The sequence below is a fragment of the Nyctereutes procyonoides genome, unplaced genomic scaffold, assembly GCF_905146905.1.
Source record: "Nyctereutes procyonoides isolate TBG_1078 unplaced genomic scaffold, NYPRO_anot_genome, whole genome shotgun sequence".
In the NCBI taxonomy this organism is placed as follows: Eukaryota; Metazoa; Chordata; class Mammalia; order Carnivora; family Canidae; genus Nyctereutes; species Nyctereutes procyonoides.
In genome coordinates, this window is record NW_026575131.1 from 44,945,558 (window position 1) to 45,069,269 (window position 123,712).

The 123,712-nt window shown below is 53.9% G+C and overlaps 4 protein-coding genes and 1 pseudogene across 11 annotated transcripts; 2 read left to right on the forward strand and 3 right to left on the reverse strand.

Annotated features, from left to right (window-relative positions):
• Window positions 1-11,950: 11,950 nt before the first annotated feature.
• Window positions 11,951-15,365, reverse strand: IFI30 (IFI30 lysosomal thiol reductase). The gene is made up of 7 exons (XM_055343757.1): window positions 15,173-15,365; window positions 14,013-14,195; window positions 13,853-13,927; window positions 13,519-13,611; window positions 12,558-12,710; window positions 12,332-12,385; window positions 11,951-12,240 (listed from the first exon to the last, which is right to left on the reverse strand). Exons 1-7 carry the CDS (start codon window positions 15,305-15,307, stop codon window positions 12,178-12,180), a joined length of 756 nt encoding a protein of 251 aa, XP_055199732.1. The 5' UTR covers window positions 15,308-15,365; the 3' UTR covers window positions 11,951-12,177.
• Window positions 15,366-18,362: 2,997 nt separating this feature from the next.
• PIK3R2 (phosphoinositide-3-kinase regulatory subunit 2) lies at window positions 18,363-30,809 on the reverse strand. The gene is made up of 16 exons (XM_055344169.1): window positions 30,656-30,809; window positions 28,129-28,872; window positions 25,121-25,213; window positions 24,723-24,773; window positions 24,509-24,640; window positions 24,204-24,414; window positions 23,708-23,793; window positions 23,455-23,563; window positions 23,267-23,365; window positions 22,973-23,153; window positions 22,755-22,880; window positions 21,572-21,714; window positions 21,165-21,341; window positions 20,248-20,319; window positions 19,925-20,095; window positions 18,363-19,547 (listed from the first exon to the last, which is right to left on the reverse strand). Exons 2-16 carry the CDS (start codon window positions 28,448-28,450, stop codon window positions 19,340-19,342), a joined length of 2,181 nt encoding a protein of 726 aa, XP_055200144.1. The 5' UTR covers window positions 28,451-28,872; window positions 30,656-30,809; the 3' UTR covers window positions 18,363-19,339.
• An 804-nt stretch (window positions 30,810-31,613) lies between these two features.
• MAST3 (microtubule associated serine/threonine kinase 3) lies at window positions 31,614-70,847 on the reverse strand. Of its 8 annotated transcripts, none has more exons than XM_055344020.1 (28): window positions 70,796-70,847; window positions 64,222-64,253; window positions 53,327-53,415; window positions 53,175-53,247; window positions 52,972-52,992; window positions 52,340-52,418; window positions 51,735-51,895; window positions 51,476-51,551; window positions 50,965-51,174; window positions 50,778-50,879; window positions 50,355-50,487; window positions 48,750-48,811; window positions 48,259-48,344; window positions 47,016-47,224; window positions 46,225-46,363; window positions 42,430-42,562; window positions 42,060-42,225; window positions 41,363-41,464; window positions 40,546-40,668; window positions 39,601-39,710; window positions 38,586-38,722; window positions 37,614-37,858; window positions 36,939-37,145; window positions 36,470-36,696; window positions 35,896-36,018; window positions 35,172-35,308; window positions 34,884-35,065; window positions 31,614-33,986 (listed from the first exon to the last, which is right to left on the reverse strand). In XM_055344020.1, the coding sequence occupies exons 1-28, from the start codon at window positions 70,832-70,834 to the stop codon at window positions 33,454-33,456; spliced, it is 3,936 nt and encodes a 1,311-aa protein (XP_055199995.1). In that variant the 5' UTR covers window positions 70,835-70,847; the 3' UTR covers window positions 31,614-33,453. The 8 variants fall into 8 exon arrangements, with proteins under 8 accessions (XP_055199995.1, XP_055199990.1, XP_055199989.1 ...); XM_055344015.1 differs by lacking the exons at window positions 64,222-64,253; window positions 70,796-70,847 and adding exons at window positions 61,545-61,634; window positions 61,914-62,251 and having other exon boundaries at window positions 53,175-53,244; XM_055344014.1 differs by lacking the exons at window positions 64,222-64,253; window positions 70,796-70,847 and adding exons at window positions 61,545-61,634; window positions 61,914-62,251.
• A 7,392-nt stretch (window positions 70,848-78,239) lies between these two features.
• On the forward strand, window positions 78,240-97,294 carry IL12RB1 (interleukin 12 receptor subunit beta 1). Its single transcript, XM_055344006.1, has 16 exons — window positions 78,240-78,352; window positions 79,272-79,334; window positions 80,369-80,483; window positions 80,974-81,143; window positions 82,862-83,004; window positions 85,776-85,809; window positions 86,227-86,352; window positions 86,779-86,861; window positions 87,819-88,056; window positions 90,289-90,456; window positions 91,123-91,260; window positions 91,624-91,779; window positions 93,734-93,868; window positions 94,735-94,840; window positions 95,160-95,241; window positions 96,053-97,294. Exons 1-16 carry the CDS (start codon window positions 78,274-78,276, stop codon window positions 96,407-96,409), a joined length of 2,193 nt encoding a protein of 730 aa, XP_055199981.1. The 5' UTR covers window positions 78,240-78,273; the 3' UTR covers window positions 96,410-97,294.
• Window positions 97,295-111,893: 14,599 nt separating this feature from the next.
• Window positions 111,894-114,352, forward strand: LOC129522145 (small nuclear ribonucleoprotein G-like; annotated as a pseudogene).
• Window positions 114,353-123,712: the final 9,360 nt, after the last annotated feature.

The following is a 123,712-nucleotide window of genomic DNA, read 5'->3' on the forward strand; positions in this document are numbered from 1 at the left end:
GGTCCTGGGATCCAATCCTGCATCTGACTCCCTGCTTTCCCCCAACACCTGCGGCCTGCTTCCACACACACACACACACACACACACACACACACCCCTTGTGCTGGCTCTCTCTTTGTGTCAAATAAATAAAATATTTTTTAAAAATCCGAAGAATAAGATTTTTTTTTTTAAGATTTTATTTATTTATTCATGAGAGACACAGAGCATGAGAGAGAGAGGCAGAGACACAGGCAGAGGGAGAAGCAGGCTCCATGCAGGGAGCCCAACATGGGACTCAATCCCAGGTCTCCAGGATCACAACCTGGGCTGAAGGTGGCGCTAAACCGCTGAGCCGGGGTTCCCCAGAATAAAGTCTTTTTAAAATTTTTTAAATAAAGTTTATTTATTTACTCATGAGAGACACAGAGAAGCAGACATAGGCAGAGGGAGAAGCAGGCTCCCTGTGGGGAACCCAATGCAGGACTCTGGACTCAATCCCAGGAGCCCAGGATCAGACCTGAGCTGAAGGCAGACCGTTAACCACTGAGCTACCCAGGCATCCCACAAATAAATTTTTTTTAAAAAAGGTTACAATTTATTTTACCCTGCCTTTGAGGACACCCTTCAGGGATTTCTGATTTTGATTTAACGGGAGATATTTTATAAACTCTGTAGTTATAAATGATTATGGTGAAGAATAATTTTTGCTTATAGACATGCAAATAAACCCTGCCTGGTGGAGAGACACTTCCTCCCCAATTTCCTTTCCCATTAATTTGCATGTTTATTTTACTATCCCTGATTTGAGTCCTGCCTGGCTGGATCTTCTTAGAAATGTTTTTCTTTTCTTTTTTTTTAGAAATGGTTTTAACGCCTGACTACTTCTGCTTATTAATAATGAGATAACAATAATTTTTAACATGTGCTCATTTTTATATCTATAGGAGAGTCACAATTTTTTTTTTTTTTTTTAGAAAATTATCCTTTGGCACTTCCATTTCTGTCAGATACCTCAGCCTGGTATTCCAGTCACTAGATTCCCCTGCATCTTGGTGGAAAACCACCTCCAAAGTGGCTGAAAGGTGGGGAAAACATCACATCATTCACAGAACAGAGTCAAGTAGACTTTCAATAAAGAAGTGCATTTCATGGAGGTTAACATTGTGGTGACCAAAAGGGGTAAGTAAGGTCATTTTGTTTGTTCTCTGTTTTTTTCATTTTGTTTTCCTCTTTATACATTGGTGCTTTGGCTTTGATGCCTTTGTGATGGATAATGTCACCTGCATCAGTGGTGTCAGAGATTGGGAATTTGGCTTTATGGTTTGACCATTCGGTGATTTTGATCTGTAGCTTTCTAGTTGTTGGCTGAGAGATCATGGAGGATCATTTGATAATTTCATTTTTTTTTTAATTAGGAGTTCATCAGGAAGAAGAGCTTTTGCCCTCTGGATCTGCAGTACTGCAATATGCAGTATTTCTGTGGAAGGAAGTCAGGATATGCCACTGAAAAATGTACCACTCTGGCAGACTGATTTTTTTAAAGATAGCAAGACGCATAAAGGGCATACTGAGCATCTTTTTTTCTTCCTGAAAGCAGGAGATAAAATTCCCAAGTTGAAGGTGCCCTCCCTGTACCAGGAGGAAGAAACACCATGATCACCAGAGAGAGGGAGTTGGGGTGGAGGGAATCCGTACGAACAGACCTTGTTAAAATAATTTATCTTTCTGTAGTCTCTACATATACTTTGGGTGCTTTTCCATCACTGTCCCCCTCTGTTGAGTCTAATAAATAAACACTGAGGTCTAATTACTTCTTGGGTCTTCCTTTTTCTTACAAGGGCTCCCATGCATGTGTAAAGAAAATCCATATCCTTTTCTCCTGTTAACCTAGCTGGTATTAGTTTCAGCTGGAAACCCTCCTGTTTGGTAATGAGGATGGGTTCACATTGGCTGGAGCTGTTGCCTCTGGGATCTGCAGCTGAGAGGTCCTGGGGCCCCATGAAGCCAGCAGATAAGGTAAGAATTCTCACCTTATTGCTTTTGGATCTCAGTCTGTTGGGAGACGATGATAAAAATTTCTTTGTCCTTTCCCTTCTGGGTTAAGACTGGCAGGAGAAAAAGCATTTGTAAGGATTAATATCTTTTTTGAACTTTTACAGGACAGTCCTTATTTTATTTTAAAGATTTAAAAAATTTTTTTATTTATTCATGATAGACATAGAGGGGGTGGCGGGCAGAGACACAGGCAGAGGGAGAAGCAGGTTCCACGCAGGGAGCCCGACGCAGGACTTGATCCAGGACTCCAGGATCGCACCCTGGGCCAAAGGCAGGCGCCAAACCTCTGAGCCACCCAGGGATCCCCAGGATTAATTCTTTAGATCATTTGTGATGTTGTATATTTGGTTTTGGGTACCCATTTGTAGATTCCTCCCTCCTAGAGACAGCTGTTGCTTTGCTGGATGTTTTCTTTTGTGTGCTGAGAGCTTGGTTTGGCTTGCTGCGCCTGTCTTATCAGGCCTGCACGCTGCAAGGGACCAGCCATCAGGTTAGGAGCCCTGAGAATATGTAGGTGATCAAGCAGAAATATGGGTTGCACCCCATTTGTGCTAGGGTCATTGTCAGATCTCAGGAGAATTGTCTGTCTCTCTTTCTTTTGGCTGTCTTTGGGAGTGGCTCTGGATCTTGGGAAGAGTGCATCTTTTTGTATCCTCTTTGGGGGCAACTCTTGTGTCCCTGGTTAGATCATAAAAGGCTTTGGTTTGGGTTTGGGTTCTGAATCACTTGGAATAGGTATACTTGGTTAAAAAAAAAAGAAAGTTCATTAGTGCCAGAAAACTCTACTGTTTGAGCTTAAACCTGATGGGATATTCGAAGGGACTTTTTTTTTTAAATTTTTATTTATTTATGATAGTCACACAGAGAGAGAGAGAGAGAGAGGCAGAGACATAGGCAGAGGGAGAAGCAGGCTCCATGCACCGGGAGCCCGATGTGGGAATCGATCCTGGGTCTCCAGGATCGCGCCCTGGGCCAAAGGCAGGCGCCAAACCGCTGCGCCACCCAGGGATCCCTCGAAGGGACTTTTTGAATTCCTTTTTTTAAAAAAAATATTTATTTGAGAGAGAGATAGAGAGAGAGCTGGGGGAGGGGCAGAGGAAGAGGAACCAGCAGACTCCCTGCTGAAAAGGGGGGCCCAACATGGGGCTCAATCCTAGGACCCTGGATCATGACCTGAGCCAAAGGCAGATGCTTAACTGACTGAGCCACCCAGGTGTCCCAGGGCTTTTTTTTTTTTTATTCTGTAAAGGAAGTCTATGGACAGGAATTGGCCTAATTGGAGGCTGATATTCCCAGGCTGATGGGAACTATTTCCAAAGCCTTCTCTCCAAAGCTAACACGGAACTGCCTACTCAGAGGGTTATTTGGGAACAAACCAGCACGTGAAATCTCTTAAAAGTTCTCTTTGCAAATATTAGTAACTTGTTCCATCTGCCAGAAAAGTAGTTTGGATTCAACTATTTTTTAAAATTTTTTAAATTTATTTTTTTAAAAATTTTAAGGCTTTTTTTTTTTAAAGTAATCTTTCACCCAATGTGAGACTCCAGTTTACAAACCCAGAGATCAAGAGTCCCATGTGCCACCAATGGAGCCACAGAGGTGCCCCCTCAACTATTTTTTTAAAGATTAAAAAAATAATAATTAAAAAAATTTTAAAGTAATCTCTACACCCAACATGGGGCCTGAACTCACAACCCCAAAATCAAGAATCACATGGTCTTCCCACTGAGCCAGCTGGGTGCCCCTCAACTATATTTTTTTAAACTTGTGAGTTTTGTATTCTTGTCCCTGTATCATGGCCTAAAATTTAAAAATAAGAGCTTAGTCAAACAAACTTATTATATCTGTGTTCAAGATTACAAAAGTATAAATTCAATCCTTAGAACAAAACCTATAATAAAAGTGAAGGGCAGCCTGGGTGGCTCAGAGGTTTAGTGCCGCCTTCAGTCCAGGGTGTGAGTCTGGGGACTCGGGATCGAGTCCCGGGGTGGGGCTCCCTGCGTGGAGCCTGCTTTTCCCTCTGCCTATGTCTCTCTCTCTCTCTCTCTCTCTGTGTGTGTGTGTGTGTCATGAATAAATAAAATCTTAAAAAAAAAAAGAAGTCTACTATTAAAAAAACAAAAAATAATAACTTAAGGGACGTCTGGTGGCTCAGTGGTTGAACGTCTGCCTTTGGCTCAGGTCATGATCCTAGGATCCAGGGATCAAGTTCCACATCGGGCTCCCAACAGGAAGTCTGTTTCTCCCTCTGCCTATGTCTCTGTCTTTCTCTCTGTGTCTCTCATGAATAAATAAAAATAAAATCTTAAAAAAAAGAAAGAAAATAACTTAAGATGATGGTTAGCTGTCTCCTGACTCAGGAAACATTCATGAGTCATCTAAGCATAATTGTTAAAAATGAATAAATTAAGTACATGTAAATGGGATAAAAATTTACACGTAAACTTTTTTGAACAGAATTGTGTTTTATAAAAAGCTCAAAAGTAGTTTCCCAAATCTTTTGGGAAACTTGGAATCTTGAAGTTTCCTTGCTAAGTTAGATGATGGATATTTGTTGAATACCTAGATCCTTTCCAAATAAAATACTGAAACGTTACTTACTAAACATGAATTAAAATTTGTCTCAATCTTTATTTATCTATTTTTAATATTTTATTTTTTTTCAAGATTTATTTATTTATTTATTTATTTATTTATTTATTTATTTATGATAGACATAGAGAGAGAGAGAGAGGCAGAGACAGAAGCAGGCTCCATGTAGGGAGCCCGACGCAGGACTCGATCCCGTGACTCCAGAATCGCGCCTGGGGCCAAAGGCAGGCGCCAAACCGCTGAGCCACCCAGGGATCCCCCTTATTTTTATTTTTATAGAGGGACTAAAGGCATTTGTGTTAGTTTGTGAGCATGTCTTTTGCCACACTGAAATATTGGTTGTTTTTGTTTTTTTATAAGATTTTATTTACTTATTTGAGAGAGAGCACAGGTGGGGTGGGGTGGGGTGGGGTGGGAGGCAGAGGGAGAGGGAGAAGCCGACTCCCCATTGAGCAGGGAGCCAAAACTCCCTGGGTAGAGGGGCTCTATCCCAGGACTCTGGGATCATGACCTGAGCCAAAGGCAGACGCTTAACTGACTGAACCACCCACTGAAATATTGTATTTTAAGAAAGCATATGCCTCCAGGAACGACAAAACGGTGGACTCACAGATTTGCTGATGAAGGGAGAATGTTGCCATGCCTGTGGTTTGCAATCGCTGGCTTCTGGTTTTACTGGAAATTAGTGTTATAAATAATAATCAATATAAGAAAATGAAACTATTATTAATAGGGTACAGGAAAAGCCCTTCTATAAAATATGCAAAGAAAACAGGATGTATTTTGGCAGGAAATGTATGAGGTTGAAAGGTAAAGGAGGGTAATTTTGTCCTAGCTTTTTTTTTTTAAATTATTTATTTATGATAGTCATACAGAGAGACAGAGAGGCAGAGACACAGGCAGAGGGAGAAGCAGGCTCCATGCACCGGGATCCTGACGTGGGATTCGATCCCGGGTCTCCAGGATCGCGCCCTGGGCCAAAGGCAGGCGCCAAACCGCTGCGCCACCCAGGGATCCCCAATTTTGTCCTAGCTTAAGGGTATTTAAAGATTGGCTCAAAATAAGAATGAGGAGGGCAGCCCGGGTGGCTCAGCGGTTTAGCGCTGCCTTCGGCCCAAGGTGTGACCCTGGAGACCCAGGATTGAGTCCCAGGTCGGGCTCCCTGCGTGGAGCCTGCTTCTCCCTCTGCCTGTGTCTCTGCCTCTCTCTCTCTGTGTCTCTCATGAATAAATAAATAAAATCTTAAAAAAAAAAAAAAAAGAACCCTGAGATCAAGAGTCTCACAGTCTATCAATTGAGCCAGCCAACCACCCCAATGGCTGAAATTTTAGAATTGAAGCCATAAACCCTCTCTGCACATATATTTGTCTGTAATTCAGAAAGGTCTTCTCACTGTGTGATTATGTCATTTTCTATGTCAGGAAGTATGAGAGGCAGGATTCTAAGATGGCCCCAAGATTTCCGCCTCCAGTGTGCACTTGTACTCCTTCCTCTAGCTTAGGTAGATCTTGTTGATATGATAGAATGTGAATATGAGAGACGCCTGGGTGGCTCAGTGGTTGAACATCGGCCTTGGCTCACATCGTGATCCAGGGATCCATAGGATCGAGTCCTATGTTGGCTCCTTGCAGGAAGCCTGCTTCTCCCTCTGCCTATGTCTCTGCCTCTCTCTCTCTGTGTGTGTGTCTCTCATGAATAAATAAATGAAATCTTAAAAAAAAAGAATGTGAATATGGTATTATGTTATATTCCAGAAGGGATTTTGCAGGCATTACTATCCTAATCAGTTCATCTAAAGGGAGACTGGTTAATGTCCTCACTGTCTGTGATACATTTCTATTTGCTAGATTCCTGGAGGTTCATTGGCTGATGTGAGGCAAGAATAGTAGCTTGTTAGTCATAATTCCAGTTATTCCTTACAGCGTTAATTTGACCAGGATCCCACTAAATTAGTTTCCTCTGGTCATCGACACTTTCTCCATTTTCCCTGGTTGTTCATGACCTTGGCACTTTTGAAGAGTTCTGATAAGGTGTCTTGCAGAACATCCCTCAATCTGGGTTTGGGTGGTGTTTCTTCATGGTTAGACTGGGGTTCTGTATCTTTGGGAGGAATCCAACAGAGATGGAGCTCCTTGATTGCATCATCTCAGGGCATGTGACATATACATGATTTAACACGAGTGACGCTAACCCGGGTCACACGGTTAAGGTGATACCTGCCAGGTTTCTTTACTGTCAAGTTACTCTTTTTTTCCCTTTCTCTACTCCTTGGAATCAAGTTACAAAATCCAGTCCACTCTCAGGGTGGAGGGGGGTGGTGTAGAATTAGGCTTCTCCAGAACCTGAGAGAGGATTATCTACTTACATGAATTGACCAGCCAATTTCAAGAAACTAACTTTGACTTTTGGGAGCCAATGCTTACAAAATCCTCACAGGAAAACTGGCTTGTACCCAGCCGGCAGGGTCAGCCTTACAGATTGGTCCTGGTCAGTTAAGATCCTTGTGCTGTTTAAGAAATGTCCAGAATAGAGGATTTTTCCAGAAGGAATAGATACAGCAGGTGAAACCTGGTGGGGTTTCTTGGCTGGAGTTAATGAATGATAGAAGTCTTTGGAAGTCAGCTTGAGATTGCTTACAGAAAGTTCCAGGAAAGCAAACTGAATGCCTGTTGCCCTTGCATAAAAAATCAGGACAAATCCAGTGAGACCTGCTAGAGAAGGTCTTCCTTTGAGATTTTTTTCTTTAAAAAAAGATTTTTATTTATTTGTTCATGAGAGACACAGAGAGAGGGAGAGGTAGAGACACAGGCAGAGAGAAGCAAGCTACATGCAGGGAGCCCGATGTGGGATACTATCCCGGGACCCCTGGGCCAAAGGCAGACAGACGCTCAACCGCTAAGCCACCCGGGTATCTCATCCTTTGAGATTACTTTTAACAAAAGGGTCAACTCAAATATTATTCAGCCATAAAATAAAAGAAGAGGGGCACCTGGGTGGCTCAGTGGTTTGAGCACCTGCCTTTGGCCCAGGGCGTGATCCTGGAGTCCCAGCCGGGATCAGGTCCCACATCGGGCTCCCTGCAGGAAGCCTGCTTCTCCCTCTGCCTATGTCTCTGCCTCTCTCTCTCTCTGTGTGTGTCTCTCATGAATAAATAAATAAAATCCTAAAAAAAAAAAAGAGAATGTGAATATGGTATTATGTTATATTCCAGAAGGGATTTTGCAGGCATTACTATCCTAATCAGTTCATCTAAAGGGAGACTGGTTAATGTCCTCACTGTCTGTGATACATTTCTATTTGCTAGATTCCTGGAGGTTCATTGGCTGATGTGAGGCAAGAATAGTAGCTTGTTAGTCATAATTCCAGTTATTCCTTACAGCGTTAATTTGACCAGGATCCCACTAAATTAGTTTCCTCTGGTCATCGACACTTTCTCCATTTTCCCTGGTTGTTCATGACCTTGGCACTTTTGAAGAGTTCTGATAAGGTGTCTTGCAGAACATCCCTCAATCTGGGTTTGGGTGGTGTTTCTTCATGGTTAGACTGGGGTTCTGTATCTTTGGGAGGAATCCAACAGAGATGGAGCTCCTTGATTGCATCATCTCAGGGCATGTGACATATACATGATTTAACACGAGTGACGCTAACCCGGGTCACACGGTTAAGGTGATACCTGCCAGGTTTCTTTACTGTCAAGTTACTCTTTTTTTCCCTTTCTCTACTCCTTGGAATCAAGTTACAAAATCCAGTCCACTCTCAGGGTGGAGGGGGGTGGTGTAGAATTAGGCTTCTCCAGAACCTGAGAGAGGATTATCTACTTACATGAATTGACCAGCCAATTTCAAGAAACTAACTTTGACTTTTGGGAGCCAATGCTTACAAAATCCTCACAGGAAAACTGGCTTGTACCCAGCCGGCAGGGTCAGCCTTACAGATTGGTCCTGGTCAGTTAAGATCCTTGTGCTGTTTAAGAAATGTCCAGAATAGAGGATTTTTCCAGAAGGAATAGATACAGCAGGTGAAACCTGGTGGGGTTTCTTTTTTTTATTTTATTTTATTTTATTTTATTTTTTTATTTTATTTATTATTTATTATTTTATTTATTTATTTATTTATTTATTTATTTATTTATTTATTTGCTGGTGGGGTTTCTTGGCTGGAGTTAATGAATGATAGAAGTCTTTGGAAGTCCCAGCTTGAGATTGCTTGCAGAAAGTTCCAGAAAAGCAAACTGAATGCCTGTTGCCCTTGCATATAAAATCAGGACAAACCCAGTGAGACCTGCTAGAGAAGGTCTTCCTTTGAGATTACTTTTAACAAAAGGGTCAACTTGGGCAGCCTGCGGGGTTCAGGGGTTTAGCGCCTCCTTCAGCCCAGGGCGTGATCCTGGAGACCAGGAATCAAGTCCCACGTGGGGCTCCCTGAATGGCACCTGCTTCTCCCTCTGCCTGTGTCTCTGCCTCTCTCATGAATAAATAAATAAAATCTTTAAAGAAACCCAAAAGGGTCAACTCAAATATTATTCAGCCATAAAAAAAAAAAAAGAAGGGGGGCACCTGGGTGGCTCAGTGGTTGATCATCTGTCAATGGCTCAGGTCATGATCTCGGGGTCCTTACATCAAGCTTCCTGCATGGAGCCTGCTTCTCTCTCTGCCTATGTCTCTTGCCTCCCTCTGAGTTTCTCATGAATAAATGAAATCTTTAAAAAAAAAAAAAAAAAGAAGGAAATCCAGGTATTTCTGACAACACGGATGAACCTGGAGGGATTATGCTAAATGGAATAAGCTACACAAAGACAAATGCTATGTGATCTCACTTATATGTGGAATCTAAAAAGTCAAATTCATAGAAACAGGGGATCCCTGGGTGGCGCAGCGGTTTGGTGCCTGCCTTTGGCCCAGGGCGTGATCCTGGAGACCCGGGATCGAATCCCACATCGGGCTCCCGGTGCATGGAGCCTGCTTCTCCCTCTGCCTGTGTCTCTGCCTCTCTCTCTCTCTCTCTCTCTCTGTGACTATCCTTTTTTTTTTTTTCTCTGTGACTATCCTAAGTAAATAAAAATTAAAAAAAAATAAAAAAAAGGATACAAGCTTTTATTACAAGATGAGTATTTTCTGAGGGTTTACCGTACAGTGTGGGGACTCTAGGTAACAGTACCATATTGTATACTTGAAAGTTGCTAAGCAAGTAGATCTGCTCTCATCACAAAGACAAAAATATAACTATGTGAGGTGATTAGAGGTATTGACTTGATTGTGGTAATTGTTTCAGGATATCTACACATACGAAATAATCACATTGTACACCTTGAATATATACAACTTTCTCAATTCTACCTGAATAAACCTGAGGATACCCCCCCTTCTTTTGTCTTTAAAATACGATGGTATTTAGAGTGGTGGTTGGTTTAGGGGTGTCTGGCTGGCTCAGTCATGGAGCATGTGACTCTTGATCTCTAGACGGTGAATTTGAGCCCCATGTTGAGTGTAGAGATTACTTGAAACTAAAAATAGAGGGGTGCCTGGGGGGCTATTTGTTAAGCATCTGCCTTGGGCTCAGGTCCTGGGATCTCAGGGTCCTGGGATTGAGCCCCAGGTTGAGCTCCCTGTTTAGCAGGGAGTCTGCTTCTTTCTCGCCCTCTGCCCCTTCCCCTTAGTTGTGTGTGTGTGTGCACGCGCGCACACACTCTCTCTCAAATATATAAATAAAATCTAAAGAAAGGCTTAAAAAAACTTAAAAAAGTGGTGGCTTAGGCCACTTTGGGGAGTTTTACTCCATTTTAGTGGGTACTTCCCATATATTCATGAGATATGCATGTTATTCAATTTGTCTTTTATTGCAGGGGGTCTCAACTGCAGAGACCAGGATAGGGGGACATGATTTCTCCTGTCCTACACCTGTCATCAGTAACCCACATGGTTAGTGAGCACTTGCAGTGTAGCTAATCTGAGTTGAGAGAGGCTGTAAAATACACATCAGTTAAGACTTAGTATGACTTGATGGTGTGAGCACTGGGTGTTATACTATATGCTGGCAAATCGAACTCCAATAAAAAAATATACAAAAAAAAGTATGAAAAGAAAAAAAGAATAGAGAGGATCTCATTAACATTTCTCATATCAAGCCTCCACGTTGAAACTATAATGTATCAAATATAAATAAGGTTAAATAAAATCTGTATTTTTTTGGGGGGGTAAAGATTTATTTATTTATTTGAGAGAGGGACAGTGGTGAGGAGGGACAGTGGGAGGAGGGAGAAAGAATCCCAAGCAGATTCTCCATTAAACGTGGAGCCCAATACAGGGCTCAATCTCACGATTCTAAGATCGCAACCTGAGCCAAAACCGAGATGGACACTTAGCTGACCGCACCACCCCGATAATAAAATCTATTATTAAAATTTGAAAAAAAAAAAAAGCTGGTGGTGAAAAAAGTGCCACCTACCCTTGCCCCCACTGTTTTGTGAAAAAGGTCAGTTTTGCTTCTATTTGCACCATCGCTTCAAGATTTCCCATTTATCAATGTGCCTGTTCTTCAATCTTTCTTTGAACATTTGATCAATTTCCCTCATTAACCATGAATTAAATAACATCTTTGGCAGGTGATCATTTTATATCAGTATAAGAATCATGACTTGTTTTTTTTGAAAAGTATCCTAGAACACGCCCTGGTGTTCTCAGTTGTCTCAGACTGGCATTTAGCTCGATTTTGTTGCTGGCTTGTCTTTTGCACACTGTTCACCTTTCCTGGAACACCGTGGTCCATTCCCCACCACCAGTGAACACGTTTTCTTGAAACTCCCTAGACAAGATCCCTGCTCCATCTTATGGCTCAATTTCTTTCACCCAGTGTGGGGACTGCAAAAGGGAGTAGTTAGGGTTGTTTGTAGAAATACTGAATACAGCTTCCGCCTAATGAACTCCTAGTCACCCTTCAAAACCCCAGCCCCATGGGATGCCTGGGTGGCTGGTGGGATGCTGGAGTACTGGGATCGAGTACCACATCGGGCTCCCAGCACGGACCCTGCTTCTCCCTCTGCCTGTGTCTCTGCCTCTCTCTCTCCCCCTGTGTCTCTCATGAATAAATAGATTATAAATAAGTAAGTAAGTAAGTAAGTAAATAAATAAATAAATAAATCCATCCCACACAAAAGGTTCTATTCCCTCTGCAGAGCCTTTATTCCCTCCCTGGGCTCCTCTAGCCCTGGTGCCTCCCTCTGGCCCATTTCTGCTCCCTGTGGGACTAGGAATATCTGCATCCCCTAGAGAGGGGGTCCTAGCATTGTGTAAGTCCAGGGCGATTTGCTAATTTATCAAATGAATCACAAAATCCGGAAGTGTTTATTAAACTAGTTTCAATGTAGCACCAATCTCAGTGGGGCAAGATGCTTAATCTTGGGGCAGGATTCTGAGTCTGGGCTTCATAGAATGTGTAGAAGTTATTGTGATGATGAGCAGCAGTGGCTGAGAGTCAGGGATCAGAAAAAAAACGGGCAGGTGTGCTCTTTCTTGCCCTTCCTCCATCAGCTCCCTTCCAGGGCAACAGCTGTCATTTGAAGCAGACTTTCCTTTGGGAGGTGGCTGAGATTTGGCAGACATCTGGCTTCTCACCCTGGAAGAGATGGCCGTGAGCTGGGGGTCCTGAAAAAAGGCACCACCCACCCCTGCACCCAGCGGATCCCTCTGTTCCCCTTGCAGCTTACCTGGTACAACTGGCAGACGAGGCTTAGGAGCTGACTCAGATCTTTCAGGGGTTTCTGCACAAAGCAAGACAGGAAGTCATACAGTCCCTTGCCCCAACCAACCCATGCCCGGCCCAGCAAGGGCTGCAAATGGCTGCAAGTCTGACCCCTGCCTCCCAGACCAGAAGGCACATCCATCATCCCGGTCCCGGCCTGGTGGCACACTGAAGGCTACAAGAGCTCTTACCCCATTGACGACGACCCAGGGCACATATTCGTGGGGCGGCTGCAGAGCATCTGTAAGCTGGGCATTAATGTGCAAGAGCTGCATGCCACGGTCCCCCATTGCACACTCCATGATGGTGTCTGGGGACATTGTTGGGGCATAGATCTCCAGGCACTGAGGGCGGACAAGGGTTGCTGGTGAGTAGGAGCATTGCCTCAGCTTCCTCCAAGTTATCTCCCCAACGGTCCCTCCTTCAGCCCCCCCCCAAGCCAAGCTTGTTCCTCACTGGCCACAGGAGACATTTGGGTCCACAGCAATGCAACAATGTTCACAAACAGCACGTACTAACACTTACCTGAGTGGAGGCCCCCAAGGCAGGGGCTCAGGCTGCTCCTCCCTCTCATAAGACCAGACCCACAGCCCTGGACCACTACGGTATCTCATTTTTCTCAGGGCTTCTGTTTGTGCTGTTCCCCCAACCAGGAACACCCTTCCACTTCCCCAGAATCTTCTGAGTGCTCCCTCCTCTGCACTCCTCTGGCCCCACTATGACTCTGCAGAGCTGGGGGTGTCCCAGGGTGAGCCTTTTGGGTGGTCCAGATGTTTGATGAGTGAATAAACTTATTGGCATCAATGAGTCACTCCATTGGGAGTTGTTTTTCATAATCCTCCAGAGAAGTATGCGGGCCTGTCCTGTCATCCCCATACTCGAGATGAGGATCATCATCTGTGTCTCTGCACATTTTTGTTCATCCAAGCTCAGTTCAGAGGCACCTCCTCCAGGAAGCCCTCCTTGATCTACCCATGCCCCCAAAAGATCTTTGTTCCCTTGTTTTAGAGATTTGAGGTTTCCAGAGGGAAGGCTGTTTTCCCGGGGCTACACAGAGAGTGGTGGTCAGGCCAAGACTTGAACCTGGGTCTGTTTGGAGACAGGGAAGACCAGAGTCTCCCAGTCCGGGGCCAAGTGAGGGGTGTTGCTCACCGGTTTCAGATTTTCCTCCATGTCATCCATTTCCTCTATGCAGACAATGGTCAGGATGGCCAAATTCTTCTCTAGCTTGTCCCACAGGCAGGCCTATGGGATAGGGGGTGGACAGGTGAGGGATTGAAGTGGGTCCAGAGCACCCCTGGACCACTCTGGGAGTAACACAGGTGTTCACTAATGAAGCGGTGAATGAAGATGTGATTAAAGAGGCAGACAGGCAGAGGATGGAGCTGGTTCCAATCCCTTCTGAGCCTTGCTTTTGCCTTCCTTACAATGGGTGTCTCCCCAGCCTCTGTGCCCCCACCACTCGAATACTCAGGGGTCTGCTCACCTCCACCTTGTTAAGCTTGCATTCCTGCTCACCGTGCTGACATGTGAACTCCCATCTGCCGCTGACATTTTGTTCCTGCAAAGCAGGTAGGTGAGTGCTGGCTGGCCCACCAGGTGCCCCTTCCCTGGCTTAGTGCCTTGGTTCCCCAGTGCCAACATACATGGGCATTTCCATAGGGCACCAGTGTGACATTGAGGATCTCCAGGACCATCAGCCAGGTCGGGAAGAGTTCTCGGACCAGGAAGGCCCGGCACCCGGGGCACAGTGTCTCGTAGTAGACGCTCACATTGACAAGTGGTGCTTCTGACTTCCTGAGGGGCTCCTGCAGGCATAGGTCCCCAACCTGTGCGGGAGGGAGGAAGGGAGGGGTTTGAAGGGAGGATAGCCCTGCTTGGTTCTCTTGCAGCTACAAACAGTAGGTGCTCCATCTTGCAGTCCTTTCAGACAGTGCCGGGTGGAATCCTGACTTCAGGGCTTCACTGCATCCCTAAATCTTCCTAAATCTGTTTTTTCTGCAAAAACGGATGTGACAAAGACTTGCAAACAGTAGGCACTTAATTTATGAACAGCTCTTGCTTTCCCTCAGTTGAGGTGAAACCCTTGGCCCAGGGGAAGTGTATGCAGTAAGGACTCAATGCATGGACATTTCTGGTCGCTGCTGTCGATCCTGCCTTCTCCGACAGGGGTGCATACCCAAGGAGACTAATGTATGCTCATCTGTTGCCACTTCACCCCCAGAGCCTTGGCCCTGGGCTGCGCAAGGCCCTACACTTGGGCTAACCCCTAACTAATCTGCCTCTCAGGGGGCGCAGGTGAACCCCTCCGAGGCTCTAGTGCTGAGGCGGCGCCTAATACGTGCTGACTTCCGGTTTCAGCGGCCCGCGGCAGGCCCGCCAGGGTCAGTGCGGCGGGGAGCGAGTCGCTCGGCTCCCAGACGTCTGCTTGCTCCGCGCCAGAAATGCGCGAGCTCTCCCCCCGCCGAAGGGCGCCCCATAAGCAGCACCTGGAGTGTGGTGCCACGCGCCGACGCCTCCGGGCTTCCCTCCGCCGCCCAGGGGCACACAGCAGGAGCTCCGAGCACCCCCGGGCCGGGGTCGGGGACAGACGCGGACGGGGAAGTGAAAGCACTGCGAGCGCCGCGGCAGCGCGGGGGGGACTCGGAACCGACCGGGGCAGCGCCCCCTCCCCGGGCCCCGAGCCCCACTTTCCGGCAGAGTCCGGGGAGCCTGGAGCAGCGTCCCGCCCGCAGCCCGCAGCCCGCAGCCCGCAGCCCCGGCGCGCCGGTCCCCGCTGGCCCTCCCGCCGCGAGGCCGTCCCTACCTTGCAGGCGGCCGCCCCCTCGGAGAGGGCTTCCCGCGGGGACCCCCGCGCCGCCGCGGGGACCCCCAGCAGCAGCAGCAGCAGCAGCAGCAGCGGCGGCGGCGGCGGGCACGGCAGGAGCGGCGACAGGGCCATCACCGCGGGGCGAGGACGCGGAGGCGGGAGGAGCGGCGGCCCGGGCGGGAGCCGCCTTTAACCCGGCGGTGGCCCAGCCCCCAGGCCGGACCCGCCTCCCGGTGCCCACGCCCCTGGGGCTGGGGCGGGCGACTCTGGGGGTCCCCCGGCCTGCCTAGGGCCCACGCCCACCTGACCCCCATCCCCGCTCGCGCCGGCTGCCGGGCCCGCAGTCACGCGGCCGTGGGGGCGCTTCCCTCCCCCCGCCTGCCGGGCCGCCGGGGCCGACCTTGACCCTTCCGGGCCGCGGGGGCCGCCCGGTCACGTGAGGCTGGGGTCACAGCACCGGGAGCCGGGACTAGGCGGCGGCTCCAGAGACAGAGAGACACAGGGAGGCAGAGAGGGACGCGAGGGTCTCCACGCGGCCGCGGACCGCTCTGGGGGGCGGCCAAGGGCCATGCAGCTCCCCCCCAAGCCCGGTTCCGAGCCCGGGCACGTCGCCCCCCCACCGCTGCCCCGGGGGGGTCAGGACTGCGCAGCCGGCCGCCTCCCGCTAGCCCGGCGGGGGTCCGCCCCCCACTCTGAACGCCTCGGCCCTGCCCCTGGCGCCCCCTCCTCCTCTCAGGCTCCCGCCGCGTCGCTGCGTCCCACCCAGCCAGCTGCCTCGGGCGGTGCCGCAGCCAGGCCAGAAAGCAGAAGCCGGCGGGGCCCGGGGAGGGCCCGTCACTTCTCTCTGTCCTCCCCGCCCTGTCTCGGGTGAGAGTCGGGGGTACAAGGAAAGCTGGCGTTCCTTCTTGCCACCATCCAAAGCCTGAGGTGCGGGTGTGGGGCCTCTGGGCCCGCAGGGGACTCGGGGGCAGTAATCACCTTAGGCCCATCCTGTGTACACGGGGTTAGGCTGGGGGCTTGGCAGTGTGGGACTCGAACCTGCTGGAATCACCTAGACCAGGGTTTGGGGCTGGACTTTACTGGGCACCTCAAGTCATGGACCCTCTGCTTCCCCTTCTGTAAAATGGTGAAGTTTGGAAGGCACCTGGGTGGCTCAGTGGTTGAGCATCAGCCTTTGGCTCAGGTCATGATCCGGGGGTCGTGGGATGGAGTCCCACATCAGCCTCCCTCAGGGGGCCCGCCTCTCCTCTGCCTATGTCTCTGCCTCTCTCTCTGTGTCTCTCACAAATAAATACATGACATCTGGGATCCCTGGGTGGCGCAGCGGTTTGGCGCCTGCCTTTGGCCCAGGGCGCAATCCTGGAGACCCAGGATCGAATCCCACGTCGGGCTCCTGGTGCATGGAGCCTGCTTCTCCCTCTGCCTGTGTCTCTGCCTCTCTCTCTCCCTCTCTCTCTATCATGGATAAATAAAAAAATAAAATAAAAATTTAAAAATAAATAAATAAATAAATACATGACATCTTAGAAAGAAAAAAAAAAGTGAAGTTTGGAGAATAAAGCCACAGGGAGGGCTCAGAGGCAGAGGGAGAGGTTCCCCAGGTTTCCAGGCACCGGGGAAAGGTGTTGACACAGGACATTAGCACCAACAGAGAATAGCCCATAGCCCGCCTCACCTCATGGAGACTGAGGTCATGAGGGGATAACTCAGATGCTTAGACTTTGCAGGGCCTCAAATACCAGGCATGACACAGGACCTGATCCCATGGGAGGAAACACCCACACCTGGCCCAGATTATAGCCAAAGGCCCCAGCTCCCCAGCTCCCTTGTCTTCTTCCGGTTTGGGGAAGTCCCGGCCTGGTGTCCACAGCAGCAGGCTCCGGGGTTGGGGTTTCCCTGAAGTGCCCACGGCTGGATGATCCTGCCATCTTGTCCCTTTGAACCCTTTGCAAACCCCATTTCCTTTATGATGCCTCTGTTAAGACTAAGCAGCACAACTTTGTAGAACTGGTGCGTACTTGCTCTATGCTGGGCAGGACAGAAGTAATAAAGTGCTACAATTTTTCTAGTGGTTACTAAGCACCAGCCCTATTGGATGGATTCACAAAGGTAACCTCACTCATTTGTTTGTCTGGCCCTCAAGAAACTTCCCCTTGGGGCTTGAGGGAGGCAACTATTGACCCTACCGGGTAACAGGAATCTTGAGGATCAGAGGTGGGGGGTGGCTTTCCCAAGGAGACATAGCATAGACACCTACTGGAGGCCCTGTGGGCTGTTATCTTCTGTCTGCGGGCCCAACAGGCTGGCGTAATGGATCTAGAAAGTGACCTTTATCTTTTGTCCCCCCATGCAGTGGGTGAAGGCTGCAGGGAAGGTGGCATCTGGGCTCGGGTTACTCATGGGGCACCTCCTGACTTGGATACATGGCAGGGACAGTGCTTGGGAAGGCCCCAGGGCTCTGAGGCCAAGGGAGGCAGCTCCTATCCCTCTGAGAGCCTAGTGGAGCTTTGTTCATTTACCCCCCAGCTTCCAGGGGTGCTGTATGGGGAGAAGAGGGCAGAAATGCCTAGTCTTGGGGTGGGGGTGTAGAGGAAAGGAGGGCTGAGACGGGGACCCTGGCAGAGGTCCCCTGGCATAATGAATGGTTCAGGTCAAAGATATCATGAGCCCCCAAGTCAATGTCCCCTGGGACCTGGTGGTCTGCGTGTCAGGGGCAGGTGTAGAAAGGGGTCAGAGGACAGTCAGCAGGGAGGGGCCGCACTGAGGGCATTAAGGACATGGGGTCCCTCCCTGGGTGGCACCGGAGGGGTCATGCTATGCTATTGACCCCACCTGGCAGTGGTGAAGCTGCACATCAGAGGGGAGGTGATTGCCCGAGGGTCTGGGACTCCAGCTTGGGGGGCGGGAGGGGGCCGACCTAGGCACTGGTGAGAGGCTGGGCTGGAGTCTGAGCTCAGCGGTTAAGCCTCTCTGCTCCGAGAGCCTGGACAAGTCTCTCCCCTTCTCCAGTTACCAGCAGCTAAGGGCAGGGGGAGAGGGGGTGGGGAAGGGAGGGTTGTCGGCCTTCATTGGCTACTGGAAGAATTACAATCCTCTGGGCAGGATCAGTGTGATCTGTGAATGCCAGGGTCCCCAGCACACAGTGGCCATGGAGAAGCCACAACAACAACAACAGAACAACAGCATCCACATGTTCCATGTTTTATATCCATATCAATATCAACGTACCATACAAAACCTGCCTGCCAGCCTAGCTGGGCAGGCGGGGGGGAAGGGGGGCAGTCCACGGGTTGTGTAGAAAACCAGGGCTCTCGTCCCAAAAAAGGAGAGAAAAAAGGGCTTTACAGTCAAGAAAAAATAAAATCAGAACCCAACATGATCGAGGAGAAGCCTTGAGTCTACATTGAGTAGAAGTGCTGTGGGCAGTGGTGCGTCTCAGCCGCCCCAGCAATGCCGGCAGCCTCTATTTCTGGGAGGCCTGGTGCTGGGTGGGGCCGGCTCGTAAGTTATTTTTAATTATATTTTTTTGGGGGGGTACTTCTTGGCAGTGGCCCCCATGTGGGGATAACCAAGTGTTGGTTTCACTTCAGGGTTTGGAGGGGAAGTTGGGGGTCTGTGGGGCGGGTCCCGCCCGGCCCAGAATGTCCCGGCCAAGGTGGTTCCTGGAAGTGGCCAAGTAAAGTTCCTTCCTGCCGTGACCCCAGGTCTATGGCTTAAAAATTGGGGCACCCAGGCTGGGGCCGCACAGCCCAGGGGCCTCTGTAAACATGGCAGGTACAGCCAGGTGGGTCTTCGGGGACCCTGGTGGGGGCCTTGGGTGGGCAGGGCACAGGGTCAGGGGTGGGCAGTGCCCACGGGAGAGGGGCGTATGGGGCCGGAGAGGCGGGACCCCCAACCCAGAGATACAGAGGGACAGAGAGGAGGACAGATGATGGGGAGGGAAAGACACAGAGTGACAGGCAGAGATGGAGAGATGGAGAGATGGAGAGAGAGGCTCAGATAGAGAGAAATGGAGAGGAAGAGAGAGAGAGAGAGACAGGAAGAGACTTGAAAAGGAAAGAGACGGACAGAAAATCCCAAAGATGGACACCTTGGATGGGGCTGTCACCCCAGCCGCCAGGCCCCGCGGTGGCTCCGCTCCGGGCGGATCCTGGTGCTCGGTGGTCAGCGGGTGGTGGGCGGAGGCCCGGGGCCGGGAGCCCGCACGGGGTGGGCGAGCGTGACCGTGAGCGCGTCGTTGTGTTGCACCAGGGAGGCGTGCTGGTAGTGCAGCACCAGCTCCTTCAGAGACCCGTACAGGTTGTAGGGCTCCGCGAAGCCGAAGCCAGTGGCCGTGCGGTAGATGACGCAGTGCTTGGTGTCGCCGTCCACCCTGCCGGTGCAGGCAAACAGGCACTCAGCAGGGCTCCCGCGGGGCTCTCCCAGCTCCGGCTCTGGCCAGCAGGTGACTTCCGCCCAGGACTCGCATTTCCCCATTTCCTGGATCCCAACTCAGTCCAAATGCTGCCACCTCCTGCCTGATCGCCACCTCCTGCCTGAAGGCTGCCCTAGCTTCCTCCCATGCCCCCAACAATCCCTTCTTCCTGTGGCAGCCATGGCAAGCCGGGTGGGGTGGGGTGGGGGCTCCTCCCTGGCCACCTTCCCAGGGTCCAGGCCATGGCAGGTGCTCTATGAGAGCCCTCAGATGGAATGTGTGGATCCCCCCGCCCACCCCTCCGTTCAGTCTCAGCTCCCCAGCCAGGCACTCACACCACAGAGCAGGCATAGCAGCCCCGCTGGCTGCTCTCACGGATGAGGAAGGTACCATCTCGCTTGCCACTCAGCATTTCCTCAGCCTGTGTCCGGTTGATCTTGCCCACATACCACGTGCGTTCCTCGTGGTGGGGGAGGTCGTCCTCGTCCTCCATCAGCGCATACTGGCTGTGAGGGAAGCAGGGTGGCGAGACCTGGTCATTCACTCTGAAGCCTCTCAAGCTTCCCTGCCTGCCTGGACAGCAGTCCCTCCCTGGTGAACTCCTACCCATCCTGCAAAACCCACTGACAATGGCCCCTTCAGGTAGGTGTTCACTTACTCCTCAGTCTCATTTTTGATCCCCAACCACTCGTTGATTTTCTTCTGCCGGGCACCTTTCTGGGTAAGCCACCTGGAGGGAGAGGAAACGTGTGTTTGTTCCACTCTGGTGGCAGAGGAACAGAAGCTGTAGCACAGGCTGGCTAGCCCACTGTGAGCCAGTGCAGCCTGGCTGGAGGCAAGGGGGACGTACCAGGGCCGGGGCTGGGTGTAATGCCTCCGGTTGCCACAAGAGGTCAGTCTTGGCTTGGTCAAGGAAAGCTTGAACCTGGGGCTCTTCAGGGAACCCCCTACTTATTACTGTTTCCGTTGACTCTTACTGAACCCCGTAACACGCCATTCTAGCAAGGCCTTATCACTACCAGAGACTTAGGCCTGAGGGCTGCACGGCCGTGTGCCTTCACACAGGGCAAGCTGTCTGTTCTGTACCTCAGTTTCCCTCACTGTTAAGGGATTTACAAAGAACTTTGAGAGGACAGAGTGAGCTCATGTGTCCATGGTACTCCCACAGTGCCTGGCACACAGCAGGTGCATGTCAGCATCCAAGGCAGAGGTGGGAGGGAGATTCCTGACGAAGCCTGCATGGCTCAGCGGGCAGAGGCAGGATTTCAGCCCAGGCTGAGGTGCTAGGTCATAGCATTCGGGGAGTGGATCCTGTTGGAGGCTCCTAGTGACCCAGCTCTGTGGGAGCAGAGCTCCCATTTCACAGAAGCTGCGATTCTGTGCATTGAGGCTGAGGCCAACCCATAGGCAGCCCTGCCGAGGGGTCTTGGAGGGGCCTGACTGAGAGGGTGGGGTCTCAGGGGCAAGGTAGGACCACTCGGTGGAGAAAATGAGAGTGAGACACAGACAGAGACCACCTCACTAGATGTCCCTGAACCAAGGGACCCACAGGTGAGCACAGAGCCAGGTACTCACACTAGGTATTGGTCTCGGATCTTGCGCAGCTGCATGAGGTCTGGCTTGAGGCTGTTCATGCGCTTGTCAATCTCCCGGTTGTCTGAAGCCTGTGCCCGCAGCTCCTGCTCCAGCTTTGTGCGGCTCTCATGGATCTCAGCGATGCGAGACTTGAGCCGCTCTGAGTTCAGTAGGATCCTGTGGGAGGAGCGGCTCTAAGGCCTCACATGGCCTCCCAGCCTCTAAGCCTTTGCACACGCTGTTTCCCGGATTTCTTTCTAGTGAACTCCTATTCATCCTTCAAAGTCCATTTCAAATGATCCCCACCCCTCCTGGGAGCTCAGGATGCCCCCTCTGCTTCCTTTCTTTCTCCACTTGCCCTGTGCCAGATCAGGGTGGGGTAGGGCAGGGCAGAGGAACCGACTCACCTCTGCATTTCTTTCTCATTGCCCTCACGTCGGAAGCGCTCCAAATACTCCTTGCTACACTTCTCTTGCGTCTGGCCCTGTTCTTCAAAGATCTTGATGGTCTCATTGAAGGCCTCAATTGCTGTGCGCTTCATCTGCAGTTCCTGGAGGAGGGGGTGAATCTTAGTTCCTGCTGGGACTCCTTACAAGTCCCTCGTGAGGGGGGGAAGGTAGATCCCAACTCTGATATGGACTTCGCTCAAGCTGTTCCCTCCATCAGGTGCATCATTTCTCTAGCTCCAGCTGTACCGAACGAACTCCCACTCCCCAAACCCATTCTTCCTTTAGATCCTCTTTCGGGTACCTTACCAACACCTGGATCTGTTAGCACTGCTGAGAATTAAAGACAAATCTAGTTGCGACATACAGTTCATGGGGCTCCCTCTCAGGGTGGATGCTTCGCGGAGTACTTTCTATACATCATCTTGTGGAACCTGCCAGTAGCCTCCTACAAAGTCAGAACTATTAACGGAGAAATAGACTCAAGGGCCCTAGATCACTTCCAAGATCCCAATGCTCATAACCAATCCCAGATAGGTGTCCTGTCTGCTCAGAGCCTCAGTTGATCCATTAGTAGTAAAAAGGGAGCAAGAAAGAAATTCCTTGGGGATAATGGGGGAGACTGAGCTATTTCCTGCCTGAGATGGGACATTCAGCCTGAATATGCTGCGCATCTCGAATTCTGAAAGTAACTTATTAACATAGTCCTTGAATGATAAAACCGCCCTCTCCCTTCCCTGTTTTAAAAGAGGCTGTCTTTCCCATGACCTCCTGACTCTGTCTCCATCACTTCTTGTCAGGTTATTAGCTAGCACTTTGAATAAGATCCAGGTTGAAGGGCAGGGAGAAATAGACCCACAGCCCCAGTTTACGGTTCCAGATGGGGAAAGTGAGGCCCAGAGAGACACAGAGGCTCAAGCAGACATCTCCTAGGTCCTGACTTGGCTGCTCCTGCGGTTGGGAGGGGGGGTGGGTCGCTGGTGCTTTCTCATTTGTTCTTCTTTTTTTTTTTTTGAAAACACATACATTGATTTCTGGTTTTTGGGCAGCCCCGGGTGCTAAGTGGCTGCTCTGTGACCTGGAAGCAGGTGTCTGTCCCTCAGCGCCTGGGAGGAGCTCCTACCAGGAGCACAAGCTGTGGTACCTGGGAGGTGCGGGTGTACTCCTCATAGAGCTGGTCATACTCCCGGCTTTTGTCCTGATACTGCTGGTGATAGACTTTGAGTTGGGCACCCACCGCCTCCACGCTGTCCTCCTTGACGATCTGGTCCTGGGGACACCCGGTGTGATCAGAGAAACTGCCTGGGACATTTAGGCCCGAGGCTGGTGCCGCCCTCCCTGGCTGCAACCCTGGCCACAGACCTGCTGGTACTTGGACACTGGGTAGAGGAGGCGTGTGTCCAGTTTGGCGTTGTACTGGGCCAGCGACTCATGGCGGTAGTGGGTGATGAGGTCCACGACGGAGCAGAAGGTGAGTGGCTCTGAGAAGCCATAGTGCCCGTCGCGGTGGAAGACCTTAATCAGCTTGTTATTCCCGCCTTTCCTAGGGGTGGGTGAGAGGGGTGTCAGCAGCTGGTGGGACCCCCAGCCATCCTGGCTGACACTGCCCACCTCTCACACCCAGTCATCCCCCCCCTGAAGGGACAGGCTCCCCACCTGAGGGTCAGTGTGTACTCTCCCTGGATCTTGCTAGATGCATCTCGGACCAGAAAGGTGCCATCAGGTGTGTCCCGGAGTTTTTCATTCACTTCCTCCCTGTGGGGACACCCAGGATTGGGGCACCTGCCCAGATACCCTGCCCTTCAGGCCCTGCCCACCACATGGCCCCCATCCCAGAACCCTACCTAGAGATGTCACCCCAGTACCACTCAGCGTCCTGCAGGGAGGGCGGGCTCCCCCCGTTGGCGAGGCCTGCAGGGGCTGGCTTTGCCTTGGGAGGTTTAGGTGGCAGCGCTGGGGGACAGGAAAACAAATGTACATTGAGCACGACTGTATACTGTGGCTGGCTCCTACTGCGACAGAGCCTGTGATACTGGCAGGGCCACAAGTCAGCATTCACGGCTCCCAACCATATGAGAGAATATGGGGAAGGATCACCTGGGGGTGTGACCTCCTGCTCCTCCAGGTGTTCCTGGAGCAACTTCTCCACCAGCAGCACAGGGAAGTCAGGGCTGGGCTCAGTCCTAGGGGGAAGAGGAGGGCAGTGGGTAGGACCGTGCTTGGCCGCCTGGGGCAGAGGTACGGGAAGGCACGTGTAGGGCAGGGTCGATGACAGGCAGGTGTGGGAGGCTGACTCCTGCTTCTGTATATGCAGCAGGCACTCAATAAATGTTCACACAACAACGCACCAGGATAGGGGGCAGAAGTGGAGGCCCGCGCACCACCCACGCGCTTTCCCCCTGGTCTAGGTCCCATCACTCGGCCTCAGGCCTGCTGGGGTTTTCCTGGGGCGCAGATCCCGCCCTTGCGATCTTTTCCGTCCTGTCCGGCGATCGCCACCGCTCCGGCCTCTCGGCCCCAGGGCCAGGGCTCCCGCCCCGCCCTCCACTCAAAGCCCCGCCCCCGCCGAAGCCCCGCCCCTCCAGCCGCTCACCCGTCGGGCGCGCCCCCTGGCGGCGGCGAGGGAGGCGGCGCGCGCAGCAGCAGCGGCCCGAAGGTGGCGCCCAGGGCTCGCACCGCGGGGCCCGGAGCGGGGGCGCGGCGGGCCACCCGGCCCAGGTGCTGGAGCAGGAAGCGCAGCGTGAGCGCGCGGTGCAGTGGCAGCGTCGGGGGCTCCAGCGCCGGCCCCACGGGCCCCGCGGCCTCTGCGGACAGACGGCCAGGACAGGGTGAGCCGGGGCCGGCGCCCGTCCGTCCGCCGGGGGCCCCCTCCCGCCCCGGGCCTCGCGCCAGGCTCACCCCGCAGGGCCCGGCGCGCCTCGGCCGCGGCCTCGGGCGTCACGAGGGGCGCGGGCAGCGCCAGCAGGAAGCTCTTGACGCTGTCCGTCAGGGCCGCGGCGTCCCACTGCTCCACGTCGCTCAGGGACCAGTCTGCGGGTGCAGGGGGACGCGTCGGCAGAGACGTCCGGGGCCAGCTCTCCCCCCACCCCTGCCCATGGAAGCTTCCCCTCACCTGTGCGCGGGGCGGGCAGCTCAGGCCTGTAGAGGGACTCGCTGTCTAGCCCTGGGAGGAGAGGGGAAGGGGTGGGTCAGCTCCACCCCGAGGGGCAAGACCGGCTTTCACATGCTTCCTGGACCCCTCGTGGGGGCTGGGAGGGCTGATCAACCTCCTGGACATAATTGGGACGACGGTGCCAGAGGGCACAGCACATGCAATAGCGATCGGTGACCACATTCCCATCCACACCCTAGGAGTCACTACTGCCCCAACTCAACAGGGAGGCCCAGAGCATCCAAATTCAGCTTCTTTCCATGCATAGGAGGTCTGGCAGCCCCATGAGGGGATGAGTTACCCATCACCGGGGGTAAGCAAAAGCAGCATACAGGGGTTGTAGGCGGGCTGAGGCTCACCTGTCCGTTCAATGGCCTCCACCAGCTTCACCAGGATTGGAGGAGCAACATCAGGTGGGGAGAACTGCTCTGGCAGGTCGGGGAGTGTAAGGCCTGGCAGAAGGGGACAGACAGCCTGTTTAGTGGGGTTCCTGGAAAGATCCTGGCCCCTTTCTTTGGCCGTTTGGACCTCAGCTTGGGCAGTTCCAGGTAGGATCTGGTCTGGCATCTGTACCCTAATCTTAGGGAAGCCAAAACCTGGGTGGAGGGGCTGAGTTGGTGGTAAACAATTTTCTGGGTTAAAATACCAGTTTATGGGGGTCCCTGGGTGGCTCAGTGGTTTAGTGCCTGCCTTCAGCCCAGGGCGTGATCCTGGAGTCCCGGGATCGAGTCCCACGTCAGGCTCCCTGCATGGAGCCTGCTGCTTCCTCTGCCTGTGTCTCTGCCTCTCTCTCTGTCTCTCATGAATAAATAAATAAATTAAAAAATAAAATATCAGTTTACCCAGTTTCAGACCAGGTATAGTGGGTTGGTCAGTGTCCCCCAAAATGGTATGTCCACATCTTAATCCCTGATACCTGTGGCTATGCCCTTATTATGCAGATATAATCAAAGTAAGAATTTTGAGACAAGATCTTTTTAGACTTAGGGCTCTCAATCCAATGACTGGTGTTTTTATAAGAGAAGGCTATGTGAAGACAGGGGCAGAGATTGAGATGACGGGGCTGCAAACCGAGGAACTCCCGGAGGTATGAGAAGCTGGCAGAAGCAAAGAACCGTCCACTCCTAAAACCTCCAGAGAGGGTACGGCCCCGCTGACACCTTGAATTTGGACTTTGGGCCTGCAGAACAGCAGGGAACTGTGGCTTGAAGCCACTGAGCTTGTGGGAGTTCCTTACAGCAGGATTGGGGCATGCTGCCACTGCTTACTGTGCAACTTTGGGCACAGGACCCACCCTCTCTGTGCCTCGGTCCTCCTCAGGTAGGAAACTGGCTTCTGGTGGCCTCTCTCCCTCCTTACTCGGAACAACAAAGTGGTTGAAAAGGATAAAAGGACGATATCCTTCTGCAGGTCAGAACGCCTCATTCCAAGGACCTTCTTCCATTCTCTAAGTCATCTTGTTTTAAAAAAAGTATTTCCCCTGTTTTAAAAATGCTGAAACCCCTCCCAGTGGGCGCCAGGGGCCTTCCTGGCCCTGCGTGTCTCGCTCCACCGGGCCCTTTGTCCTCAGGCTGCTCTGCCTGCATGGCCACCGTTTGATGCAGCTCTGGCCCTCGGCAGGGACGCCCTGGCATACAGCAGGGGCAAGCCCGGGCCTGCAGGGCCTCCCTGAGTGATGGGCCAGGTGGTGCCTCAAGCTGGAGAAAGGCCCAGCTAAGTAAAAAATGCTGAAGGAAAAAAGAGAGAGAAAGAGAGAGAGCACGGGGAGAGGAGGTAAGTGATGGGGGTGGAGGGTACAGTTCTGAACTTTGCCTGTGACTAGTTTGCAAAACGGGGAGGGACGTCTCATCAGAACTCGTGTCATTCCCATTTTATGGATCAGGAATTGAGGCTGAGAGAGGCAGCAACCTCCCTCTGGGGGTGCAGGCGACACTGACATTCTGGGCTCGGCTCTCCCTGTGGGGCCGAATGGGGGAAATGCAGGTGGCCACAGCATGTTGCTGGGTGGTCTCAGGACCCTGGAGGGGCAGGGCCTGAATGGGCAAAGGACCAAGACTTCTAGTGGCCAGATGAGGAAACTGAGGCCCACGGAGGGCTGGCCCCAGCCACGGTCACGCAGCCCTGGAGGATTTGGAGGGCGGGGCCGGGCAGCCACCCGGAGTGGGTATGTGTGTGGAGGCTGGCCTGAGGCCAGGCAGAGGAGGGAGGAGGCTGTTACCAGGGGGAGAGGCAGATTTTGGCTGGGAGCCCGGATGGGGCCGCCTCCTGCTCCTCCAGGCTGAGGCGGGACCTAGGCCCAAGGCCTGGAGGCACCAGATGCTGCAAACCCTCACCTCGGTGCCTCCCATCCGGCCCCAGGCTGTGGGGCTTGGATATGACCCTCTTGGGGGCCTCGGTGTCCCTCTGGTGCCAAACCAGGCAGGCCAAAGGTTGAGGCCATAGCGCTTCGCAGGCCTTGGCCTTTCCTGGTGGATGGACCCTAAGTGAGTGGTTTGACCCCTTAGCACCTCGGTCTCCCCATCTGTACACAGGCCCTCCCTGGTTTGCTGTGAAGGTTGGAGCAGACTCCGAGGCACTCAGCACTTATCAGCCTCATCCCCACGGCCTGGGCCTCAGTTTCCCTGGCTGGAACCCACGCACTCTGCCTACAGCATACAGCAATCTCCGTATGCCCTCATTCTTCACTGCTGGCACGTCTCTTGAAGTGTAGATGGCCAAGGGTCTTTGGGGAGGGATGAATGTGTGCTGCCTGGCCTTGCAGGATCATCCCATCCTCTTTTGGCTTTGTGTCTCCCTTCATTTTGGAAACCGGGTAAAATTAGGGTAACAAAAGGAGTTTCTTGAGGGACCCTATCTGCAAACTGAGGGATGAAACTAAGTTGAATCTCTGAATCCTACTGAACACTCCCCACTGTCATCAAAATCAATCCCACAGAATCCTGAGGCACAGCCCTGGTTGCTCCTCCCTTCCCACCACTCCACCCCACTGGCTGTTCCCCGAACCTGCCGTTACATTCCTACCTCACAGCCTCTGCCTTTGCTGTGCTTGCTGCCCGGAGACCTTCACTCCCGGCTCTTCCCATGTGAGGCTCCTTCCCCGCAGCATTTTCCATTACCTAATCACATTCTTGTCACTTCTCAAACCAGGAGCTCCACTAGGGCAGGGCCAGGCCTATGTCCACTGCTGTGTTCCCAATGCCACGAATTGACCCCAGCCCTCGACAGCAGTGCAGTCAACACCTGTGAACTGCCCAAATGTGCTTATTCCTCCTCCCCTGGAAGAGGTGCTATTGCCTCATTAGAAAGAAGAGGAAACTAAGGCTCTGAGAGGACCCCGGCCCTGCCAGGGCCCCTGCCTGCTGCTCACCTGGCTCAGGGGGCCCATCCCGGGGCCTGGCGGGCAGTGGGCGGGGGCCACGTGGACGAGGGCCGGGCCGGGCCAGGGCTACAGGACCCAGGAACTCGACGTAGGTGCCGGGGAAGTCACCTCGTTGCCGCGTGCGCTCATTGAGGCCAGGCATCCAGCCCACGCTCTGTGGGCAGCGCTCGTTGCCCTCAGCCACGCCCAGCACCTGCAGGGCTGCCCGGCTCACCACCAGCACGTCGCCCGGCAGCAGCTCCAGGTCCTCCGGCCGCTCCCGGCGGAATGGGTACAGTGCTCGGTACTGGAAGCCCTCAGCACCGGCCATGGCTGGGCAGGGTGAGGTCTGGACGGTCAAGCTGCTGCTCGGGGCCCCAGTGGCCCCATCAGCTGGGGTGAGGGCCAGGAGGGTCCACTGGGCCGGCTCGGGGCACTGAGACCACTATTTCTACTGAGAAGTTACAGGTGACTGCGGGGGTCACTCATGCCTTGCTTCCCACCATTATTCCATGACCCTGACATGGGTCACTCGTGGCTCGGTCCACCATTCGTCAACTGGTGGGAGGGGGTCGGCAGCGTGGTCTCAGGTCACTCAGCCGCTGCGTCCCCCCTCAATCCGTAGGGCAGGGCCAGGCTGCTCACTCCCTCACATGGGGGGCCATCGGCGCCCGAGGCTGGCGGCTCTTCCGGCTGCGCCAGACGAGGGGGCCGAGGGCACAGGCTGTCACCATGCTTGGCCAGGACGCCGACCTAGGGGGAGATGGGCAGGGCAGCATCAGCCAGGTTGGGCTCCTACCACCCCCACCCCAGAGATGGGCCCAAATATGGGGTTGCAAACCCCTGACTAGCTAGGTAACCTTGGGCCAGCCCCAGCCCCTTTCTCAGCTGGTCTCCCCAGCTGTAAAATGGGTGTAACAACAGCCATCCCTGGGGGTCACTGGGAGCAGAACTCCCAAGAACCTGCCCCAGGCATAATGCATGCTCAGTAAACAAGCTCTTCATTGCCACTTCATTGCCTCTTCGTTAGAGATGGCAAAACTGAGGCTCAGAGCAGGGAGGTCTTTGTTGGACCACTCGGTGGGTGGCGAAGCCAGGACTCCTAAACCCGAGAGATCCACTCAACATCAAGGCCCAGGATGGATTCCAGGAGGCACAGCCACATGGCTGGATAGTTACACCCACAGTGGGTAATGTGTGATGGGGAATGCTCAGGGTACTAGGGAGCTCCGAGGAGGGGCTGGGCCAACTGAGCACAGAAGGACACAGTAAGGAAGCAAAGAGGTAGGAAAGCAGGTCCAGGCAGAGGCAAAGGACTAAGAAACGAGTCCAAGGTCTCTGTGGGGGAGAAATGCAGTGAAGGGAACAGTGTCCCAGCTTGGCTAAATGAGAGGCATAGAGTAGGATCTCAAAACAGGGGGGTGATGGGAGGTCATGGAGCTAGGAGAGGGTGAAGGGGAGGAAGGTATCACAACTGCTAAGGGGGAGGCTGTTGGATGCAGGGCGATGCTCAAGCCCTAGGAGCCCCAAGCCTTGGGGAAACAGCCCACCACAGACAGCATTCCCAGTCTCAGTTCTGCAGGTTGACTTCTCCAGAGACTCGGTAGTGGGGGAGGGCGTGCTTTTCTAGAGGGCGAGTCTTCATAAGGACAGGAGACAGCACTGGCCGGAGGGGATAGTGCGTGCAAAGGCTTGACAGCGGGAAGTTGCCTGCCAATTCAGGGTGTCTCTATGAATGCCACCAAGCGTCCAGCACGCTGGCAATTGAGTACCAGGCGGACGGTCTGGGCTTTATCGCCCCCCTCCTCGACCACGACAGCCCCAGAAGGTGTTGGATCAGGGAGCAGAGGCCCCACACTCGGGAGCACCCAAACTTACCCGCTTCCTGGCCCCCGTACCCTCCACTCTACAGGAGGGGAAACTGAGGCCCGGCAAGGGGACATCCAGGAAACCGCCTGGATCCGCTTGCCTACCCGCCTCCGCGCTCCAGCATGCACAGGTTTGCACACGCCCCGGTGTGTGCGCCCGGGAACCAGCGCTCCCCGAATCCGAGAGGCGGGGTGGAGGGGCCAGGCCTGGCCAGGGTCTCTGCGGCTGGACGCAGGGCCCGCGCGCTCACGCGTTTAGACGCGGACCCGGGCCTGTGTGGACCCAGTAGCCTAGCCCCGGGAACGGAAGTGCAGTCGACCCCGACCCTCCTGCATCCCACTATGTCCCACACAATGCCTGGGTGCCACTCATTACTGCTCGACGCCCCACTCCAGGCAGGGCCTCCTTCCATTTGGGGCCGCGGCCCTAGCCCCTTATCTCGGCCTGGGGGCACCCCGTTCCTCTCCCACCGTCCAGGGCAGGCAGCAGCGCTGCCAGGTCGAGCCTAAGGCCTCCCTCCCGTTCCTCGAGGCCCCCAGTTCCCGCGGGGCGCGATGCAGCTCGGCGCTCGCGTTCTGACTTCCACCTCGGCCCCGCATTCTGCTTAGGCGACCCGCATTTGAGCGCACGCCAGCCCGGCCTGCCACGCCGGCCGGCCTGGACTTACCTGGTCGCGGCCGCCACCGCCGCCGAGGCCGCCGTCACACCGATCCGAGCCCGACCCGTGGCTCCACAGCGGCCGCCGTCGCCGCAGCCGCGGGATCCCCGCCTCCGCCACCGCCGCCGCGGTTCCGAACAGCCGGGCCCGCCCCCGGCGGAAATGGCCGAGCGCACTCGGGCCGGGCGGGTGAAGCGAGGCGGAGGCGGAGCCTCGGGACGGCCGAACATTTCCGGAAAGATCCGAACATACTCCCGCGGGACTGGCGGGCGGAGGATGCCACGAGATGGCCGACCATGTCCGGAAACAGCCGAGCGCAATCGGGTCAGCTAAGCCTTTCCCTAGGCTCGGCTGGACGGGGCTCGGGTTCGGCCGGGCTTTGAGATGCCCGAGCGATTCCGGAAAGCACTGTGCGCCTTCCAGCTGAACTGATGGAACAGAGGCTAAGCCTCCAGACTGCGGAGAGTTTTGGAAAGAACCGAGGATGCCTAGACCCAGATAGAGGCCCTGGGAGTTTAGACCCAGAGACTGACCGCCAACTTCCGGAAATTGCCGAAGAATAGATGATTCCAGAGGGCGGGTGAGGCGGCCCCGAGCTTAGGGAAGAGGAGGCGGTGGGGTGGGAAAGGAGCTCGCCACAGAAAGCTGAGCTTTTCAGGAAAGCCGACTAGGCCAGGGTTGGAAGCGGTTTCCATGGCAGCCTAGAGCGTCCGGAAACGCTGAACGGACTGCAGCCTTACGAGCGCTAGAACACGCCCAACAGGGCCCAGACGCGACGATTATTTCCGGAAATAGCCGAAGACACTCGGAGGCGGGGGGCGTGGCCAAAGGTTCCCGGTACTACCCAGAGCTCAGGAAGTAACCCCACTGGAGCTGTGCTGGGTTCAGGTGCGGGTTGGGGGGCAGGGGCCGGCGGGTGGGGATAGGGCACAGTCCAAGCAAAAACCTGTGTAGAAAGGACACAAAGATGGTTTATTTATTTTATTGACACGGCTCAGGGCCCCAGATCAGTGTCTGGATGGAGCTTTTAAGGGCGGAGCTTAATGATGGGTAGTCAGGGAGAGGGCAGCGGGAGGCCAGGGACCTGAGAAGGCATCAGGGGGAAATCTCATTGGTGAACTCCTATGCAGACTTCAAAACCCCTTCAAATGAAGCCAATTTTCACCCTGTCCCCACCACACTCTTCCCTTACCCCTTTCTTTGCCCCTCACAAATCCAGACACTGGACCTCCTCTTTGTAAGTGTGGGCTTTTATTCACGGTCAGCTCCAGGATGGAAGGAGGGAGCAAGTCATGCACAGCCTTGGTCTAGCTCCAACACAAGCCAGTGCTGGGTGGGGGTCTCTGGGAGGGATGCAGAGTGGGCTACAGTGCCTGCAAAGCGCCCTCACCATGTAGGGCACAGTGATCTTGCCAGGCACCTCCAAATAGGAAATGGAGGCTCTGTCTGTGATGCCCAGGGGGTCACACAGCATCCTGGGAAAGAGAGCTGGAGATGGGAGTCAGCTGTATCTGGCCCCAGATTCTCCATTCAAGCTCCCTTGTTGACGAGGCCCACCATAGGACCTGGCGGCATGATTCTTTACTAGGTGAGTGTGGGACAAGTCTCCACCCCTCACCAGGCCTCAGTTACTTGTCTGTAAAATGGGGATGACGACACCACCTGCAGCCTACTCAAGGCTGGCTGAGGGAGAAGCCACGAGTAAAAGCATTTGGCATAGAGTAGATGCTTAATAAATAGTCATTGGGATTAGTTTTGTAAACACAAAGAAACTGAGGCACAGAGTGGGAAAGCCATTTTGCCAGAGCCACACAGGGAAGCCAAGATTCAAACTTGGGCTCCATTGCCCCCTAGGTGGGTTTTCTCACTTGAATTTCATTCTAGGAAGGCTGTGACACATTGAGGGATCGCCATAGGGCATTTCAGACACATCATGGTCAAGGGCTCACCCTGGTCGGCATCAAACATCAAATCTTGTGCAGAGCAGACATTCAATCCCAGTACCCTCGGGAGTCCTGAGTCTCCCTCCCAGGGCATCAGTGTCACTCTGTGGAATGGATGACCCCTCTGTCTAGATCTGGTAAATTCCTACGCATCCATCAAAGTCTCCGTTCCCACAACCTCTTCTAGGCTGAAGCCTTCAGGACTAGAAGCAAACTAGCAAGACTGGCCTAGGGATGGAGGCTATGATAGTGAGAAGTAGCTTTCAGAATCCAGTCCGTCTTTGAGATTGCTTTGTTTTGTGGTAGAGGGGAATCATTTATAGACTCTCCAAGTCATATCCAAACTGAGCCCGAACACATAAGCTTGCCTGTATCCCCTCAAATCGGTGGGTCTTGGGCCAGGATGGGATCAAGTAACACACACAAAAAAAAAAAACCCTAAAAAATACAGAAAACCTAGAAAACATGAACATACATGACTTCTCCAAAGTGCTTCCTTCTGAGCCCAGGGGGCAGCGTCTGCAAATGGGGTCCCAAGTGCAAGGGGCAGGACCCCAGCAGCCGCCTTCACAATGGCAGCTCAGTCTACCTATCGCTTATAAAAAGTAATAAATTAGTCGCAGGGATTTGCTGCTATTTACAATGCCACCCTTGTCCCCCATTCCTGCCCCTACAGCCCCCGATCTGCACCAGAACACAAAGGAGGTGCTGTCTCTGTCTTCCAGTAAGGACCGAGATGGCTTCTTGCCTTCCAGGTGTCATAGTCTGGTGGCTCAGTCTCCATCCAGAAGTCACTTCATGGAAAAAAACATTGCACAAAAAATAGCCCCACTTCTAGGCCAGGGAGAGGCCAGGTGGGAGGGATCAGTCCTTCCCGGCAGGTCCAAGGGCTCCCAGCACAGCCTCAGCGCCCTCCACAGCAATCTGTGGTACGGAGGTGAGCGGCCCGGCGGCCTCCTCTGGAGGCTCATCGAAGCTCACCTCCTGCACCGCCTCCTGCTTCTTGAAGGAGTCTCGGCGTTCAGACAGGTGTAGCCGCCGCATGACCACCAGCTCCGAGTCTGGCCCACGACCGCGGCGCCCCAACTCCCCATCCAGCCGTTCACCTGAACCCAGCTTGTCAGCTGACTGGCCCCGGCGCAACCGTGGAGACCGGGTGGGCGCGGGCGGGTGCCCGGGGAGGGGTGAGGGTGAGCGGGGTGGGGGCAGAGGCACAGGCGGGCAGGCCAGCGGGGAGGGCGGGATGCTGCTGGTAGACTTGCGGCGGCCGGCCTTGGGGCGGGGTGGTCCGAGCTTGGCGGCCAGGCCATGCAGGGAGCTAGGCCGGGTGTGGCCAGCAGCGGCAGGGGAGGCAGGGCTGCTGGAGCTCGGGGAGACACTGGGAGGGGATGCAGCATCTGTGGGTGACAGATGAGGGTCAATGTCTCCAGCCTTGAGGTGGGGCCCTGAGACAGAGCACACCTGCCAAACCCCATGGCCACCAGTAGTCCTGCTTTTCTTGCCTCATGTTCTGTCGTGCAGGCTGTTCCCTTGGCTTAGATCTGGTGAACTCCTACTCATCCATCAAAGCCCTAGTTCCTATCCACCCACTTCTCATCTACAGACCTATCACCTCAATGCGCCAAACATACACACCCACATCTGCCTCTGCTCACCTCTCTACCTCAAGCCTCAGCCGTAGAGGATGCCTGGTCTGAGGAAAGTAAAGATGGCAGATACGCTCTGCCCCATGAAGTCAGGGTGAGTCAGAGGGATAGCAATTGGGGTGCCCAGGCCTTCGGGAGGCCTTCCCTGCTTCCCCTTTGGGTTGCCCCAGCCTGCTCCTCCCTTCAGCTGGATGCTAACCCAGTGGGGCTCAGGGTGTCTGTGTCTGGCTGGCTGTGACTCAGGGTTCTCAGCATTGGGCCAAGTCACCATCCTTTCCTGCCTCAGAAGATCTTTCTAAAGCAGACCCCTCTAAAACATGCCCCCTTCAGCTCACACACCCACCATGGCTCCCACCTGCCCACCAATGCAAGCCCAGCTCCTTGGCCTCACCCATCTCCCAACTTCCTCCCTCCCCGGCCTTCCCCTGCTTTCACAACCCTCCCGTCCAGCTGCCTCTGTTCATGATGCTCACTCTGCTGGGTACCCTCTTCTCTGCTCTCACACCTGTCTCCGACCACCTCCAGGCTGCCCTGGAAGGCCCTTCCGGTCACCTCATTTCCTCTATTATGTCATTCCCTCCTTTAAACCCTGGTGGCTCCCTCAATGGGGCCAGGTCACCCCAGGGTGGCGCCAGGGAGCACACCTACCTGCTGGGGCATCGGGAGCTGGGCTGCGGCAAGGCGTGGTGGGGCTCGGGGAGAGGCTGTGGGTGGGTGACCCTGGGAGGCTCTCGCTGGACGACAGGGAGTGGTGGAGGCCGGAGGAGAAGCTGCGGCTGGTGTGCAGCACAGAGGACTGTTTGGAGATCTTCTTGAAAAGTGATTTCCGCCTGCAGGTGAGAGACCTGATGCTTCAGAACCCACTCCCCCAGCAGCCCACGGAGCTGTGCCACGGATCCTCCACCAACACTCTAGGGAGGGCCCACCCTGCCTCACCGGTCCTGGGTCTCCCGCCGGCGGCTCCGCTTGCTCCTGCGTGCCATGCGGCCCTTGGCCACATTCTTCCGGGCGGGGCCCACCTTGATGGAGGTGTTCTCTAGGGCTGTGGTCCGCAGGGCGATCTTGTTGCCACTCTATGGGAGAGATTGTGAGGAGTCACCTGGGGGCCTCCCATCTAGTGAGCCACCCACCTACCCACCTCCCTCCTCCTCCATCAAAGCCCCAGATCCTATCCATCCACAAATGACCCATCACCCATTGGGCCAAAGATACAACATCCACCATCTGTCCATCTGTGCAATGAGCTGCCCACCCACCCACCGGTCCTAGGAGCTGTCCAAATAAGGCCCTGCCTCCTGGCCTGCACCCCCCTTGTAACCCCCAGGCCTCTGCCCCCCGAGGTCCCCTGGTCTGAGGAAGACAAAGATAGTATGAATATCCCCGACCTCCTAAGGTCGGGGTGAATCAGAGGGAGGGCCAAGAGTTGGCGCACCCAGGGGGCAAAGAAGAAGGAATATCCTGGGCATAGGGGAGGTGACATGCAAGGCCTGGAGGTGGGACCAAGTGTGGAAATGTGTGGTTCCACGGGGAGAACCACAGAATTGGGAGCTGCCAAGGGATCACAGGAGCAAACCAGAGGGTAGGCAGTGGGGGCAGATCTGGGGGCCCTGAGGCGCGGGGGTTCTGGGAGCCCCAGGAAAGGCAGTGGGGGATACTGTACCTTCAGCAGCAGCTCAACGACGTCCATGTGCACCAGCCCCAGGACTGACTCCCCGTTGATGTGGGTGATGAGGTCCCCGGCTCGCAGGCCCGCCTCCTGGGCAGGGCTTCCCTCCTCCACGCTCTGGCAGTGGGGACGGGGTGGGAGGAGCTGTGAGGTCTGGGAACCCACAGCCGGAGACCCCATGCCATCTGTTTCAGCTGTGGGACCCCAGCAACCAGCTGCCGCCCATGCTGTTTCCCTGACCTTGGGGGCTGTTCAGAGAGTGACTGGCAGGGAGGGAAGAGGCTCTGGGCTCGGGGGAGGCGGGACGACACTCCCACTGTGCACCTGTGGGTATGGAATGGGAGCTTCACGCCAGACTGAGGTCTCTACTGCTCTGTCCATCCCTGTGTGTCTCACCCGACCTCCTCCCCATAAGAAAGAGGGACTGCAAAGACCCAGGTGCCACCAGTTCCCTGCCGTGGGCTCTAGAACCTCGCAGGCAAGAAGTTTGCACTCCTAAGACTAGAAGATGAAAGCGCCTTGCCAGGGTGAAGCTGGACTCAAGCCAGGTCCTGCTGTTCCTGCTCACCCAGACAACGTGGTGCACAGTGTAGACATCGCTGTCACCCATGTAGACGCGGATTGCCCGCAGGCTGAAGCCGTACTTCTTGCCTGAGCTATGGATGACAATGGGGGGCCGCAGGGTGCCACACACGGGGGACGGGTCTCGGCTTGGAGAGGAGTCTCGGGATGACGGGTTCGAGGACAGCGAGCGTGGGGACAGAGGGCTCATGAGGGGGCCGCCGCTGCCATCATCTGCAGGACCAGGTTGGGAGGGGGTCACTCCCTTGCAGGGACAAAGGTTGGGCGGGCACCTCTCCCCAACCCTCCCACTGAGCTGACCCCTCTGGCTGTGCTGCTGCTGCTCCAATGCCCCAAGCACTGTCCCCCCACCTCTCCCTGGGTCTAGCTCCTTCTGTCGGATGGTAGGCCCCAACCCGGTGGTTAAAATAGACATGGACAGACAAGCAAAGACAAGGCTGGGTGACACGTGGTACCGGCTGTGATGATGAGCGACAAGGCGGACACTGACGCTGACTTGGGCACGCGGCCCCCGCTGGGGGAAGTCCGAGACTTCTCAGGAGCTGGGTCTCTTGGGCCCCCAAGGCGGCGGCCCCGACCAGCATCCAGGGCCCGTGGTGTCGAGTGTCGGGCACCAGTGCTGTTGCTTCGTAGGCGTGCGTGGCTGAGGGCGGCTGTGTCAGCTAGGGGTCAGCAGGGGTGGGGTTCAGCCTGGCCAACCTCACCACTCAGGAGGCGAAGCCCCTTCCTCCCCAGTCACTGGGCACACCGTTCAGCCTTTCTTCAGGCAGCTCCCTCTCCCCCTACTTCCTTCCTGCGCTGCTCTTCCTGGAAAGCTCCACTCTTCAAGTCCCCTCCTCTTAAGAAACCTTCCCCCACGCATCAGACCCCTACGCCTCTCTTCGAAGTCCCCAGTCTCATCTCCCTCTCCAGTCCCATCTTGATCCAGTGAACTGGGGTTATCACCCCAAGCCTGGGAGTAAAGTTGAGGCCCAAGGCCTCTTGGGAGCCCTGGCCTCTCTAATCTTAAAACCTTTATTAGACAAGTGAATGGTCTCTCTGGAGAGCTCCTACTTCAAAACCCATCTCAAATAGTCCCTCTTCCGGGAAACCTTTTACTATAGTATCCCTCCCACTTGGACCTCACCTACCAGAAAGGCTTGAGGGCTTGGGCATCACTGGGGTGGCTGCTGGGGGCGGATCAGGCTCGCCCAGAATGAAGATGGGCCTCTTGGGGCCTGAAGAAGCTGGGCTGACTCCCTCATCCTCTGACGAGAAGGCAAACTTGGGCATTGTGTCCAGGCTAATAGTATTCAAGAGGGATGGGCTGGGGCCCCGCTCAGGCTGGGAAGAGGACGATTGGCAGGAAGAACCAGAAGATGTCCAGGATCTCAGTCTGTGGCAGGGAAGAGCCAAAGTCACATGCGCCAGGTACCCTCGCCCCGGGACACCCAATCACCCCTAGTGGCCATGTTTTAACTCTCAGCTTAGAAACAGAGGTAATTTGTAAATGCGGACTGAGGCCCTTCTGTGTGCTGGGTCCTTGGTCTGCCCGGAGAATTTCTTTTTTTTTTTTTTTAAATTTTTTTTTAATTTTTATTTATTTATGATAGTCACACAGAGAGAGAGAGGCAGAGACACAGGCAGAGGGAAAAGCAGGCTCCATGCTCCGGGAGCCCTATGTGGGATTTGATCCCAGGTCTCCAGGATTGCGCCCTGGGCCAAAGGCAGGCGCCAAACCGCTGCGCCACCCAGGGATCCCTCCCCAGAGAATTTCTATCTGTCTTTTAAAAGCTAGCTCATCCTTTAGCAGATATGGATTATTTTTCTGTCGAGTCTGGTCTTTGAAGAATGAACAGGAGTTTGTCAGCAAAGGGTACTCTGGCAGAGGGAAGAGTACGAGCAAAAGCCTAGCAGTATGACGGTGCATAGCCGCTCTATGCTCCGTGTGGTTAGGGACGCAAAGCCAGGGGGCCGCGTTGGCAGGGCTCTGACCCGCTGGCCTATGTGTCTGACCCTTTGCTCCTGGGGCACTGGGAAGCTCTCTCCCGTGTTAGATCCTGTGGTTCCACCTCCCAGCAGGCTTGGAAGCTGGATCTGCTCACATTCCCCGGTCCACCTACCGGATCTCCATGCTCATGCGGCGGCCACACTCGCCCTCGCCGCTACGCTCCCAGCCTTCCTCCCGGTCCTCACTGAAGCTCCGTTCGGCGAAGGTGGGCGTTGGCTGGGCAGCCAGGAACTCGGAGCTGCTGTAGACCTGGCAGCAAGAGATGACAGTAAGGACAGGGAGGCAGGCAGCCACACCCCTGGGGAAGAGCCGGCTTCGCTGGGTGCTTCCCTGTGAGTCACTTCCTTCAACCCGTACTCACCACATCCCTAAAAACAGCAGGGTCTTTGGCCCACTGTACAGATGGGGACACTAAGGCTCAGAGGGGCCCTGCTACCAAGAGAATATTAACTCGGCCATAAAAAGGAACGAGGCTCTGGGACGCCTGGGTGGCTCAGCCGTTGAGCATCTGCCTTTGGCTCAGGGCATGATGACGGGGTCTGGGATCAAGTCCCGCATTGGGTTCTTCCCAGGGAGCCTGCTTCTCCCTCTGCCTATGTCTCTGCCTTTCTCTGTGTTTCTCAGGGATGAATAAATAAAGTCTTCAAAAAAAAAAAAAAAAAAAAAAGGAACCAGGCTCTGACACAGGCTACACTGTGGATGAGCCTTTTGAAAGCATCGTGCTGAGTGCTGAGAAGCCAGACACGAAAGGCCAAAGTATGTGTAATTCCACTTAGGTGAAATATCCAGAGCAGAAAAACCCAGAGGCAGAAAGCAGACTGGTGGTTGTCAGGGGCCAGGGGAGGTAGGGAAGGGCAGTGACTGCTCAGGTGAACGGGGACTCCCTTTGGGGTGACAGGAAGGTTCTGGAGCTAGACAGAGGTGATGAGCATCTGACATTCTGAATGTACTAAATGCTGCTGAACTGTACAGTTTAAAATGGCTAATATGGTAAATCTTATATATATTTTTACCATAATAACAACAAAAAGGTAGAAGAAGGCCCCCCGCACAGAACATCTTGCAACGTTTCCTAGGTGCTAGGTACGTTTCCTGAGTGCTCAGGGGGTCTAGGGCCCTGGGCCCACCTTGCTGAACCGGTGGGAACAAGACGAGAACTGAGGGATCTCTGTGGATGACTCCTCGTCATTGGTCTCCTCATCCTCAGAGCCCAGGTGGCGGTAACGTTCCGAGCGTGCTGCAGGAGGGAAAGGCACATGTAGACCACCTGAGGCCCAGAGGTGGCTGCAAGGGCTGTGGGCTGGTGTGGGGAGGGTGTCCCAGGAGAAGAGACACTGTCAGGGCAAAGGCATCGAGGTGGGACCCTGTCTGGTGTATTCAGAGACCACAGGAGGCTTGAGTGGCAGAGTGAGTACCTGGCAATAAACTGCAGCTGTGTCCCTACAATGTGTGGGATCTTGGGTGGGATGCTTGTGTCTGCCCTCAGTATCCTCACCCTTGATGGGTCACCTAGAATTAGGTAATACTGTGCATCTTAACAGGATGCTCCCCATTTTTCAGAAGAGTAAACAGACGCTCAGAGAGGACTGCTGATATGCCCGAGGTCACACAGCAAGTTCTGAAGGAGGTGCTGGAAACCAAGGGTGTTTCATCTGTTTTGCTGGAGCCCCAAGCGGGCAGAGGAAGATCTGTCTGAGCCCCCCCACAATATCGGAGGGGCTCCCTCCACCAAGCACAGCAAAGCACCCCACCCTCCTGGGTGATAGACAGAGCTCTGTGCCTGGACAGGGCTGGATACTCCGGAGGCTGAAACTGCTAGGGATGCCACACTCAGTGCCTCAGTTTCCCTTCCCACAACCTAGGAGGATGCGTGGCCTCCTGAACCCAGATGCACAGGAAACCAGCCAGGCGCACAGCTGCCAGCAGACATGCTCTCATTTCTCAGAAAGTGCAGGAAGTCAGAAGCTCCAGCTCAGGGCGAGGTGCTTGGGTGGGGACCCTGGCAGTCACCCCCCCTCCCTGTCTCAGGCAATTGTGGGACAGCAGAGCCCGCCCCCTCAGTCCCCACGTACTGTCAAAGTAGCTGGTGTCATCCTCGGCTTCAAGCTGTGGCACAAACTCAGCTTTGTGTCGCAGAAGTCCGGCCCAGTCCAGTGTCCAGAAGAAGGGGTGCTGCTTTACCTCGTGGGTGCCACCTGCAGACATGCCCGGCTCAGCCCTGCGGGTCCCTGTCCCCATCGCCCCCTGGGCCAATTATGAGCCAGAACTTGGCCAACACATAACCATAGAATCGACGAAGGGAGAAGCTGCTGTCTCAGAGTCTGAGACAGGGACAGAGCTGGGGCTGGAACCCAGGCCCTGATCTTTCCTCCGGTGGATTCTGAGATCCCACCACCCAGAGAAACCCCAGAGCCCTAGGAGGGCTTCCTTCCTGGGCCTCTTCCATGCATTTCTACTCCACGCAGTAGAGCTGACAGTGTGAAGGCATCCTATTTCCCAGCCTCACCTCCCATGGTCCTCTCCAGCAGCTGAGTTTCCTCATGAACGTGACCTTAGTGGCTGCATGAATCTCAAATAATCCCTTAGCCATTAATTAGGTGGCTAGGGAATTCTGAACAATGGGATCCATAGGGCCGGGCCTTTGAGGACCTTAGAACACAGGTCATGGTGACCTAGCAGGCTCCCATATTCAGCTTCAGTGCCCCTTGTCTGCATCAGCCCCAGCTACCTGTTATTTCTTCAAGATCTTATGCTAGGTCCTGGTGAACTTCTATGGATCCTTCAAAACCCTAGCCCCAAGTCCCCAAGATCATGTAGCCTCTCAAGTAGAGTGCTTGTTTACCCCAGCCCCCCTCCCACCCACCTACCCCACTCCCCATGTTCACACACCAGTGCCCAGACGGTCCAGAGGGCTCTGTCGAAGCAGCCTGGTGATGAGGTCCTGGGCATCAGCTGGCAGGGCCTCGTCCCCTTCTGGCCACATGATCTCATCTAAAATGAGGAGAGGGGAAAAAAATTAAATAAACTAAATAAAGGAAAATAAAGTAAGCGCTAAAGTAAAATAAAATAGGAGAGGGAGTGAGAGGGCAAGGATAGCCCTTCGCAGCCCCGCTGACCACCTCCCCTCACTCACTGCACACCAAGCCATCGGCCTCCTCCGTTCCTTCAACACACCATGCTCAGCCCCACCCCACAGCCTCTGCTCTGGCTGTACCCCTCTACCAGGCCCCTACCCAGACTTTCACTTCTGTGGCTCCCTCTTGCTCCTGAAAGGAGACTCCTCTGCGAGGCCTCCATGCCCCCCCCCCATTTAATGAGGCCCCCACCACATCTGGAACCTCCATCCCCTCCCCTCTTCCCGCTTCTCCCTGCCTTGCTTTTTTTGTCTCTGATGTTCTGTAATTTGCTTATGTATCTCCCTCACTGTCTGTCTCACCCTTGGCTGTGTCCTCAGCACTCGGTCGGGGCTAGGCACACTGTAGGTGCCCAACCCACACACAGAGCTGCACCCTTCCCTGGCACAGGTGGGGAAAATTGCCACCCAGAGCCCCAGGGGGGCCTAGACTCCATGGTGGGGGAAACGCACCACTGACCACCTGGCCAAAGAGTTCCTCTGGGGTATCTCCAAAGAAAGGCACACAGCCCACCAGGAATTCATAGAGGACAACACCCATGGCCCACCAGTCCACTGGCTTCCCATAGCCCTGGCGGAAGATGACCTCGGGTGCGATGTACTCAGGCGTCCCGCACACCTGGGTTGGGCAGAACAGGAAAAGGAGGATGGCCTCCGACTCGAGAGGCCACGGCCAGGCTGGGAGCAGGGGTGGAGAATTACGGTGGGGAGCGGGGCAGTGCATTTTCTCCTCTGTGCTGCAAAGTTTCCCCGTGTCCTGAGGGTCAGGATCTAGACAGAGGGAGGCGGTCCCGCACCCAGGGCCACCTCCCCACCCACACACCTGCTTGTCCACGAACTCCCGGGTGTCCTTCTCGATGTGGCCCTCATAGAGGTTGGTGGCCATGCTCATGAGCCCAATCTTGGACAGGCCGAAGTCGGTCAGCTTGATGTGGCCAAGTGAGGTGATGAGCAGGCTGTGGGGAGTGGGGGGTGCACTCAGAGCTGGGGGGTCACTTATGCCACCCCAGAACGTGGTGCTATCCCAGGTGGGCTAGGGTCCAGCCAGGACAGCTTAACTCCCCACAGGGGATCTGAAAGCATTTCCCCAACACGGGCACATTATCACAAGATCCAGTAGGTCTTTCAAATTTGGCAAACATCTTGGTGCATCTACTGGATGCGTCTGCTATTGCTACTGAGCACCTACTGTATGCTCCACTGCTCAAATATAAGTTTTCCTGAGAATCACACCATCTCCCCACTATGCGTTAAAACATCTGAACACCTACCGGGTGGATCTATTATATATTTTTGTACGTGTGTCCTTTCTTTTTTTTTTTTTAACAAACTAATCACTTTGCAAGCGCTTAGTATTTCATTCCTTGCTGGAAAACGAACATACCTCGAGCAACTGCTACACACAGAAATATTTCTGTGCACTTCATGAGAAGACCCACTTTCAAAAACCTGTACACCTACCATGTACCCTGCTGTTCAAGTTTTCCCATCAGCTTAAGTATATAAACGTTTGGCTAGGTGATAGAATCACACGCATCATCTTTATAAAGTCACATTTTCGTGCACCTCCTGGTACACCTGCTGCTTAATTCCTAGAGAACTCACTGTCTATATCCAAGATGTTTCATAAACCTTCATAAACCATTTATTGGCACATCCTGCATACCTCGACTGTATAAAGAAACAACTCTGTTTACCTACTGTGTGCAGCCACTATTTTTAAAAATAAGGGATATTGGGATCCCTGGGTGGCACAGAGGTTTAGCGCCTGCCTTTGGCCCAGGGCGCGATCCTGGAGACCCTGGATCGAATCCCACGTCGGGCTCCGGGTGCATGGAGGCTGCTTCTCCCTCTGCCTATGTCTCTGCCTCTCTCTCTCTCTCTCTCTCTGACTATCATAAATAAATAAAAATTAAAAAAAATTAAAAATAAATAAATAAATAAATAAATAAATAAATAAATAAAGGATATTTCTTGAGCAGCTACTATGTATGGCAGCCGGGGAAAACCATTTTGGTGTACCTCCAGGTGCAGAGAAAACCAAGGGCTTACAGCAGGCCTGGGGCCATCCAGTGTTAAGACAACCAACATTTCTGGAGTTCCTATGGGCATACGCCTTTCTAAAAAACACTCATTTCTTGGACAGTGGCTATATGAGCTATTTAAGAACAATTTTTTCCTTCTTACAAATGAAATGATATGATGCCTGGGATACGCTTCAAATTATCCAGCATGGGGGAGAAGAGGGGATCTGGGAGTGGGGAAGAAGCAGGACTGGCCAAGTGTTGGAATCAGGATAGATGTGGGGAATGGAGGGGTTGGGGGAGCGCTGGGGCCTTCTGTTCTGGGTACTGTGCACCCCCAAATTCACATGTTGAAGTCCTAACCCCCAGTAAGTACAAATATGACCTTATTTGGAGAGAGGATGGTCATGTAATCAGTTAAGACGAGGACATCCTAGATTACAGTGGCCCCTAATCTGCTATGACTCGTGTCCTTATAAGAAGGGGACATGTAGGGACACCTGGGTGGCTTAGTGGTTGAGCATCTGCCTTCAGCTCAGGGCATGATCCCGGAGTCCCGGGATCGAGGCCCACATTGGGTTTCTGCATGGAGCCTACTTCTTCCTCTGCCTGTGTCTCTGCCTCTCTTTCTCTGTGCCTCTCATGAATAAATAAATAAAACCTTAAAAAAAAAGAATGGGACATGTGGACACAGACATGCAGAGGGCAGACACCATGTGAAGACCAGAGTGATGCTGTCACAAGCCAAGAAATCACCAGAAGCTGAGGGAGAGACCTGGAAGAGATCCCTTCCCTGGTGCTTTCAGAGGGAGCCCTGCTGATACTCTGATCTCGGACTTCTGGCCTCCAGAACTGTGAGAATACTTTTCTGTTGCTTTAGCTCCCTTCTCTGTGCTACTTTGCTCTTATGGCCCTAGCAAATGAATACACTTGGGGTGTATTTGAAATTTTCCAAAGAGTGAAAAAAAAATTTTTTTTCTTATTTTCTTAAGCACCTGTCATGTGTGCTTACCTCGCTGAGCCCTCAGGGGCAGGGCGCTTGCCTGCGCCTTTTTGGAGATGAGGGTCCTGAGCCTGGGAGGGGCAAGGGGTAGGTCCTGTCTTGGAGTTTGACCTGAGAAACTTGGAAGACCCCACCCCACTCTAGGATGATCCACCGAGGTCTGATGGGCACGGAGCATCCTTAGAGTATTGAGCACCAAGGCCCAGCTATACAGCAGGTGCCAAATACACAGTTTATCTTCTCAGCTACTGGCAAACTACAAGATGCCCTGGAAACAGGCAGGGCTCTTAACACTTCTGTTCCCACCTCCACAGAGCAAGTATCTTCATCTGAGAAATGGACAGTAGGTACTCAATGCTGCCCTCAGAACAAAAACTTTATGAAAAAGGCAGTTGGAGTGTTCTTGGCCTGGCACACAGCCATCGCCTACTAACTGTTCCTCTAACCACCTTTTACGAAGCTGGTGCCCTACAAACATGCACCAGATTATTTACTTATTTATTTATAAAGATTTTATTTTATTAGACACAGAGAGAGACAGAGACATAAGTAGGGGGGGAAGTAGGCTCCCTGCGGGGAGCCCGATGTGAGACTCTATCCCAGGACCCTAGGATCAGGACCAAGCCAAAGGCAGATGCTCAACCACTGAACCACCCAGGCGCCCCCGCACCAGATTTTTTTAAAATGTGCTTATAAAAATCAGAAAGGGTCACCAGTGTGTGAGGAGTTAGTCACACTGCCATCTGGGTTTCTGAAAATGAACACACGCCCAGGTATACAGCAGCTGCCAAATAAACATTTGCTTTGTTTTTGAAGCCACTCACAAACTGCCAGATGATTGAAAACATGCCGGCTCCTGACGTTTATGTTCACACCCCCACAAGGCAAGAACCTGAGAAATTCCAGGTTCTTGCCTGGTATCCACAGGGCCCCTGATAGAAGAGCAGCCTCTTGCTCTATAAACAGCAGTTGCTCCATTAATGCAGACAAAAGTGCCTCGCAAATTATGCAGGAGTTACATAGCATGAAGGATCATTCACACACGTGTCTTATAGTTACCCATAGGGAACCTGGCATGCAGCAGGTGCTTCTTAGGTGCTAGAGTAAAATAAACATCTCGAGGCTCTCAATAAACATGTTCTCTTCCTTTCTTCCCTGCACGAACATACAACAAGTGCTCAAGACATGCACAGTCCCTTTCTTCATTCATATGTTAGGTCTTGCAAAGGGCCTATCCTGGTTCCTTGTATATACATGGTGCCTCCTAAGTGCACATTCTCTCCCCATGTAGCAGTAGCTCTGTGAGCAATCACTTCCCCTGTATATTTTGGGCATCCTAAAGTGCACATCCTTTCTTTGCCTAGCAGCACCTCCATACATGTGCTATCCTTCCCTTGCATACAGCAAGTGCCTATTAAGTACCTGCTCTCCTCTGTACACACCAGGTGCCCAACACTACCATTGTTCTGTGTCTTCCTGTCACCAGGGGCCCCAGTTGCCGAATCCAGACAGGCGGAGCTCTGAAGCCCTGGCCCCACACCCCTAGCCTCTCTGCACCCCCCACCCCCCACCCAGGCCCCAGGCTGCTCACTTGTCAGGCTTGAGATCCCGGTGCACGATGCCATAGTTGTGCAAGTATTCGAGTGCCAGCACTGTCTCAGCGAAGTACATGCGGGCCATGTCCACGGGCAGCGGGCCCATGTTCTTTAGGAGCGTGGCACAGTCACCGCCTGTGGGGGGCACAGATGCATTCACAGAGGCCCTGGGTTCTATAGCCTTGCCCCTACCCCTCCAACCTCCTCCAAAACGTCCCTGGTCTGTACAGAACCAGGGGGGCCAAGAAGGGTGGGAGAGCGGTCAAACCCTGACTCCTGATTCTTCCTGGCAGGACAGCAGCTCTGTGAGGGCACAATCCCTTACCCTGTATACAGCTGGTGTCTCCTAAGTGCTCATTCTCTCTCCTTGCCCAGAAGCACCTTGATCAATGCACATGCCTGCACTCACCTGTAGGCCCTGCTCATTCTGAAACTGCAAACTTGACCCCACAACTCCTCCTGCCCTCAACCATCCTGGCCCTTCTGTGCCACATCTCCCTCCCTTCCCTGGTCTTACTTCTGGCCTTCAGGCCTCTGCTCACCGGTCCCCCTGCCTAAGATGTTCATCCTTATCCTATACCCCAGGGTCCTACCCTCACACTCCTCTTTGAGCTCCCTCAGCCCCAACCCCTCAGGATGCCCCCCTCCACAAACCAAGGGTCCCCCAAGGCAGGCTGGGACCCCATGGAGGACAAAGCAGATCCCAGCTTGGTCAAAGGACAGACTCTCTTTCAGGTAGATCGTGAGCTCCCCATCACTGGAGGCATACAAGCCCTGGTGACCGCACCTTCCACATACTCCATGACCATACACAAGTGGCGCCGGGTCTCGAAGGAGCAGAACATGCTGACCACAAACGGGTTCTCGGCAAAGGTGAGGATGTCACGCTCCACAAAGACCTGCTGGATCTGGTTGCGCAGAATCAGGTTCTGCTTGTTGATCTTCTTGATGGCAAAGCGCTGCCGTGTATCTCGGTGCCGTACCAGGTAGACAGCCCTGGGGGTGCGCCAAGGCCTGAGACTGAGGCCCCAGTGGGCAATGGGAACTGATCTGGGCCTAGAACCCAACCTCCCAGGCCTTTATCTGTGCTGTACCCTGCATCCAGGATACCCTTCCTCCTTACCTAGCCCCTCTCCGAAAGCAGCCACCCTACGGGTCTAAGCTGCCCTCCCTGGTGTCACATAAAGCCAAAGATCGGGGATCCCTGGGTGGCTCAGTGGTTTGGTGCCTGCCTTTGGCCCAGGGCGTATCCGGGAGTCCCGGGATCAAGTCCCACGTCAGGCTCCCTTCATGGAGCCTGCTTCTCCCTCTGCCTGTGTCTCTGCCTCTCTCTCTCTATGTCTATCATGAATAAATAAATAAAACCTTTAAAAAAAAAAACAACCAAAAAGCCAAAGATGGCCCTCAGGTTATTTCTTTATGGCGGACTGAGACCTTTTAGCTCAAAAGCCCCCTGGCACCTGGCTCAAACTGCTTTACACAGAGCCAAAATGAGCAGATTTTTACCGTTGAGAACTTGGCAGGTTTGCATATCTAGTAAAACTGCCTCAAATTTACTAGCCATCAAGAAGGTAAACCCTGGGTTATAAGGACCCCAAGCCACTACTGCCTCCTGGAGTGTCTGACCCAGACTCCTGGCCACGCTGCTGAACAACATCACCCAGACACGTGAGCCCCCTCTCTCAGTCCCCCTCAGGACAGCCTTGTCCTGTGAAGGACTCCCCCTCCCATCCCATCTCCACCTGAATCTCTCAAAGTGGCACTAAAATAATGCTCACTGTGCGCTACTGCCACTGTGTGGCCACCTTTTTCCTTGCGTGGTCCTGAAATACCTAGAACTCCCTCTACCTGGGGCAGGTACCAGCCTAGACCATGGATGAGCCTATCTGAGGCTCTGGCCTGGCTGTACAGCATCTCTACTTCCTTCTTCAAGCCCCAGTTTCCCTATCTCCACACTCAGGGGCCACCTGGACCTCAGTCACCCCCATGGGCATCTGAGAAATGGGTCTATGGGAGACCTGAGGACTTACCCGTAAGCCCCGTTGCTAATGAGTTTGATGGTCTCGAAGTCATTCTCACATGGCTTCCTCCGTGATGGGCCGACGAGGGCACGGTTCTGGGGGGTGGGAAGGGGTCAGGGTCCGGCCCCACCTCAGAGCAGGCCAGGCTCTTCCTGGCCTCAAGTCCTAACCACTGGGCCTGGCATCTGAAGCTACTCCCTCCTTCCAAACTTCTCCAGCTCAGCTTCTGAGTTTCGAGCTTTGGCTCAAGCCGCGTCCTCCTTCCAGAAAAGTCTTATACATCCTCCCAAACTTCCCTTTCCAGTGCCTCCTCCAGCCCGGTCCTGCCCAACTGCCATGACAGGGTAGTCTCACTTGCCTCTACCTTCTCCCTAAAGTCACAAGCATTTATTAAGCACCTACTACATGCAAAACCTCGACAAACCCAGCCTCTCCCACACTTGCCTGGTCTACCCTGAAAAGAACAAGACAGGCAGGAGTGCCAAAGCTCTGTGACTTACCTCTGGGGACTCAGGTGCTGGGGGCTGTCCTCCCTCTTCCAGCTGACTCAGAGGCACCATCTCTGTAAGACAAGGGAGGAGCCTCAAATGGGGCCTCCATGCCCTGCCCCTCCATCCCCTAGAGTTCCCACGGCTTCCAGGGCTCATTCCGGGCTGGGGACATGGTGCCTCCCAGACCTGCTCCCATGATGCCACCACTGAGCCCCTACTAGGCCCGAGTCTTGGCCAAACGCAGGAGGCCAGACTCAGCAATGACGGAGAAGACTTCTAGAAGGACCAGTGGGAAGCCCAGCCTCAGAACGGCACAGCCATCATCCTGGCTCCAAGCCTTGGGCTTGTTAACACAGGCTGTGACATGGGCCCTCTGGGTCTTGGCTCTTAATATCCTCCTTGACTTAGGGTGTGGCCCAGGGAGCCCCCACTCCTATTTTCTGGCCCTAGGGCTTGGCAGAGGAGTGGCCCCAACTGAGTGGTTGGTGAACATGAGCTGTGATGATGGCAATGAAGACAGTGTCTCATGGTTGCAGGGCAGGCCTGGGATGGGACAGTGGAGTCTCATGGGTAAGGGAGGCCTGGGTTTGAATACAGCCCCTTTTACTCAATGGATTCCCCCCTGGGGGCACTGGGTACATGATCTGCCCCACGGTCTCAGCCTCCAACAGCCTGGCCACTTTCTGCCTCCTCTGACACTGGGGCCACCCACAGCGCTACCTGCAGTATCTCCCTTGGACGGCCGAGCACCCGTGGCCACACAGCAAGTCTACGAGCAGTCTGGCCTTGGGCTCCCCTCCGAGGTCTGAATCCCTGCTCAACCTCATCTGCCCAAAGCCTCAGTCTTTCCAGCTTCAAATGGGGACAATGGCAGCCCATTATCACACGGCAATGATGTTAGAAGGACAGTGGCCACTGGTGGCAAAGCCCTGTCAACCCTGTCACCTCCTCCCAGCTACCCTGCTTCCTCCGCTCTAGCCACACCCTCCTCCCCGCTCTTCTGCCCACGTACCAGGCACAGCTCCACCTCAGGGCCTTTGCTTTCACCCTTCTCCCTCCTGGTTCACCCCCTCTCTTGCCCAGATCTGTACCTGCTCGCCTCTCCAACCACCAGGACTCAGCTTACACATCGCCTTTTCCCAGAGCCTCCCACGACCACATCAGGTCCAAGTTCAATGCCCCCCTGGTACCACGTCACAGTTCTGCCTCAGCTTTCTGGGGGCAGTTCTGGATCAGCTTGGTCAAGCCCATGGATTGCCCCGTCTGATTCCGAGTCCACCTCCTGGGCCACCATCAGATGAAATCGGGAAAGCACTTTGTAAGTTTGTAGGATGATGTGAATCCCTTCGCTAATGGTGGCTCCCTCACCCCTTGGCACCGGAAGACACTGAGGCTCCTGGACCCTGGCAAGCCAGAGGGTCTGATGTGGAGCTGTCAGACCCAGGAACCCTAGGCACTTTCCCACAGTGGGCCCTACAAGTGTCTGAGGGCAGGGCCACAGAGACAAAGGACAGTACAGCAGCGTGAGGTCAGTCCCTGGGCCTGGGTTGAATCACAGGTCTGCCCTGACAGACCTTGGTTTTCTCTTTTCACCCGATTCCCTTGTCAGCTCACCCTCGAGGGGGTCCTTAGCCAGACCCAGCTGCCCAATGATGTACTGTGGCAGATCCGTCTTGATGCCCTGGCCCTCTCGGGCCTGGCCCTCAGCAGCCTCCAGCAGGTGATAAAACTCCTCAGGGTCAAATTCCTGCACGTGCAGAGAGCCTGGTAAGCCGGCGCCTGGTTCCACCTCCAGGCCCTGGCACACGCGATTCCCTCTGCCTGGGGCAGCCTGAGTGGCAGCTCCAACCCTCCCCTCTGAGTCTTGGCTCCTAACCACGCTTCCCCAGGGAAGGTAGCCCACCCCGGCCCGGAGGTACCCTGTGTTCCTCTCCAGACTCTTTCCAGCGGGAACTGTCTCTGGTATCCCGGCACCACCATCAGGGGCCTGGCCTCAACTCTGCTGGGCCCCACACCTGGCCATGTGCAGAGACTCACCAGGCACTCAAGGAGTCTTGCTGGCCTCGAGATGATGATGAGCAGCTTCCGGACAAGCTGGACAATGAAGCCGACCTCCTCGCTGTCGGAGCGCTCATGGGCCTGGGGGCAGGTGGGTGATGGTGTCACCTGCAGGCCCTTGGTCCTGCCCTGCTTGGGGACCCCTAGACCCCTGCCCCCCACGCACATCTTGCAGCAGCCGCTCCAGCTTCTCCTGCATCTCCAGGAAGTAGCGGGAAGTGACGAGCGCCTCTCCAGACTTGGCCAGGCAGTCTCGGGCCAGCTCGATGATCTGGTGGTGGATGAAGCCAAGGACGCCATCGGCCAAGGCCAGCCGGGCGCCAGGCGCAAAAGCAGCAAGGAACTCCTGCAGACGGCCTTCCATCTGTGCTGTGGCCTGGGCAGGGTGGACGGGGCAACCTGGTCATTGGACGGGGCTGGGGAGCAACACACAGATGGGGCAAGAGAGACAGTTGGGGAGAGAGACGTGGTGATGGGGGTGATGGGGTCAGAAAACTGGTGGGGGAGGGGGGGAGGGGGAGAAGCAATATGTCTAGGTTGGAGGGGTGGTTTGAGACAGAGAGACAGGGACAGACAGAAATGGACAGATGGGGGACAGAGCCAAGAAGACAGAGTGCCATGGAGGGATAACTACACGGAGGGGAGTTAGGGCCGGTCTGGCCATCGGCACTGCCCACCTTGGGGAACCTCTCTCGGTACACATGATTCATCATGACGATTTCATTGTCGAAGTTCCCTGTTGTGCGTCCCGGGCTGGGGGAGGGGGGGGGTGGACGGACAGTCAGCTTGTGACATGGGACCAGAGGCCCAGTCCAGGGAAGGGTCAAGGCTCAGTGGCCAAGCTTGGACAGGGGCAGGGGCAGGATGGAGGAGAAGCCACAATGTGGGCCCCAAAGCCAGCCCAGGGAGGGGCTAGGGTCAGAGGTCCAGACCCACCTGAGGCTGCGGGAACGGGGGCGGAGGTGGGGTGAGCGGTGGCCGCCCTCCTCATCAGCCACACTCTCTGAGCTGCGGAAATGCTTGGACAGGAAGCATAGTTCATCCGGCGTCGGCTGGAAAGGAAGCTGGTGGAGGCGCTCCCGGGAGGATGAGCTCGACTGGCAGGAGGGGGTATCAGGGCCACGAGTTCACAGTCAGCGCCAAAGTCAGAACCCCAACATTACCCATCAAGGCCCAGGATGTCTGCTGGTCATTAGGTGGCAATACATGCCTGCCTGGCTCCTATTCATCTTTCAAAACCCCAGCTCTGGTGCCCCCTCCTCTAGCAAGCCTCCCTGCCTCCTCCCTAGGTGACCCCAAGATTCTCTCTGGCCAGGCACAAACCCCATGGAATGGGGATGTCTGTGTCCCCCAGACTAGGGGCTTGGGGGACAGAGGCTGAGTCTTTTCAGGGACCCATGCATTGCCCAGAATGGGGCACAGAGGGGCCAGCCAGAATATATGCTGACTGGACAGCTATCCAAACCTCGATAAAAACCAAAGACGTGTCCCGCCCCACCTCGCACCCGCCTGTCTGCTGGCCAAGGTGGGACTGTGGGTACCGAGACGGTGGAGCTGGGCGTGTTGGTTCCATAGCCAGAAGATGGGAGGGATGCAAGGGACCATCTTCTGCCGTCAGCCCTAGAGAGGAAAAACCAGAATAGTTGGAAGGAAGGCATGGCCGCCGTGGCTCTAAGTCTGTGGGGACTAAGGACAGACACCATGGCTGGCAGACATTGGCCCTGTTGGAGGGAAAGGGTTTCTGAAAAGGCTGAGAACAGAGATTCAAGGTGAACAAGTCCACTGTGCTTTTTCCTCGTCCTGCAGACACCAACTCTGGCAAGTCCTCCTTGACCCAGCTGCCAGCGCATACCCCATCAAAGCTCTGACTTCCCTGAGTTGCAGCTGCTGGGACATCTGCTGGTCACCCCCACCAGCCTGACTGGCAACCCAAGGGCCGAAGTCCAGCCTCGCCTCCTCAGCCCCCAGCAGGGGGTATGGCACAGAGGAAGTGCTGAATAAATGTACTAAGCGAACAAATGACACTTAAGCGCCTATACCCAACACATCCTTCATCAGCTCTCATCAGGTGAATTAGTGACTTTTGGTGAATTAATAGTTTTTAGATTGGAAAAAAAAAGTTTTTAGATTGGAAGGCGTGCCCTCCTCCTCCCCAAGGGCTCCCTGAAATTACCTGTCCACGCGTGGGATGTGGCTGCAGGAGGCCGTGCATGGTTGCCAGGGGCAGAAGCCAGAGGGAGACCACCAGAGGGCAGGGGGTAGGGGAGGGGAAAAACTGAATGAGGAGGCAGGTCCAGCCACCAAGCGCATGCCCCTGCCTGTCCCCTCACCAGCCACACTGTCACCATCCCTCCAAGCCAGTGACCACTCACTCACCTTCGGGCAAAAGGGAAGTTCACAGCAGATGCAGCTGAGAAGTTCCGAGGACTATCCAGGGGGCTGTTGCCTGCTGAGGAGATGGCAGGGGAAACTGAGTCAGGGAGGGCAAAGACAAGACACTGCCCCTGCCTGCTTGTTCCCACACTCACCTGTGGGGACTGAGAGCGGAGACAGGGGCCGGGAAAGGGTTGGTGAGGGTGTTCCTACCACCAGGCTCTTGCGGTTCCCACTGCGGCAGCTGTCGGGAGAGGTGGGGGCAAGGTCAGGTGCCGGCCCAGGCCTCAGGGCTCGGAGGACTGTGTGCCCAGGCCAGAGCATACACACGGGCCAGCTTTGGGGCAGGACGGGAAGCTAGGTATGACCACTGCCACTCTGGCCCTAGCTGGACTCCTGAGTGGCCCCTAGCCCAGCCTTTGAGGCCTGGGGTAGTCATTTTTGACAAATACTACGTATTATGAAAACCACTGTTATTATCGGCGGTGGCATGAAGCCCTTGCAGCCTCCCAGTGGACCCTGCACATGGCCAGGAGACCCGGCTCGCCTTCCCATGCTTCTGTGTTCACCATCCCACCCCCACAACCTCTGCCTTTGCCATGCCCACTGCCGGGAACACCGGTAGATAAGGCAGAGGGTGGCGAGGACCCTCGAGCCCACGAGTGAATTGAGGCAGTTCCCCACTCTAACCCATGTACCCCTTCCTAGGCCCACTGCCCCAATCTCTTGGCAACCCTCCTCCCCCAGTTTCTCCCCAAATGCCAACCTGACCCTTAAAAACCCTCAAATCAGCATCTTGCACAGTTAGGTCCTATCCTTTTTTTTTTTTTAAAGATTTTATTTATTTATTCATAAGAGACACACAGAGAGAATCAGAGATGTAGGCAGGGGGTTAGAAGCAGGCTCCCATGGGGAGCCTGATGCAGGACTTAATCCCAGGACCCCGAGATCACGACCTGAGCCAAAGGTGGACACCCAACCACTGAGCCACCCAGGCATCCCAGGTCCCATCCTTCCTAACTTTTGCCCACACATTTCCCTCCCTCCATCTCAGTTCCCTTCTGACTTCCAGACACCCCCCTTCCTCGCCCCCTGCCCAGGCCACTCCCACCCTTGCCCAGCCTCTCCCATCAGTGCCCTGGCCCCAGCCCCCGCCCTGGTAGAGGGAAATTGAGAGCAACACCGTCTCCCCTCCCTCCCCAGCGCAGTCGCCCAGCAACGGCTCTGCTCCTGCTCTCTCTCGACAAGTGCATCAGCCCACATACTCTGAGCCGCCAACGCAGCTCAGTGGCTCAGGGAGGGAGAGATGAAACCTCAGGGCCTCACGGGGCCAGAGATGGTGTCCCAGGCAAAAGGCACCGCGCAGGCCAAGGCGTGGGACGCCGTGGTCAGCAACTGGCCAACTGACGCAATAGGACAGGCAGGGAGGAGGGATCCAGGCTGCCCACGGCTCCATGTGCAGCTGCTCTTCTGAGCCTCAGTTTCCTCATCTGTGAGGTGCCGGGAAGGTTTGATGAACTACATACACAGCGTCTAGCTTCGGGTCCGGCACTGGGTAGACTGTGGTGAGCATGTACAGTGCTGTCCAGTACGCACAGCGGGAGGGCAGGCAACGCCTCCCCAGTGAATTCAGCCACCATTTGCCCATCCCAACAACCCTGAAGGTGGGAGAGACCACCTGCACCCACTGCCCAGCCTGGGAAACTGAGGCCAGATGTCAACAGCCACAGGGAGCTGTCCTGTAGGCTGATGTGCAGAAGCAAAAGTGAAACCCACAGGTTCCTGCAAAACTTCCTGCTAACACCCACCCCCCACCCATAGAGCCGCCGGTCTCACATCCTCTCCCAGCCCTCATCTGGGTCCTCAGCCCCACGCTGCACCATTTGTCACCAGCAGCAGCCTTAGGGAAAAACACTTGGCCCACCTCCCTCTTGCGCTCAGGCGGGGCCTTCTTGAAAACACAGGCATATCTGAGGTCTCTAAAGGGGGAACTGGGCATCATTTGTTCACTTCCTGAGCACCTGTCAGGTGTCCACTGTTTGGTCAGCCCTCCCTGGAGAAGGCCCAGGACCCCAAGAAGCCACCTAGCCATTCGATAAACACCCATATTGAACAACACAGAGTGACAATATGCCAGAAAACGCTGGCCTGAGGCCAGTTGCCTGCACCTGATTGCTGGGGTGCCCGTAAGCCCTCTGTTGCTACAGGAGAAGAAGAGGAGTCTAAGCCCATGCCCTGAACCTAGTATTCAGGGTCCTTTAGCAGCTGCCGTGAGTGCACAGCCTTTGCCTGCGCTCCCCTATAGGAATGCCCCAACCCAGTGCCAGTGAAACACCCAAGAACAGAGAGGTTAAGGAACTGCCTGAGGTCACACAGCCAGGCAGTGGCTGAGCTGGAGTATGAACCCAAGTCCTGTAAAGTCCACAGCCCTTACTTGGCCTTTGCATTTCAGAAAGGGAAACAGAGAGTCCAAGACAGACCAGGCTTTGCTGTGGCTTAAACCCAGTAAACACACAATTTTACCCGCTCCTGCCACGCCACCTGCACGCTAGCCTCGTGCAGCAAATATCTGCTTCTGAAACAACATTTCCGCTGAGGGGCCGCAGGGACAGACAAGCTTCAGTTTTTCCAAGAAGATCCTCCCCAAGGCTGCCCAGGCCTACAGACCCGGGTTCGAATCCTGATTCGGTCCCAACCCCCTGCTGCCCCGTGTCACCACCCTAGCTGCGAACCCGGCGGGCCGACAGCGAACTCCGGGTAACCAGGGGCGAAAGGAGGGGGTCTGGGCCCCCAGCGACTCTCCTGATCGCAAAGCGTCCTCCCCCTTCCCCCTGCCGCCGCACACAGCGGCCCTCGCCACGCCGCCGGGATATACTTCTGGCAACTCGTGTTTGCTTGGCCGGCCGCCGCTCCTTTGCCCGCACGGTGCCCCTACCTCTTGGAGCGCTGCAGCAGCGCGCCCTTGGCAAGGCGGCTCCGGTGGCCTGGCGCCGCCACCGCCGTCCAGTAGCTGGGATCGGACATGCTGCTTCTCTTTGTGCCGCCGCCGCCGCCCGAGACCCGGGAGGCGCGGGGGCGCAGCCGGCGGCGGCGGGGCGCTAACCTCCGCGGCCGATTGGCCCCGCGAGCCCCGCCGAGCGGGGCAGAGGGTGCGCGCCGCGGGGCTGGGGGTAGGGGGCGAGGAGGAAGCGCGCGCCCCAGAGCGCGGCCGGGAACCCCGCCCAGACGGGCGCGGGGGCGGGGCCTGGCGGGGGCGGGGCCGGCCGGGGCGGGGCGAGCACGCGGAAGCGGAGCCGGCGGGCCCGCGTGCAGGCTAGTGGGCTGGGCGTTGCCAGGGCCGCGGGCGGCGGGGCGGGGCGTTGCCAGGGCTGCGAGCAGCGGGGGCGGGGCGTTGGCGCCTGGCAGGGTTAGACGGTGGAACTAGGCCCCCTTCCCTCAGAATGTAAATCTGCTCGCGCGTCCCCCTTTCCCTCTCTCCCCCCCGCGCTGACCCCTTCTGAGTGTGGCACTTGAGAACTATCCAACTGTCTGGCCTGGCTCATGCTACCGCGCCCACGCAGGCTCCACTTCTCGGAATGTCCTTCCTGCCTGGCAAAATCCAGCGTCCCCTCTCCTGGGAAGCCTTCCTTTTCCTGCGTGTCTGGCTCTGTCTTCTCTTGGACTCCTTGGGGGGTCCCAGCATCTCCCAAAATGGCCTGGCAGAAAGGGCATGTTTAGCAAACTGAGTCGGGGCATCTGACAGGCTCTGTCTGCCTTTGTGATGGAAAGGCCATCAGCCTGAGTATAGTCAGGACTCAGGGGACACCTAATTTAACTTCTCAGCCTTGTCTTCTCAATTGTAAAATGGAAGGGAAACTGGGCTGACAGGATGATTGCAGGAATTAGATGTAAGGTGGCACCTACCGTGCCTGATACATGTTTGATAAATGTTAGCATCAGGCTAACTTCCAGGCCTCTGATTCTCCATCTACAAATGTCCCCTCCTGAAAATGGAATAGAATTGGAGGCACAGAAAGTGCTGGGAGTACAGTACTTGTTCACCATGGAAATAGGACTGTCTCGAACAGTCGGCAGTGAATTAATGCTTCTTCCTCTCATGACAGCCCCAGAAGACAGAGATAGTATCGCCCTAATGGTAGCCCCCTCACAGGCCACATGACACTTTGGGAACCAACCTAGGCCTGACACTGAAGCCCAGACCCCACATCTGAGAAGAGAAGGCAAAGAGAGTTGCCCCTGCCTGGTATATAATCCTAACTCTCCCCAACCCTCTTGCCACTAATTTTGCTTCTCCGGTATCTCAAGAGACTCCCCATCCTGTCTTCATGGCCAGTGTCACTCTCAGGTATCTACTGGGTGTGTCACCCCAGAATGCTCTCCATTTCCAGGTCCCCCAGGCCTGGGTCTCAAACACCCATTTCTGGTCACTCACTCACTCAACATTTATTGAACAGCTGCTGTGTGCCTGACCCTCTGCTGAATTGTGAGGACCCTGCCCTCAGAGGCCCCAAGTCTAGTTGGGGAGGCAGAGAGTAAATAGGAAACAATGAAATGATTACGGTAATTTCAAACACTGAAGTCAAGAAAGGAAAGGGACAGAGGTAACACTGGCAATGGATGACTTTAGCCCAAAGGCCTCTCTGAGGAGGTGACACTATAGCCAGCTGAGACATTGAGAAGGAAGAGGAGCCAGCCATGCAACACAGTGTTTCAGGCAGAGGGCACAGCTTGTGCAAAGGTCCTGAGATAGGACTGAGGGGAAGATGCCAGCAGGGCTTACCACATAAGCCTCATGCATTGCAAGACGACTGCAGTTGTACAGCAGAACCAGTGGGAAGCCATGCAGAATGTGTGAGCAGAGGAGGGGTGTGATCTGAATTGTTTGTCAACAACCCCCCCCACACACACACACCACCACCACCACCACCACCACCACCACGTCTGCCATGGGGAACAAGAGCTGTCAGGGGCAGGGGTGCAGATGGCAGAAGGCTAGTTGAGGCTATGACAAGGTCTGGGAGGGGGCCACTGAAGCCTGGACCAGGGTAAGAAAAGTGGGTAGATTCTGAACATGTTTGAGGTCAATGGATGGGCCCTGCCAAGGAAGGGGCCAGATGTGGAAGGGAGGATGGAAGTGGTCACTTATGACCTAAGGATGTTCAGTATGAGTCACATGCCAGGGACAGAGCCTCCTGCATGCGGGGAATGCAAGATCCTCAGGTCTGGGGACCCAAGTAGGGATGGAGTCACGGTCTCGTGTCACCGTATGTTGACATGCTGTGCCCATGAACCCTCCCCACCATGCGTGCCAGGGACACTGCTGCACAATCAGTAAAGGAAGCACCCAGCTCAATCCCAGCTGTGGCTGCACCCTGCACCACCTACATGCCCCGCATTACACCCACTGCTCTGGCATCCCCAGCAGTCACTTCTCCCACGCCCATCTGGCCTCAGTTTTGGTCTCCTCTGCACAACAGGGCTGCAGCTGACAATCCAGAGTGCCTGTGGCCATGGCAAAGGCCTCCCATGAAAGGGTGACTGAGCCACTGATCTCTGGCACCAGCCTACTGCCCACCAGACCACATCCCTCCCCGACTCACACACCCTCCACGGCTCCTTGTTGCCTTTACAGTAAAACCACACTTCTGGGTGAATCCCTCTCCTAGGGCTCAGATCCTAACCCTGTCTATGACTCAGGATCTGCCTCCCTCTGCTTGTGCTAGTGACTGTGTAAATGGCAAAGCACTAGTGAACATACAGACCCCTACCCCCAACCCTTCCTTGGTCTGACCACCCCAGCCCTTCCCCCCTGCCCATACACTGTGCGCACCCCTTCCAGCCCCATATGCTGCTGTGTGGTTCTTAGTGCCCTGGAGATAAAAATGCAAATTCCTCCTGTCCTTGCCATTCAAGGCCCCAGAGGGAACACTTCTGACAATGCTTCTTGTTGTGACCTTGTGGGAGAGGGCCAAATTCACCACATTCTTCCAATTACCTCGCACCCACCACCACCACCACCACCATCACAGGCAGAGCCCTCCTACCTACTTTGCCACAAGCATTAACTGAGCATCTGCTGTATAACAGGCCCTGCCCTAGGATAGAGGACAGATCCAGGTCTGGCCCTCAAGGGGCCCCCAAACCTCTGCGTGAGAAAAGCAGCCCAATAATCACACAAGAAAACATGGAAATCACACTCATGATGCAGTCTCCATGAGAGAAATGGGCAGATGTAATGGATATAATTGGGGCTTGGGAGGCCCTGATAGGGTGGTTCAGAAAAGCTTCCTATCTGAGGGCTTGATAGAGACTTGACAAACGAAGAAAGAAGGAAATGGAGCTCTGGGTGTAGGGGAAACACATGCAAAGGCCCTGAGGCTGGACCAGCTTATGTTCTGGCAGCCCGGGATGCCCATGGCTAGAGTTGGGTGAACCAGATGGGGAGACAGACAGGGAGGAGGTGGGGGGTTGCAGGGGCCAGACTCACAGGGCCTTGGAGGAGAAGGGAACAAATCTGGGCTTGTTCCCAGGGTGCTTGGGGCAGGGAAGTTAGGGACCCATTTCCTTGCCTGGCCCAAGGTGATGTGGTTCTGCTGCCCTCTGGTGGTGGGTGAGGAGGCTTTTCTGCTCAGAGCCCTAAACTCTGCCTCCATTTGCTCCTGGTAAGACTGGCTCAGCGGCTGCCAACAGGTCCCTCCCCTCATCCTGTCCTCACCCGAGGTAGAAGCCAAGGGGTTGGTGTCAGACTTGGCCCGACCGTCTCTCAGGATGCCCATGGACAACACACTCTGAAGTCCTGAGTTTCTTCCTTCCCTAAATGAGGGGTACTGCAGTCCCTGTCTCCCACTGGACACCCTGACCTGGTCCAGGCTCCACCAGCTCCTACCCAGATGTTGTCCCAGCCACCTCCCTGACTCTGCTACCTCCATTCCTGTCACCTGCCCCCAGCAGAACTTTCTTCCCCCAAGGCAGCCACAGAGACTTTAAAAGTCTTGGTCCTGCCTCGGGATCTTTGCACGTGCAATTCCCATTGTCTGGTGACTCTCTCCTAGCTCTGCCTAGACCTTGACTAAAACACCACGTCCCCCAAGAGGCCACCATCTGAATGCATCCTGTCTGTCCACTCGTTCATTGCCCACCTCCTGAGAGCTGTCTTGGTCCTGCCTCGGGATCTTTGCACGTGCAATTCCCATTGTCTGGTGACTCTCTCCTAGCTCTGCCTAGACCTTGACTAAAACACCACGTCCCCCAAGAGGCCACCATCTGAATGCATCCTGTCTGTCCACTCGTTCATTGCCCACCTCCTGAGAGCTGATAGCCCCATGAAGGAGGGGCTACGTTAATCTTATTCACAGCTATGCCCTTAGCACCTGGCTTGCAGTAGGTGCCTACTTAATGAAGGAACCGTCTGTTATCAGCACCCAGTGTGGGCTCCAAATTGTTCTCTCTTTTCCTCATTAAAGGTCTGTGGAAAGAATCTAAGCAGCTCATTTATACTGAGGTGTAAATGATTGATGGGCCCTCTAATTCCAGGCATCACTGACTCACACATCTGCCCCGTCCCTGCAGTTTTCCCAAGCTGTGCGAAGAGTCCATGATAACCCTGATATTCCCTCCTGTGTCCCCCCTGTAGGGGACAAGACCCTGAGAAGTGCCAGTCACCTGGGGTGAGGTGGTTCAAACCCTCAACAGACTCTGGCAGGCAAACTGGCCCTGATGTTTGGTCCCCAGACATACTGAACTAGGAGAACTGGTGTCTCCTCTCTGAGCCTCGGTTTTCCCAGATGAGAAATGGGGTCAGGAAGGGCACCTCCCTCCCAAGGTTGTGGAGGAAATAAGGTGTTTGGTACAGAGCTGGCCCTCAGTCAAGCTGGTTCATTCTTCCCTACATCACTTTGCCTAGTTCAGGGCACAGGGGTATAACAGTGAACTCTCAGCCATGGGGTGGGTGTGTGTCCATCTGTCTGTACATTCAGTGGGAGGGGCTTTCTGGCCAGCTGAGGTGGGTGGGGGTGGGGAGGGTCCTTGAGGTCCTAACTTGGAATGCCAGGCTGATTCAGTAGGGAGGGCCCAAAGCAGGCTGGGAACCCAGCACCTGTCTCAGGGATGTCCTTGGGCAATAGCTCAAGTTCTGGCCTCACCTTGGCCACCTGTGGGATGGGAGGACCTGTTGGCTATGGCTGAAAATGGAATTTCCCTATCGAGGCCTGAGTCTGGATAGCAGTTTCATTTAACAGAGGGGTAAACTGAGGCCCAGAGAGGTGATGTCACCAGCCCACAGTACCTCGGGGAGGAGGCTGGGTCTAGGCAGCTTCTGAGGCTCTAGGGTGCCAGGGCAATGTCCGAGCCCCGCCCCCATGTGCTGTCACTTACCTCCAGGGGTGCAAGCCCAGAGAGGGGCTGCAGGGGCTGCAGGGGCTGCTGGGACTCAGCAAAGATGGGCTCTGGCTGCTCGGAGACAGACTGCAAAGAAAGAGGCCGGGACGGTGAACCTGGTGGTGGTGGCCGCTGCGTGTGGCCAAATCCGGAGAGGGACCAGGACTTAGGGAGAAGGGGCCCCAAGGCCCGGAATTCTGGGTCTCTAGCAGGCCGCGAGGGCGGGGCCTGACAGATGACCCCGGAGGGCTCCCCGGAGGCGGCGCGATGCGACTCTGGGCGACTTAAACAGAGACGCGGGGGAAGGGCGGTCGTCGGTCTCTCTTCCCTCCACCCTGTCTCCCCGCTTCTCCCCCAAGCACTCACTCAAGGGTTAGCGCCGGGATGTGCAGCTTGTCCCTTCGAGACTTCATGCCGAGGCCGGGGCTGCGTCTACGCGGCCGGGTGCCAAAGCCCCCTTGGTGGCCCCCAAGTCCCGACCGTGGCGCGATCGGACAGACCCACAGACGCGGACGTGGGGACAGCACGCCCGGCGGGCGCGACCGACGCGGCGCGGAGGCTGGGCCGCTGGGGGCGCCGGGGGCGGGCTCTCTCCGCCCCGGGGCGGGGCTCGAACCCCGCACCTGCGCGCAGGCCCAGCCCAGCAGGAAAAGTCGGGTCGCGGGAGGCTGGAGCCGCGGGTGTCACCCCCTCCCGGAGGACGACGCCGAGGCTGCCGGGTCTCGAGCCCTCTGGTGCGCGGCCGGAAAGGAAGGGCGGTCACGGCCTCGTCGATGGGCAGTATTGCTCCATCGTCTGGCCACGCCCCTTCCCGGCTGCGGCCGGGTGTCTGCCCTCGCTCCACCCCCGGGGGGGGTCTCTCGCACCCCGGATCTGAGCGCGTCCTGCCCGGGTTCCCCCACCCCCAGCAGCGCAGCGCAGCGGCCGGGGCCCCTCGCCGCCGTCCCAGCATCCCCGCGCACACCGGAGGCCCGGCCCACGCCTCCAGGCCTTTGCTCTGTCAGGAGCGTCGTCCCCCTCACTCATATCCGAGCTGAGTCCCACAGGCCCCCCTTCCGAGAGCCGTCCCTACGCAACCGCCCATGGCGCCCCCAGCCCTGCTCTCCCTTGTGCCCAGCGCAGATCCCAAGAGTCTGGGTTGTTTGTGTCTGGCTATGGCCCCCTTGGCACCCCACTTGGATCCAGTCACGAACACGGCAGGTAGCAGAGTCTGTCCTCGTCCTGCCCCCGTAGCCCAGGACTTTGCCCTCCAGGTTCTGCCAGATTCCGGTCCACCACCCTGCCCCCAGCCTGGGCAAAGGCCAGGGACAGTGCCCGCCTTCTGGTCAGTGTTGGAGCCCTGCCCCTGCTGGGCCCCTCCGGCTCCTCCCCAGCAGCTGCACTATCCCCAGTTCAACAGGAACAGATGGTCTGGGCTTGGGGGCCAATCTGACCCATCCCCATCATCACATTTCAAACTCTCACCCCAGCCCCAGGACCTGCTCCATCTCCTCTCCCTCCACCTCTCCTGTGCTCTTTTCACTCCAGCTACCCCTATCTCCATGGTGTTCTTCCAATGCCAAGCTAGTTTGCACCCCAGGACCTTGGCCCATGCTGTTCCCTCTAGCTGGAATGACATTCCCCTTGGACGTTCCCACTTTCCTCTTCCCCCCACCCCCCATCGAGGCTCAAATGTCACCTCCTCCAAAAGGAGCAATGTCTTCAGGGCTAAAGCCATTTAATTCCCCTCCACCCCCTGCATAATATCACTTTGCCATCACCCTCCCCAAGACAGTGTGAGCTCAGGGGCAGGGTCCAATATTGGATCCTGTCTCTGGGTCTCCCGTGCCTGGAACAGGGCCCACCACGCAGTAGGCACTCAAAAATAAGTTTGTTAAGTGAAACCACTTCAAGTCAAGAGAATTCTCACCCCTCAGGGTGACACAGCCCCCAGAGCGTCTACACTCACACAGTTCCGAGGCATCGGCACAAGGCACACCCCTCCCTGTCCTGGGCTTTGGTTTCTCAACTGTAAACTGGCAAAGGCACTGACCAAAATGTTCTGCGACCTTTGGGGATCCAAAAATGACAACCTAAGGCCCCGGGGTGTCTCAGTCAGTTAGGCATCTCACATTGGCTCAGGTTGTGATTCCAGGGTCCTGAGATCGAGTCCTGCATTGGGTTCCCTGAACAGTGGGGAGTCTGTTTCTCCCTCTACCCCTCTCCCCTGCTTGTCCTCCCCCCCCTCAAATAAATAGATAACATCTTTTTAAAAATTGCCAGCCTCCAGAAAAATGCTACAGTGACCCTAAGAGATACACTTTTCTACCTGTGTTCCCTGAGAGTGAGTTCCCCATCATGGCAGGGCATGCAAGCTGGTTTCAAGATACTTGGCTGTAACTCTACAGTTTGGACTTTAGATGCTAGCTGATTTTCCCTTTCCCAGGCCAGATGCCCTTGTGCCAGTGGGGCAACCCAACTGCACTTATGTCTCAGTTGCAAATTGGCACGGGCCTCCCAGTTCATGAGAGCCAAGTGAAGCACTTCTGAAGCATTTTGCAAACACCGGGGGGAAAGGATCAAGGTGAGAAACTTTGTTATAACTATTAAATTCACAATTTGGAAGCTGCTGCTGAAAAATCTGTGCCCAGGACCACAAGGCCCAGCCCAGCCCACTGGCCTTAGATGAACTCACCCACGTCCCCGGCGTGGCAGGCTCAGCTCCTTCTGAAATGAGAGGAAACAGAGGTCATTCCTAAGGAGACAAGCCCTTCACATCCCTGGCCCTCCACTCACGTCACTCCCCAGTTGGCCCCTTGGTCACCAGGTCTGGCCAATGCCTCCTTTCTGCTGCCCCACACACTGGGCCGTGCCCTGCCTCAGAGCCTTTGCACTGGCTCTGTCATCTGCCAGGACGGCCTTCCCTCCCCTCTGGTTAGTTAATTATACATCATCCCCTCAACTCTGGCATCCCTTCCTCCTGGAAGCCCTCTCAGACTCCCAATCACCTCCCTGCCCAGCTCATACCCTACTTGTACCTAAAAATAGCTTCATTATTTTAAATAACAAATTAGTTATATTTATAAGGAAGTATGTCAATAGTGGCTACATACTAACAATCTGTTGAGAAAAGAGAGATTCTTGACTCATCCTCACCCTGCCCCCTCCCAGATTTGAAAGCAGTCCCCCCTCTCCTTCACCTGGCAAAGCCTATGCAGATTTGCATCTTGGGAACCACTAGGGAGTGGGGGCCCTGATCTGTGACTCCCTACTGAAGACCCTTTTAGAGCTCAACAAGCTGATCTGCACCAACCCTGGGTGTCCTCACCAGGGCAAAAAGCCCAGCACTTGGGGTCCACAGTGACCCCAGAGTCCATCCTCAAATGTGGCTCACCCAAGAAGGTCCTTAAATTCCCCAAAAGGCCATGTAGTACAAGTTTAGAACCTGGGGATACTCAGACCTGGGTCCAGATCTATTTATTAGCTGTTCCTTCCTGGCTGTGAGACCTTGAGCCAAATAACTTGTACTATCTGTGCTTTGATTTTCCCATCTCTAATGTGGAGGTCACATCAGGAGGGTCCAGGGTAATAAGGAGCAGTCAGTATTACTGTCGCTGTTGTGTGTTGTGGTGTTGTTGTTGAGCTCACCAAGGGCCTGGGCAGACTACCATAATATCTGATAGATTTTACATTTACTGAGCCACCTACAACAGACCAGGAGCAGGAGCCATTTTACAGGCAGGGAAACTGAGGCACAGAGGGGAGCCAGCTGCCCATGTCTCTTGGCAGAGAGAGGGTGGGGAATCCAGGTCTCTGGACATCCCCCCCCCCCAACACACACACACCAGGGCCTTCCAGTCGAGGACACATGACTATTTTTACCTAGGTGGGCTCTGGGCTGCCCACATCCAGAGCGGGGCGTTCACCATGGCAACGATTGACGTCATCAACCTCCGCAGCCAATTCAAGGGGGCCGGAAGCTGCCCTGCGCAGGACGGGGCTGGGAGAGGTTGACTGGGTCCCCCAACAGGGGAAAGGGCAGGTCTGGGGGATTGAGGTGTCACTCAGAGGCCTGACCCCAGCTACTTTGAACCCACAAAACAAAACCGAGCTGTTCAAGGTGGGAAGAGGCTGACCTGCCATCTGAGATGTTTCTGTCTCCCTGAATGAATGCTTCTGGGGATCGAAAGCTCCCTATCATTCAGGGCAATTGATCATTATAGTCCCAGGAGCCACCACGACAATTAAGGCCTCCTTCTGCCCCCTCCAATTGTTTTGAGATCATATGCCAGCTTTCCCCTCTCTAACCTGTGAAAACAGTGAGGAGCTGGCATCTGACCCCGGGGCTACTTGCTGCAACCCCTCCTCCCACCCCAGCCATCTCCTTCCAAAGCCCCAGGCAGTCCTGGGTTCCCAGTCAAGCTCCCCCTCATCTGAGCTGTGTGACCCCTGCCAAACAATCCCGCACCTCTGTGCCTCAGTTTCTTCATCTGGGAAGCCTCCAGGTGACACAGGGTCCCAGGAGGAATCAAGTAGCAAGCTAAGGACCTAGCGCCTAGCGCCGGCGGAGAGGCTTCAATAAATCAGAGCCAAGACAATGATTTTGTGAAGTTAATAATAACCACCAGTGGAACCACAAATTTTAATTTGCTTCCAAAATACAGAAAGATGTGAAGTGGCAGAGAGAAGCGAGGGAAGGTCGGCAGCTCTCGGCAAAGGCTGGATGGAAAGCTAGGACCGCATGGAACTCTCCCGGCACCGCCCCCGGACCCTCTGCTCCCAGAGCCATCTGCTTCCGCCCTCAGCCCCCTCTTTGCAGGCTGTTCCCCAAGGAGTGACTCCTGCGTAGACTGGGGTAGGTGGGGGCCCGATCCCTTGGAATTGCCCTTTAAAGATAATATTTACGGCATCCTCTTCTGTTCTTGGCTGGGCTGGGCGAGCTGCCTCCCAGCCAGAAGCCTCAGCTCCATCCTGAGGAACCCCCAATCTGGAGAAGACAGAGCAGGGCGTGGACACCTACATACTGGAGGCATTAGGGGGTACCCAGAGGGAGAGAAGAGGCTGGAGCAGGCAGCAGGGGGGTGGGGAACGACAAGAGACTTCCTGCCCCCCCTCCCCCGGCTAGTGAGAATCTATAGGGTGGAAGTGGGACTCAGCCCAGTTGGCACCAAGCCCTGGGGGAAGTTGGCAGCTGCAGTGAAGGGAGAAAAGTCAGCAGGGACCACATAGCACCCGCCTGAGGGCTTTGGGGAGGAGCAGAATAAGTGGAACTGCGCTACAAGGAGGCAGGATGGACCTTCCGGGGAACCTCTTCAGCAGCAGCAGAGACAAAGTTCAGTTACAAGCTCTGGCCACCTCTACTGCCCCTAGATTTGGGGATCTGGTGTTTTAAAATTCTACCCTTTGTGAAGCAAGGGTTCAGGTGGGAGATGATAAAAATAATGATAAAATAATAAGAATAGGGCAGCCCGGATGGCTCAGTGGTTTAACACCACCTTCAGCCCATGGAATGATCCCGGAGACCTGGGATCAAGTCCTGTGTCAGGCTCCCTGCACAGAGCCTGCTTCTCCCTCTGCCTGTGTCTGTGCCTCTCTCTATCTGCATCTCTCATGAATAAATAAATAAAATCTTAAAAAATAATAAGAAGAATAGTAGTTCTAGCAATAACAGCCCGCTTTAACTGGCACCTGCAAGCACTGCATGGAAGACTGAGCTTAGGGATGTCTGGGCAGCTCAGTGGTTGAGGGCCTGCCAGGGGCACCTGAGTGGCTCTGCCTATGTCTCTGCCTCTCTCTCTGTCCCTCATGAATAAATAAATGAAAAAAAAAAAAAAAAAAAAGACTGAGCTTAACCCAAACCAGTAAGGCCCAGTTGCCAGCTCTTCCCTTGACAGAATGCAGACTGGTGGTGGTAGGGCCAGACCAGGTCCTGTTGACCACCTCCCAGCGTCTTACGTTGCCACAAGCAGGTTGGCCAGCATTCCCACCAGCTATTGCCTGCCCCATCAGTCAGTAACTGACAGGAACCCCCCTCCCTTCACCCCACCTTTCCTCAGGTTTTTATGAATTGACTCTTAGACCTTTGGCAAGTCAGCCTCCAGAGTATCTGATTGGCTCTGACCAGCAGGCTGCCACCTGATTGGCTGGGGGAGCTCCTGGGCCATTAAGGGGACTGTATAGTTAATACCTCAAACCAAGGCCCTCCCACCACCAGGTACCCACAGGAGCCAGACTGGCTAGAATTCCAAATCTCTTACTCTCCCACTCTGAACCTCAGTTTCTCCCTCTGAAAAAGGAGGCTAATAATAGCACTGATCTTGCGCTTTTAGGAGAATTAAATGCATGTACAGTGCTTTGCATCTGTAGGTGCCGGTTAACGTCAGCTGTTATTTATACTAATCTTTTTATTTTTAAGTATTATTTTCACTGGGACGCCTGGGTGGCTCAGCGGTTGAGCATCTGCCTTCAACTCAGGGCGTGATCCTGGAGTCCTGGAGTCCCGGATCAAGTCCCACATCAGGCTCCCTGCATGGAGTCTGCTTCTCTCTCTGTCTATGTCTCTGCCTCTCTGTGTGTGTGTCTCTCATGAATAAATAAACAAAATATTTTATTTTATTTTTTAAAAAAAGATTTTATTTATTTATTCATGAGAGACACACACACAGAGAGAGAGGCAGAGACACAGGCATAAGGAGAAGCAGGCTCCATGCAGGGAGCCGGATGTGGGACTCGATCCCAGGTCTCCAGGATCAGGCCCTGGGCTGAAGGTGGCGCTAAACCGCTGAACCACCTGGGCTGCCCTCTCATGAATAAATAAACAAAATATTTTTTGAAAATTATTTTCATTGTCTGGGGCACCTGAGTGGCTTGGTCGGTTGACTGACTCTTGCAGCTCAGGTCACAATCTCAGGGTCCTGGGATGGAGTCCCGTGGGTGGGCTCTGCTCTCTGGTTCAGAGTCTGCTTGTACCTCTCCCTCTGTTCCACCTCCTGGCATATGCTCTCTCTCTTAAATAAATAAACTATACCTTAGGGACACCTTGGTGCCTCAGTGGTTGAGGGTCTGCCTTTGGCTCAGGTCATGATCTGGGGATCCTGGGATCGAGTCCCGCATCAGACTCCCTCCGGGAGCCTGCTTCTCCCTCTGCCTATGTCTCTGCCTCTCTCTCTCTCTCTCTCTGTGTGTGTGTCTCTCATGAATAAATAAATAAAATCTTTAAAAAATATTTTTTCATTGTCTCCTACTTGGTAGTTCACTCCAGGCCCCTCCCTCCCTGGCTTCTGGCTCCCTCTTTGCCCCACACAGGCTCCAGAGGAGTCTTTCAAAGCCCTCAGGTCTGGTGTGTCTTCTCTAGCTCCAGGACTTTCCATAGCTCCCCATCACCCTAGGGGGAAAGTCTAACCTCTTTAAAATTTTGGTGCTGGAATCCCTTGAAGCAGACAGTCCCCTCTCGCCCCCAGTTCTAGTGCTGAGAAATAGCTTCTAGCTTCTAGTTTCCCCATACAACACACAGAGTTACATGCTTCTGAGCCTTGGCACAGGCTGTGCCCTCCACCCAGAAATCCCTCACCCATCTGGGCACTCCCTTGTCCCTCTGTCTCCATGGAGGAAGACCTGCTAGTGCAGGGCTGGTCTGGAGGGGGAGCCAGACCTGCCTAGGTTCAAATGCTGCCTACCTCACCTACATGCTGTGACACCTGAACAGTGGCTACGTTTCTCTGAGCCTCAGTTTCCCCTTTTGTAGCATGGGACTCGTCATCAGGGTAGGGATACCTCCTCCCCACGGAACAGGCCCCCACTTCCTGACGTCAGCAGCGCCCCCATTCGCCTACCCGATGGCAGTTTCTCTATTTTAAGAGGCCGCGGGCGGGGCTTGAATCTAACTGGGGCTCCAGGCGGGGCCTGTCCCCCCACAACACCCCACTGCTCACCGCCCCCTCCTCTACACCCAGACCCCTCACTCCTGCCTCTGGCCTCGGACTTCCCCCTCGCGGATCCCCTCCCCCACCACACCTGGAGGGGGTGGGAGTGTTTCTGCCTCGCAGCTCTGCCCTTGCTCTCCCTGACCAAACCCCTCCCGCCGCCCAGTCCAGGTTTTAGCCTCCTTCGGACTCTTCTATTTCCCCGTACACCCACCGCCACCTGCGCCGCCACCCGCGGCTGCTTCCTCTGCTCCAAGGCCACCCAGCAACGCTTGGTTCGGGCGCCTTTTCCAAGTATGCCTGAGCGTCCCACACTGCAGCTGACCGCTCCCTGGGGTCACTGATGCTCCCAACACGCTGGGAGATCTGGGGGAGCGGTTTCAGAGGTGAACACCCCGCTGCCTCTCCGCTGCCGGGCACACAGCAGGCACTCAATAAATGTTCGTTGTGTAAATGATGAATCTCCGGTTCCCGGATCGGCAACCTGGCAGCTTCTTAAGGGTGTGGTCTAAGCCCCAGAGGGTTTGGTTCGATCACCTTAATTCCCTTTGCACAGAGGCCCAGAAAGGTCAAAGAAGTGGCCCACCGGAGTCACATGGCCCCCGAGTGGGTTCAAACTCTGACATCTATGTTCTTACCTCCTGGTAACGCAGCCTCCCAAACACAATCCCAGGCCAAAGGGCAGAGAAGGAAAGCCTTTATGGCAAATGGGGAAACTGAGGTCCAGAGAAGCAAAAGTGGCTCCCACCCTCCCCCTCCACCCCCGCAGGCAGTTGGCAGTGTTCTGTGCAATAGAGAGCTATTTAAGGCCGCTGGATTGAATCCCTGTCGGCCCACCTCGAGTTTGTGACTCTTCCAGACCCCAGCCTCAGTTTCCTCGTTTGACAAACGGGCGCCTGGACAGCCCCGACCTCCCCGGCTCCCCTTAGGGGTGATCTGAGGCTGGGGCGCGGTGGCGCAGCAAAGGCACGAGACTGGCAATAATACACATTAATTAATAGTAATGTATCACTAGTAAAGAGATTAATACAGGGATGAACATATGGTGAGCGCGCAAAGGCTGCTGTTGCTTGCATTATTATTAGAACAGCTGGTGGGAAGGGGGGCAGCCCTCACTCCCTTTCTCCCACCGTAGCGCCTGGTGCCTCAGTTTCCCCATCTGTCAAACGGGGCATATCCCCTTCCCACCCGGCAAGAAGCACTTTGAGAAGCGGGTGGGCAGAGGGAGCGATCGGAGCGCGCGCCCCGCCTTCCGCCTCAGTTTCTCCAGACACCGAAGCCCCGCCCCCGGCTCCCAGGCCAGGTCCACTGCGCTGTGCCCTCCGCCCGCCCACGCAGGGGCCTCACCTGGAGCCCTCGGCGCCGCAGGAGGCTCGGCTCGTCCATGGCCCGCTAGTCCGCACCGCCCGGCCCGCCCCCGGCCCCGCCCCAACCTGCCAAGCCCCGCCACCCCGCGCCATTGGTCAGGCCGGTCAGCTGACGTGGCCTAGCCCCGCCCCCCGCGGAGCCCTCCTCGAAGGGCCCCGCCTCCGTCGTTGGATCTCCGGACAGCCCTTCCCAGCCCCACCCTACCCGCCCCCCACAGCCAAGATGAAAACATTTTTTTTTTGTTTTCAATGAATCCACCCAGAAGTAAGGGAACATTATCGTCCCCATTTTGCAGATGAAGAAACTGAGGCCCATAGAAGTTCATTAATGTGCCCAGGGCACACAACAAGGCTGGTTCTAGGGTGAAGTGAATGGGGCACTCCGTTCCCTGCAACATTTAAGAGGACCCACTAATACCAGTAATTAAGATACACAAGATTTTAATACCATAACTTAAAGAATCTAAATTAAGGTGGTGCGCCTGGGTGGTTCCGTTGGTTAAGCGTCTGCCTTCAGCTCAGGTCCTGATCCCAGGGTCTTGGATGGAGCTCCACCTTGACCTCCCTGCTCAGTGGGGAGCCTGCTTCTCCCTCTCCCTCTGCCTGCCTCTCTGCCTACTTGTGCACTCACTCTCGCTCTCCGTCAAATAAATAAATAAAATCTTTTTTAAAAAGATTCTAAACAAATGCAAAAAATGTGTGATGAACTAAACATCAAAATTTCAAGTAAAGATAGGATCAGACTCCGCCCTTGCCGGACCCTGCCTCACTTGTTTCACCCTAATCCTAGCCCTGGTCCCAATAAAACTTTCTTTATAAGCATGGGCAGGGAAGCCCGGGTAGCCCAGCGGTTTAGCACTGCCTTTGGCCCCGGTTTGATCCTGGAGACCTGGGATCAAGTCCCACGTCGGGCTCCCTGCATGGAGCCTGCTTCTCGCTCTGCCTGTGTATCTGCCTCTCTCTGTGTGTGTCTCTCATAAATAAATAAAACTCTTTAAACAAAATTTAAAAAAAATAAAAAAAAAAAAAGAATGGGCAGCCGCTGTTGTTGCCAGTTTCTGTTTTGAGGATGGCTGATTTTGCCAAGCCAACTGGGCACCTGGCTAAGTGCTTGGTGAGGACCACCTTTCACAGGTATCTGGTGATAATCGATCAGCCTCACTTTGCAGATAAAAGCCCCAAATCCCAAGACAGCATCCATGTTCTCTCTTTCCTTGGGACCCCCACTGTCTCTGCAGCTGCAGTTTCCCTTGACTGCCCCACTGCTAGACCTAGATATTACTGTCTCTTCTCAGGTGAGAGGAGACCCCAGGGGGGACCCAATAACCTTTGAGGTTCTCTAGGCTCCTACCAAATTACAATGGCCAGATTGAGTACATAAAAATAAAGGACGCCCTGACAACACTTGTTTTTCTCATCCACATTTTAAAATTGACATATAGGGTGCCTGGGGGGCTCAGTCGGTTAAGCAACTGCCTTTGGCTCAGGTTATGATCCCAAGGTCCTGGGATGCAGCCCCACTTCAGGCTCCCTGCTCAGTGGGGAGCCTGCTTCTCTGCCTCCCACTCCTCCTGCTCATGCTTTCCCAATCTCTCTCTCTGTCAAATAAATAAATAAAATCTTTTAAAAAATAAAATAAAATTGACATGTAATTCACACACCATAAAGTATATCTTTTTATATTTATTTATTATTTATTTATTTATTTAAAATGTATCTTTTTAAAGAGTACCACTCAGTGGTTTCTAGCATATTCTCAGAGTTGTGTAATCACCACCACTATCTAATCCCAAACATTTCATCAACCCTCAAAGAAAACCTTTACTCACGAGCAGTCACTCACGGTCCCCCCCACCTCCAGCCCCTGGCAACAATCAGTCAGCTTTGTGTCTATGGATTTGCCAGTTCTAGACATTTCACGTAAATGGAATCATACAGCACACGGCCTTTCGTGTCTGGCTTCTTGCACTCGGTACAATGTTTTCAAGGTTCTTCCATGTCAGAGTTTGAATCAGTACTTCATTCCTTTTTTATGGACGAATAATATTCCATTGTGTGGATGGACCACATTTTGTTTATCCACTCATCTGTTAATAGATATTTGAGTTTTTCCACTTTTTGGCTCTTGTGAATAGTGCTGCTATGAACATTCATGCACTAGTTATTACGCGGAAATATGCTTTCGATTCTCTTGGGTTTACACCTAGGAGTACAATTCCTGGGTTGTATGGTAACTGTATATTCAGCTTTTTCAAAAACTGCCAGACTGTTATGAGCAGTCCAAAGCAGCCACTGTTATGGGCTGAGTAGTGTGTTCTTCCAAAACTTGTGTGTTGAAATACTCAGCACCATTACTTCGGAATGTGACTGTATTTGGAGATAGGGCCTTTATGATTTTTTAAAAAACATTTTATTTATTAATTTGAGAGAGAGAGAGAACACGAGCAGGAGGAAGGGCAGAGGGAGAGGGAGAAGCAGACTTCCCACTGAGCAGGGAGCCTGATGCAGGGCTCCATCCCACAACCCTGGGATCATGACTTGAGCCAAAGGCAATGCTTAACTACTTGAGTCACCCAGGTGCCCTAGAGATAGGGCCTCTGAAGAGGTAATCAAGGTAAAATGAGGTTATTTTGAGTGGATCCTAATCCAATATGACTGATGTCTTTATAAGGACACAGAGGGCAGCCTGGGTGGCTCAGTGGTTTAGCACGTTCCTTCAGCCCAGGGTGTGATACTGAAGACCTGGGATCGAGTCTCATGTCGGGCTCCCTGCATGGAGCCTGCTTCTCCCTCTGCCTGTATCTCTGCCTCTCTCTCTCTACCTGTCTCTCATGAATAAATAAATAAAATATTTAAAAAATAAATAAATAAAAGGACACAGATGTGCACAGAGGAAAGGTCATGTGGACATTTGGGAAGATGCCATCTGCAAGCCAGGGAGAAAAACCCCAGAAGAAACCAAACCTGCCAAAATCTTGTTCTTGGACTTCTAGCATCCAGAAGTGTAAAAAAGTAAATTAATTACTTTCTTTCTTTCTTTCTTTCTTTCTTTCTTTCTTTCTTTCTTTCTTTCTTTCTTTCTTTCTTTGATTTTATTTATTTATTTGACAGAGAGAAAATGAGAGAGCACAAGCAGCAGGGAGCAGCAGGCAGAGGGAGAGGGAGAAGCAGGCTCCCTGCTCATCAGGAAGCCCGATGTGGGGCTCGATCCCAGGACCCTGAGATCATGACCTGAGCTAAAGGCAGAGGCTTAACCGACGGAGCCCCTCAGGTGCCCCAGGAAATAAATCACTTATTGAAGCCGCTCAGCCTCTTTGTTAACGGCTGCCCTAGAAAATTAGTACATCCACCCAGTTAAATTTAGTTCCAGATAAACAATGAATACTTTTTCAGTACAATGTCCCATGCAATCTTAGTAAATAGACATGCTAATTCTAATTTAATTGGGTGTGTTCTATCTGGCAACCCTTCACTAAATGGACTTCAGGCTGTAGCTTGCCTACCTCAAGTGACGAGAAGCTCACGCCTTGTAGTGCCCAATGGCTCTATTTGTGGTTTGTTCTGCCTAAAAATTCTCTTTGAGTCCAAGCTGAGATGGACATGTGACCTAGAGACTTTCATCCACCTCAGCCACTGTGATTGGCTCATGGAGGACAGGTAACTCAAGCTCAGCCACTCAGTCTTCCTTGGAGACTTTGGCTAGAATCCTGGGGAAATATAGGTTCCCTGTACCAGACAGAGGTGGTTGGACCAGGCAGATGGGGAGCTGCTGGAGGGAGAGCCACCAGAGAGGTATCAAATGCTCTTGCTCCATCTGGAGAAATCCTACATAGAACTTCCAAGATGACACCTTCAATGGGCAACAGGGGATATTTACTGACTGACTGACTGTATGAATGAATGAGTCAATGAGTGAAATTTCCCCTTAGCGAACACCTATGCATCCTTCATAACTCACTTCAAATTTTCTTGAGAAGCATCAGAGAACACTTATTGACTGAATAAGTTTTTCCCTGTGAACTTCTACACATCCATCAAAACCCTCCTCAAATGTCTCTAAAGGGCATCTGGGAGTGAGAGTTTGTTTTTTTTATAAACTTCTGTGTATTTTTTTTAACACAGAACTTCAACTCACCACCCTGAGATCAAGACCTGAGTTGGACACTTAACCACTGCCAAGTGAGCCACCCAGGCACCCCCACCTACTGTGTATTATTATTATTATTTTTAAATATTTTATGTATTATTTATTTATTTATTTATTTATTTATTTATTTATTTATTTGAAAGAGAGAGAGTGAGCAGTGAGCGGAACAGACAAGAAGACTGTGCTGGTGACCGCAGAACCCCTCGCAGGACTCGATCCCATCACCCCAAGATCAACACCTAGACAAAATAAAGAGTCAGATGCTCAACCAACTGAGCCACCCAGGCGCCCGTCCTGTGTATTCTTTAAAACATCCTCAGATGATCTTCTGGAGGCATCAGAAAGTCCTTGGTTGAATGAATGAAAAATATTCTTATTGGCGAATGATGCCTACAAATGTGTTTGATAAACAAACTAACAGATTTTCTGCCTGCAAACTAACTCCTACTTAACCTTCAACATTCTCCTTAGATGCCCTCTGGGGGAATTAGGGTCTCAGTGGCCACTCCTCCCACTGCAGGTCACTCACGATGGGAGAAAACGGAAAAAACGGAAGCCGAGGAGGGTGGGGGAAATTCTGTGGTCATTCCTGTCACGATTTCCATTTCCATTTCCGGGGGCCCCTTTTAAGCCGTCCTTCCTGCCCCCCCTTCCCCGCAGCTAGTGAGGCATCTGAAAGTAGGGCTGCCCTAGGGGCGTATCCCTGCTGTGTTTCTGGGGCAGCAGCGGGGAGGAGCCCATAAGGGCACCCTAAGGGCTTCCTGGAGTAGGAGGCAGGCAGGCTGAGGCAGGTGGGTGTGCAGATTTGGCAAAGGGAAGGTGAAGCGTAGTGAAGGGGAAGGTGAAATGGAGTGAACCTTGGGGCGAGCTTCGGACCGCGACTTTGATCAGGATAGAAACATCACCCCACGTTGGGCTGGAGTCTTGCTCACACACCTGCTACGGTTCCCCAGTGCACTTGGGAGAAAGCCCAGCCCTTTAGCCTGGCCCTTGAGGTCCCCATCTGCCTCACCACCTTCATGTCTCCTGTGGAGTCTCGGACCTGCCATGTTCATCTTGATGCTCCCCAAAGCACGTCCCTGAACTTTTAAGCCTTTGCTGTGTCCTCTGCCAGGAATGCTCTTTCAATCTATACACGCAGTGCCAGAGCCCCCTTCTCTGGGCATCCCTCCCAACTCTCCCTTGGGACACTCCCAGCCTCTGCCCCTCCCCGCACCCAGCCGTGACACCAAGGAGCCGGGGGCATCTGTGTCCAGCTGGGCCCCCGCCTCCACTTCCCTCCCCCGCTCAAAGTCTTCCCAGTGGCTGCTCTGACTCTGGGGGCCGGGAGAGAGCTGCGACAAGAGTAGAGGCCACTGGGGGTCCCCCAAACAATGATTAATTATATCGGCTGTCTGAGGGGCATTATCTGGCAGGAGCCAGCCCTCCTTTATCCTCGAGACAGCCCGTTTTGCAGATGGGGTAGCTGAGGCCTGGAAGGGCCAACCTGGGTGGAGGGGCAGCCCTGGGGCATGAGGCTTACTCCCAAGCAAAGCTCAGGCTCACCAGGGTGGGGTTGGGGGTTTTGTCTGAATCTGTCTCTTCATGTGCAGCAGGGGACTCCAGTGGTCTGGGCACCTCGGGGCTCAATTTCTCCTTCTGTGAAATGGGGCACATAGATGGTATCCCCTGGGGTAGGGGGCCTCGCGATCATCATGAGGAGGCCAGGGATTTGGCCCTATCTCCAACCAATCTCTTCCATCTTTCTTTATGTTTCTCTCAATCTGTCTCTGTCTCTCTCTGTCTCTGCCCCTCCACATCAGCTCTGCAGCCCACCCCGCCCCCTGGCCTGGCTTGGGCCCTGCTGCCCGTGAAGGCTGCTCTGTGCGGGGTCACGGGGTCCCCGTCCCCACTGTGCCAGGCCTGGGACACTGCCTCTTTGTTCCCATGGCTCTGACCTCATGGCCTCCCAGGCGCCTGACCCTGACTGGCCCAGCTGCCCCTGGGGACAGGGCTCCTCTGAGAATGGGCTTCCTTCCAGCCCACCTGGGCCTCAGTCCCCAGATGCTCTTCCAGGAGAGACCCTGGCCATGTTCCTCAGTCCCCCCCGCCCACCCCTCCGTGTTCCATGAACACTTTTGTTTGAGGTGAAAATCGCCGAGGATCCCTGGGTGGCGCAGTGGTTTAGCACCAGCCTTTGGCCCAGGGCGCGATCCTGGAGACCCGGGATCGAATCCCATGTCAGGCTCCCGGTGCATGGGGCCTGCTTCTCCCTCTGCCTGTGTCTCTGCCTCTCTCTCTCTCTCTCTCTCTCTCTCTCTGTGACTATCATTTAAAAAAAAAGAAAGAAAGAAAGAAAGAAAATCGCTGAACGTAAAATAAACCATAAACAATTTTAAAAATCTACAGTTCAATGGCATTGAGAACACTTGCTATAGTCTGCAACCATCACCTCTGTCTAGTTCCCGAACATTCTCATCACCCCCAAGGCAGTGACTCCCCAATCTCCATCTCCCAGCCCCTGGCACCCACTCATCTCTCTGTCTCTTTGAATTCGCCTATTCCGGACTCTTCAGGTACCTAGGATCAAACAGCACGTGGGCTGTTGTGTCTGGCTGTTTTCACGCAGCATGAGGGTTTTGAGGTTCATCCACGTTGTAGCAGGAATCAACCCTTCTCCACCAACATTTTGGGCCTTTGTTGAGAGAGGGGGGAAAGATTCAGAAACGGAGACCCTCCAGATGCCAAGAAACAGATGCAGAGGAGACCAAGCTTAGTCTTCTGAAGGAAGCAAAGGGGTTCTTCAGGAGCCCGGACACAGTGCCCTGAGGTTGGAGTTTGGGAAACGGGGAGGTGGGCATTTGGGAAGGGGACATCCGGCGAACACTTCATAAGGATTTGTTGGGAGAGTGGACTCAGGCATCCTAGAACACGGGGCTCCCATTGGGCACCTGAGTCTCAGACATCAGCTAGAGAGGGCCAGAGACCAAGGCCAGGGCACAGAGCAGCAGGCTACTCATGCAGCTGGCACCTTGTGTCCGGCTTGGGCTTGGGCCAGCAGAACAGACCCCCCCCACCCCCCGATCCGAGGCCCTGGGTCGAATTTGCCCCATGGGTGGGTTTGTGGCCAGGATGACGCCACCACCACCTAGCTGATTTCCTGGGTTTCTCTTTCATTTTGACTTGCGCCAGGAGGGGCCGTGGCACTTAGCATTTTTTTTTTTTTTAAATCTCTTTAGTCTTCTTTCTTACTCAGCTTCAATGTGTTCCGGGGCGAGGACCGGGTGGCTTGCAGAAGTTCATCTGGGGCTGCTGGCCTCTGCGTGGGCTCAATGGGGCAGCTGTGGGGCAGGCTGATCCCCCTCCTTTGGCTGATCCCCCTCCATCTGCTCCAGCTCCCAGGGCAAGGCGGTGAGTGCCCCACCTTGACACTGTGGCTCTTCTCGCTGGGGGAGCATGTGTGTGGAAGGCTGTGGACCTGGGTTCTGGGATTGGTTCTGGGTCTCTATGCCTCAGTCTTTCCCCTTGTCAAATGGAAGATCGGGGATCATGGCTTCTGGGGTCAAACTTGGGCATCTCTCCTCTGGTCTTGACTTGGTCTTCTGTGGAATGGGCTGATTCTTTGAATCTTTCCCACTTCCTGGAGTTCTGTGAGAAATGCTAAGAAAAGGATAAGGAGCAAGTATGTGTAGAATGGATATACATGATAACTGATTATGTGTATGGTATATATCATATTATTATATTATATATATGCACATACTCTCTTTCCATCATGTGGAATCAGATGGGAAGGAGTCCAGACTGTGCAGATGACTGGGTCTGAACTCTAATTCCAGCTCTACTGTTGCTGCTGTGTGACCTCAGGCCACTACTTTGCCTCTCTGTGCCTTAGTTTTCCTCTCTGTAAACTGAGGATCAGCAAGGTTTCAGGGCCTTCAGGGGTCAGGCAGGGCTGGAAATTAGAGACTGGGAGGGGGACAGAAGACCCTGGCTTGCTTTGGAAAAGCAGCCTAAGAGGTTGATGAGTGGATGAATGAATGGGTGGCTGGATGGTTAGGTGGGTAGGTGGGTGGAAGGGTGGATGGATGGATGGATGGATGGATGGATGGATGGATGGATGGATACAAGGGCAGATGAGTGCACGCATGCATGATGGGTGGATGGGTGGAAGATTGGATTTATGGATAGATGGCAGGATGGGTGAGTGGATCCATTGATGGGAGAGCAGATGGGTGGATGGATGGTCGCTTGGCAAACCCCAGCTTAAGCCCCTCCTCCCATGCAGGGAAAGACTGGGAGTATCATTATCTCTTCATTGTCTTTGCAGCTGAAGCCTGCAGTACCAGTGGGTGCTGTTTTCAGGACCCGCCATATCCGGATGCAGACTCAGGTCTGGGACAGTTCCCCATTGCGGGGGAGAAGTCATGCCGGGTTCTGACTCATCCCTCCCTAGCAGCTCCTCCCTCAGCTCCCTCCTGCCCAGTCAAAGATTCAGGCCCACTTGAGGTCTTGGGAGCAGCCAGACAGCTTACTTGTCCTGTTCTCACCAGGCTCAGGTGTCCCAGGGCAGTCACCCACCTCTCTGAGCATCATCTGCTCCCTAGCAGGGTTCCAAGGCTGGTGTCTGTGTCTGTTCAGAGTGATCAGCATGTGGTGCTGCTAAAGCTGTTAAATATTTTGGAGTCCCCTGGAGGCAGGCATTGCTGGAACATTCACATTTGTGATGCACCTCACTAATGATCTGCCACCGAGCAGGTGCTTCGTCCATTCTTTTGTGCAAGAAATACTTACCAGGCATCTGCTATGTGTGGACACAGCTCTAGCTGTGAAAGAATCAGCTGCAGACCCAGCTGACCTCCTGGGGTCGCAGCCTAGTGGGGGAGGTGGATAACAGGCAAACAAACGTGTGACAGCATACCAGGATGTGCTATGAGAGTTCTAGCTGTGAAAGAATCAGCTGCAAACCCAGCTGACCTCCTGGGGTCAGAGCCTAGTGGGGCAGGTGGATAATAGGCAAACAATTGTGTGGACAGCATACTAGGATGTGCTATGAGAAACCGGAGGAAGGTGGGGGGTGGGTGAAGAAGGGGGCTGCTGGTAAAGGGGGTGACACTGAAGGAGAAGCTAGAATGTTGAGATCTGGGGGAAAAGCATTCCAGGCAGATGGCACAGCATGTGCAAAGGCCCTGAGGTGGAAGTGAGCCTGATGTGTTTGAGGACCAGTGAGGAGGCTGGTGTGGCTGGAACAGGGTGAGCAGGGGAGATGGCAGGAGACAAGAGGGAAGGGTGCAGGGAGGGTGCTGGGAGGGGATTGGGATTGAGGTTGACACCAGATTACTTAAATATCACCCTGAGCATACATCAGCCAGGAGGGCCCCCCTCCCCACTCTTGGTCCATTCTCAAACCTCTGGGATCTCCTCTAGGCTCAGCTTCAGGCCCCAGGGACCTGAACTGCTACCGGATACTCAGCGCTGGTTATGAATGCTCCTGGCAGTATGAGGGCCCCACGGCTGGGGTCAGCCACTTCCTGAGGAGCTGGTAAGGACCCTGCCCCAGCCCCCAAACCCTCACCCGTCATCCCACACTTGCTCCTGCCCCCATACCCCTGCTCTCAGAGGTGTGACTTTGGCAGGGTCCTTGCCCTTTCCAGAGGCTCAGTGTCTCATGTAAGAAGGAGGGTGGGGACTCTACTTTTGGGGGGGTGGCTAGCGTAGGTGGGCATCCAGGTTGGGTGGCAATTAGGGTCCCTCTAGTCCTTCCTTCCTCGTTACCTGCTCACTCATTTGTCCATCCTTTCATCCATTCCTTCATTTCTTCCTTCTCTCGGTGGCAGTCCATCTTGCAACATTCTGGGGTCCCCCAAGCCCCTCAATGCTAGGCTGATCCCCACACAGTCCCCAGGCTGGGGTGGGGGAATAAAGGGGGCTGAAAAAAGATGCTGGGATGCGATGAGCACCACCTGCTGTGGCTGCTGAGCCACCCTGGGGTCTCTAGGACCCCAGACTCAGAACCACTGCTCTTTCCGCAGCCTCAGGCCCAGGCGCTGCTGCTACTTCGCCGTGGGCTCAGCCACCAGCCTGCAGTTCTCTGACCAGGACGGCGTATCTGTGCTCCAGGCTGTCACGCTCTGGGTGGAATCTCGAGTGGAGAACCGGACAGAAAAGTCACCTAACATCACCCTGAAGCTTCATAGCTCAGGTCAGCACCCTGTTCTCCTCCTCCCCGCTGCCCCTTCCTCACCCAGAGAAGCCTCTGGTCCCTGAGCCTCTACCTGCGGGGATTTTGGCAAGAGGCTTCATGATGCCAACTATTTTCACATCAAACATTCTTGTGCGACATGGCGGAGATTTTCATGGTCCCCTCAACAATCCCCAGCTGCTGGATGCTTAGGTTGCTTCCGGTTTCTCCTTGACACTGTAACGCTCGCTGCCCAGACCTCGTTGGGTCTTTAATATCTGTTTTCACAACTCAACCACATACATTTAACATATAGTCGCTGACCTGCTGCTGTGTGCTACACTGAGTCACAGGGGACCAGAGTGAAGCCAGCAAAGTTTGCAGCTCTGGGCTGGGATTTGGGTGAGGTGAGGGAGGAACCTGTCTTGGGCACAAAATTGTAAGGGGGTGCCAACAAACTCAGTAGTCAATGGGAATAATTCTGTAGGGGCGCCTGGGTGACTCGGTGGGCTAAGCGTTTGCCTTCGGCTCAGGTCATGATCCCAGGATCCTGGGATCGAGCCCCACATCAGGGGTCAGCAGGGAGTCTGCTTCTCTCTCTAACCTCTGCCTACTGCTCCCCCTGCTTGTGCTCTCTGTCAAACAAATAAATAAAAAGTCTTTTAAAAAATAAATAATTCTGTAAAGCAATATTTAAAAAAAAAACAAAATTAATGCCAAAAAAATCCACGATGAACAAAATATCATTTTTAAAAATAAAGGCTGGATCTGACCATGTGTTTGTACAGCCTTGTCTTTTTGCCTCAAACTGAAGTCCTGGCCCTGTCTCTGCCCTCATGGAGCCCAGATTCCAGTGGGAGTGATGAATAGGAATGATTATTATGTATGATGAGATACTAGTGGGAGGTCAAGGAGGCCTCCAGCTCAAGCTGAGCCTGGAAGGATAAAAAGGATCCCACAAGAATAAAGTGTGTTCCAGGCAGAGGGCACAAGGGCACAGCAAGTGCAAAGGTCCTGAGGTAGAATCAGGCACAGTATGACCAAGAGGCAGAAAGAATGATAGATGTTTCTCTATCTAAAAAATTATTAGGGGATCCCTGGGTGGCGCAGAGGTTTGGCGCCTGCCTTTGGCCCAGGGCGTGATCCTGGAGACCCAGGATCGAATCCCACATCGGGCTCCCGGTGCATGGAGCCTGCTTCTCCCTCTGCCTGTGTCTCTGCGCCTCTCTCTCTCTCTCTCTCTCTCTCTCTCTCTGACTATCATAAATAAATAAAAATTTAAAAAAAATAAAAAAAAATTATTAGGATTGCCCTAATAGTCCTCTAAAAAAATAGATTCGGGATCCCTGGGTGGCGCAGCGGTTTGGCGCCTGCCTTTGGCCCAGGGCGCGATCCTGGAGACCCGGGATCGAGTCCCACATCGGGCTCCCGGTGCATGGAGCCTGCTTCTCCCTCTGCCTGTGTCTCTGCCTCTCTCTCTCTCTCTCTGTAACTATCATAAATAAATAAAAAAAATTTAAAAAAAAAGACATCACCACTAAGGATCCTAGGTGAGAGTCTTGAATCTTCGATCCATAGAATCCCAGGCTTAGATGGAACCTCTAAGGGTTTTTCCGATTCACATATTGGGGATTCAGTCAGTTACCCCAAGCTGGGTGGAGCAGATTTTCTGAAATTTTCAGGATCAATAACTCACACATATGCTGGCTCCCATCCCCAACTCCCATCTCTGTTTCCAGTTAAATATGACCCTCCGCCAGCGGAAGACATCACCCTGTCCAGGTCCGTGGGGCAGGTGCTCTTCAAGTGGGAGACCCCAGCCCGCCAGGATGACGCCGAGGTGCAGTTCCGGCATCGGACACCTGGCAGCCTGTGGAAGTTGGTGAGTTTATCCCCCAGCTCAGGAGAGAACACAGGCCTCTCTTCGGGAAACTTCAGCCCCAAATCAGTTTCACCATCTCTACATCAGTCACCCCTCCCATCTGGCCTCCATTCCTGCCCTGTACCTGGCCCTCTTTGACACTCAGATCTCATCATGACCTCCCTTGCTCACACGCCCTCCATGGCTCCCTATTGCCCTCAGGAGGGCATCCTTTCCTCAGCCGGCCCTAGGTATCCTCACCCGCCTCATGCTTCCTCTGGTCCCCTCCGAATGGCCCTCATTCTTGGCCTGTGCCCTGCATTTCCAGACCCTGCCTTTGCCCATCCAGTCTCCTCCATCTGCACGCCTTCTTCTCCATCTGAGCATGTGAGAATCCAGCCCACCTTCAGGGTCCAGCTCCAGGGCTGCCTCTCCGGGAAGCTGCCCTTCCCGTCCCTTTCTTCCTTTCTTCCTTCCTTCCTCCTCCCCCACCTTTTTTTGATATATAATTGACCTATAGCATTATATTGGTTTCAGGTGCACAACATAATTATTTGATATCTGTAGATATTGTGAAATGATCACAATTAGTCTAGTTGCCATCCGTCACCACATGAAGCTGCAAACGTTTTGTCTTATAAGATCTTTTAAGATCTACTCTCCTAGGAATGTTTGAGCATATCATACAGTATTATTATTTTTTAAAGATTATTTATTTATTTATTCATAGAGACATACAGAGAGAGAGAGAGAGAGAGAGAGAGAGAGAGGCAGAGACACAGGCAGAGGGAGAAGCAGGCTCCATGCAGGGAGCCCGACGTGGGACTCGATCCAGGGTCTCCAGGATCACGCTCTAGGCTGCAGGTGGCGCTAAACCGCTGCGCCACCAGGGCTGCCTATCATACAGTATTATTAACTGTAGTCACCAGGCCACACATTACATCCCTAGGACTTATTTATTTAATTAGATTTTATTTATTTATTCATAGACACACACACACAGAGAGAGAGAGAGAGAGAGAGAGAGAGAGAGAGGCAGAGACACAGACAGAGGGAAAAGAGCCCGAAGTGGGACTCGATCCCAGGTCTCCAGGATCACACCCTGGGCTGCAGGCGACGCTAAACTGCTGTGCCACCAGGGCTGCCCAGGACTTATTTATTTTATAACTGAACTTTGCACCTTTTGACCCCTTCACCCATTCCCCCCCCATCCCCGCCCCCTGCCTCTGACAATCACCAATCTGTTCTGTGTCTGTGAGTTCCATTGTGTTTTTCTTTGGATTCCATGCATGCGAAAGATCCTATGGCATTTATCTTTCTCTGACTTAGTCCCCTTAGCATAGTGTCCCCACGGCCCATCTGTGTTGTAACAATGACAAGATTTCCTTCTCTTACAGCTGCATAATATTCCATTGTGTGTACGTACCATGTGTTCTTTATCCATTCGTCCGCCCATGGACACTTAGGTTGTTTCCACATCTCGGCTGTTGTAAATGACGCTGCAGTTTACATGGGGGTGAAGAGATAGCTGGAGTTAGTGTTTTCATTTCCTTCAGATAAAAACCTAGAAGTGGAATCGCTGGACCCCATTATAGTTCTATTTATAATTTTGCAAGGAACTTCACTATGGTTTCCATGGTGGCTGCACCATGTAACATTCCCAACAACTGTGCCCCAGAGGTCCCTCTTCTCCACATCCTTCCCCATGCTTGTCTTGTGTCTTTTATTTATTTATTAGAGAGAGAAAAGATGGGGGGGACAGAAGTAGAGGAAGAGGCAGGCTCCCTGCTGAGCAGGGATCCTGATGCAGGACTCAATTCCAGCACCCGGGGATCATGGCTGGAGCCAAAGTCAGACACTCAACTACTGAGCCACCCAGGTGTCCCTGATCATAGTCATTCTAACTGAGCTGATATCTTATGGTGGTTTTGATTTGCACTTTCCTGATGACTAGTGATGTTGAACATGGTTAATTTACCTGTTGGCCATCTGTCTGTCTTCTGAATTGTGCCGTTTCCTCCTCCCTCAGACTGAGAGCATCTTGAGGCCAGGGAGCCACTCCAGCATCAGCCCCATCTTCCTTCTTGATGTTGGGTGCCCCGTCCCCCAAGCCTCAGTTACTCCATCAGGTGAATGAGAGCAGTCAGAGGCAGGTGATATGGGACCCCTGCTAGGGAGGGGTGTCTCTCTGTTTTATTTCCAGCCCCCCTAAACACACTCTGCACTCTGCATTTCCCTCGCTCACTTTGCAGAGGAGGGAACTGAAGCTCAGGATGTTGGGGGACCTATCAGCATCACACGTTGTGTGGGGTAGGCTGTGCTCTAAACCTGTCTCTCCAGACCCCCAGCACCACTGACATATAGGTTTTCCTCTAAATTTTTTTTAGGAAAGTGCAAATAATAATTTTGCCTCCCCAAATCTCTTAAGCACACTTTTACTTCTGGAATAATCTTAGATTTTCAGAAAAGTTACAAGGAAGTAGAGAGCTGCCCTAGAAATGCCACCCAGCTTGCTCACATGTGAACCTCTCACGTTCTTGGGTGCGTCTGTTCACAGCTGAGGTGAAAGGGACACACTGCTACATACTAAGCCACAGAGGTTATTCTGATGTCACCTGGTTTTCCACAAATGTCCTCTGTTTTTTTTTTAAACAAATGTCCTCTTTCTGTTCTTGAACCTGATCCAAGCTTCCACATTGAGCTTGGAATAATTGTTTAAGATTGTAAAAGAGCTAACATTTTTTCAACACCAAAAGGTAAACTGTATATACATATATATGATCTGGTCCTAGGACAACTGCGGACGTCAGGATGATGCTGGCTTCGGTGAGAATAATAGTACCAACAACAGCTGCAGCAAGCTAGTATAAATTGAGCGCCCATTGTGTGCCAGGCCCAGTGCTAAATTCTTTGTATGCTTGCTGGCCCATCCTGTAGTTCAGTATTGGATAATTTCCATTCCGCAGGTGAGGAAACAGCCTTGGGGGTGAGAAGCCATTGATCAGGGTCACATCCCAATGGGTGGCCTTGCCAGGACTCCAACCAAGGGCAGGGGCAAGAATGGGAGATGTTGAGGCTCCAAGAGGACAGGGTGTGGCCTATTCCTTTGGTGGCCCCAGGGCTCCGGCACACAGTTGGCACTCAATAAGTGTATGATGGCAAAATGATGAGTGCCAAGGCCCGGGCACCCTCAAGTGTGGGACACCCCTCTTGCAGCTTGATGTTTGGCCTATTTTTTGCCAGAGTCGTGCCTCTGCCCCCTGCAGATGGACGCAGCCCAGGAATTCCAGCTACGCAGGAGGAGGCTCAGGCCAGGAACCCCAGAAAATCCTTGGAGCAGCTGGAGCAGCCCCGTGTGTGTCCCCCCTGGTGAGAGCACTCAGAGTCATGGGAACCGAGACAGGCATTAGGAACACGGCAGTGGGTATTAGAATTAGAAATAAGGTGGCGGGTGTTAAAAAAAAATAAGGCAGTGGGAGAAATTCGTGGAGATTAGTCAAAGGTGGTAGGGCAGTGAGGAAGCTTCACTTTGCAAAACGTAGAGAACCCCGTAATCTAAAAAGAAACATTCGCCAGTCTTTCTCTCCTTCCAATGTGTTCAGTTGGTTTTACTCTTTTAAAGTCACACAGGGGGTTGACATCCATGCTTCAGATTTTGAAAATTATTTAACAACCCATGGGAATCCTGTGTTTCAGGGGAGAGAAGGGAAAGGTCTCGGGTCCCCATGCAGGGTCTGTGGGAGGTAGTGAGCAAGGGACCACCCTCAGGGGAACTGACTTGCCATCGCATTTCAGAACATCCGCCACAGCCCACCTTGAGGCTCTCAGTGGAGGCGCTCCGCCCAAACGGGAGGAGGCAGGTGACCCTGCATGGGCAGGTAACGGGCTGGCCCAGGGCTGTGGGGTGCCCTGGGATGCAGAGAAGGAGGGCAAGAGGCTGGAGTTGGGGGTGTGTGGTGGGACACGGTGAGGGAAGAGACTTGGAGGTGGCAAGGACTCCAAGGGCTGTGGGTTTAGCTCTGCAGGTAATGGGGAGCAATAGAGGGTCTATGAGCAGAGGAGGCATATGACCGGGTTCAGGGGTTCACAGACTTCCCCTGGCTGCCGAGGTGGGGTAAGGGACAGATTGTGAGGGGCTAGGATGGAAGCAGGCAGGCTATGGGTCTACCATGTTGGTCTGGGTGGGAGATAATTTCTTTGAAGTCCCCCAAACAGCCCATTAGGAACAGTCTAATGAATCCCCATTTTACAAAGAAGGGAACTGAGGCACAGAGGGAAAGTCTCTTGCATAAGTCAGGGGCAAACCCACCAAATGTTTCACCCACTGGCTTCACCATTACTAACTTGGACAGGTCCCTAATGGGCTGGCACACAGTAAGGCTACAGTAAAGCTTCCCTTCCTGGGTTTCTTTTCATTTGAATTCCCTTCCTTATGAAAAATTTCCAGGCTTGAGGTAACTGGGTCCAAAGATTGGAAAAACATTTTTTTCCTGGCTCCTAGTGGGTTTTGCCAAATTATTTCCCCTCCAAACCAACATTCACTGGCCAGGAATACCTATTTCCCAGCAGCCTTGCCAGCACTGATGGGGGTGCTGTTTTTTTTTTTTTTTTTTTTTTTTTTTTTTTTTGCTTTGCTTTGTTTTTTGGTGTTCTTTTGGTTTGGTTTGGTTTTTTGTTTGTTTGTTTGTTTGTTTGTTTTTTAATTTTTTGCCTCATGTCACAGACTGTGGTCCATGGATGGGATGAGTCTGTTCACGGGCTGTACCCTGATGTTGGCTCCTGGGGATGATGAATATGTTCGGGTCTCCACAAACCATCTCTCACATTCATGACAGCTGCCCCAGCTTGAGCTTCCAGAAGGTTGCCTCGGGTCCAACTCTGGCGGGGAGGTGACCTACAGCGTCCGCCTGCACATGCTGTCCTGCCCGTGTAAGGCCAAGGCCATGGCGACCTTTCAGCTGAAGAAACTACTCAACCTCTCTGGTGCGGCCTATGACCTGGCTGTCGTCTCCCAGAATCGCTTTGGCCCTGGCCCCAACCAGACGTGGCACATTCCTGCCCACACCCACACAGGTGCCTCCTCTGGCCAGGGAGGGATGCGGGAGGGCCTCTCGGAGCTGAGCATACTCTGAGCCTCAACCTGATTAGGGTGAGGCAGGTAAGGCACAAAATCAAGGGGATGTCTAACTTAGGAACGTGTCAAAATCACTAATCAAGGTCCATATTCTTATAATGCAATATTTTGTTTTATTTTTTAAAAGATTTTTATTTATTTGAGAGAGCACAAGCAGGGAGAAGAGGGAGTAGCAGGCTCCCCACTGAGCAAAGAGCCTGTTCCCAGGACCCCAAGATCACGACCTGAGCTAAAAGCAGATGCTTAACCGTCTGGGCCACCCAGGCACCCCTATAATGCAATGTATTTTTTAAGATTTTATTTCTTTATTCATGAGAGACAGAGAGAGAAAGAGAGGCAGAGACACAGGCAGAGGGAGAAGCAGGCTCCTTGCGGGGAGCCTGATGTGGGGCTCGATCCCAGGACCCCAGGATCATGACCTGAGCCAAAGGCAGACGCTCAACTGCTGAGCCACCCAGGTGGTCCTATAATGTAATATTTTTAAAAAATAACAAACCTCTAACTGGCAAACTACATCCCAGGCCAACCACTTGTCTTTGTAAATACAGTGTTCTGGGACCAGGGCAGGATCAGGGTGCGGTGAGTGAGGCAGGGCGGTGCAAGTACACGATTGATCCTATCTTCATTTAAAATCTTGATATTTGTTCATTGTGTATATGGATAGACAAAATTAAAGACACACATATATGTATATATATATATGTTGAAAAAAGTCAAGATTTAGATGTATGCATACATGAATATAAATACACATACATATTTTATTGAGGTGAAATTCACATAGCAAAATTAATCACTTTAGCAGGGACAATTCAGTGGCATTTCGGACATTCACAGTGATGTGCAACCTTCACCTCTGTCTAGTTCCAGAACATTTCTATCATCCCGAAAGGGAGACCTCATGTCCATCATCAGTCATCCCCCCATCTCTAACCCCCAGCCCCCGGCAACCACTAATCTGCATTCCGTCTCTATAGATTTATCTGTTCTGGACATTCCATGTAAGTGGGATCACACACCATGTGGCCTCTTGTGACTGGCTTCTTTCACCCAGATTCATGTTTTTGAGGTTCCATGTGTCAGGGCTTTGCTTCCTTTTTGTGGCTGAGTAACAGTCCACCATGTGGATGGGCCACATTGTGTTTATCTGTCTATCTGTCAATGAACATTTGGGCTGTTTCCACCTTTTGGCTAAGACGAATTAGCTCATCACATAATTTTGTATCCATTTTTTGATTCTTAAAAAACAGTGTTTATCTTGATGACTGAGTTCCTTAGCGCCTCCCCTTTGTGCCTGATGAGTGCCTCACTCACCTCACCCTGGTCCTGGGCCTACTGAACACCCAGCAATCTTGTGAGGACAGGGCTGTTACCAGGATGCCCATTTCAGAGATGAGACAGCTGAGGGTCAGAGAGGTAAAGCCAGTTGCCACGGTGGCACAGCCAAAAGTCTGTCAGCTCCTGGCCTGGTTTGAGACACAGCCCCAACTGTGTGCCCTGGGGCCAGTGGCTCTCCCTCTCTGAGCCTCAGATTCGGCATTATGGGAGTGACCATGGTCCTACTTCGTAGCAGAGTGGCACCGTGAAGTGCTCAGTACTGGCCCGGCGCATAGAGTTGGTGCTCAATAAATGGTAGCTGTTGTCTCCGGACTTGGAAGCAGTGCCCACCTCCCCCAAAGTTGTTGCAGATGCCCTTGCTGGAGGGAGCAGGGGAGATGAACCCTGGGGACCGAGGGGGTGTGTCCTCAGGTCTCTGAGCTCCAGTCCGGGCTGGGAGGCCCATCCTGCACCACACCTGCCCGCCGCTGGGTGAGGCGGGTGGTGGGTGGCCAAGCATCTGCTAGAGCAGGTGATGCTCCCCAGGCCGGGGCTGGGCGGTGGGGTGGGGTGGGGTAGTAGTCTGGGCTATGGGTCGTCCTGATGGTGGGCGGCTGGGCTGGGAACTAACTCATGGTCAGACCCAGGGAAAAGCGCATGCTGGCCGGCCTGCCCCTGCCCCTGGGGCTGGCCCCCAGCCCGGCAGCCCCCAGTGAGAGGAGACGGAGCCACATACCGATACTTCCTGCCCTGTAGGGTTAGAGTCTGGCAAGCGGGTGGGATGGGACTGCAGGAGCCGTGAACTGGGGCCCAGTGGAGCGTGGTTCTGATATGCCTCTCTCATCTCCTTCCAGAACCAGGGGCTCTGAATATCAGCGCCGGAGCCAACGGGACCACCATGCATTGGCCAGCGCAGCCCCAGAGTGCGACATACTGCATTGAGTGGCAGCCCCAGGGCCAGGACAGGAACCTTACCATGTGCACCCTGACTGCACCCCAGGATCCGGACCCCATGGGAATGGGTACCGTATTGTCAGTTGCTGCGCCTCCACTTCTGCATCCTCCCTTAGAGCTCCTGCTCAGCTCAAGCCTATAGGGGCCGTGCATGTGCGGTGTCTGAGGCCCAGAGAGGTCTGATACTTGCCTGAGGTCACACAGAGGTGGGAACAGACTGAGACATGGAGACTCCCACACACGTGGGTCTGGAGCCTCCTGCCAGGATCCTCAGGCGTCAGAGCTTTATAGCCCTGGGCAGATTGTACCCCAGTAGGTAATGAGTCTCACATCCCAGGGTGTTTGTTAAACATTCACCTGTGCCAGAGAAGGTGGCAGCTAGCAAGATGCTATTATGGTGGCAAATTAATGAGGCCTCCGGAGAAACAGGGGAAGCCTTACAGCCCTGGCTGCTGGCCAGGGCCCCAGGAAACTTCAGCCTCAGCCTGGCCCTTGAGTTCCCAGACTTGGGAGACATATGCACCTGGCTCTGTAGAATGCAGGCTGGGCTGCAGGTCAGGGCTGGACTGTGGGGGGATAAGGAAGGGATCGTGGAAGAGGAGACATGGGTTCAAGGGCTTTGAAGCTTGAGCAGGAGTGCTCTAGGGGTTCCTGGCACGTGGTCCAGCCACTGCAAAGAGGCAGAGGTGGCGATACGACCTATTTACTGGCCTGGGCCTTGCCAATCCTTCCAGCAACCCACAGCTGGAGCAGAGCATCTAGGGCAATGGAGCAGAAAGTGTGTTACCACATCACAATCTTTGCCTCTGCACGCCCAGAGAAGCTCACCTCGTGGTCCACAGTCTTGTCCACCTACCACTTTGGGGGCAATGGTGAGTAGCCCAAACCTGCAGGGTGGTCTCCCAGGAGGGCTTTGGTGGGGGCCTTGGGTGTCAGGAGGAGGGAATGAACACGTAGAGGGACTTAGTCCGGGTCAGGCCTTGTCTGGAAACCAGACGTATAGAAGTCTCAGATGATCCCGAAGACACTCTGAGCAGCATTGCCCCATTTTATAGATAAGAAAAGTGAGTCTCAGAGAGGGGCGGTGATCGTGCCTGAGCCATGGAGCTGGGATTCGACCCCAGGTCCACTCGACTCTGTTGCCAAGGTTCCCTGGGCCTCTGGACGGTGCCAGGTAGGGCAGCAGGAAGGGCCAGTGCTCTTGGAATTGACCTTGGTGATGGTGCTAGTTGCAGCCTCGGGGGCCGGAAGCCCCCAACATGTGTTGGTGAAGAAGCTCAGCCATGACTCCGTGTCTGTGGACTGGACGCCGTCCCTGCTGAGTGCTTGCCCGGGGGTCCTGAAGGAGTACGTCGTGCGCTGCCAGGATGCGGAGGGCAACCAGGTGTCTGGTACGTTGGGCAGCACAGGCCCGGCTGGGGGAGGAAGGGGCCAGGCTTGAGGTCTGCCTTCCTAGGGACCCCGGGCACCTCACTGGCCCTCTCTGGGCCTTGGTTTTCTCACCCATAAAACAAGATCTGTCCGACTTAAAGAGTCCGCGGATTGCCCTCTCCAAGGGGGGGCCCTGCGGGCAGCAGTTGTGTGCTCCCAATACCCCGTGTGTGCGTGGCAGCTCCTCATGCGAATCCGCAACTCCACTCCCATGGAGCGGGATGGTGGTCTCCATTTCACAGATGGGGAAACTGAGGCCTGGAATGGGATTCTTTTTTTTTTTATAATAAATTTATTTTTTATTGGTGTTCAATGGAATGGGATTCCTGCCCAAGGGTTAAGCAAACCTGGAACTGAGCTCAGTCAGTGCGCCTTTCTGCCCCTTAGGAAGGAAAGACAGGAGAATGTACAGGGCAAGTCTCACCAGGGCTCGAGTTTCCTGCCCTTTCACACACTGGGGGCCCCACCTTCCATGCGGGGAGCACAGTCTTTTGAATATGGCCTCATCCACCCACATCCTGCAGCAACAGGCCAGGCCAGCAAGACCTGCCACTACGTGTCTTGCCACCAAGCACCCAGCACTGGTCAAAGCATGAATGCCGGGGTGGGGTGCGGGCAGGAGAATGCTGGGGGGATGCTCCGGCATCAGAGACATAGGCCTCCTGCTATCCTCTTGACCACTCGTTGTTTAGAGGAGGTAATGAGGCCAAGTGAGGTTCAGTGACTTCTTCAGGGTGGCACAGGTAGAAGCAGCTCATTTACCTATTTGCCCAAAGTCAAAATGCTGAAGATGAGTGCACCAAATGAGCATTTGCCAAATTTACCAATTGCCCCCAAATTTCTTTTGAAGAATATTCCTCTTTTTTTTTAAAGATTTTATTTATTTATTCATGGGAGACACAGAGAGAGACAGAGACACAGGCAGAGGGAGAAGCAGGCTCCCTGTGGGGAGCCTGATGTGGGACTCGATCCCAGGACCCTGGGATCACAACCTGAGGCCAAGGCAGATGCTCAACCACTGAGCCAGCAGGTGCCCCAAAGAATATTCCTCTTGAATATTCCTCTTGATTATTCCTCTGTACAAAGAATATAGACTCGGGTTCTAGGAATTTTTTTCTTCTTGATAACAGCCAACAACTGTATTCTCACTTTAAGGATTTTTAATGGAGAACTTTACTTGTAAAAGCCATAATTCCACAGCATGTGCTGTGTCTTGCTATGTGCTGAGGTTCTAGGGACACGGAGGGAGCAAGGCAGACAGTTAATGCTGATCTTGGCCCTGAAGATGGGAAGGAAGAGAGGGAGGAAACCATGTGGATATCTGGGGAAAGAGTGAACAACGTAGGGGAGGGGGGCACTGCCAGTGCAAAGGCCCTGAGGTGCAACTAAACCCAGAGTCTTTAGAGAGCTTGGAGGAAAAGGCAGATGGGGGATTGGGGAGCCAGCAGAGGTCAGATTTTGAAAACAACAGCATCACTCACTAAATATTTTGGTGAAGAATATTCCTCCAAATAAGCTGAGGTGAATGGGTGCATTAAGAGTTTCCAGTAGGGGCACCTGTGGGGTGCAGTCGGTTAAGCGTCTGACTCTTGGTTTTGGCTCAGGTCGTGATCTCAGAGTCATGGGCTCGAGTCTGGTGCCAGGCTCCATGCTCAGCGTAGAGTCTGCTTGAGATTCTCTCTTCCTTTCCCTGTGCCCCTCCTGCTCATGCTCTCTCTCAAATAAATAAATCTTAAAAAAAAAAAAAAAGAAAAAGAAAAAGAAAAAAATAATTTTCAGCAAAAATGTCCTAGAGTCCCCACTGTCACTCCCAGGGTGTGGCTGCCCAGCCAGGACCCCAACATCCCACTGCCCAAGCCTGGCCTCCTGGGAGTAAAGGGAGTCTGGGACCCCATGGCAACCTCCCTCCCACAGAGCTGCCCGTGAAGCCCACAGAGACCCAGGTCACCCTTGGTGGCCTTCGGGCTGGCACAGCCTACACCGTGCAGGTCCGAGCAGACACACCGACGCTGCAGGGCACCTGGAGCCAGCCCCAGCCATTCAGCATCGGTGAGTAGCCCAAGCCTCCGCAAGCAGCCCCGTCCTGGCCCTGCTCCCCATGTATCACCCTCAGGAGAAAGTCCCAGCCCACTCTGCTCCCACCTCCCCTTGCAGTTTCCACTCATGAACCTTCTCTCACACTCCCCTTGCCTTGCCCAGGCAGGCCCCTCTTTCCCAGGGATGTTTGTCCTCCCTGCTAACCCCTATTCATCCTTAAAACTTAGCTCAGAAACTTCCTCCTCCAGGAAGCCTTCCATGCTTTCCTCTGGGTGCCTACCCCTCCCTCCCATCCCACCCCTAGCTGTGACAATCCATCCTTCCTGGCCTGACACCTTGGGAGCAGGTGAGGGCTTCTGTGTCTGGGCTCTGCTTCCTCTAGCCTGGGAGCTCCGGGAGAGGTAAAGGGAGCAGGGGGCTATTTACTGAGGGAATGAGTGAATGAGTGTCTCTCTTATCACAAAGATAAGGAGGTGGGCTCCATTGTCTTGGGGTGTGTGGCTGGAAGAGATTTGGAAACCAAATGATCCCTGTTCCTGCCATGGTCCCTACCTGCTATAGTGCAATCTGGTCTCAGGAGAACCAGTGAGTCAGGCTTGGTGTGGGGTGGCAGGTCTGGGTCCAGGGGAGCAACCGCATGGGTGCAACCTGCGGGCACTTGGAGCTCCAGTGTCCTGAACACTGGGTTTCAGGCCTTTATCCCAAAGAAATTGAGCAAGTGGGTTCTCTGGTCTCCCGCTTCACAGGAAACAGGCATAGAGGGGCTCACAACACACTACAGTCAGCAGCGAGTTGATGGAGGGTCCAGCCCTCCCAACTCCCTTCCCAGTAAGAGGCAGGAAGTGTCCCTCCCCCAACCCAACCTCTCCCACTCCCAGAAGTCCAGGTCTCCCAGGTGTTCGAATTGTCCATAATCCTTGTGTCTCTGGGGAGCTTCGTGAGCATCCTTCTCCTGGGCGTCCTTGGGTACCTCGGCCTGAACAGGTAACTAGCACCATCTCCCCTAAGATGACCCGTAAGAGCAGTAGTGATCATAGTAACTGTTCACACCAAGTTGGTGTTTGTGCCCAGTTTACAGATGAGGAAACTGAGGCCCAGGTAGTCAGGCCCAAGGTATCCAGCAGTGGGGGCAGAGCTGGGATTTGAACCCAGGTCTGTCAGATTCCCGCCACCCCCCAACCCCCAATCCACATCCATTCTTCCCTTTGTAACCTAGTGGAGATGAAAAAAGTAAGTCAGGACGATTAAAAAGTACGAGGAGATAGAAACACAGCTCCTCTGACCAGCTTCCTTCCCACCGCAGGGCTGCACGGTGCCTGTGCCCACCGCTGCCCACACCCTGTGCCAGCACTGCGGTCGAGTTCCCTAGCAGCCAGGGAAAGCAGGTAAGGGCTCCTTTTCTAATTTAAAGTCCTATTTATTGGGTCTGTACTCTGGGCCAGGGCTCTGGCTCTACAAAGTAATGGCCATGCACTAACTCATTTCATTCTTCCCTAACCACTGACGCAGGACTCCAAAAACCTGTCCTATTTCACAAACGGGCAATCAGGAGCCCAGAGAGGAGCCTCCTGTGGGTCATTTCCTAGCAGTAGAAACAGCTCAAAGTGATTTCAACAAAAAGGGAACCTGGTAGGGGGTGGGAGAGAAATTCTGCAGATGGTGGGCTTCAGGGATGGCTAGATCTAGGAATCCACAGACTGGGTGTCCGTTTGTCTGCACTGCTGTTCTGTATACTGGCTTTCCTCCCACTTAGGCTCAGCCTTTCCCCAGTGGAAGCAGGGTGTCCATTTCCCTCATTCACTTTAGCAAAAGTCTCAGGGCCATCACCGATTGGCCTTGCTTCAATCACCTGCTCATCCCCGAATCTATTGCAGGAATCAGGGCCTAGAGTGCTCTGATTGGCTGAGCCAGATCACATGTCCATCACTCAAATTGTGGTGGGGCCAGTGCCCAACCACCTGAACCGTGAGAAGAGGAGGAATAATTTCCCAAAGAGAAATGGCCTGTGTGTGGTGGTGGGGGAGGAGGGGTGCTTTCTAAAAGGGGCTAAGTGGGGGTCACTGAGGCAGAGCTGACCCTCAAATTGGACTCAGGATTTTAGGCAATTAAGCCAGCGGGAACCTGATCCCCCCGCCCCCCTGTGTGGATGGATAGTAGAGCCCTACCCAAAGCCTTGACCCCATCCTTCCTATCTAGGCTTGGCAGTGGACAAGCCCGGCAGACTTCCCGGAGGAGGTGTCCTTGAAAGGGGCCTCGGTGGTGAACTTGTCCTGGGAAAAAGCTCAGGCAACTGACCTGGACACACCTGTGCATTTCCAGAAGAAGACACAGCTACTTCGGGGCACTCCTGAACTGGCTTTGGAGGACACAGAGCTGCCCTTGGAGGACAGGAGACAGGTGCAAGGCCACCCTGAGGCTCGGGCTCTGGGGCCCAGCAGGCAGGATGGTCTGGAGGGCAACCCTGCCCAGGTGGCTGAACTGTCACTGCTCTTGGGAGACCTGATACAGACCCCCATATTCAGTGGCCCCACACACATGGGCCTGGAGGCCTGAGGGAGAGAGGGGGAGGTCGGTCTCGTCCTTCAGGGAGGGAGACCGGATGCGGCTGGTTATTAAGCAGATCTCGCACACCCAGCCGGTTCCGTCTACACCTCACATGATGTCCTGATTCCCATAACCACCTCGGGAGGCACACGGCTATTCTATTTTACAGATATGACCACCCAGGCTCAGAGAGAGCAAGTGGCTAGCCTGGCGCCACCCGGGCCTGGGCAGGAGACAAACCTGGGCCAAGCGCCCTGACCTGTTTCCTTCTCCTACGCTCTGGTGCCACACTGCCCCCCTCTCTGTCTAGCTCAGGTTGCGCCATGTCCTGCGGTGAGAACCCTAGAAACCACCACGAAAAGGAAACTGCCACACCCCATGGCATCCACGGGAAAGGGACAGAACTTTTCAGCGTTAAATAGATTGGAGGGGGGCCAACGGGGGCTCCTGTTGATCCTAGGACCCTAGGCTGGACGTTGTGTCCCAGGAGCACTTGATGGGGAGTCTGGGTGCAGACAGAGCTCCTGCTGCACTGCACGGTCCAGGCTCAGAGGACCTAGTCGTGGGAAAACAAGGGGACCCTACCCTAAGCATTCTGGGGGAGGTGATGGCCCCCCCTTGCCTTCCTCCTTGCCTGTAGAGTGGGAGTGACTAATATTGAACCCGCAGGTCTGTCGAGGGGGTCCGCGGCTTAATAAACGAGCCTTCCGTTGGGCAACTTGCCCCTGGCTGAAGCCTGCACGTGCTGTTCAAAATCCCCAGTAGGGGAATGCTTTCATTCATTCCACACGCATTTATTCATCTCTCCTTCTGGGCGCCTCCAGGGGCCGCCAGTCTGGGGGAGACTCAGAACTGGATGATCACTCCGAACTCTGCAAAGCCAGGACTGGGCAAGGGGTGACGGCCCGAAGGGGAGAGGGATTTGTCCCCACCCTCCAAAACAGGGGCCTTGGTGCGTTCCCCCCAGCTCCGCCCCTCTTAGGGGTCTGTCGGCCCTCTCCCAGGACTCAGGTCAGGAATTGGGGTTCCTCTTTCTCCTGACACCCAAGGCCCCGTGGCAGGAACGCGTGCCCCACACTCATCCCGAGAATCTGCCCTTTTCCTGCACTCCCCCCACCCCACCCGAGCTCCTCCCATTGCTAAACGAGTCATCTGGGATTCCCCCAGCGGCCACCAGGTGGCAACAGCAGCACATGGTTCCCAGGTCTTGGGGGGCACCCCCCCTCGCTAGGCAGTTTGCAAAACAGACTTTTCCGGTTTAAGTGGAGGCGGGAGGCGGAGGGGTGGATAGTAGAACCCAGAACCCCTGAATTTTGTGGCCAAAGGACCTGTAGCCTCTGGGTGAGAGAGGTCTGGTTCTATAAGCTGGGAGACTGGAGGGCCAGGCCCCGCCCCTTTGGGGGTCCCCAGTTTCCCATTTATGCCTCTAGATGGAGAAACAGAAGCCTTGGCCCCAGTGCTCCAGCCCCCGGGTGTCTGCTCACTGTTCTGCGCATGCTCCGTCCCTTGAATTTGCCACCTCCCCGCCAGGCATGCCTTGCCTTGTGAATCAGTTCTCATTCTTTGGTGGCAGCAGGACCAAGTGGGCAGACAGGAAGGGATGCTGGGTCAGCGGCCTCATAAAAAAAGAACAGAGTGATCTGAGCCACCACCACCCCTCAGAACTACACCCTCAAGTCCAAGACCCCACACTCACCCCTACCTCCTGCTGTGAAGCCTCCAGGAAGCTAAAAGCCCTCATATGGGCCTGCCCCAGTCCTGGGCCCACACAGAACAACAGAACCCTGTTTGGTGGCCCCTGGAGTTAACAAGCCCACTAGGCACAGCCCCGTGGGTCCAAGGAGTCGGAGTTAGACATTTACTGAGCACCATCTAGAACTTTTGCTGTTGTGACTGGGGAAAACAGACACCTTGCTTCAAAGGCGGAAATTGCCCTGGAGAGAATTTCAGGGAAGACAGCAGCCCAGACCGGTGGCCCCCTTGTCCCTGGATCCAGCCATGCCTGAAGCCCACAACCCTGGGAGATATAGGTAGATAGATAAATAGATAGATTTTTTTTTTCATTGGGTTCCCTTTTTGTTGAAGCTACTTTGAGTTGTTTCTGCTGCTAGGAAATGACTCATAGGAGGTCGCTCTCTGGGTCTCTGTTTGCCTGTCTATATGATAGGAAGGGGTTCAGAGCACTGGTTCGGAGTCCCTACCTCAATGGGTTGGGCAACTGCTTAGCAGAGCCCTGGCCCGGTGTTTATTGTGTGCTCACTACTCTATGGCCCTCTGAATGTCCATCCCTGAGCTCCTCCCAGCAACTCCAGCAGTCGGGACCGTAGTAGACCCCATTTCCCATCTTTATTCATTATTTGATTCTTGAAGTCAGCATTGAGCACCCACTGTAGGCCAAGCCCTGTCCTGCACAGATTGGAATCGGTTCCATCGTGAGGGGCTTCTGCCGGGGAGGGGAAGACAGATGCTGATCCGATCACCACACAGGGAGTTAAAATAGCCCTGAGAGAGTGATGAGTGAAAGTGTGAAGAGCAGTGGGTAAGACAGGGCTTCCCGGAAGCGGTGATACCAGGGTCAAGATGGTGAGGAGAGGCCAGCACAACCTGAGAGCGAAGGCCCTGAGGCAGGTGTGGTTGGTCAGGGTGTGAGTGAGCCAGGGGCATAGATAGAGGTCACTGCCTCCTGGGGCCCAGGGGTTTTGTTGTGAGGCTGGGGTGGGGGGTATCCTGCAACAGGATTGTTGAGACTCAGTTTGTGAGTTGTTCAAAGATTCTTCCTGCCGCTGTTCAGAGGAGCAGGTGACTCAGCCTTGCGATCCTCAGTGTTCTGGTCTGTAAAATGGATAAGGCTCTCCAGAGCCTTTGACCCCCATCTCACTCCCTCTCCTCTGCATTTGTTCCTTTTGTCTGATTCCCTTTCACCATGATTTCCACCATGAGTCAGGAAGGATGTCTCCATCAGAGAGATAGGCTGCCTCAGTTTACCTCCCCAGATACCCCCCTCCTCAATTTCTCCAGTGGCCTCTGGGCTGGGTGAGAAACGGATGCTGTCACTAGGATGGGGCTGAGGTATCAGTGGCCTCCGGGGACCCTGTGCTACAGAAGGTGACACACTGGAGGGCCGTGGCCTGGCCTGTCACACTTAGCTGGCTGCACCCTGCGGAGCCAGGCCCTCGGCCAGGGGTACCCTTCCCCCACTGTGCACCTTTGTTCATTCCTCCTTTTTTGTTTTTCCGTGGTTTTTTTTTTTTTTTTTGAGATATTCACATACCATACACATCACCCTTGCAGAGTGAACAATTCCAAAGCTTTGGTGCATTCACAGCATTGTGCAACCACCACCTTTGTCTCATTCCAGAACATTTTTATCACCTCAAAAGGAAAGCCTGCACCCACAGGCAGTCACTCCACATCCCACCTTGCCTGGTCCCCAACAGCCACCAATATGCCTTATGTCTCTGTGGATTTGCCTCCTGGGACATTTTGTATCGTTGTGATCATACAACATGTGCCCCTTTTTGTCTGTGCTTTTGTGAAAGAAACAGCATCCTGTTTTCAAGGGTCAGCCACATGGTAGCATGAATCAAGACTTCATTCCTTTTTATGGCTGAGTAGTATTCCACTGTTGGCTGGATCACTGTTTATTTATTCCTTCGTTCCTGAGCATCTGGGGGGTTCCACCTTCTGGCGAATCTGAGCAGCTCGGCTGAGAGCCTGGCGTGCAGGCTCTGGTGTGACACCTATTTATTTCAATCCTCTCAGTACATGGCTTGGAGTACAAGTGTTTGGCCGTAGGGTAATTCTGGGTTTCACTTTCCTTCTCTAGGTGCTGTCAGATTGTTTTCCCAAGTGGCCATATTCTTTACATTCCCATCAGCAACATGGGAGGGTTGGGACACCCCCACCCCCCACCCCCCATCTCATCAATACCTGCTATTTCCCATTTGGGGGAGGGGAGCCATCCTAGTGTAACGTGGTGTCTCACCATGGTGTGATTTGCGTTTCCCTGAGATCGGATGGTGTTGAGCCCTTCTTTGTGTGCTTATTGGCCATTTACATATCTTCTTGGGAGATTTCTCTATTTGAATTCTTTCCATATTTTTAATTGGGTTATTTATCCTTTTATTATTGAATCCTAAGAGCTCTTTACATAGTTTGGAGACTGATCTCCTGTCTGATAGAAGATTTGTAAATATTTTCTCCTGTGGGTTACCTTTTCATCATCTGAAAAGCGTCCTTTGGGATCCCTGGGTGGCTCAGCGGTTTAGCGCCTACCTTGCGCCCGGGCGTGATCCTGGAGTCTCAGGGTCGAGTCCCACGTCGGGCTCCTTGCATGAGGACTGCTTCTCCCTCTGCCTGTGTCTCTGCCTCTCTCTCTCTCTCTCTCTGTATGACTATCGTAAATAAAAAAAAAATTTTAAAAATTAAAAAAAAAGAAAAAAAGAATTTTTTTTAATTATATGGAGCCCAGTTTCTATGTTCCTTTGGTTGCTGGTGATTAGGTGTCCTATGGAAGAAAGCTCCTGGTCCGGGTGCACCTCTCGCATCCTCCGGCCCCCAGCGCCTCCCTCCGGTCGGCCTGCAACCCGCGTCCCCCGGCGTTGGGGCATCTGCGCCCTGCCCTGATCGCCCTGATCGCCCAACGGGGAGGCCTCTTGGGCAGGCGCCCAGCAGGCCTCCATCAATGTTTAATAACGAACCGAGCGCACGGAACCTTGGCACCGACGCGGGAAACCCCGCCCCGAGCCATCGGCCCTTCGGCCGCGTCCAGCGAGCCCCCCCCCCCCCGCCCCAGCCACCAGGGCCCCACGCAGGGGCCGCGACCCCGCCGGGCCCCACGGTGCAGGTGGAGCAAGGGAGCCGCGGGGGGTGGGGAGGGGAAGGCGGGGCTGCCCCCCCCCACGCTGATCGCCCCGGGTCCTCCCCACCCTGGCCCGGAGCTGCTCCTGGCTCCCCGCCCGCCCTGGGCTGACCCTGCCGGCGAGAACCGCCTGCTACCGCGGCCGCGCTCCCGCCGAAACCAAAACACCCGGGAGGAGGGAAGAAAAACACTCTGGGAGGGCTGGTGGGGGAAGGGGTCCGGAGGCCGCAGGGATGGGGCTGCCCTGGCTCTGCCCCCAGCTCTGGGCGGCCTGGGGCTCTCTGGGCCTCAGTTTCTCCATTGGTGAAATGGGGGTAGTTCGTCCTCCCTGGGGGTGGGGAGGGGGGGAGCCGGTGGCGCGCTGGCGAACCAACACCGTCACCACCGCGATTATACGGCCGTGGTTGGCGGGAGACAGGGGGGCTGCTCCTGAGCCCCCAGCTTGTGGCGGATCTGCAGGGTAGGGGGCCTGTGTCTCCCTGACTGCACCCTCCTCCGTCCTGCCCGCTTCTCTCCCTTTCTCTCCTGCCTCCTCTCTCACTTTCCCTGTCTCTCCCGGAAGCCTGCCTGAGGATCTCCCAGCCTGACCCAGCGCCAGAGGGATCAGTCTAGGTGCCCCCCCCCCCGCCCCCGTCAGCCCAGATCCTACTGTCCCTGCATCTGTCCCCTCTGTGCCCCCCCCCCCCGGCGGCTCCAGGAAACCTGAAGCCCTCACTAGCTGCCCAGAAGACCCAAACTGCGAAAGAATCCCTCTCAAACATCCCAGTCACACACACAGCCCCCCACCCCCACATACACACACGTCTCCCCACCACCACGCTTTTTGGATGGGGAAACTGAGGCCAGTATCATCGCAAAGAGTCTCATTCAGAGCCTCCAGCCCCAGTGGCATCGCTGGTCATTCTGGTCCAGCCACCACACTACATAGCTCTCAGACTGCCCTCCAGCCTGCTCTCCCCTGGGCCTGCCCCATAAATAGTCATTGCAAATGCTTTTATCCGGGCAGGCTGGTGACACCCTCACCTCCAGAGCTGGTTTCCCAGTGGCTGTGGTCTGGCAGGTGGCCCAAGGCAAGTCCCAGGGGCATTAGAGGCTGCCAGTGCCAGCCAGGAGTGGGGGCTAAAGGTGGAGCCTCTGGCCCAGGAAACCCCTCATTGGCCCCACCCCCTGCCTTTCATCATAACTATGTGGGTGAGGGGGCAGGAAGGGGGTCTCACGCTGAGGATCCTTCTTCAAGAAGCCCTCAGACCCCTGGGGACCCCCAGCTCTGGGTACCTCCTTCAGGCCTAGACTCTATGGAACTGGGTATATCCGCATCAGGCCCGACCGCTCCCAACCTGGAAGCTTGGACTTGGCCCCACACAAGGCAGGAACCTGAAGGTGGCTAGGAATGAATGAACAACAGAGTGAACAACCCTACAACCACAGGAATGGAAGGCCATGCAGATCAAAACCGAATTCTTAGCACGCCCTGGGGGGCTCCCATCCCAGCCCCCATCTGAAGCCAGGTGCTAAATAGTACATTCTAGGGCAGGACATTTGATGCTGCTGCCTCACCCCAACCCCCAGGCAGAGTCCCATCCCAACAACAGGGTCTCGAGCCTGATATCCTCAGTGCGAATCCCTCCTGTGCCACTCATCAACCTGCATGACCGTTCTGTCGCTCTGGGCCTCAGTTTCCCCTTCTGTAAAACAGGCATTGTGCCCTGTTCTCAGAGTCGCTGAGGGGAGTGCAAGAACCTATGTGAAGCTGGGTCAGGCCAATTGTCAATCGTAAGTGGTGAGCCTCTCCCCTCTGACAAGATTGAAATTACGGAGAAAATCAGAGCTAGGAGGACGGTGTTTGTATCGGGAGGAGGGAGACTGCCCTGGCAAGTCAAGGGAGGCCCCGGATCTCCCTCCCAGACCCTGGCCACCTCTTAACTTCCTGCTGTCCCTTTCAGCCTCTCCTGTTCCTAGATTCCTCTGCTCCCAGATCCTCAGTTTACCTCCCTGTGATATGGGATCAAACAGACATTCTTGACTCTCTGTTTTGCAAAACTGCTCCTGAATCTGACCCTTTGTCCTCCCTTGGTCCAGCCCCAGTATCTATCCCTGGGACCAGCACAGGCACTGCCTCCCTTTGCTTCTGCTCTCAACCCCCATAGAGTCCTTCCTCCATGGTGGCTGGAGTCAGACTTGTCCTTCCTTTCTCCAGAACCCTCCATGCTCCCATCTCCCTTGGGGTAAAAGCTGAAATCTGCCTTGTAGCCACAACTGGTCCTGCTGCTCCCACTTCCCAGCCCCACCCCAGGATGTTGCCAGGGCCTCTTGGTCTCCTTGCAAGAAAGGATTCAAGAAGAGACCATATATAACGGTTGAGTGGTGCAAGAAGGAACATATAATTAAAGTGAAAGTATATTCTCTGAGATGTGAGAGCAGGGGAACTCAAGGGAGAGCTTTTGGGCCTGGGGCTTGGGTCTCTAGCTTTTGTTGACAGTTGTTCACTAAGGGGTGGAATATTTATTTCTTGGTGAGGGGATTTTTTGAGAGCAGGAGTTTGCACTTTTTTTTTTTTTTTTTTTGTCTTGGGCCTGTCTAGTTTGATCCAGCTTTTTAATGGCTTTGTTTTGGAGAGCAGCCAGGACAGACCTCTGACTTTCCCGATAGCTGACCATGACTCACACTTTGCTGGCCTCCAGGCATCCTGTTAAAGCCTAACTAACTGCCTACTCTAACACAACCCTTACTCCACTCGGTCCACATTGGCCTCCTGGACACTTCTCCATATCAGGCACACTCCTGCCTCAGGGCCTTTGCACAGACAGTGCCTCTGCTTGGGATAGTCTTCCCCAAGATGCCCATATGTCTCCGGCACCTCCTTCAGGTCTCAGCTCCAATGTCTGCCCACATGCCCTTCTTTTTCTCTTGCCATCAGCAGTCTGTGTTTTGTTCACAGCCGTGTGAAACCAATGTGCTTAATCATTGTGCTCACAAACAATCACGTTCATATTAAGAGTCATTTACCAGGTGCTTGTTGTGTGTTGTGTGTTGACCCTGGGCTGGGGGCTGGGACCATAGCTGAGGACAACTGAGACATATCCTTGCATTTGTGGGTTGTATGGCCTGGGGGCAGGGATGGAGATGGACAGAAGGAATAAAACAGGACCTGTGGCCACATGCAGAACAGAGAGGGTCTTTTCCGATCATTATCTCCTGGAAGAGGTGGCATTGGGGCCCAAGCCCTGAGATGAGAATGAGCTTTTAAAAAAAATTTTAAAGAATTTAGTGGGATTTAAAAAAAAAAAAAAGAATTTAGTGGGATGCCTGGGTGGTTCAGCGGTTGGGCATCTGCCTTTGGCTCAGGGTGTGATCCTGGAGTCCCGGGATCCAGTCCTGCATCAGGCTCCCTGTGTGGAGCCTGCTTCTCCTCCCTCTGCCTGTGTCTCTACCTCTTTCTGTGTCTCTCATGAATGCATAAATAAAATTTTTTTAAATAAATTCTTTTTTTTAATAAATTCTTTTTTAAGAAAAGATTTTATTTATGCATTCATGAGAGACACACAGAGAGGCAGAGACACAGGCAGAGGGAGAAGCAGGCTCCCCACAGGGAGCCCAATGTTGGACTTGATCCCGGGAACCCCGGATCACAACCTGAGTCAAAGGCAGACGCCCAACCGCTGAGCCACCCAGGTGCCCCAGGCTTGTTTGTTTGTGAAGAGGCAGTGTAGGGAGATGACATGGGGCGGGCAGCAAACTTGGACTCGTGGGACCCTGGGGACCATGGGGAGGGGGTTGCTCTTCACCTTCAGAGCAGTGGGGCACCCTGAGGTTGGGATAGTCTTCCCCAAGATGCCCATATGTCTCCGGCACCTCCTTCAGGTCTCTAACCTCAGTGGGAGGTCTCAAGGCAGGTGACAGGATTTGATTCGTGTCTCCCAAAGAAAAGAGCAGCTCTGTGGATCTCACCAGTTCACAGATAGGGAAACTGAGGCACAGAGAGCTGAAGTCCCTTACCCAGCATTCCCCGAATTCATTATCTCCAACCAGGAGCCTACAAATCCCTCCCTTTCAGCCACCCCATGCTGTCCAGTTGCAGACAGGTAAACTGAGGAACAAAGATGCCATCACTTCCTAAGTCCCCTGGGGGAACGCAGTCAGCCCTCCTCCACCTTCCCCCGCCCCTCCCCGGTGGATGCAGCCTCACTGGGGGACTTTCTCACAGGGAGGGAACAGCAGCGGCTGGTTTCACAAGTGGGTGGCCAAAGCCTGTCTCAGTTTCGGTTTGCAAATAGCGTCTGGCTCCAGCCGCCTGCGGCCGTCACTCGGCCTGGGGAGGTTTGCTGCGTGCCACCGCCACCGTCTGCGTGCCCTGCGACTGAACAACCTGTCAGCTCGGGGGAGGCAGGGCGACCCCGGGGTGGAGGGGTGGCCAGGGACCTGGGGTGCACCGAGCCCTCCTCCCCACGGAGCTTTGATCACTCGTTCCATCGGCAGTCCACAATTACTTCATGCTTTACTGAATGAGCACATTTTATTCTCCCAGTGAGCGCATATTAACTGCTTACTGTTTGGCAGGTTGTGTCCCAGGTTTTAGCTCATCGGATCACCCCCCTTCAGCCCTGTAAGGTAGTGCATTCGATTCTTGGGGCTGCTGGAACCTGCCGGGTGTAAACCAGCTTATGGAGACAGATTTCCAGCGGTCTGGAAGCAAAGTGGTGAAGCGGTGGTGACCTGCGTTCCTGCTGGGGGGTCAGAGGGAAAGCCCTTCCCGGCCCCTCTCCTGGCTTCTGGTGGCCGCCAGCAGCCCTTGGGGTTCCTTGGCTTGTGGCTGCATCACCCCAATCTCTGCCTCCATCTCCATGTGGCCTGTCTTCTTCTTCTCCTTCTCCTTCTTCTCTCTCTCTCTCTCTTTTTTTAAGATTTTATTTATTTATTCATGAGAGACCCAGAGAGAGAGGCAGAGACGTAGGCAGAGGGAGAAGCAGACCCCCCATGAGGAGCCCGATACAGGACTTGATCCCAGGACCCTGGGATCAGGACCTGAGTTAAAGGCAGATGCTCAACCACTGAGCCACCCAGGTGCCCCTCTTCTCTGTCCCTTATAAGGATGGATACCTGTCATTGGATTTTGGATCACCCTTATCCAGAATGATCTTGTCTCCAGATCCAGAGCTCATTACATACTCAGGAAGCCTTGTGAAAATTAGACCAGGTAAATTTGATGATCTAACTGGCCTTCTGCAGCCGGGCATGGATGAGGCGGCATCGCGTCCAGCAAGTGGAGGGAGCTCTGAGGAGCTGGACAAAATGAAAGGTTTTTACCGGAAGGAGGGTGGGGTAAGGCCGTTATTAGCAAAAGAAAAGAAAGGGTTATTCTTTTTTTTTTTGGTAAAGATTTTATTTATTTATTCATGAGAGACAGAGAGAGAGAGAGAGAGAGAGAGAGAGAGAGAGGCAGAGACACAGGCAGAGGGAGAGGCAGGCTCTATGCAGGGGGCCTGATGTGGGACCCGATCTCGGGACTCCAAGATCAGGCCCTGAGCTGAAGGCAGACGCTCAACCGCTGAGCCAGGGTTATTCCAGGCGAAGCCACCTTGCTTTAGAGAGAGGGGCCCGGGGCCTTCTTCGGGGCATTAGCTCCTCTTCCTTTGGGGGGTGGAATGGAGAGTACCCCTGTGTCAGACAGCTCACTGGGGCTAAACAGAAAATTCCTGGCTGGCTGGTGAAGACTTACATTCTGGGGAGTTTGAAACTTCAGTGAATTTTTAGTGACTTGGCCAAAGTGGTTTTATTTTTAACACCCTTGAAGGTCACATTCCAACATTCTGGATGGACATCTTTTGGAGGCCACAATCTAACGTTCACCAGGCTGGTATTATCAGCTCTACTTTATGGGAAATTGAGGCACAGAGAGATCAGGTTGCTGATCTGAAGGGCTAGGACTTAAGCCCTGGCTGTCTGGAGCCTGAATCTCCCTGCTTCATTGCCCCATAATCACCTCCTATCTGCTGTGTGACAAATCCTTGCCAGAAGCTGGGGACACTGAGGCAAACAAGAATTGGCAGCCCAGGGACGACCTGTGAACCTCAGGCCGAGGGATGTTCAGTGTGTTAGGGTGTGATCTTAAGATCAAGAGTCCGTGGTAGTGGGCTGCAGGGTGTCCTCCAAAAGACATGTCCCCTCAGGGGAACACCTGGGTGGCTCAGTGGTTAAGCACCTCCCTTTGGCCCAGGGTATGATCCTGGAGTCCCAAAATTGAGTCGCACATCGGGCTCCCTGCATGGAGCCTGCTCCTCCCTCTGCCTATGTCTCTGCCTCTTTCTCTGTGTCTCTCATGAATAAATAAATAAAATATTAAAAAAAAAGACATATCCACTCAGAACCTGTGAATGTGACCTTATTTGGAAATAGATCTCTGCAGATGTAATTAAGGTAAGGCTCTTGAGATAGGATCATCCTGGGATTAGGGTGGGCCCTAAATCCAGTAAGTGTGCTTTTGAGATAAGAGAAAGGAGGGAAAGATCTGAGACAGGAGGAGGCCAGGTAAGATGAAAACAGAGACTAGAGCCAGAGACTGAGTTTTGTGTCTGATGTGACGTAAGGACCCAACTGACTTGTTTTCAACATGGACTCTCACTTCACAGATTCTTTTATAGAATAGTCTCCCCTCCCCACTGCTGGAATAGACCTCCATCTTGGAGCAAATTCCTGACCTGCATAGGGTGTCTCTGGGAATTTAATGCCAACCCATTGGTCAACATGTCTCTCCCTGTGCCATATCCCTCTGACTTCATTACAAGCTTTGTCATGGGTCCCCATATCTGGTAGGACAGGTAGCGCCACGTGTTTTGTGTAAGTATTCTATTTGCTCTATTCGCAATCCTCTGCTCTTCCAGGTAAATTTTTGAATCATCTTATCAAGTTCCTGAGGGGAAACCCCTGCTGTGACTTTGATTGGGATGGTGTTAAAACTTCAGATGGGGGTGGGGTGGGGTGGGGAACAAAACAACCCAAACCTTCAGATGGGGAGAATCGGTATCTTTTGAACCTCAGCCTCCTTATCCATGAATATGGTACATCCACCATCCCTATTGCTTCCTTGAGATCTCTAAAGACAGCCATTTCTTTTTCCAAATGTTGAGACCAACATTTATTTCATTTATTTTTCTTTCCAATGCAGGGAGGCCTCCAATCTGACCTTCTGTTTCACCAGGTTATCCCTACTCCCACATTGCTGATACCACTGAGTTGTTTTGTTCGTTTCTGGATGGACCCGTTTTCACAGGGCCATCATCTTCCCTTGTAGGTTTTGGGGGTGCATATCATGTTCATTTTAAGCTCCTGGCCTATCTGTCCTCCTATTCCCACTCTTGGTGGAGGCCATGGTTCAGACTTTTCCTGGTGAAATGATGAGTTTCTCCAGATCTGGTCATTTGGATTCCAGCCCATTTCTTCAGGGACATGAGTGATAAAGCCAGCTTCAGTCTCCCAGTCTCAGGGAATGGGATGAGAGTTCAGGTTCCCTAAAACTCAGGCTATCACTTCTCACTCCTCCTTCCTCCTCCGTCCAGTCTTTCCCTCAACATCTCCTGGGAAGACAGCCCATGGCGAGGTGGTAGGGTGGGGGGTGGGGGTCCCTCTTTATATTGCAAGTACCACCCCCGGGTGAGGAAAGAGCAGCCACTGCTTGGGTAATTCCAGCCTTGGGGTGCCTGCCGGCAAGTGTGGGGTGAACACCACCTTTTCCCAAAATGGTAGGGAGATGCCAGGAGCAGAATTCCAAGCCGCCTCCTTGAGGCTGCCCAGCGCCTCTGTCTCAGGCCTGGGGCATTCTCAGAGTTTTCTCAGCATCCCCCACACTAGAGCCTCTGGGCTGGTCTCCAGGAAGTGTGGAGATTTCCCTCCATCCTGGACATCCCTGGGATCAGACCCAGGAGCCCAGAGGTCATTTTAAAATACTTTGTGTTATGGAAAATTTCAACCATGCCCTGTCGTCAAGAACACACAGTGACCCCATGGGCTGTCCCCAGACTCACAGTGATCTGGGAGGCACTGACCCCATTTCCATGACACTTATTGACCTTATTAGGGTGCTGCTGATCCCAGGGTCATGCTCCTTACCCAAGATTTGAGATGCTTCTCACATGACAAACCCAGATCCAAAATCAAAATCACCCTCAAAACCCTCTCTCTCTCCCTCTCTCTCTTTTCTTTATCTCTCTTCCCCCATCTCTCTTTGTATCTCTCTCCTTGTCTCTCTGTCTCATCTGTCTCTCACTGTCTGTCTCTCTCACAGGTGGATTGGGTGCCCTGTCCAACCTTCCCCAATTCCTGCTTCTACCCCTGAACCTCTCCAGTCTGAGTGGGAAGAGACATACTGTTGAATCTTCGCTGAATGGTTGATGGGCTGGCCTTTTTTTTTTTAAGTTTTAATTTATTTATTCATGAGAGACAGAGAGAGAGAGAGTGAGAGAGAGAGAGAGGCAGAGACACAGGCAGAGGGAGAAGCAGACTCCCTGCAGGGAGCCCAACCGGGGACTCTATCCCGGGACTCCAGGATCAGGCCCTGGGCTGAAGGCGGCGCTAAACCCCTGGGCCACCCGGGCTGCCCTGGGCTGGACTTTTGAATGAGGCCAAAGCTGTACACGCTGGGCTCAACCCGGGCCTGGCTGCCTTGCCTCGTTGGTTAACCCTCCACCCTGGGGGCCACATTGCTGAGTCACCAGAGCCACAGCCTACAAAGGTTCCCTCATGGGGCTGTGAGCTCCCCCACATTCCTAATTCGGCTGCTTTCATCTCTTTTCTGTGTTATGTAAGCTCACGCTCGTGTGTATTTCACATAGGCTTTGTACACAGCACGTTACTATTTACATGATTTAAAATACAGATGTGGCATTAAGGAGGGTACATGATGAGATGAGCACTGGGTGTTTTGCTATATATTGGCAAATTGAATTTAAATAAAAATTTAAAAAATAAAATAAAATACAGATTAGGGGCGCCTGGATGGCTCAGTCAGTTAAGTGTCTGCCTTTGGCTCAGGTCATGATCTCAGGGTCCTGGGAGGGAGCCCCACAATGGTCTCCCTGCTCAGCAGGGAGCCTGCTTGAGCCTCCTCTGTGTCCCTCTGCTGCTCGCCCTGCTTGTGCTCTCTCGCTCTCTTTCAAATAAATAAAATATTTTTAAAAATACGGATATGGGACGCCTGGGTGGCTCAGTGGTTGAATGTCTGCCTTTGGCTCAGGTCATGATCCTGAGGTCCTGGAATTGTGTCCTGCATTGGGTTCCCCGCAGGGAGCCTGCCTCTCCCTCTGCCTATGTTTCTGCCTTTCTCTGTGTCTCTCATGAGTAAATAAATAAAATCTTAAAAAAAAATACTGGTGTGTTTTATTTCGAAATGAGAAAAAGAACACTAACAGGCATGTCTGGACAGCTAGACTCTATAGCAAGAGCATTTTTTTTATTTTTAATTTTTATTTATGATAGTCACACAGGGAGAGAGAGAGAGAGGCAGAGACATAGGCAGAGGGAGAAGCAGGCTCCATGCACCGGGAGCCTGACGTGGGATTCGATCCCGGGTCTCCAGGATCGCGCCCTGGGCCAAAGGCAGGCGCCAAACCGCTGCACCACCCAGGGATCCCCGCAAGAGCATTTTTCATCCTTCCATCGCTATAGCCAATAACACAAGTTCCTGGAACAGAAGACTGTATAAAAGCATTTGGATTTTGTTATGATGTTGCCTTCCCCGACAGTCTTAAAATAAAATATCATATAACTATTTTAAAGGTCAGCTCTGGGGATGCCTGAGTGGCTCAGCGGTTGGGCGCCTGCCTTCAGCTCAGGTCATGATCCTGGGATCCAGGATCGAGTCCCACATCAGGCTCCCTGTGAGGAGCCTGTTTCTCCCTCTGCCTATGTCTCTGCCTCTCTCTCTTGCTCTCAGTCTGTGTCTCTCATGAATAAATAAAATATTTAAAAAAAAAATAAAGGTCAGCTCTGTTAAGGCCTAACTCACATACAATAGAGTACAGCTGGATGAGTTTTGACAAAGGCACACAGTCCTGAAACTATCAATCTGGGTATATGTATTTCCATTACCCAGAAAGCTCCATCGGGCCCCCTTTGCAGATGAACCCCTCCCCCAGGTATACAGTAAGTAACAAATATTGAATGAACACATTTGCCTTTACCAGCTGGAAACAGTGAGTTACAGATTCAACTGGCAGGCAATAAAGACCTCTCCTGCCAAGATCCCCCTGGGGTGAGCCCAGAGCGGGCCCAGGAGGCTGGGGTGAAGCTCAGCCCATGGATATTGGCAATTGGCCAAAGTCTCATTTTATAGCCAGGGCTACTGAGGCCAGAGACAAATGACCCAGAGGGTCCAGTGGCCCCGATTGCAGCCCTGGACCTGGCCCTCCATCTTCTTGCCCCAAAAGAGAATAAAAAGGAAAGGTGGGTGTTGTTATAATGGAATGTTTATGTCCTCACAACACTCATAAATTGAAGCCCAGATCCCCAGTGGGGTGGTGTTGGGGAGGGAAGCTTTAGGAGGTGATTGGGTCATGAGGGGGGCCCCCATGATGGGATTAGTGCCCTTAGAAGGAGACACAGGACAGCTGGCTTCCTCTCCCTGCTTTCTGCCATGTGAGGATGCGGTAAGCAGGTGGGTGTCCACAGACCCAGAAGCAGCCCTCACCAGACACCAGATCTGCTGACACCTTGACCTGGGACTTGCCAGCCTCCAGAGCTGTGCCAAGTACATGTTTGCTGGGTAAGCCCTCCATTCTGTGGTGTTTGTCATAGCAGCCTGAACGAAGAGTTGCCGCACCATGGGGTCACCGCGAGCCCTCGGCCAGGGGCGTCATCCTGAATCTCAGTCTTCCTGTCTGTAAAATGGGGATACACCTGAGATCAACCTGCTGGGGCTTTTGTGGCTGTTAGAGGGAGCTCCCAGCAAGGCTTAGCTGGGCGCTTTCCGGCCTTAGCAGCTATGATGACTGTGGGTGCTACTGTTGCCATCCAAGCCCTGGTTCTCAGTCCTGAGGGTTCCAACCGGGCACCCCAAAGCTCTTCTGTCTGCATCCTGACTCCACCTGGCAGCATGTGGTCTCATCTCCTTCGTCCTGCCCTGAGTCCTGGGAGGTAGCCATGGTGATGGGACAGAGGAGGGTGCATTAGGTAGGCAGGTGGCTCAGGAAGTTCCAGTGCAGAGGCCGTTGTTCATTTCACCTGCACCCCCCGCTTTGTCCCTCTCTCCCCGCCCCCTGGCCAAGGATGTGCCCAGACTTTTGTCCTTCTTCCTGTGGACGGTTGAGGGCACCACATCCTGCCTGACTTGCCAGGCAACCCTGGCCATCCTAAACTTAGCCTTGACTATCTGCTGGAGCTTGCAAATTCTCAAAGGGAGCTGAGGGTGGCACAAAGCCAGGCCCTGAAATCGTTATGTTCCCTCTCACCCCAGGACCTTTGCACATGCTGTGCCCATTGCCTAGGATTCTCTGTTCCCTGTTTGTACCTGGAAAGCTCCGCCTCTGGGTCTCTGTCAAGTGTCACCTCCCCCAGAAAGCCCTTCTGGACCCTACTCAGGAGGTCCTTGGACTGGGTGTCTCCCTTTGGCAGGTTTGCCCTGTGACTTGATACTCTGCATTTATGGTGATGGCTGCATCAATACCCATGGGGTTGGAGTGTCTGCATACAGTAAGTATTCAACAAAGAATGATGGAATCAGGGGCGCCGGGGATCCCAGGGTGGCTCAGCGGTTTAGCCCCTGACTTCGGCCCAGGGCGTGATCCTGGAGTCCCGGGATCGAGTCCCACATTGGGCTCCCTGCATGGAGCCTGCTTCTCCCTCTGCCTGTATCTCTGCCTTTTTCTGTGTGTGTCTCTCCTGAATAAATAAATAAAATCTTAAAAAAAAAAAAAAAGAATCAGGGGCACCTGAGAGGCTCAGTGAGCTAAGCATCTGTCTTCGGCTCAGGTCATGATCTCAGGGTCCTGGGATCAAGCCCCACATCGGGCTCCCTGCTTAGAATGCTTCTTTCTCTCTCTCTCTCTGCTTGTGCTCTCTCACTTGCTCCCTCGCTTTCTCTCTGTGTCAAATCAATAAAACCTTTAAATTAAAAAAAAAAAGGTGATGGAACCGAACATTGAATTCAACAGCTATTTATTGGATATCATCTTATATTCAATCAACAATTCCCTTGAGCTCTTTAGGGCATCCAGGTGCAGTGGACATCCTATGAATGAAGAGCCCCCCTCCTTCCTTCCTGTGGCCCGGAGCCTCTTGCTGACATCCTAGTGAAACTCTTTTTTTTTTTTCCCTAGTGAAACTCTTGAATAATGGTGCCATTCTTGTCACCCAGGCCCTGTTCCCCAGAGACACGTGATGCATTTATGAGATCATCACCAGACCTTACTTGGGCTCATCCCCGTGATGAGGTCCTGGGGAAGATGAGGACGGTGAACATCTGTGCCATGATGCATCAGGCCCCTTCGTGCCTGGCCTGAGATCCCCTCAGGACCTTCACGACCTCCTGTCGGGGAGATGTCATCAGAGGAGAGGCAGATTTGACAAATAAACATCTCGTTTTCTTGTTTTTGTCTTTTGCGGGTTTTTAGTATAAGTCAATCCCATGCAACGTTTGGGATATACTTATACTCAAAGTGTATTGGTTTTGATCTTTGAGCTCACAGAATAGACTCCATAAGCAAAGCTTACCCTCTCGAGTTGAAACAATTTATGGACAAGAAAACATCGTTTGAAATCAAATGGTGACATGCCCAAGGAATAGCGTGGGGGTTCGATCCCTTTAGGAATCCTGTGATAGACAAATCTGTGGGGATGGCAGCTGACAGGCTCCAGAAGAAGATCGGAGCAATGGTAATATGAGGAAATAGTATCATCATGTTGGAAGCCTTGGAACAAGTATAAACAACGGTGTGAGGGGCATCTCGGTTAAGTGGTTGACTTCGTCTCAGGTCATGATCTCAGGGTCCGGGGATTTCGCCCTGCGTTGGGGCTCCATGCTCGGGGAGGGGGCTGCTTCTCCCTCTCCTTCTGCCCCTCTTCCTTGTGCTTGCCTGTGGGCTGTCTCTCAAATAAGTAAATAAAAACCTAAAAAACAAAAACAAACAAAAGCAATGAATGTGCTCACCAGAAGAAATCACCTGCTTCCATTTGTCCCCTTTCCATAGCACCTGTTTTACTACAATATAAAAATCAGGTCATGGAAAAAATCAGGTCAAGTGCAAAAAAAAAAAAAAAAAAAAAAAAGGAAGGGAGAAAAGAAAGAAGGAAAGAAAAAAGTATTTGTTGTTTTCTGAAATTCAATGGTCACTGGGTATCCTGTGTTTGGTCTGGAACCTTGATCCATCGTCATGCCCATTTTACAGACAAGGAAGCAGAGGCTCAGATAAGTTAAGGGATGGGCACAAGGTGGCACAGCCAGGATTGAGCCAAGACAGAATGTGAGCCAGACCCTGGGACCCCACACTTTCAGGGCTTGATTCCTGCCTCCAAAAAGCGGTATGAGCGTGGGGGTCCTCAGGCAGCAAAAGCCTCGCCTTGCCTGGGCCCAGAGTTCTTTCCACATTCCCACTCCCTGTGCCGGAGGCAGCCGGACTCGAGGGGTCCCCAGGCCCAGGGCCCTCGGCAAACACCTGCACAGGAACCCATCCCACAGGCCATCTGGACTCTGGCATCCGGAAGCAGGTCAGCTGGTCCCCTGTAAACAGCCGGCCCCATGTCACTGTAAACAGCTGGTGTCTAGAGTTGCTGTCACAGTGCCCAAGTCTCAGTGTGACTGCCCTGTGACTCGATACTCTGCCACCGGCTCCCGTCACTTGATACTTGGTAAACAGTGTTCTGAGAATGGGCAGCACTGCCCTGTTAGGTCCGTGTGGTGCTCGAGCCAGGGGCTGGGGTGCAGCTAAAAGCGGGTCCCGACACCTCGTGAGCCGTCCTCACTTGCTCTGTGCTAACGCTGCACACATCGAGACCTGAGAGCTGTCATTCGTCAATGGTCAGACACCGCTGGGGTCTCAGCCCCTGTCCCATTCTTAGCTGGCTGACCTGGAAGCCCTTGGAGCAGAGTTCCGGCCCTTTATCAACAGCGACTCCTGATACTTTCTCTGTTGCCCTCTGAGTGCCTCATCCAGGGGCTGCAGCCCTGGCCACAACCTAGAAGTGGCCTTTACACTTTTGGGTGATTGGAAACATACCAAAAGAATATTTTGTGACACAGGACAACTACATGAAAATTCAAGTTTCAGGTTCATTTTTTTTTTATTTGTTTATGATAGTTACAGAGAGAGAGAGAGGCAGAGACACAGGCAGAGGGAGAAGCAGGCTCCATGCACCGGGAGCCCGACGTGGGATTCGATCCCGGGTCTCCAGGATCGCGCCCTGGGCCAAAGGCAGGCGCCAAACCGCTGCGCCACCCAGGGATCCCTCAGGTTCATTTTTTAAAAGATTTCATTTATTTGAAAGAGAGGGAGAGAGAGAGAACAAGAGAGAGCACGAGCTGAAGGAGAGGCAGATGGAGGAGAGGCAGACAGCCCGCTGAGCAGGGAGCCCGATGTGGGATCGATCCCAGGACCCCAAGATCCTGACCTGAGCCGAAGCCAGATGCTTAACCAACTGAGCCACCCAGGTGCCCTAGTTTCAGTGTTCACGAATACGGTTTTATGGGGACACAGCCATGCCCGCTCATTTGCGTATTGCTTATGGCTGCATTCAGGGGAGCACTTGAGTGCCTGCAGGGCTCACAGGGCCTCAAATATTTATCATCTGACTTTTTGTTTTTAAGATTTTACTTATTTATTCATGAGAGACACACACACACACACAGAGAGAGAGAGAGAGAGAGAAAGAGAGGCAGAGACACAGGCAGAGGGAGAAGCAGGCTCCATGCAGGGAGCCCAACGTGGGACTCGATCCTGAGACTCTAGGATCACACCCTGGGGCGAAGGCGGCACCAAACCTCTGAGCCACCCAGGCTGCCCTATCATCTGACTTTTTATAAAAGTTTATCAGCTCCTGCTCTGAGCTCGTGGGCGGTCCTGTTCTCTGTACTGCACTCAGCATCCTGCCGGTTGCCCGCGGTGCACACACCGTTCACATAGTGTGCAAACAATGAGTTAAAAGGTCCACCAGGTTCATATGCTGCACAAATGCATCCCCTTCCTTATATGCTGTTCTTATGCTGCTACAAATGCGTCCCTGCACCCCTCCCCAAACTGGGAGAGTCTCAGGAGGCCTGGTGTGCTGACATGCTGGGTGCAGCGAGTATTTGGACTCTGACAGCTGATGTGTCCTCTGTCAACACTTAATACTGGGAAGGGCAACCAAGACGAGACCCAAAGGGTAACTAAGAATCTGGCCAAGGAAAAAGGAAAGATTCCACCATACGCGGCCAGGACCTTGAACTCTGAGCCCAAGAGCTGGACGTTCTCCCGAGGGTGAGGCGGAGCTCCGGCCTGTGGGAGCAGAGGAGGAGCTCGCTCTGCCTGGACACGGGGCCACCTCCTCTCCTCACCTTGCACTTCCCGTCTATGCTGTTGGCCGATGTAGCCAGCATGAGGAAGCTTCTAGGCCTATTCTGGAAAGAAAGGGTGAGAGATGATGCTGGGAGACTCTCCCAGTTTGGGGAGGGGTGCTGCCCTTGCACCCTGTGCCCCCACCCCAACTTTGGAGCTTCTATTACAGAGGGGAGGTGGAGGACGGCCTTGAAGCCACCAATAGGTCATAATTATGAATTGCCAGAAGCACAGGGGAGGGCCTGAGAGAATAGGGCAGCTCTGGTCAGGGAGGCTCAGGGGCCTCTGAGGAGGGAACATTTGAACTTAGGCCCGGGTGGCTCAGCGGTTTAGCGCCGCCTTCGGCCCAGGGTGTGATCCTGGAGACCTGGGATTGAGTCCCACATCGGGCTCCCTGCGTGGAGCCTGCTTCTCCCTCTGCCTGTGTCTCTGCCTCTCTCTCTCTCTCTCTCTCTTTCTCTCTCTGTGTGTCTCTCATGAATAAATAAATAATAAAAATCTTTTTAAAAAATGAGGAGGAGAAGGTGGGAGCCTTGTGAGGAGTGAGGGAAGGACTATCTGAGCAGAAGGCACAGCAACTACAAAGGGCCTGAGGTTGTGATAGAGGCTGCGAGGGCCAGGCCATGCAGGACCTTGTGGGCTTTGGGAGGGTGTGTAAGGGATGGAATCTGAGCCTTGTTTCAAAGCCCCCATGGCTTCCCTGGGGTTAGAGCACTGAGACACCAGCACGAAACCCCCATTACACTGTTGGAGCCTTGGACTATCTCTGGTCCATTCCATAGATAAACCAGGCTTGTGTGGAGCTGCTGTGACCCAAGGTCAGAAAGACCACAGGCCTGGGCAGGAGAGTTTCCAGAACACACAGGCCTCTGGATCAAGTGGAAATGTCTTGCCTTCCCTTCTAAATCACACAGTTTGGCAGATCCTGAGGGCGATATGGCAGCAGGAGTCACCTCCTGGGCATCGGGCATGGTAAAGTTACCTGGCCAGTTCCAGAAAGTCAGCAGCATCTTGTGGTCCTGGCTATGCAACTGAGAGGCCTCAGCCCTGGTCTGTCTGGAGGGGACAGTCATGGCCAGACACCAAGTACCCTCAGCCCATGGTGTCAGGACTGGCTTGGAGAAAAGGGGTTTTTGAGATGGGGTTTTGAAGGATGAGTAGAAGTTTGCCACAGGAGAAAAGCATCCCAGGAACATGGCTTCAGGAGGCCCCAGTTTGGCCCCATCTGACCCCTGTGGTTGAGTGACCCCAGCCTGTCCTTGACATTCAGGTATTTTCTTCACTTGATGTGAGCAAGGACAAAGGCTCTACGAATTGTCGGATCTGGCCAGCCCAGGCTTAAATTCAGCCTTTTCCACTTTCTGGGTGACTCTCGCTAGTGAGACCCCACCAAAATTGGCCCCAGTTTACGGGAGAATAAACTGAGATTTGTAGAGGGAGCCCACACACCCTAGGATGCAGAGGGAAGTGGTCAGAGCTGAGTCAGGACTCAGAGGAAGGGCAAGGGAACAGTCAAGAAGTAGGAAGTGGGGGCAGGGAGAGTGACCTGCCCAAGGCCATTATCCTTAGGCCCCAGAGATGGAGAGGAATGGAGGACCCAGTAGCTTAGTGGGCACAGCAGGTGCAAAGGCCCTAAGGTAAAAACATATTTAATAGTCTCCAGGAAGAGCAAGTGGGCCAGAGGCTGATGAGTGAGGGGCAGATGGAAGGAGAGGAGAGCAGGCTACCCCAGCACAAGCTAGCTCTTGCCGGCACCCACCAGTACCCACTGCTGGTAGACCCCTGTGTCCAACACCAACACCCAGACTCGCAGACCAGCCCACGTTTGCTTCTTGTGCGGGCCGAGATGTGCAAACCTGCATTCAAGCACATGCAACACGTGTGCATGTGCCTCAGGGCAACTCTGCAGACAAGGCTGACACGCAAACGCGTATGCACGGTCTCGTGGGCTCTGTTTATCTCCAGGCTGCCTGCAAAGTTGCATGTGTGCTCACTCCCCAGCCACCCCCCCGCCCTGCCCCAGCACGCGTCATGAGAAGGCTCAGGAAGCGCTGCTGGGGGTTCCCCTGAGAGCTGGCTTCCTGTTTTCAAAGAGGCCGAGAACTGCTGAGGGAATGTTTTGGACAGACCCAGCCCCCGCTCCCCTGGCTCCGCACACCCCAGCCAGTCCCACAGACCTTGGATTGCTTCTCTGCCTGGCACTGACCCCATCCCATGGTGAAGTCAGGCTCCAGATGACAAACTGAGGCTCGGAGACCTATGGCCACTATCCCAGGGTCACACAGGAAGGGAGAGGTGGTCCTGGGAGTGCAGACCCTGAGCCCCACCCTGTCTCCCCTGGTGCACAATGCCCAGGTGAGGGGGGGCTCACAAATGGGGAGACGAGAAATGCCTCCTCCTGCCTTGGACTGTGGTCCTGTTCCCCGGGCTCCCGGGACCGCCCTCACCCAGCTCCAGGCTTTCCTGCCCCACGAAGCCAATTCTCCCATTCACCATGGCTCCTCATCCAGGTCCCTAAAGAAAGGCCACCTACAGTACAAACACCAAAGGAACATCAGTTGCCAACGAAGCTGCCGGCAAAGACGTGGTCTCCTCCTTAAGGGGCTGGTGGGGGCGCCTAGGAGCAAATAACCAAACCCTCTCTGTGCTCCAGCCCCATGGAGCCCCCAGAGTGGCTAAGGACACACTTGGCCCTGTCTCGCCTGCTGTGGTTGCAGAGGCTGTTCCCTCTGCTTGGAATGCCCTTCTCTAGCTCCCTGGCGAACTCCTCTTCATCCATCAAAACCCCACTCCAGTGTCCTCTCCTCCTGGAAGCTCTCCCAGGGCCCTCCAGCCCTTGTCCTTCCCCCTGGCTCCACCCTCACTCCACAGGGGGTGTCTGTGGATTTCACCACGAGGACCTTGGGACTCTGTTCTGTGGCAACTTGTGGTAGCAAAGATGGCTCGCATTATCACCTCCAGGGGCCCCCAAACCCCCAGGGTGACTGGCCCTGGCCGAGTCACATGCCTATTTCTGAGCCAATCCCTGAGTCTGTGGTCACCAAAGGCTCTAATTGGCCAGACCCAGTCACATGGCCACACGTGGTGCCACAAAGTGGACCCTGCTCGGCTCCGTTTGCCCACCGAAACAGGCGGGGAGAGTAGATGCCCCCAAAAGCCCTTTACCAAGGCCAGAGGGGTCCTCTGCCTGCCCCATCCTGGCTGGGGGGTCTTGGGCAAGTCATCTGTTCTCTGTGCCTGTTTCCCCACCTGTGAATTGGGCTCCGCAGAGGGGAGGTATTAGAGCACCGGAGACCCACTGAGGCATGCCCCATCCGTCCCCTCCCCAACCCCCCAACCCTGCTCAGCAGGCCCTGTGGACCCTGTCCCCGCCCCCCAGCCCTCTATTGTTCTCTGTGAATCCCCCAACCCCCCCCACGGGGCCTCCCAGCCAGGCAGGCACGGATGGCTACTGGCCGAGTCACTTCTTCCTCCTGGGCCCCTTGCCCAGCCTGATGCTTTCTGGGGACTTTCCTGGCCTTCCTCGAACGTCAGAAATAAGGTGGGGGGAGGGGGCGGGGGAGCGAGGGCAGAGGCGCGTGTGTGGACAGGTCTGTGCACACCCTGGCGTGGGGTCCAAGCCCCAGTCCTGCACCCCCTGTGACATGCAGAGCATCTTACCTGCTTCCACAGGTTGTGGAGTTGGGGGCCTCCACATCTGAACACCCTGCAAGCCCTCAGCCAGGGCCAGGGGTGCCCAGGAGGGCAATACTGTCGTACCTGTTCAGACAGGTGTCGGCGTGCTTTCTGTGTGTGCGCACGCGCATGCACGTGGGTCCGCGTTCATCAAGGTCTAGGCTGTGCGCCCCGGAGTCGGCTGGCCCCTTTCTGTGTCTCTGTACGTGTGCATCCATTTCTGTGTGTGTGTGTGTGTGTGTGTGTGTGTGTGTGTGTACGTCGTAGAAGCCCCCACATGCAGCCCAGTGAGACCCTGCCCCTCATCGGGAAAGGCGCAGCTAGGGGAAGGAACGCCCTGGGACAGATGGCAGGGCTGAGGTATTGTGCCTGTCGGGGGCACAGGGGACAGTGGCGGGAGGTGTGTGCAGGGAACAGCTGGGGCCGCAGTGACAGGAGGAGGCAGGGCCTGGGGTTGGTCAGCCAGGCTGAAGGGATGGGAGCTGCGTGCGGGAGCTGAGGTGGCTAAGGCCGAGCGGAGCTTTGGGATGAAATGGTATCAACTCTGAAATATTCTCCAAGGCTGGGGATACGGCAGGGCTCTGGGGTATACTGACACCATACTGACAAACAAGGAAATCTAGAACTCTGAGGAAGGGGAAAGATCGGGAAGCAAAAGGCATTGGGACAGGAGGGGAATTGAGGCGCGTTCAGGCCTAGAGACAGGGAGGATGTCCTGAAGAGGTGATTTGTGATCTGAAGCCTGCCAGGGAGAAGGTCTTGGGCATATCTGCAGAGAGGGAGCTCCAGGTAGAAGGCAGAGCAGGTGCAAAGCCCCTGAGGTAGGAGTGAGCTGATAGAGGGGCCCCATTCAAGAAGATCTAAGCCCAAACTAGGGAGGGGGGGCATCAGGGGGCAGCATGGGTGGGGAGCAAGGCCACTAGGACAGATTGTCCTGTAACGACAGGCAGACAGGAACCCTCCACTCCCACCCCACCCACCCCCAGGGCTCCCTGCTCGGGACAGAATGTGCTGGGAGGAGAGGCCAGTGGCTGTGCCTGGTGGCTGGAGCAGGGCAGCTGGAGGATTCCTGAACAGCAGCCCAGCTGGGCCCCGTGCCAGCCAGGGCGGAAAACAAGCGGAGGGTGCCCAGCCTGCCTGTAACCCCATGGCCCCAGGGCCCGGCCAGGCCGAGGAAGGAGACAGAGATGGGGAAGGAGTCAGAGACCGGGAGAGACAGAGAGATAACCAAGAGAGATGGTGGGCAAGAGACAAAGAAATGACAGAGAGAGATGCAGAGATGGTGAGCCAGAGACAGAGACAGGGAGACAGAGACAATGAGAGACTGACAGAAGGAATGGACAAAAGAGACAGCGTGAAAATGTGAGAGGCAGAGTGGGGGGACAAGGAGGGTGAGTCAGAGACAGAGACCTGGTGCTTGACTCTCCAAACAGGTGACAGGTCTGACTCTAGGGGGTCCTGGGAACAAGTGTCAGGCAGTAACACCCCCACCCCCATCAGAATCTTGGTCTACCCCTGAGTTGGGGAGGGAGGAGTCCCCACCAGTCAACAGCCCCCTCAGGCCTCCCATGCCTGCTATGTGCTGGGGCCAGGGACACAGCCCTCCCCCAGCCCCGCCCTCAAAGTTTCAGACAAACAAGTGAGTATCTAAATAAAAAATTTCAGAGTGACAAGGGCTACAAAGACAATAGGATAGGGGGATAGGAGAGGGAGTAAAAGGAGTGGCACCATTAACCAGGAAGTTGGGGTGTTCCTGAAAAGATGAGGCTAGGAGGTAAGAGAGGAGTGGGTCATGGGGAAGAAACTTTCAGCAGAGGGAACCACATGTACAAAGGTCCTGAGGTAGGAGCCGGCTTGGGGTACCTGAGTAGTAGTCAGGGATCCAGGGGAAGCTGGAAGGAGAGGTGGGTGAGAGATCTTAGGGGCTGAGGGAGGGGTGGGATTTTATATTAGAAGAATATTTGGCCACTCTCCTCTCTACCCTGTGGGCCTCACTCTGCGTTCAGGAAGTTCCCTGAATTCTGGATGACCCAAGCCAGCTCCATTCTGGTTTTCATTTATCTGAACCAGATAATCCACCTCTTTTAGGGATAAGGTTCCAGACAGTTGCAGATGCAGGAGTCTGGGGACACGAGGTGGCTTGTCGTCCCGAGCCTGCCGGGGGAAACCTTTTGTAGAACTACTCACATCTGCTGTTGCAATAGACACCTTAGACTCTTCTTTCTTGGTTTGGGAACATGGATCCGGAAGCTGGGATTTTGTGTCCTGAACACCCAGGATGACAGGGAACTTACCCCTTCCTGAGACTATTTTGGGGGCCCGGAGTGACTGTGCTATGTGGATACATCTCCCCTCTGGGGGGGCCCAAAAAGAACCCTAAGTTTGACAGGTTCTGAACTTGACACCGGGTCAGTGGCTGCTGGACAGGGAAGGCCAGGCAAACCTCAGGCCAAGCAGCAGGTGCAAATCAGGACCCAAATTCAGGCCAGGGATGGGGGGCAACTAAGGCTGTGGTGGGGAGGTACCCCAGAGTCTCAGATGAGGAAACTGGCTCAAGAGCAGGTGACTTGTCTGTGATCACTCAAAGAACCAAGTCTGAACCCCCACTTGCCAGTGTCCAACCCTGGAATCCTCCCCCCACCCCCCCTGCTCACCCCTGCCAATGGTCATCCCAAGGGGCGGGGCCTCTGGTCTGGGGAGGGGCCTTCAGTCTGGGGCAGGGCCAGGAGCCCCACCAGGGCGGGCACTGACCTGTGAGGTGTGGGGGTTCTGAGTGGTGACTCCAGACCCTGCCCCAGTCACCTCACTCTGTTTGACTCACTTTCTCTACATTCTGCTCCAGCAGACACAACCTCCGTGCCACCAGGGCTGCCTCAAGGCCCAGGGAACGTTCAAACAAATCCTTGTACGCCCGTGTCCACAGACAGCAGCCCCAGTCACAATCGCCAAAAGGTGGGGGTGACCCAACTGCCTATCAAGTGGGTGAAGGGACAATCAAAATGGAATCTGTCCACACGGCAGAATATTATTTGGCCATAAAAAGGAACGAAACATTGACGCATGCTACCCCTCAGATGAAACTTCCTGTGGAAATTTAAGCTGGGTGGAAGCCAGACACCAGTGAGGCCATGTGTTGTAGGCTCCCATGTATATGAAACGCCCAGAACAGGGAAATCCAGAGACAGAAAGCAGATCAGTGGGTGCCCAGAGTGTCCTGGAGCTAGAGGGAGGTGACAGGTGCCCAACACTGTCAATGCA

Bases quoted from the DNA above. Each gene is read 5' to 3' on its own strand.
- IFI30 (XM_055343757.1), bottom strand. From the start codon at position 15,307: ATGGCCCTGTCGCCGCTCCTGCCGTGCCCGCCGCCGCCGCCGCTGCTG. The intron at 13,928-14,012 runs GTATGTTGGCAC...CCTGCTTTGCAG, and splicing joins TGCCCTATGGAAATGCCCAT to GAACAAAATGTCAGCGGCAG. The intron at 12,241-12,331 runs GTAAGCTGCAAG...CATCTCTTCCAG, and splicing joins TCGTCTGCCAGTTGTACCAG to GGTGAGAAGCCAGATGTCTG.
- MAST3 (XM_055344014.1), bottom strand. From the start codon at position 61,960: ATGAAGTCTCGAAGGGACAAGCTGCACATCCCGGCGCTAACCCTTGA. The intron at 51,896-52,339 runs GTACCCACAGTC...CCCTCCTGCCAG, and splicing joins CGCCCAGCTCCACCGTCTCG to TCGAGCTCATCCTCCCGGGA. The intron at 51,175-51,475 runs GTGGGCAGTGCC...CACCCTGCCCAG, and splicing joins ACCGAGAGAGGTTCCCCAAG to GCCACAGCACAGATGGAAGG.
- PIK3R2 (XM_055344169.1), bottom strand. From the start codon at position 28,450: ATGGCCGGTGCTGAGGGCTTCCAGTACCGAGCACTGTACCCATTCCGC. The intron at 24,774-25,120 runs GTGAGCCTCAGC...CTCTCCTCCCAG, and splicing joins GGAGGCCATTGAACGGACAG to GGCTAGACAGCGAGTCCCTC. The intron at 24,415-24,508 runs GTGAGCCTGGCG...GTCTGTCCGCAG, and splicing joins GGCGCGCCGGGCCCTGCGGG to AGGCCGCGGGGCCCGTGGGG.
- IL12RB1 (XM_055344006.1), top strand. From the start codon at position 78,274: ATGGGGCAGCTGTGGGGCAGGCTGATCCCCCTCCTTTGGCTGATCCCC. The intron at 86,353-86,778 runs GTGAGAGCACTC...ATCGCATTTCAG, and splicing joins CCCCGTGTGTGTCCCCCCTG to AACATCCGCCACAGCCCACC. The intron at 90,457-91,122 runs GTACCGTATTGT...CAATCCTTCCAG, and splicing joins TCCGGACCCCATGGGAATGG to CAACCCACAGCTGGAGCAGA.